The following is a 144179-nucleotide window of genomic DNA, read 5'->3' as shown; positions in this document are numbered from 1 at the left end:
CGCCGTGACTGCGCTGTAGTTGTCTGCCGTACGTCGGATGTTGCAGAGTGTAGAACCTCCGCCCGCCGTTCATCACACCAGATCTGGCGCCCTTTGTTGACACGTGACGTTTTCTTGACCTTGTTGTTTGGATGCCAACCGCTTGTCAACCACTCTCGTTGCCCGACTTCGTCTAATAGCTCTGGTTCTGGGTGCGTGAAAAAGGAAGTATCACTTTCAATTTTTAACTATTTGTTTAAGCATACTTGACCTTTGAACGTGAGCACTGATCTGATTCCCATGACCACGATCAGCGGTCCAATGCTGACTCAGTGCTGACTTGAAGTCCTTTTACACCATCCAACGGTTGAGCAAAACATTCTAGTTCCCATACTGACTCAAAGCATACTCAAATTGCTGCTGATTTTTCACATTCTTCTTTACTAAAACTTCGAAAATGAGCTGAACACAATAGTTCCCAGGCTCTTCAACATGTAGGTGCTGACATTTAAACCAAATTTTATTTGTAGACTCTCTCGCACAAATCCAAACTCAAATCATAATTAATCAATGGCTTACCAACTCAATTCAATCATTTTATAGACTCCATTCTGAATGTTGCATTTTATCGAATTCAAACGCTTCCGCATCTCGAACTAGATAATTTCTCAGGCTAAATATACTTCGTGTGAGGCGTATACGCGTACATGCTTGTCCTAGACTCCACTCGACCTTCTATATGACGGTGCCTAGGATGGGCCTCTGATCCCTATGATCAGGCATTCCCGACATGACACACTTTGTGACTTCAATTGCCACAAGATCTCCAAATTGACGTTCTCAATACGTCTCGACTGAACCCATCGACATTCAAAATAACAAACCAATTGTTACCACAATCCTCACACGAGCTACTTTGACACCAATGCCAATAGCTAGTAAAATACAAATAGCTGACCCTGTAGAAAAACAATAAGCCTCGTAAACTGCAAAGCGATAATAACCTCAAAATTCTAAATCCCAATCTTTCTAAATCTCAATTAAATCAAATGAATGCAACATTCTGAATTCTTAGGCCTCTGACATGGTCCCAAGGACCGCTTACTCTGTGTCTTACTCTGATGATTGCTGGTCGGGAAAAGAGGTCGAACCAAGGACCAACTTTGGCTCGACCCTGATAGGATCATCTTCGGCCCCGATGATACCCGATGTTTTTGGCGCGCATAATTGCCGTTAAAGCCAGAGCATGGCGATGCTTTTATTGGGTCCTTTTTGAAGCTTAGGGTGGTTCAACTCGTTCCAGAACAGGGTGTCCATGATGAAATTGCCACAAAATGAAATTGCTCTGACTTGTTAACCGTTGGGCAGAATTTAATGAAAATTGGAGTAGATTTAGTTCATAGTGCATTGTTTACATTCTGCATGTTTTAAAGTCCTGTGATCAAAACTCGCGGAAATAGAGTCGAAACAACAGCTTGCATCGTTCCATTGTTAAAAAGTTGGGAATCGCAAATTATACGGTGTCGCAAGTGATTCAGCAGTTTGAGGAACGATTGACCACCGATCAGAAGCCCAGAAGTGAAGGAAAAAGAATTCCGTACAACACCAAAAATCAAAACCGCTTAGTTGGGGCCTTCAACCAAAACCCGAACGCCTCCGTGGCTAAGAAGCTGCACCTAAGCCGATCTTTTGTTCAGAATGCCAAAACTAAGGCAGAGCTTCGAGCGTTCAAGGTCCAAAAGACCCCTAGTCATGACGAGAAGCAGAACAAGTCCACCAAAACCCGTGTCAGGAAGTTGTACCTCAACATGCTGACGAAAGTTCATGGACGACGAAACATATGTGAAGGCCGACTTCAAACAGATCCCCGGTAACCTGTTCTTCACGGTCAAGGATAAGTTCAGCGTTCCGGAGCATGACTGCACTCAGAAGATGTCCAAATTTGCGAAGATATTTCTGGTTTGGCAAGCCATCTGCACGTGCGGGAAGCGGAGTGCACCTTTCGTAATCCAGGACACGATTAACGAACAGGTGTACAAATGTACATGAAAGAGTGCCTCCAAAAGTGGCTGCTTCCTCTCCTGAAGGCCCACAACGTCCCAAAAATCTTCTGGCCGGATTGGCATCATGCTACTACTCCAAGGATGTGCTAAAGTGGTATGCCAACAATAAGGTCAATTTCGGGCCAAAAATGTTCAACACTCCGGAGCTCCACCCCATCGAGAAGTACTGGGCGATTATGAAACAGCACCTTCTTAAACGACCTTAAATAGTAAAGACAGTCGAGAAGCTGAAGAAAGTAGGAGTTTACATGCAAAAAACCGTTGGTTCACAGATTGTGCAGAATCTTATGGCCGGGGTTAAGTGCGATATGATCATTTAAATTGTGTGTTTTTTTAAACATTTCGTTCGATCGAAAATCTTTCTAACACAACTCAATTCAGGGGTAATTAACTCAGTAAACTTAGAAATTAATGATTAATAAACCAAAACTGGTCATAATAATGTTTAGATGGAGTACCTGTTATCAATAAACCTTCAAATGTTTGGCTTGGCAAATTTTAAGTCGACAAGAACAAAAAAACTTGGATAATCCAATTGAGTTAATCTCAATTGGATTATCTGAGGTTTTTGAGACTTTTGATTCTTGTTGACTAAAAATTTGTAAATCTTTAAGTTCCTTCGTGTCTTTAACATGTTTGCAGCTCATGGACAATGGATACAAACTTCTGATAAACACTTCAGACACATCAGGAAAAAATATTTCTAAGATTTTGAATAAGATTCAGAGCTAGGTAGACTTGGTACTCCTGGAAATGATTCTTTCCCTTTAAGATCCCTTCCAACTTGTTGTGCGTTCGTGTGTGTGTGCTTACTGTGGTAGATGGAGATAAAGAAATGAATAAAATGGATGAATTGAAATAATTGAACCTGTTTCATTCATTTTAATAAAATGAAAGTAAAAAAAATAATAATTAAAAGTTTCAGTATAAAATAAAACCAATAAATTGTACTGATAACACTGCACGCCATTTAGCAGCGGGGCGTAAAAGGCTGCTAAACGGATATACTTTGAATGAACATCAATCGTCAATGAAGTGTATTGGTGAATCAGATCAGAATCAATGCGTGTGCGTGTGAAAGTGTTGGATGGAATCGAACCGTTATGAACGACGAAAAGGTCATTCTGTTGGCTACTTTCAGTGAAGAAGCTTGCTTAAGTGCGGTTTAAGTGTAGCGAGTGAAAAAGTAATGTGTCGTGAAAATGAAAAGAAAAGGTTTGGTTCACCACAATGGCGTAGTGCTCCCGTGCTGTAAGTACATTCTTAAAACTTTTATGAATCAATCGATGAATTGTACTGGAAAATGGCTCGGTCCCCCCTTACTTTGGATGATGTTTGAATAAAGTATGGTTAGTGGCGTCTTCACAAATCAGCGGATGTAGTTCCACTAAGTTGTGGAAATAAGATGCTGTTGCTGGTATTTCATTAATTTTTGACGGTGTATATATGAATAAATAAAAAAAAAACTAAGTATTATTTATTGTGATTTATCTATACAATGATTACCTTCCTATTCTGCGAGTTCTAAAGTAGGTTGTGGAAATTATTGCTTCTGCAATAACCACTGAGCTGAGTTTTTTTTCTTCACTCAACAAAAAAAAATGGATTTTTACTCATAATGAAAATTTTAAATGGTAATTTTGGGTGATTTATATAAATAATTGAAAATATTAAAGTTATCGTTGTCATTTTTACAGATCTCCTTATTGTAGATGATAAACAACGATGAATGAACTAATTTATTTCGAAATCAAAATAGAATAACCATAGTATATAATGTTCTATTCAGGCATTCTCAGCTTTACAATGACCTAAACCTTATCAACTTAACCATGGTTTAAAGATCTTAATGACATTTATTTACCTTAAACAGCTGATTCAAGATTAAACTATGTTTAATACATTAATGAGTCTTAAAGAACAAAATTATCAAAAGACAAAAGCTTGCCACTTAGCTAAGTCTCTTTAGAGTACGAATATATTTAAAATATGATACTAAAAGATGATTTTCTAGAGTTTAGGAGATTGCATTCTAGAAACTTAGTTCCTACTAAATTAAAACTAAAATTATTCAAAGACGCAACTGACATAAAAGATGGCTTGTTAGAAGGCAAATCCCTAATGAAATCCGAAAAATATCCAACAAAATGATTCTGAAAATAATGGCTTGTTAAGGATAAGTCCCTATTAGTTCACAAAAGATGGCTTGCTAAGGACAAGTCCCCATTAGATTGTTAAAAGATGCTTGACGAAGGGCACCTCTTCACAAAAGTTGAATAAATACTATCATAAAGTCATAACTAAAAGACGGCTTGCTGAGGACAAGTCCCAATTCGTTTGTTAAAAGACGGCTTGCTAAGGACAAGTCCCCATTAGTTTGCAAAAGATGGCTTGCTAAGGACAAGTCCCCATTAGATTGTTAAAATATGACTTGCTAAAGGAGCCCCTACAAAAGTTCAATGAATACTATTAAAACAAATTTAACTAAAAGACGGCTTGCTAAGGACAAGTCCCCATTTGTTTGTTAAAAGACGGCTTGCTAAGGACAAGTCCACATTAGTTTGCAAAAGATGGCTTGCTAAGGACAAGTCCCCATTTGTTTATTAAACTACGGCTTGCTAAGGACAAGCCCTCACTAGATTGTTAAAAGATGGCTTGACAAAGGGCAATTCTCTACAAAAGTTGAATGGATACTATCAGAAAGTTGTAACTAAAAGACGGCTTGCTAAGCACAAGTCCCCATTAGTTTGCAAAAGATGGCTTGCTAAGGACAAGTCCCCACTAGATTGTTAAAAGATGACTTGCTAGAGGACGAGTCCCCACAAAAGAGAAATATGACTAGAAAAACAGGTTGGATTGCTTGCATATAACTTGCCTTGTTCAGCTCAGTCTTCGTATGTGTTTAGTAACATCGGTGAACTTCTTCTGACTTATATATTTAAAAAAAAAAAAAGACAATTCATATTTTATGTATTGTGATGATTTTTCGATTTTGATGGAATATGAATAGCTTCAGTTAACGAAAGTACATGTAAGATAAAAGAAATAGTAACTAAAGCAGACTTAATCTGAGTTCAAATATTCATTGTTCACAAAGCTTGACAATTTTACTTTGAATGTATATTTACTCATAATAGCTGAGGGCATCACCTTCGAAATTCGTTGTAGGTATGTGCGCAAGGTTGGACTAGGAAAGATTTGAAATGGGTGTGTCTGAATTCCTATTTCATAAGCAAAGATTTAACATAACATAAACATGACATGCTGCTAGGGACCTGTAACGTAATGGTCTTCTATATAAAAAAAAATAACCCAGCAGATGGGAATTCAATCTCCTCATTACAAGTCATTGTTCCAAAATCGTCTTAAACATGCACACGATGCAAGCATATGATGCTTAACAGGTCTCTATGTCACTATGTCCATTCATTAGTTTTATTGAGCATGGAACTTCCTAAGGTTGGCCTTTAATTGATTGCTAGAATAGATGAAATAAAAGAAAAAATAATGTGATTGATAAAGTCATCCATATAATTTTTAAATAGGTATTTGCTATTATAAATTTGGCTAAATTTTGAAATGGCTTGCCTGGGTACTAAATTATAAAAAAAAGAAGTAAAAGATTGCTTGCTGGAAGTCAAAAGTCATTGAATAAAAGCTAAACCGACTTGCTGAAGGACAAGTCCACGCCAAAGCATAAGAAATGTTGATCAAAGTACTCCACAAATTTTTATCAAAGGACTATTCGATAGAAAACAAGCCCCACTGAAGTATATGTAAACATACATAAATGGATTTCATGACTACGAGCAATTCGTAACTACGTTTCACATGTGTCTGCTTCATTACTTACTTTTATGTTGTATTGTTGCCTAAGGTCTGAAAATACGAAGAATTTTTTTTGGGATAGCTTAATCAATTAATTGAAATTGATAATAACCCGCATAATCAATTACAATATATAGAGAATATTCTATATTGTCTCTAAACGTTATCGTTTATTGTAAAGTGAACAGTATATGTACAATAACACAGACCATATTAACAATCTGTATTATGATTATCTGTTAAAGTACCATATGGGGAAAGGGCTGTTAAGCATGTTTACCATTCAAAAAGAGCGATTTTTTCGAACAAATATTTCATGCTACATTATTGGATACGGTTAAAATATCATCCACTTTTGGCGAGCAAAACAATCTACCTGAATGTTCTAGCTACGTTGGAATACAAAATCATAGATTTCATCAACTTCAATGGATATAGTTTGCTTATAGTAGTTTGTAGTAAAAATAACGCTCAATCATACGTTCCGCATATTGTAAAATATTTTTAAAAAGAGCTTCCCTGTACCATAACCAATATAGTTCCAATTCTTTCCCACAAAAAATAAAATAAAATTAAAAAATTTAAATGTTGAGATTTTTATTTTTTATTTCTGATATTATACATGGATTATACAATCTTACCTATTTGTGCAGATCTGCATTGTTCAGCCTTTCAGTAGATTTTTTTTCCGCTCTCCGCTCAGCAGAGATCTTTGTTTCTGTAATTTCATTAGTTTTATTTAATCTCACTAGTTTTTATCGATAATATAATATAGTTTTACTTACTTTTCGCGTTCTGTGTGTTTTTCTCAGCGTGATTCTTTTTTTTCGGAGCCATTTTGAACACAGTTTTCAGTTCCGAACCTGGCGTGGGGTTGCCGACACAAATTTTAACGAAGTGAAGTGAAAATTAGCAGATGCTGAACCCAAGAGCGAAAAAATGCATAAGCTCACAACTACATCTTAAAATAACAATATTAGTTATTATCCGCAAGAGGTGAAATGATAACGACTTGTCTAACTCATACAATGTTGTCAATGTTGTTTTTTTTTAATTTAATGTCTAATGCTAAGAAAATATAAGGAAACTTTGTCGTACACTGTTAGAGTCCTGGATAAGGTCCAGAGACAATATTCAAAGGTTGCAAATTTTTATTCTCTTATTATACTATACTTACTAAATCATATATCATATTGTCACTGTCACTGATACGATCCTGTCATAATTTATTGAGGTAATAAAATTTTGAACATGTATAATGAAATGATACTTGGAAGATATTTCATACTGGTACTGCTACCAATATATTAAGTTAATAGTTAGTACTATATCCCCAACTGTTTTTAATTATGCGGGAAGCTACACGGTGATGGTGTTGTAAATTTACCATGCTAAACTAAAACTTTTACTTCTGTTCTGAAAACTTTTCGACAAGCGAACCAAATCGCTGCAGTTTATTGTAGAATTATTAAGAAATCATTACTAATAAGACGTTATTTCTACACAACATACAATAGACTTATCAAGTTCACTCATTCGCCACCCTTCTCGTATAAGAAAACCTGAATCACATAAATAATTTCAGTAAACATACTTCTATGTTTACTGAAAAAAAATTAAAAAAAAAAAAAAAAAGAAAACACATACACAAACATTGGGAAATTGTTGTGATAGACGTGAGATGAGAAAAGTGTTCCAAAAAAAAAATTAAAAACAAACTAACCCATTAGTGTATCTTGAATAACAATAATAATAAAAAAATCACTAATGTTTCAAATCCTTCTGAATATAAGTTCCAAAATAAAATAAACCACCATGTAGTCCCATGTAGTACGACGTCGTTTCGTTTCGTTCATTATACGTATGCATGTGTGTCTAGTATTTTTTATGTACCCTTCTTTAAAGCTGATATTCCTATGAATAATCCGTTCTATCACCATTCGGTTACCAAAGTTTCAAAAGAATAATGGCTCGATTGGTACAATTGGTTTCCTAAATTTTAATACGCGAATTGTGAATTGGAAATCTATAAACTAGGCAATCGATGTTCACACGTAGAGGTTCGTGCCATCTATGAACTGGTCAATGGAAAGTGCAAACTTGGCTGATCTTACCTTTGAATAATCGATCGGATGGTGAAGGGTGATTTGGTTTAAATTGTCAGCTCCATAATAAAAGTAAGCCTTCTCAGAAATTTTTAAGATAGGCTTTCAGGTGTATATGATAGTCTGCCATTTCATGTTGTCCACTCTACGAATAGGAATCTTCTATTATAACAGTGGCACTATCTTAACTCACGGGTTAGTTCGAAGAAATTCTGATTTGCGTACCGCATTCGCGTCGAGATTCCAGGGTTCAGACGTTCAATTATCGATTATCGGATTTGTTTTTGTTTTGGGTGCGTGTGGTAGACGATATTTTAGTAAAGTGGTGCCAGATTAAATGTTTTTCAGTATTCTCAAATGTATTGAATGTTTGTTTGATTTTTTGTGGTATGGAAACTCTTTATAATGTATGGCATCCCTGCATCAATTTTAATCAACTGTGGTAGATAAATTGCACTCATAATATAAAACACTTAAAACTGAGTAATAAGCAAGTGAATATTTTCATGTTTCTTGACCTTTTTTTTGAAAATCAAAGAGTTTTGTGGCAGTCCTAGAGAAGTAATTTGTAGTCAAAAAAAACTTTTCAACAGACGTTCGATGCCTGAAAATAAGTTAATCAATTCGAACTTTAATAACTAAATGATGGTGAATATTCCACTATCGCAAAGATTCAGGTCAATACTAATCCGATCTGCTGTTTTTATTTAGTTTTACAGTGTTGTTTTCGAAAAAGAACAACTAGGAGGAACACATGATAAGACACTAAAATTAATAAAACGTTTTGTGGTGTATAATCGGATCAAATCAACTCAAACGAATAGATTATTAGGATATTTTTACCAACACGCAATCGAAGTATTGTTACCCCATTACCGTGTTAATTTATGTTAAAAGTGTTTCATAGAATCTTCTGTGTATCGCTGTGCTGAGTTGATTTCGTATGGCATCCCTGTGTCAATTTCAATGAACTGTGGTAAAGAAACTACACTCAAAATATAAAATAAAATTTAAGATAAATAAACAACTCAATGGGCAGCAAACAGACGAACATAATCATTTTGAGGCTAACTTTCAAAGACCAAAATGATGCCACCAATACGACTAGCGGCAAACAGGAATAATCTTTTAATTAAAGATTTTTCTAACGCGACAAAATATATTTTTACATGAGAACCTGCATACAAAACGACCACTTTTATCTAAAGTTTTGATAAACCACAATAGAAAAAAACCAAATAGTTGAACTTCAAAATTACCAAAAAAATTACAGATAAATAACTTTCCAGGAAAAAAAAGAATTATGAATATTTAAAAATTATTAAAAAAAATGATATCCTCTAATATATTTAAAAAAAAAATCGATCGTTGTTAATTCTCTTTTGTTAAATCAAAACAGTTAAAGGACTTCGTCTCAGTTTTTAAAAAAAAAACAACACAAAGGTAAATCAAAGAAATATCACAAAATTAGCATTTTTTTTGTAAACTCTTTATTTGAAACGCATTTATTAATAAGTATTTTTACTCACCTACAGTAAGAATAGTATATCAGGGTGGCCACAGAACCGGGAAAACCGGGAAAACCGGGAAAAAACCGGGAATTGAAAATCGAACCGGGAAAACCGGGAAAAAAACCGGGAGCTCAGACCCAAAACCGGGAAAATTAACAAAAGGAAACCGAAATTCAGTTTTGGTTTAAAATAAATTATCATTCACATAAAAGCAAGCAATTTAAAGTCAAATTTCGAATTCAGAACCCTTTGCTGCAAATTTGTTAGTTTAAAAAAAAACTTGTATTATAATTTTCCAGTGATAGTGTTTAATTTAAGAGTTAAACACAAGACCAAGGCCGGATTTAAGGGGGGGGGGGGCAAAAGGGGCAATTGCCCCGGGCCCCCCGGCTCAGGGGGGCCCCCCGAGGGAAACAAATTTTAACATTACTTTAATAATACTACCTCAATTTCTACAAATCTATGAAAAGAAATCAAAACAAGAAAATCGGAATAAAAACTTGAAATATAACAACTAAAGAGGCCCCCGTGAAATAATATCAAGAATAGTTTTCTTTTACATGAATTAAGGGGGTCCCCTAGAAGAAGCAGTGAAAAAGTTCTTCCGCATTTTCGGGCTGAAAAAATCAAAATCTTGGTATTGAATTTCAAAATTTTCAACCCAAAATCTGGACAAAAATAATATAAACCGAATTCGATAAAAATTTGTGAGAATATGAGGAAAAACACCTCAAGTTTTTTTTATCGATACATCTCAGTCAGGTAAAAAAAAGAAAAACATCTCCTCATTTTCATTTCATGCAAACGTCTTGCACAATTATGATGTTTATTATTACGTTAATTTTCCAGTAATGGTTACTGCTCTGAAATAGCAGCTAATATCGTAAAAACTGGCTCACAGTGCTAAGAGAGAACAGAGAAGCTTTATGTTAAACATTTCAAAATTTTACCAGGGATCAAAATTAATACCGGGTATTATTTTAACTTTTCACTTTTTAATCATTACTATTGAAATTTTCGTTGGTTGATAAATTCTGAACCCTTTTGGATTTTTGAAAATAAAATCTATAAAAAACTGTATTTGCTAAAATTGGACCAATAGACAGTATTGAGTTTCTTTTTTGAATTTTCATCTCAATTTTTGTCTTAGGTTTAAAATTCGTATTTAAACATTTTCAACTGATTTAACCAAAATTTTACCATATACTGGAGTAAATATCCTGAATTCAGCATATCATTTTCCAAATGATCATTCTCAAATTATCATTAATACGATCTAATAGTTGAGTTGCCAATATCAATGAGTGATTCTTTTAACATGAATATTTCTATATTTTTTTCATTTTTTTTCCAGATTCTGATCATTGAGATTTTCAAGTCGTTATTTCAGATACTGGAGTTCAGTTCTATGGTTTTTCTGAATTTTGAGAACTCATGATCTTCGTTTTAGGTTCTTAACTCATTTGGATTCCTCATGACTTTTTTCAATAACATTGATAACACTATTCTGTATTTCGAACATTCTGAATTGGTTTTTTTTCAAACGAACATTTTTTTCATTTATACCCCTTTGGCTTCGGGAGCATCGAATGAATCTTTTGGCACATTCAGAATAACAATTTTATAACATTTTTGTTATCTGATGAGAATCATATTCATAAACACCTCACGAAAACGTTTTGTTTGTGTTTCAAACTCTTATATCTGTATCTCTATGGAATTAGAATTGAATTGTTTTATTATTTTTTTTTTGAATTTTGTATTTTATGTTTCAAATCTTCATGATACTATCCAATTGTCATAAGGTGAAAATTTCTCGATGAAGCACAAACCAGACGATCAATGCTGAAACGAAAAACATTTAAAATATCTTTCCGGTCATTATTCTAAATCAGAGAATTTTAATTGGTGATAAGGGTATTAAACAAAATTGAAAATTAAATTTTGCATTTGGAAGCTCAAATCAGAGCTTTCATTTGTGAGAAATGTCTAAACTCTTCCGCAATGTTTGCACTTGATTGATCAATAATTTTTATTTGAAGCTACCAGAAAACATCTTCTACACAGACAACATGGCAATTTGAAGAGAGTATATTGAACTCATCTCCAGTTCTTTAACACGTTTAACTTGTTCAGGATAGCATTTGAAGAAAAAAATTAAATCATAGGGGCCCCCCGAGAAAAATTGCCCCGGGCCCCCCGATGGCTTAATCCGGCCCTGCACAAGACAATCTTCTTTATGCACGACACGGTGTTTTTTTGTAGCTTAAATAATAAATTTGACATCGCTGAAAATTTGCTTAGTTATAAAGGAAACCATTTCCTATCAAACGCACTGTTTGGAAAATTAACTTTTTTCGATCGCTGGTATTAATTTATCCAGAAAATTTCAAATTACACATTTTAAGCTTGAATATGTTGAGATTCCTTTGAAAATTTGCGAAAATTTCGAATGAACTGATTTCTAACCTGACCCGTGACAAAAATTGAAATAAATTAAAAAAAAACTCAGTAAAAAAAATTCCTTTTTTTCATGTTTATGTCGATAGAAGACACTATGTAAATTCTTCAAAAATCTTAAAATGATTCAACATTGCATGGTACTTCCCTTAAAATATAGATATTTGTGTTTTGAAGTAAGCATTTGCGAAAAAAATCCTTGAATTTGAATATAAAAAACGACCCATGTCAAAATAACAGAATTATTACAATAATATTGATTTCGATAGCACAAGTCAAATATGCAGTTTGGTTTTTTTTCTGCTAGCTCTAGTTTTCGAAATTCAAGAGTTAACTTAAGAAATTTTAAGCAACATTTCAGAACTTTTCTAAGATACTCAAATCGTAGGTTTCGAATAAATGATCAACTTTTTCGAAAACCGCGAATAATTGAAACTCTTGAGGAAACTAAGGCGTCCTTTAAGTTTATTTCTCATAGTCTGGTGAAATATGAGAATTTTAGGATATTTTGGAACATTTTTTTAATCAAATTGAATCAAAATTTTTTTTTAAAGCGTAAGTCATAAAAAATATGAAGTCTTCAACAAAGTTGTAAACAGAATTTAAATCTTTGATATCGAAAGCTCATAAATGTTCTTCAATGATGTCACAAATAGTTATATTTTTTCTCTTGCTTTTTTTAAACTTGAGGGTGTTTCTCAGGAATTGTTTCTTTGAATAGCAAGGTAATTTCTTAATCCTCTATCAAATGGAGGATAATAAATAGATTCGAAGACTGTTTTTTGTTTTTTGATATAGAGTTTTCGGTTTATTATTTATCAATGATGTATTTCACTCAAAACTGATTAATTTTTAAATTTAAAAACCCAGAAATAGATTTGACAGAATCTGACAAATGATTCGAGTTCAGAACGGCACAATCAATTTGTAAAATAAAGGTTTTACAGATTTGAAAACATGTACATATCATGTTTTTATTGTAATCTGTATTTTATAACTTAGCTCATAGTTTCTGAAAATTTTATATACACTGTTGAGTCTCTTTTATTTTCAAAATCTTATTTTTCCACATTTCAACGTGTTTGTTGCATAATTGCATAAATCCTTAGACTCCATTTTATAACTCTATTTTAAACGGAACAGTTATCTAATTTTCATAATTGTACCCCAAGAAATTGACTCAACTTAAAAATATATGTGGAACAATAAGTTGTTACTTTTTTCACTGAAATCAAATACACATTTTTCTGCATAACAAAGCTTATCCTCTACTGAATGAAAAATTAAAAAACGTTGAGAATTTTTTTTACTGGAAATATTTTTATTGCCTAATCATAGATCTGTTTTTCAATAGTTTTAATTGCTAAAATATTGTACGATATTAGTTTTTTTTCAATTATAAATATAGTTTGCAATGTTTGACAGTACTGAATCATGCTAAAAAAATTAAAAAAAAAGTTCGAAACCAAATATGGAATGTAGAAGATTTAGAAATGTTTTTTTTTTTACTTTTTATGGCTACTACGAAAATTACATTGTTCTTATTTAATTTTTTTTTCAAAATTTGCAATTTCAAAATTTTATTTTGAACTTAAAACCCATAAGTCCTGAAGTTTAGATTTTTAAATATTATAGGTAAATTAATTCAAGTATCAATCAATTTAAACTGCAAAAATTAATTTTACTACGCTTTGAAAATCAAAAATTAATGTTTCTTATTTTTACAGATTCACTATGCCTTTGATTTTATTATAATAAATTTGGAAATCATATTTTTAAATTCCTTTTGCAATTCCTTAGTTAAAAATATAAAACAAACAATGGGGGAATCTGAATTGAATAAATGTTTCAAATTTACTCAGTATCTGAAGCTTTGTTATGCTGTTGAATAATCCTCAAAACTGTTAAATAAAGACTCTGTAACTTGTTGCCCATTTTAGATGCAAAAACAATGTTTGGTGAATGGTTTCCAATAAGTTGCAACAGTTGCAAAAAGTTTATATTTTTTAGCACGATTTGTAAATTTATACAACGAGGCTTGCCAAGTTGGATAATTACGTCGAGAGATTAAAAAATCGAGTTTTGTAACGTGGAACGATTAAAAAATTGAATAACATTTTTTTGCAAAAATCTGTACGGAATTCTAAAGAATATGTTTTTAACCCTTAGCTTAAACAAAAGACAAGTTCTTCGGAAAATGGTAGGGTTAACTAAATAAAGCATGAACAAAGATCATTCTTTTTGTTCTTATATCTGTTCATATTAATATTTCCCAGGTTAATTTGGGTATTAATGAACCCTGTTAAGAACCTTGTGGATTAAAATTTATTAGTGTTGGTAATATTTCTAGAGAAACATTGTGTTTAGATATGATTTGTGGTCTTTCAAAATTTACCCTTAATTAGTTACGGGGTATTTTTGTATTCACAAAGGAACAAGGAAGCTTGTCCATAATATCTCATATTTACAGATTTTAGAAACAGATAAAGTCATGTATGTTTGTAAGTTTGCTTTCAAGATCTTGACGGTTATTGGTATTTTGAACTTGAAAAATAAGTTTAGATAATCAACATCAAGACAATCCCTAAAAACAAGTGTTCATAATTGCCCCGTGTTTTTTAAAACATGGACAATTATAAAAAATCCTCCGTGAATCAGTATGATAAATGTTCAGAAAAAATTATATCACACTTGAGGATGCATTTATAACTGACTGTAAAACGTATGAAAACAACAACAAATTTGCAACAGTTAATGTATGGAAAAAGTGAAAAATCTTATTTTTTTTCTTGATGTAGTCATTATTTCCATGATTGAACGACCTCAGAACAATTTTAAATTCTAGAGACGTGGATTTTGTGAACTGTAGTAACACGTTTGATATCTGTAACACATCAAAAAAATTGTAGACATGATTTAAAACCCCTTAACGATTTTGTGTTGGATGTTTTTCTATCATTTCTATAAATGTGATGAAAACCTTAAAATAGAATCGAATTCGTCTAAGTATTCAATTATTTGAGTGTTATGAAACAACCAAATCAATGAAATAAGTTGAAAATTTTGATATACGCCGACAAAAATGGACAATTATAGTCTGGAAAACCTCGAATTTTTGTTCGGGAAAACCGGGAAAATACCGGGAATTTCAAAATGAAAAAGTTGTGGCCACCCTGGTATATGTTTTCCAGATCGTCCCATATTAATAATTTCGTATTGAGCGTATTGTATAAGTCAGTAAAATTTAAAAGCGTATTTCTACTTCAAAATTCCACAGTACTCAAACCTCTATCAGCTTGTGAAACAAACAGCTGAGTTGATGTTTCTCAATAATGTTTTTTTTGTCAATAAGGACCTTAAATTTCGCGATTCATTGTATTCAAAGCTATATATGAAATTTCTCAATAAAAAGATAATTTAATTTTTTTAAAATGAGTATGTAGCATCCCTATGTCAAATTTCATCAACTGTGATAATGATAAAACATTAAAAACTGATTTACAATGATTTGCCTTTGAACTAAATTTAAAAAAAATTATAATACACGATAATAATATTTATAATAATGTAATAACAAAAAAAAAATAGAAAAACTTGGTTATTAAAATTGTTTACGGAATATTGGTTCCTATTAATGAAGAGTAGAGGAGAGAGCGAATGTGGTAGATGGAGATAAAGAAATGAATAAAATGGATGAATTGAAATAATTGAACCTGTTTCATTCATTTTAATAAAATGAAAGTAAAAAAAATAATAATTAAAAGTTTCAGTATAAAATAAAACCAATAAATTGTACTGATAACACTGCACGCCATTTAGCAGCGGGGCGTAAAAGGCTGCTAAACGGATATACTTTGAATGAACATCAATCGTCAATGAAGTGTATTGGTGAATCAGATCAGAATCAATGCGTGTGCGTGTGAAAGTGTTGGATGGAATCGAACCGTTATGAACGACGAAAAGGTCATTCTGTTGGCTACTTTCAGTGAAGAAGCTTGCTTAAGTGCGGTTTAAGTGTAGCGAGTGAAAAAGTAATGTGTCGTGAAAATGAAAAGAAAAGGTTTGGTTCACCACACTTACCTTTTTACCTCTGTAGATATAATAAGGTGTGTCGAATTGCAACATTTTTTTCAAATTTTAAAATGGCTGTAGCCTAAAAAGTTTCCTTTTTGGTCAAAACGAACTACACTTTGCTTTGTGAATAACTTTTGAACGCGTGGATGGAAAATGATGAAATTTTCCTTGAAGCTACCTAGAAAGGTAATGTATACGTGTACAAAGTTTGGTGACGATCTGTAAAGTGGGTTTTGAGATAGCAGCCAGTTTTTGTTCGTTGGCAAAATTTTCTGGGCAGGATTGAAAAAAAAATCGAGAAATGTCCCAGTGACCCAAAAACAGTAGGAAATCAACTATTCGACCAAAGTTTACATGGTAAATCGTTTAAAAAGTTCTAGAGAATCCAATTGTGGGCAAAAATTTGAATAAACGTGAAAATGATTGATTCCATGATGTGAGAGGAATGTGAATTCATATTTTTCAGACTTGTTCATGTAGCTGACTTATAAATAGGCTTGACTTCATTTCTTCAAGGTAGAATAGCTGCCCACTGGTAAAATAAATAAAATACGGTGGTCAAATCTTGAGCAAAATATTTGGACTGCCCGTAGGGAGATATTTTGAAAAATTTCGTATTGGACAGCCAAACTAACTCTATCGCGGTCACCTGGCAGGCTTCCTACCAAAAACTTTTTGTTGACAAGTCTTGTCTGTTTTACCCGGAGATAAACAAGAGAAAAAAAAATTGAAAAATTGATTGTCTATTACTTGAGGAGGCCAACGATCTCTGGAAACTGCAAATTACTCAGTCTTTCATAATGATTGACACAATGAATGGCTAAAAATACAAAGAAGAATGCATCCAAATGCGACCGTTTTCTCTACAAAGCATTTTAACAGGTCCCACAAAGTTTAAACTTTGTTTTAGTTGGATCTGGATTCGTGCCATTACGCAAAAACGATAGTAGAGTGACAAAAAGGCAAATATTTTGGTTTTGTGCCGAAAAAGGACTAATGGTAAGGCTTCAGGAAGAATTAAAGTCGAAAAATTTCTTCATTGAACGCTATCAAAAAAATTACTTGACAGAAAATCACAAAAATTTGCACATGTACCAGGTAGCTTTTCTGAAAATTTCATCGATTTCCATCCATGCATTCAAAAGTTATTCACAAAACAAAGTGTTGCATTTTTTTTCGAATACACTCCTTACTTAAATTCTATATCGTTTGCAAGAAAAAAATAAGGGTCACTAGAATTTGGAGTCACAGGATGCAATTGTTTTGCAGACATGAACTTTAATAAGGTTAAAATGCTTTTATTCTTTTTTTTTTTAATTAAAAACGAATATTAACTTGAAATAAAATGTGCAAATCACATTTTGAATCAAGTTTAGGCATTTTAGTTCTCGCAGGGGGGGGTGATGGGGGTGATCACCCCCCCCAAGCGGAAAAAAAATCATCAGTAAAATGGTCACAAATTTTTAAACTACATTAAGATGAAATATAACTATTTCACGTGTTAAAATATCTTAACATTAACATTACCAATTTTACGCGTGCATTAGAATCCAATAGCTGCTTAAAAATATGCTCGAATTGAGTATAAACTGTATGCGCGTTTATAATTGCGCGTTTATAAGCTTGCACCCCACTCTTTAAAGAATTTCCTCAAGCATGACAGCAGATTGGTTTTCTTTATTAACCGATATCCAGAGATGTCAGTACCAGAAACGTCGGTTGATAGTGACTTATTCTGAATGATTTGTTTAAAAGGCCTGAAAGAAGCCAACATTTATATTCAAGTTGATCATAAAGTGATTTCTTATTTATGCATGTTTTCCAAACTTGATGGTTTAAAAAAAAATAGAATAACATTTTCAATAATTGTTCTATGTACCTACGGTTAGAAATATTCGTGAAATAATTCTGACACTTTTAGTAACACTTTTTGACTGTGGGAAAATAACCTCAAAAGCGATCATGTCCCTGAACGGACATCAACGTTTTGTAAACTAAAATTTTGGAGATTGTTTTTGCCTTTCTTATCCATATATGTACGTAGGTGCGTAAGTGTGCGTAAGAACTGTTAAAAAAACTCTATAGATGTAGCACCCGAAAATCTGATCGATCAAACACCTCACTGCAACTGGTGGAGTTAATAAAACTGTTCAATTTTTAACACGTTCGTCGCCACGCTCATTTTGGTAGTTTTACATTTTGGGCCCAAAAAATTTTTCAGAGAGAGAAAGCAAAGAGGGAGAACTCCCATATTTGAAACGTGTGGCGAAGCTGAGCGGTAAACTCAAGTAAGAGAGCGTCACCTGCTTTTTGATGTGACGGGGCCCCCCAAGAAATACACCCGTCTGGCGAATATGGGTGACGTGGCGACGAACGTGTTAAATCTGGTTACTAAGCCATTGACTTGTTTTTCAAAACTCACAGAAAAAAACGCTGTAAGTATTCGATAAGATACAAAGAGATGAATCTATTCAGCAAACCTGTTTAATAAAATTAAATATAATGATTAGCAATCTATATTTTTTTTGTCTAGATACGTGCATATTTGTGCTTTAAAGGTATTTGTTTTAGATTGTTTTTTTATTCACGTTTTAAGTTGATATTTTAATGGAACTTCAAGTGAAAAATATGTAAAATTATTGAATAAATACATTGACGGGTTTCGATAAGTAATGAAGCAGCATACGGTTTAAAATTTGAGCTCAAAAGATAAAATATTTTGATTAAGTGTAATTGAAACTTGTGTAAATGACTTTTTAACCCAAATATTGTAATAGTTTCAAAATTCATAAGACGTAGTTTTAACCATAAATCCAGAGATGCTCATTTGAGTAAGTTAAAATCATACCAACAGATTTATTTTTGACTGAAAATAAATAAAGTACAATTTTCAAAATTAAATTGCTTATGGATTTCTAATCTGATAAAAATAAACAAATGGTCATTCTATATCCCCAACTAGATAAATAAACGTAAATTGAACTTCATACTAGTGAAAAAAAAAACATTTGCTTGCGTTTTGCATAAGACTAAGCCAGCCACAAACAGATGTACAGAATTCTTTGAACAAACTTTTTTTTTAATTGTCTTTAGCATTATTTACATGCTGCCGAATTCTCTTCATCTTTATCATAAACATTTTTTCTGTCACAGTTTTTATTTTTCCCAATTACTCCAAAAAAATTTGGCCATATTTTTTGAAAATTTACTTAATCACCCCCCCCCTAAGAGCAATCTCTAGATCCGCGCCTGCGCAGCATTTGATCAAAATAGATTTCAAGAAGGTTATGAAGGTAATGTTATGAAAATTTATAAAAAAATAAAAAAAAATCTTACTTTACACTTGATATTTGCCTTCAGTAAACGCAAACTCTTATTTTTTTTGTGGCACAGCTGAAACACGTTTACTGGAACTTTAGCTGACTAAATTTGTTATTTTTGGTGAATTTACAAAAGTTACTTGAATCATTTTTATTTACAACTAGCTGATTTTACCCGGCCCTGCTCGGGTTCATGTAAATAAAATTAATCAAAATGAGTCGTTTGGATTTTCTAAGTGAAAGAACCTTTATATTCATCATTCTGAGAAATTTGACCGATTTTTGTTCATGTAATTTTAGTCTTTTTAAAATTTTTAATGGGATTATAAACTGTGTTTATCGTTTTCATGTTATTGGAAAACGTATAGATATAAGGTTTTCAAAAATAGAAATTCAAAATGATTTCCCATAAATGAAATCCTATCTCGAAAGACATTATTTTTACCCACAATTTTTTAGAAAGGTTGAATAGATATTTTTATCTCTAAATGATGAAACTGTTTTTTTTTTATCTTTCTCATCCCCCATCCAATAAAAATCTCTTTTGGAGATTATCCCACTTTTCAAGATGTTCCCCGTACATTGCTAAGGTTTATGTTAAGGTTTTATTTTTTTAGACATTTCTAATAAGACTTCAGAACCTTGTTGAAGACTTACTTTGCATTGTAGTTGTGCTTTTTTCGCTGTTCAATTTCACGCTGTCTTATGAAGAGTTTTAATTAAATTGAATGTTCCACTAATAGTTATTTAAGTAATCAAGAACAAATCATCTCGAAAATGAAATCGCTCATTTTATAATAATATGATAAAGGTTTTTAAGCCCTATTTAAATTTTTCAATTCTTGGAAACAATTATCCCAATAATTATTGCTTAGAGTGACCACTGTAAAGATTTTTAGATTCTACTTGTTTGAAATTGCAGTAATGCACGGCTGTACAATAAGTTTTCTCAAAATTGGATGGTAGAATTGAAACCATTGATGACCAATAATAACTCAAAAGTTATAAATTGACCAATAAAATTTAATTGTATAAAACTAAAAACTAAAGATTGAACTATATAATCAATTTTCAAATCCCTCGTTTAAATTTCCCGGCGGCTATCAAAGCGTTGCAATCGTAGCCTTCAACTTTTAACTATGAATCTTATTAATTTTTCTTTCTCTAAGAGGAATTCTAAAAATATGAAAATGGTTGGTTCTAAAGCTGGATTTTATGAAATTCGGGCCATTAGTTTCCAGCACTCAGTCTGAATAGTTTTTCAGCTGAAGAAGTCCATTCTCTGTTAACTTTTCAGTTCACTGTATATTCTTGAAGTCTCTCAAAGCCCCCCAGCGGCGGTAGGGAGCACTTTGGAAACCACTACATTTCAAGTCAATATATTCCTAACAGGCTAGTTGTATTTTTCAAACCAAAATGTAGGCTCTTCATTGCTTCCAAATATCTCGTACCGATAACACGTGCTTTTAACTGTAGAAGAAAAAAAAGCCCGCCAAAACAATCCGCCATCAAATTTTCCATCAGTAGCAGGCTTGGATTTGCTGTCCATTAGGCACATGAACTCTGGCTGGATGATCGTTTCTAACGCCCAGCCAATGAGGGTGGTGAAAACAACCCCGCCAAAAGGAACGAAAATCGGTCGGCAAAATGGTGCCATGACTTTTGGTTCGTGGGAGAAAAAACGAAAGTTGTATGGGAGGGTCCCTTTTCTTAAATGGGAGGGGCTCAAAACTATTACTAAAACCTTACCATGGTCCAAATACATAACTGTACCAAATTTCAGGCTGATCGGTTAAGCGGTGTGGATTTGTATAAGGTGCATACAAACAAACAAACATATATAGTCCAACTCATCTTTATATATTAGATGCTTTTCTTGTGATATCTCGTGCCTTTACTTATTTTAACAACATGTAAAATGGACAAGACGTTTCTAAATACGAAAAGACATTATTGAAAGCCTCTAACAGTTCATCTGCTATCATATAATCAATTGAAACCACTTTTCTTAGATAAAGTTGGAGTTCCATGAGTTTTGAAAGTTTAACTTGAATTTATCAAAATTAATTTGCTCATTTTCCTCTCACTCGCTAATTTCAGCCACGCTTTCGTTTTAAGTAGAACAAAACCGGAGGACTTCCCTGACACCTCCACCGGACCAGACCCGTCTATTGCCCGGGGATATTTTTCAACCGTTGATCAAACATTGTTTGACTAATTGGCGTGTTTGACGTTGTTACGCTGTTGATTGGATCAGGTCGGTCGGTCGGTGTGAACGAAACTTCGTCCAGGAAAAACGGTAAACATGACTAGTTTGTGGTGTCAATTTTGATACTCATATCGGTAGGTACATCCTACATGCATCCAGGGGGTACAATTGGCCCCCGAAAGCATCATCCCCTAGCGCCAGTAACAATAACAGCAACAATACCACCATAGAAGAACGATCCCACTAATCGTTGGAGCGAGCGGGCGGTACGAAAACGCCTGGATGTATGCAGCGCCAAATAAAGGTAGGTCACTACCAGTTGGTGGGTCTGAATGCTGTTGTTGTTATTGCTGTTTTATGGATTAAATGCCATAATATTTGCTCAGTTCTGTCGGGCGCGATCGGGCATTGGGGTTATAGTTGTTTAGCATAATTGCTGCTCATAGCCATGTTGGCTTAGGTGATAGCTATGATGCATTTGAGCGTAATAAATAGGATTAATCTAATTCTGTTTGTCGCCTGGCTGGTGGAGAGATATTTCATGCTTGAAACGTTTGGTTTGAAATTATGATACTGGATTTTTGATTCTTGATTTAACGTTTCAGATTTGAAACATTGTTTCGGAAGAAGTTATTGATACCTACTATTGAAAACTTCAATTGTGAATAAACCTTCTTAAATCAATAAATTTAGAACTATCTTTCAATGGAACTTGTATCAATAAACTTGAATTGTTCATTTATCAAACTGGAATCAATAGGCCAAACAAAGCCTTTTCTATCGTAAATGTTCTCACAATAATGCGCCCGCTCGCTTTAAATCAAAACTAATTCCACCGAAAATAATTTCATTTGCTCGAGCTTCTTTATCAACTCATAAATTCTAGATGGCAGTAAAGTTTTTCCTCCCGATTCGATGCACCCAGAGCCATCAGTAGGTTTAGTGTTTGAAAACTCGACTGATTTCTTCACTTCATAGCGGAAAATCCAACAAGCTAACTTCAACAGTTGGCCGGGTGGTCGCTCGGGTTAGTTATAGTTTTTCCCGTTCGTATTTTTTTATTGCTCTCAAAATTTGCCGGCTTTTCCCCGGGATAAGAATCCTACGGATCCTTTTTTTTTTTGCTACTGTTCTGTAAGCCCAAACTAATTCTGAACGAACTGAACCGAAATAATTGGCAGCAACAGGCGGGCGGAACTGGTAAACTTCGACTCTCGTCAAAAAGTCCACGGCACAGTAGCAACAGCAGCAGCAGTAGCGGCACCATTGCCTTTCACCATTCGCGTGCGAAAAATCCACTTCCGTTAATTGGCTCAAGCCGCCCTCTGCTGGTTGTGCTGCTGCTCTGGCTTTGCAGCTTCTGTTGGAAAGTTGTGGACAAAGTTTATCCGTTCATATTTTTATGATTTTTTGAATGACGGTTGCATTAGCGACCCGGGCTAGATTTTTCTTAACAGTTTATAAGATTTTGATTGAAAAACTATGTATTTCATGATTCGATAAGATATTTTTTATTTTGAACCTATGTATATTAGGTTTTGTACTTCGGAAATTTAATCTGTTTAAGTGCTTTTAATTTCCAAGAACGGTTTTCTTTTACTCTTATCGTTTAGGACCATTCAATTATTACGTTTCGCAATTTTCTATCAGCTTAGCTTGATTGAGTACTCACATCCACCTTCAATAATTGAACCCGAAATGCTCCGATATATGGATGAAGAATTTAAAAGTTTTCTAGTATACTCTGGTATTGGTTTCGAAATTTGGTTTAAATACAAATAAATGCGTTTCTGAGATCGCAGGCGTGGCTCAGTAGAACCAGTTCCACATCGCCAATAGTTGCTACTCCGTGATTGATCGAGGCCATCAATTTTGTTTAGAGTTAAAATGAACGGAACCTACACATTTACAATGCACAAAACTGATGCTCTCTATTCAAACATCAATAATGGCGCCGGCCAAGCCCTAGTTGTCAATAGATAGGTAAGGAAAATGAGAAAGAGTTAAATGGACAATTTTGTGAATTTTGTGAACATATAGAATTTTGATGGTATACGGGTCTTTGAAGTTGTAGCAGAAACGCTTTATAAACCCTAACATGTCATTTGCCTTATGTATAATAGTGTTATAGTGGTCAATAAAAGTAAGTTTGCAATCCAGGATAATTCCTAAATCTCTTCCTTTTTTACATCTTTCTACATCCTGATTTCGGAGTGTAATTACAATGTTTGGAGATGAAAGTATTGAGTTACATTTTTTACGTTTAATTCGAGTAAACTTTTCTTACACCAGGTGTAGAAACTGTCTATTTCATTCTGAACAAATTCATAACTTCATGGTTTTTTATTTCCAAATAAAGCTTCATGTCATCGGCGTTTATGAGTATTTTAAGATTTTTAAGGATGAAGGTAATGTCGTTTACGTACAAGATAAAAATAAGTGAACCTAAATGTGAGCCTTGTGGAACACCTGAAGTGACTTGAATGGGATTTGACTTCTTTCCATCCGTTCCTTTTGATGTCTGTTTGTGAAATATGATTCAAGCCATTTCAGAAATCCCAAATCAACTCCAATTTTTTGCAGCTTATAAAGTAGCATCGGTATATCTAAACGATCAAATGCTTTGCTAAAGTCTGTATACAATGCCTCAACGTGATTCCCATTATCCATTGCATTTAATGAATAATCTACAAATTCAAGTAAATTTGTTGAAGTTGATCACATCGATGAATTCGATCACATCGAATTCAGAATCATAAAAACATGCATGGCCTTCGGACAATGCCGACGTGCGATCGGGAAAAACTGGGGACTCAAACCCAAACATATTCACTGGATTTACTCCACAATAGTAAGACCAATTTTGGCCTATGGGTGTCTAGTGTGGTGGCAGAAAGGAGAAGTTGCAACAGTTCGGACAAAACTAAATCACCTTGAAAGAATGTGTCTCTTAGGGATGTCCGGATCGTTCACTACATCTCCTACTGCAGCACTAGAAGCTCTGTTGTCTATCAAACCTCTACACTTATTCCTAAAACAGGAAGCCTTCTCATGTGCTTTTCGTCTACAGATCATCGAGTCATACAAATGTGTGGCCTGAATTAGTTAGATTAAACGAGTTTAATTTAGCGCCAAACGATTTAACACGCTGGAGTAGTTTTCCCTACATGAGGTTTATAGTCAAATTTCCTTCTCCTCAAGAATGGTTATCAGGTTTCGTAGAGGACCAAATGTCCTCTCATATTGTATTCTATACTGACGGTTCATTATCAAACGGCCGTGCAGGTGCAGGAATTTACTGCCACGAGTTGAACATAGAACATGCTCAACCTCTAGAAAAATATTATACAGTCTTTCAGGCTGAGCTATATGCTATTATGTATGGAGTGCAAATTGCACTTCAAAAGAAAATTATGTTCAGAACAATTTATTTCTGTTCAGATAGCCAAGCAGCTATCAAATCACTCAGTGCTTCCAGTTCTAGATCAAAACTGGTAATCGCATGCCGGAAAGCAATCGAAGAACTTGCTGAAGGCAATGGATTAAACCTTCTATGGGTACCCGGACATAAGGGAATTTTTGGAAACGAATGCGCCGACGAGCTCTCTAGAGCTGGATCGGAAAAGGAATTTTACGGACCAGAGCCGGCTGTCCCAATTTCGCCGTGTTGGTTCAGAAACCCAATTCAAACTTGGTCCTCTAACCAGCATGAACGATACTGGGAAGAGTTGGACACTTGTCATCAAACTAAATTATTTTTAGAAAAACCATCTCCAATCATATCGAGTTACTTGTTAACTTTAAGTAAATCTCATTGCAACATCCTGGCCAGAGCACTCTCCGGTCATTGAAAACTTAATTATCACATGCACAACATTCAGCGTGCTGAATCTCCAGTATGTGGTAGTTGTGAATCAGATAAGGAAGATCCCTTCCATCTTATATGTAACTGTCCCTCATTTGCCAGACTACGTTTTTGTACTCTGGGATCTTACGCTGTAAGCGAATCTGAGTTTAAGACATTAAACTTGTAGAAAAGAACTTTAATGCTAATAATCCCTAGTGGATAGGCTTTATGCCATCTTAAATAGATTGAATTTATTTCTTTCTTTTATAGTTTTTTCAGGTTTCTCAGGTAAATATTGAAATCTTGGTTAAAAAAGGGCTAGGCACAATTTTCCCGTATGTTTGGATAACGTGCCGCTATTAAGTCTACCCCCATTCTGATACCTGATACCTGAATGTCGTTTACATACAAGATAAAAATAAGTGGTCTTAAATGTGAGCCTTGTGGTACACCTGAAATGACTTGAATGGGATTTGACTTCTTTCCATTAAATTTTATTATTTGATGTCTGTTTGTGAAATATGATTCAAGCCATTTCAGAAGTCCCAAATCAACTCCAATTTTTTGCAACTTATAAAGTAGCATCGGTATATCTATACGATCAAATGCTTTGCTAAAGTCTGTATATAATGCCTCAACGTGATTTCCATTATCCGTTGCATTTAATGAATAATCTATCAAAGAACGAAAGAACATAAGCCGTAAATATCATGAATTTTTCGAAAAAGATACAACGGCTCACCGGCAGGACTTGAACCTGCAATCTCCGCTTCAGTACAACGGCGCGTTAGCCAATTTCACCACGGCGAACGTGATGAAACCGGCGAACACGAGCAATCGAGCTATGCCGATCAACTGCTGGACCTTCTATCGAAACGCATGTGATCTTTCCCGCTATTGATCTCTCTTGTTTCTCTAACCCCACCCATGGTGTTTCGATAGAAGGTCCAGCAGTTGATCGGCAGAGCTCGAATGCTCGTGTTCGCCGGTTTCATCACGTTCACCGTAGTGAAATTAAATAATCACGGTCGTGATTTTCTTCCGAATAAGTGGTGTAGATTTGTTGGAAAAAATTTGCAAAAAGATTGCAGATTTCTTCTGAGTTATCACCAACATGTTCATCAAGTTGCATTGATGGAAATTGTCTGATTTAAGTGTTGTTTTAACGTGATTAAAGAAGTTCTTTGGGCAGGACTTAATTTCAAGCTCGGTTTTTGCATTAAACTCTTCAAATGCGTTTGATAGCTGATAGCTGATTGATGATTGATAGCTGAGTTCGATTGATCGCACATTTCCAATTTTTTTTTGTTTCGATTATAGTCGTTTTACCATCTTTATGGCATTCGCGACTTTATCAACATTGCAGTTGGCGGATCGTTATTGAAAAACTATCCGGTACAACTGTGTTCGATATTTACTCTTGGGCTCGAACTCGCGGATATCGGCTCAGGAGACAACAGACTTGCCAACTGAGCTATATCACAAGCCCACATTTCCAAATGATTTGCTAGGTTTTCACTGCTTTTGTACTTTATGTACGTTTTATGTGCTTTCTGTTTGCAAAGTTTTAAGTTTTTTTATATGTTTTTTAAACCAAATTGGACATTAGTAATGGATGTTTCTAATTATAGCAGCAAAAAGTTGAACAATAGTTCTATAAATTATACTGTCTTCCTACAGCATACAGTATTAGACTGGCCCATTACAAAAAATCCCTATATTCCACGTGGCACCCCCTAGGTTGGTGCATTTAGGTGGAAAAATGACTTTCTGAAAGTTTCAGGTAATTTGGAAGAAGCACGAGCTGGCGCAAAGGAATTGAAATTTGTATGGAGATTTTCGGCAAAATGTATGAAAAATCAACATACTTTCACTCTTTGTATTTTAAAATATGTTTCCAGTATGCTAGAAAGCTTAGAATTTCAGGAATTGTAGTTCAAACAATGACAAACAAGTTTGTAGAAGATTGTGATGCGATACAAGTTGACTGTGATGAGTTATTCGTAATTGAATGTGTGATTTTTTTCTCATTTTATCGATATATCTTGAACGGTGTATAGGTGGATTATTAGTAGGGGAGAATGAGGATACTTGATCCCTGGGGATACTTGATTCCTTAGCTATATCTCCAAACTGGAATGTCGTAAAAAGATCAAATGTTCTATAAAAATGTGCCAAATGGAACAAAACAGCAATGGTTGAAGCTCATTATTGAACTTTCACAAAATGTGACTTGAAGATCTTTTTTCATCATTTTAAAATGTTCCTTACATAGAAATATTATTACAAAAATATTTATTCCAATACATCAATCTTTCGAGTGTAAAATGAACTTCAAAATACAATATTTTCAAAGCGATGGAAAACTCCCAAGTTTTTTCAGAAAAAGTTTTCCAAAATGTTGATTTTGGGTACAATTAATCCCTAATATATGGGTACAAATGATCCCGGTACTTCTTCAATGGATCGTGGTCATTGCTGATTACGAAATTACTAATATTTATCCAATAGCTAATATTCATCCATCAATTATCTGAAGATAAGGGCTAATTGATTTTCTCTTGTTTATAAAAAATTGCGCTCGTAAGTATGCAATGTCAAAAGGGTTGAGAATAAGCTATAGAATTTTTTTTCTGACAATTATAGATTGTGAAATGAGAACAAACATGACCAAAACAGTCAATTAACATTCTATCTTGGGGTTTTGTTTGATTTTTTCCATGGATTGGAGCTTACTGAATAAAGGATCAAGCCTCCCTTAACTTCAAAAATATCGCAATTTTTTTACTCCCACGAAAATGCTGTTCATCTATGGGTTCAAGTATCGTTCTAATTTTAGGAGCATAGAAACTATAAATTACACGCTGTCAGAAAATGTAAAAGAGTGCGAGTTGCTAAATTTTTCCAAACAGATATGGTGAAAATAAGAAAAGGGGATCAAGTATCCCCACCCTCCCCTACTAACTTGATCACATTGTCACACAATGAGAATTACAGATAGAAAGTTTGTGTCTTCGGCAAAGTTGTAGGTTATTTTATAACAAATATCTTTGCTAAAAACTGAAAGAAAGGTTTAAAAAACTATAAACTGCTGCATTGTGCGACGACGCGATCAAGTTAGTGCGATTATTAGCCCATACACCGTTCACGATATATTTATCAATGAAATGAGAAAAAAATCACACATTCAATTGCGGATAACTCATCACAGTCAACACGTATCGCGTCAAAATCTTCTACAAACTTGTTTGTCATGGTTTGAACTACAATTCCTGAAATTCTGAGCTTTCTAGCGTACTGGAAACATATTTTAGAACACAAAGAGTGGAAGTATGTCGATTTTTCATACATTTTGCCGAAAATCTCCATACAAATTTCAAGTCCTTTGCGCCAGCTCGTGCTTCTTCCAAATGACCTGTAATTTTAAGAAAGTCATTTTTTCACCTAAACGCACCAACCTAGGGGGTGCCACGTTGAAAAAAATGTTGTAAAAATCATCCCATACAGATTTGGGCCAGTCTAATACAGTATCGCTATGCATGCCAAAAAAATCTTTATAGTACACCATATCATGCACGATGATTCGGTCAATAATGAAGAGCTGACTATGTTGTCCAAATCACGTCGAATCCATCCTGTTAACCGTTCACGGCAAGTAAAGTTGCACTGATTATTTCGGGTGAGTGTAGGACAGGAAAAACCAACGGTTGAGAAACGATGGACAGGAAAAGAGATTTACCATAATAACCTTGATTGTTACCAATCATATGAAGATTTTTACTAACCATTTCATAAACTTTGCTGTTTTATATTTCGAACGGAACTAAGCATAGACCAAAAATTGTGCATAAAACCTTCTGAATGTTGGACCTAAAATTTAAAAAATCGGTGACCAAGATTAGTTTATCATATACTTTGAAATAAATAATTCTATCGTTAAAATATTTGTGCAAAACCAAAAATATGCTTTTATTTTATTATTTTTTACTATAGTTTGGATTTCAATGATAAATTTACTGGAAACAAATTTTTGGTTTAAAATTCTATAACTTGTTTCAATTTGTTTATTTGATTTGGTTGAACAAAAAATACCGTGAAAAATTCTATGGGAACATCCATAAATGACGTAGCATTTGAGGGGGAGGGGGGGAGTTTGACTTTGTGTGACGATGTGTGACGAGAGGGGGGGTAGGGGTTCAAGTAAAGCTACGTAGCTTTAATTAAATATCGAAAAAAAAAAATCAAAATTGAGCAAAATTATGCCTAAAGTCTGCTTCATTTAATATTGGAACAAATTCTTTTGCTCATAGTGGCGCTCCTAGTGGACGGATTTGGAAACTTTTTTCACCCACGTGTCGGGAAATTCATTACCTTTCACCATGTATTTATGTCCTAACACCAAACGATAGCATTTTGTAAACAACCGCCATGGAAGCCGAACGGAGAGATCAAATTGTGCACAGTTTTCTTGAAAATCCATTGTTGTCGGCATCGAAGCTAGCTAAACAGCTTAAAATGCCCAGAAATACCGTATGGCGTGTTATCAAGCAGTACAAGGAAATATTGACGACGGCTCGGAAGCCGCATTCGAAGTGTCGGAGTGGAACTGTCGACCGGAAACTGCGTGGGAAAGTCATCAAGGCCGTCAAGAGGAATCCCAATCTTTCAGACCGCGATTTGGCCAATAAGTTCCAGGCCGCTCACAGTACGGTGCGACGAATTCGTCTCCGGGAAGGAATAAGGTCAGTCCGAGCCAGCGAACAGCCAAATCGGATGCTGAAGCAGAACAATGTGGCCAGAATCCGTGCTCGAAAGCTGTACGACCAAGTGCTGACCAAGTTCGACGGATGTAAAGTCTGCTTCATTTAATATTGGAACACAAACAATTGCGTGTAGTTCAGTCATTTATTAACGAATTCATAATTTGTTTTTCATACAAATGTAGCATTTTCTTTACTCTTTCATAAAAAAAAAATAAAAAAATTATTCATTGCTGTTTCGAAGAAATTCTCGTACTCGTACTCGTAAGAAAACTGTGCACAATTTGATCTCTCCGTTCGGCTTCCATGGCGGTTGTTTACAAAATGCTATCGTTTGGTGTTAGGACATAAATACATGGTGAAAGGTAATGAATTTCCCGACACGTGGGTGAAAAAAGTTTCCAAATCCGTCCACTAGGAGCGTCACAATGAGCAAAAGAATTTGTTCCAATATTAAATGAAGCAGACTTTAATTCAATCTAGTCTGAACATGTAGCTTTTGGCTCCTACTGCCCGACTGTTTTCAAGCGTATAAAAGAACGTACATCAAGAAATGCAATTTATATTTTGTTTCAAATGTTCTCCAAAAGGAGCATAAAAAAATTCATAAGGCCCCAGCCTCGGATAGAAGGATTCGTACAAAGCGAATTGTAGGCAAAAGAGGACACGAAGTGCTGGTCATCACTCCGTAGGACGATAGAGAGTGAGTGGAGGCAGCTGACATCGCAGGTGCAATTATTCTAGCCGAACAGACGATGGAATAAAGCTGCCCAACGATTTCATTGAAATCCCGAATGGAGATAATTTGGACCGACGCAACTGATTGAATACTTACTAGCTATCCTGTTTGTTGAAAGGTAGCTTGATTTTTTTTGACCGATTGATATGCTTTTTTAAACTTCCATTTATAACTTCTTTCCCTTTTTGGTTTTTTTTTGTATTATTCTTGCAAAATGCTGATAATAAAGGTAAAAATTAAAAACGGTTTTTAAAAATGGGGGGGGGGGGGGGGGGGTTATTAAAGCTACACGGAAAAAACTTTTCACATGAACGCTACGTGAAAATGTACATGGATTTTTGCCACCATGAAAATCACTTGGAACCTACGTGAACTTCAGGTAGCAAACAGAGCTCACACAGCAAGCAGAATTCACGTAATTTTCATATGCGTTGTATGTGAAGATAACGTAGAAAGTGAAAAGGGATTCGTTCTGCTACATGCGATTCACATAGATTTCATTGGAATAAGAATGTAGGAATTATTTTTTCGTATCATTTAAATAAAAAATATTTTATTTTTAAGGATTTTTATTATGCCACATAATTTACTAAACACTGTGCCATTTTTTCACTTTCACAACTATACTATTTACACTTTCACTTTTCATTTAATTGACACTATAACATCGTCCAAAAAATTGCATTTCCCGAAATTGATGTGCCTCCATAGCGGTTATCTGATGGTGCAGCTGACCCGATTCCACATTCTGTTAAAATAGAAAAAATAGAAAAGGTTGTAAATAACAATCAAACAGCTAAATTCTTTATACTTACAAAAAACAGCTTCAAAATGTCTCTATTTGTCTGTAACAACTGTGCTAGAACTTGGAACCACGCCATATTGAGTACCGGTATTCTTTTACAGAGATTTAACGTGAATGACCCATTAAGAGCTACGTGAACATCACATAGAAAGCACCCATTCCGTCTATACTTCGCGGATCATTGGATTTTCACGTAAATCGAATGTGTTTTCATTTTGACAGAATATAATTATGTGAGTTTCACGTAAGTATCAAGTGTTTTTTTATTGACCTCTAAGTGATTCACGTAAGTCAAGCAAAAATTCACGTAACGAGCGCTTACGTGAAAATCCAGGTGAATTCAACGTTTCCTTTTCGGATGAGTGTACGTTATAATCTAGGGGGGGTCTATGACTTTGTGACGAAATGCTACGAGTGGGGAGGGGGGGTATAAAAACTCGTAAAAAAAAGCTACGTCATTTATGGATGTTCCCTATGAGCTGTTTGATTGAGTTAAAAAGACAATTGTTTCTGTTCGTTAAGTAGGGGAGAATGGGAATACTTGATAATTTTTTCTTATTTTAATCACATCTTTTAAGAAAAAAATTGCAGATTGCTGTCTTTTGCATTTTACGACAGCGTGTAGTTTCAAATTTATATGCTGCAAAAGTTGGATCGTTACATGAAACCGTAGATGAACTAGAAGCGTTTTCGTGGGACTAAAAAAATTGACTTATTTTGAAAGTTAAGACTTGATCCTTTATTAGAGGAGACTTAATCAGGGTACCACCCTAGCTTTGGCAAAAATCATGCAAAATCTAAAGATAAAAGTATGTTTGAATTATTGGGCCATATTAGTTTTCATTTCACAGTATATAAGTGTCAGACAAAAAGAATTATAGAAGGTTGTCTTCTACCCTATTTTCATTGCATACTTAAAGGCGAAATTTTCTAATTTTTAGAAAAAAGCACTTTTTTGAGTCCTAATACGGTTAGGACCAGAGGGGACAAAACCTAAGCCTTCGAGTCCCTGGTCGTTCCTCTGGTGGTGCTGATCAAGAACAAGGTTAAACACACTATCACTGAAAATTTAGTTTTTTAAGTTTTTTTTTTATTCAAATACCTTTGTGTTTTGTGTGTCGTGTATGATCGTTGGGCCGGCCTTTCGTTGCTGCTTCTCGGAACGCTCTGAGATGTAGAGATGATGTGGCTAGGCAACTGTTGAGAATTGGCAGGAACTTTGCCGATTCCTCGTCAGCTCCTCAGGCCGGAACGGATGTTGGATTCCGTTCAGCCTACCTATTGCGCACGGGATATAAATATTCCTGACTGAGCGCCTGCTAATCAAATTCCAATGGCAGTACCAGTTGAAGACCTCGACGATTCAACAAAGTCCCAGAATGCATAGACCATATGTTCTAAACTTTCGGGTCCTAGTGGATAATATGTCACTATGTTACTACGAGGGCTACCGAAATTGGTTAACGATTCACCTGATTCGGTTCTAGCACAACCAGTTAGTTTCTTCCGCTGTGCACTTTTTTGTTTTCGTTAGTTCAAGTTCGACTTATAACTTGGTATTTTAACCTGCTTTATGTTTAAGGTTATGTTTAAAAGATATGACTATATCTTTATCGCCCTGGACGGCTTGGCGGTTAAAGCGAAAATAAATCTTATTTTTCTTTTATCGCTAGTTCCTCTTAACCCATACAAATTATACCACTTCATTCTGGTTCTCATTCTCCCCTTTGGATGCGATAAAAATACGTTGTTATTGAAAAGTAAATGAACCTATTAGTACCTAATTATGTAAATAAGCGGCAATCAAAGACATGAAGTCCAACAACCCAGTGAACATTTTGGTCTGTATATTTCAGTTGTTTCTGAGATATACACACTTTTGTACAATCTGAAAAAAGTTGTATAGAATATTCTATATGAGCCTGTACGTACCAAAGTGGAGGCAATATACGGACCAAATTTGGCTCACCTTGAAAATATAAAACTTTGTATTGCGTTTTCAACAATTTCATAGCAACTTTACTTTGCATAAAATCTTAGGATTGGACAACTTTCAACTTTACATTGCCTTACAACTTTCTTTAGCAGGTAGCCTGAGGTTTGTACAACTTTCTTCGCCATTTAATACAATTTATTGTTACTGTATCCCAAAGCAATTATATTTTTCCCTTATTACGATTTTACTATGAATCGCCGTGAACATTAATACAATAGAATTTAATGTTTACTACGAAAAAAAATTGAACCATACACAACTTTATGTGTCTCTTTTCGCTCAGTCTCGAACTCACAACGTTCCGATCCCTCTCCTTCGATACTTCCTCGGCGCCATTTCATGTTGATGCAAACAAGCCAATTTGTTCATGTACAGTCGAGAGTGCCGTTTAAAAATCAGTTGATCGTATAAAGTACCACTGACTGCATCATTTCGGACTCCAAATCTATTTATATATGCCGTTTCTTGATATGCAACTTTAACCTATCTCATAGACGATTCTATTACAACAATAATTGTTTTCAGCGCTGTGCGATCTTAGCTATTTACTGTACTGTTAAACAATTCGACAAACTGCAGATTGTTTAAATTCCATGATACGATGTTCTTACAATTACTGTACGACATTTCACGACAACTTTACTGATCTTTCTATACGATTAACAAAATATTATCGTATATAATGAACTGTACAAACCATAAACGATAAAATATAATTTGGTTTAGCTACAACATGATGTTTATACAATTCCAATCTTAACTGGATGCTTTTTCAATCTACAATAAACACTATTTTACAATTTCTGGGTTTCTGGATTCGTTTATCACAGAACCGGATTTTTTTAAGCGTCGGCTGTGTTTTTGCAAACGCCGACTGTATGTGCCACTTTTTTCATTTTTATAATTTTTTTTTCTTAATTAAAACTGCCTTCATTTTTGCATCAAAATTCGTCAAGGATTTCCAATTTTTGCAATTGTTGACATAAGATGATTACGATATTGCTAAGCATAGGAATTGCATTATTAACAATTATTTACCGATTAATTAAATCTCAATAAGCGACTTTGAATGACATGTATGAATAGATTGTTTAAATTACATTATTCGATTTTCTCACAATTACTGTACGACCTTTCATGGAAATAATATGTCATCATAGATCGCAAGCATGAAAGATTTCTTAGTTGTACAGTGGGATTAAATATTGAGCTTTACACAATTCTACTGCGATTCAAAACAACTTTATTGATCTTCCTATACGATTAACAAAATGTTATCGTATATATTGAACTATACAAACCATAAACGATAAAATATAACTTGGTTTAGCTACAACATGATGTTTATACAATTCCAATTTAAACTGGATGCTTATACAATCTACAGTGAACACTGCTTTACGATTTCTGGTTATCTGGGAAAGCGCCTGGGTTCGATTGCATCCCCGATTGCATTCAGTTAGGCTTCCGCCTTTCCAAATCCGAATTGCCGGGCTTTACGCTTAACACCTGCCATCAGTTTTTGTACAGCCACCTTGTCCACCTTCTTCGCCGCAGAAAGCCAGTTTGCCTTGAACTGCTGCTCGTCCTTAGCAGTTTTTTTGGTCTTTTTTAGGTTCCGCTTGACAATAGCCCAGTATTTCTCAATTGGGCGGAGCTCTGGCGTGTTGGGAGGGTTCTTGTCCTTGGGAACCACCTACACGTTGTTGGCAGCGTACCACTCCATGGCCTTTTTACCGTAATGGCATGATGTCAAATCCGGCCAAAACAGTTTGTTTGTTTATCATCGCAATTTTTAGTCACTACCTTCTTGTAAGTCGATAGTTCGGCTCGTTTTTTGGCTCGATGCACGGTTGTAAACGATACACCCAGCTTATTTGCGGCATTTCGGAGAGAGAGGTTAGGGTTTCGCTTGAAACTACCTGCAACTCTCTTTGTCGTCTCAGCAGCTTCCGGTTTTCGATTTCCCCCCGATCCAGACTTCCTGGCTGTCGACAAACGTTCCCCAAACACTTTAATTCTATTTGTAACGGTTGATTTGGCAACTTTTAGTGATTTTGCCAGCTTTGCGTGCGAGTAGCTCGGATTTTTGCGATGCGCGAGCAAAATTATGATACGCTGCTCTTCTTCCTGGGACGGAATTTTGACAACTGAAGAGTGAAATCCAAAATCAAAATAAGAGCAACATTCTACACATACATACACACCTTCAAAATGAGGGGTGTTCAGGTTTTTTAAATGCAAAATTGAAAGAAATACGTCAAGTTGATATTGACCAAATTTTGACCGTATCACCCTTTACGCACTACGGGCAATATGGCGAGCTGATCAGCTTAAACCGATTAAGGTATTGCTCAAAGCACCCATAACCCGAAAGGAACTGCGTCATGCAAAAGTTGACCTTTCCATACATCCTATTTACCCAGTCTGAAAGCCGCGGGATTAGCCTATGCACTCCTCTTCTGACAGCTCTTGTTGCCACGTAACATTCTTTTCCTTCGCCAGAGTGATGTCGATGGGATTCATGCCCGCGATGACAAACGCTGTATCCGTTGATATGGTTCCGTATGCACTGCAAACTCGCATGGCTATCATCCGATGTGTACTCCGTAATTTGAGATCTGTTGCACTCCACCTCTAGGGCAGGGCTCCAGGCCGCCCCTCCCTATCGTAGTTTCAATAATGTAAGGCTCGCAAGGAGACGTCTCTTGCTACTCTTTGGACCCTGGCAGTTCGGCATAATCTAGGCCGTTGAGTCGATGACTTTCAACGCACTATCACAACAATATCTGACAGGTGCACCGAAACTTAAGCGGATGTAAAAAATAACTCCGAAGTATTACTTCAGAGGCATTCTTGTCCTAAAAAAATTAAAAATGTATGTATGTAAATACTTTTGTGCAAATATACACAGCTTCTAGCTATAATGGGATACAACCGAATAAAGTTACAAGCCGCCAAAATGCAAAAAGTGTCATATTGACACTCAAGAGCGAATGAGGATTGAAACTGTTTTCAATACTAATAATTTAATATTCAAAATGCTTGTAGGTGATTTTTATCGGCATAAACGCCGCCGCCGCCGACCGTGGCCTAGAGGATAGCGTTCAAGTCTTCTAAGCCAGAGGTCATGAGATCAAGTCTTGGTCACGGCAAACATAGTACTCTTTCTGTGGGTTGGTGGTGTTAGCATTAGTAAAATGCTAGCCATTATATCCATGAAAGATGTACGGCTTAGTCATAAGTAAAATTTAGATCTCTTCAAAGAAACATGAAGTTTCACTGAGATCCTATACGTCTGTGTTCGTTTTTATAAAAAAAAACGAAAATATAACACCGAATAATGATCATATGTAACTTAAATATAATTAGTTTAAGGTCCCAAAGAATTAATTACTAAGTTAAAGAAAAACTTTACACATTCTGTGAACTAAAATTTCAACTTTCTCGCTTCAGAACGTTTCATACATTCTAAATGAACGGTAAGCTTCCCCAATTGATGGAGAGAGTCCCACATACATTTGATGAGTATGTCGTCGAATCTCCTCTGGAGTAACTGGTCCCAAATGCTGTGAGTTCGGAACCCATCGCTTTTGTGGAACACCCTAATCGTGACACTATTTTCAAGTTCAACTTTCGGTGCTCTCTTCATTTTCCATTAAGTTGACAGTTTTACGATCTTTCTTTCGAGTTATCCCGAATGGATCGGACACTAACCCTTGAATGCTGCCGGATTTTTAAAAGTTACTTGGTAGAGTAAATGTTCCTAAAACATAACTTCCTCAAAGTGTATTTCCTAGCAGATTTGATCATTTGTCACGACATCAAGCAAAATCTCGTTTCCCAAAAAATAACTAGATCTCATAGTTCTTCCTTATCACAACTGGTTTAGGACCGGCAATGGTCGGCTTCTTAAGGGTTTAATTTGCTACGAGCTACTATCTTGAGGTGGCACCTTCAGGACCGGTTGGCGGATCCCATCCGCTAAAGTCCAGCCAGCTTCTGCCCAAGCTCGCAGAGTTATCAACGGCAAGTCCAGATCTAGAGCTCAGCGTCTCTGGTCACGCAAAGCCAGCTGGGAAGTTCGTTGTCCGCGCCGCGTGTTTGCGTTTCAGTGATTGATCGATTTTTGGTGACAGGTACCCGGTAGTAGTTCCATTGATTGATGAAAATTGAAGTTTGAGGCGTTCAACTGAATTATCTTTATTCGAGATAAGATTTGTCAATGGAAAGTTCTGAACCGTAACTGCCTTCAAGTGAAACTGCTGAAATTTGACCGAAGAAAGTTCCAGAATTGGGTCAACGTGCCAATTTCGAAACCAGTTGGGATCGAGAAGAGAAGCTGATAATAAAAATAAAAATCTGAATCATCAAGAGGAGCGGCTCGAATTGAAGATTTGGTGTTGTAATCAGATCAATTAATTCCGTAAGCTTTTTTTTTTTTGAGGAAACCTGTAAGCGGCTATAGTTTCAAAGGTGAGAGCGACTGAACCGGGCGAAAGATAAACAAACAAAACCAAAATAAACGAGGCCCGCATCTGGTAAGGGATTTTGATAGGCCAGTCATTTGTATGATTCAGACAGTCTTTGGATCGCCTCGCGAGATTCCACAAACAAAAAAAAAGATCACACATTTCCGTCAACTAATGGGTTTGATAATGGGAAAGAAGATCGGAACTAAATTTACCGGAAAAAGTGGGGCAGGTGGACATTCTGGGGTACAGTATGAGAAACAGATGCAAATTTGAGTGCTTTCGACAAAAAGTGTGAACATTCGAATGAAAAAGTGTTGAGATGATCATGGCATTTTAGAAGTCTTTGAGTGGATCTCTCATCATAGGGGACAGCATCAAACGACAGTCATAACGTGAATAAATAACTGCACGCGAGAGAAAGTAGACGAGTAAATGAGAAGCTTTCCATGGAAGCTGACCGTTGGCAAAGTGATGTTTAACTTTTTTGCTTTGTTCGGGTGAATGTGAAACCGATACTTTAGGTCGATATTTTGTTTGTCCTGTTCGATTCTGTCGTCTCAACAAAAAGTGGAGACAGAGGCAAAAAAAAGTGAAACGAAAACAAACCGCTGTGATCGGATAGTTACAACACTTTTTTTTAAAGAAAGATGATAAATAGAATGAAAGATGGAAACAGAATATTGGAAACACAGAAGTTGAAAAAAAAATTGTTGATATTTATCTGAATTTACAATTACTTCAGATTGACTTACCTATACGTAAAGAGGAAAATCCTGAATTTTTAGGAAGGATAATTTATGATTCAATTCTTTAGAATGAGCTTAATATTTGGGTGAGATTGAAATCTAAATTTTAAAATTGTTGAAGTTCAAATCAGCATTGTAAGTATTAGCACTAAGGCTATATGAACCGCTGCTGCAAAATGAATAAATTTTGGACAGTTGCATATATTTTGATGTTTTTGACTCGTTTTGATATTCAATGTGTCAATGCATAATCTGTATTGATTTTTTTGATACAAAATAAAAATTATTTCTAAAGTTACGAACTTATGTAGCTTATTGAATGAAAGTTTTCATCTTTGATGCTAATAAAAATCTTTAAGGGGAAGTAAGGACAGTAAGACTAAGAGGTGAGCTAACTCATAAAATTTTGACAAATCAAATTTTTAAGATACCTATTGTACTTTGGTTGAGAAAATTAAAATGTGACTTTCAGATTTTTCTCCCCATGGGTCCCGAAACGTCCTGGTGGTGTTCGGGATCCAAATCAGCAACATCACGACGGTCCTTCTGCGAGATAGTGGGGTTAGCTGCGGGCCTTGCGAGCCCGTGACTACAAAAAACATAAGCAACGAACAACAAATTTCGGATGGAAATCGGCAAAGACCCACGCGACGAAAAGGGCCTAGCGATTGGAAGCTTGGAACATGGAACTGCCGATCTCTAAATTTTGTGGGCAGTACCCACGTGCTCTCCAACGAATTGAAGAGCCGCAAATTCGACATCGCAGCGCTGCAGGAGGTATGCTGGAAGGGCTCCACTGTACGAACGTACCCAGATGGTCGTGCCATCTACCAGAGCTGCGGCAACACACACGAGCTTGGAACAGCTTTTATAGTGATGGGAAAGATGCAAAAGCGCGTGATCGGGTGGTGGCCGATCAACTCACGAATGTGCCGGTTGAGAATCAAGGGCCGGTTCTTCAACATCAGCATCATCAACGTGCACAGCCCCCACCTCGGAAGTACCGGTGACGACAATGACGAATTTTACGCGCAGCTGGAGCGTGAATACGACCGTTGCCCAAAACATGATATCAAGATCGTCATCGGGGATTTCAATGCTCAGGTCGGCCAGGAACAGGAATTCAAACCGACAATTGGAAGGTTTAGTGACCACTAGCTGATCAACGAAAACGGCCTCAGACTTATTGATTTCGCCGCCTCCAAACGAATGGCCGTACGTAGTACCTTTTTCCAGCACCGCCTTCCACACTAGTACATCTGGAGATAACCGTACCAAACGCAATCACAGATAGACGATGTTTTGATCGACAGCCGGCACTTCTCGGACATCATCAACGTCAGATCCTGTCGAGGCGCCAACATCGAGTCAGACCATTATCTGATGATGGTGAAATGCGCCCAAAACTCTCGGTAGTGAACATCACACGAAACCGGCGCCCGCCTCGGTTAAATATTGCACGACTGAAGCAACCTGAGGTCGCGGCAGACTACGCGCAATCGGTCGAAGCAGCGCTGCCGGCAGAGGGCGAGCTTGACGAAGCCCCTCTCGAGGACTGTTGGGATACCATAAAGACAGCCATCAACAGTGCTGCGGAGAACGTCATCAGTTATGTGGAGGGAACCCGACGGAACGACGAGGAGTGTAGGAGGGTGATGGACGAAGAGAATGCCGCGCGGGCGGCAGTAGTGCAAAGAGGCACCCGTCAAAATGTGTAAAATCACCGACAGCGAAAGAAGCAGCGAGCTCGAGATTTCCAGGAGAAAAAGCGCCGCCTGGAGGAGGAGGAGCTCGAGGAATTGGAGCAGCTGCATCGTTCCCAAGAAACACGAAAGTTCTATCAGAAACTCAACGCATCCCGCAACGGCTTTGTGTCGCAAGCTGAAATGTGCCGGGATAAGGACGGAGGCATCCTGACGGACAATCGTGAGGTGATCAAAAGGTGGAAGCAGCACTTCGATGAACACTTGCAGGAGATCAAGACGGTGGGGGAAGGTACATCGCCGGCGTAGCCAACGACGTAGAGGAGGCACTCAGAACGATGAGTAAAGTTAAGGAAGGCATTCGCCAACTGAATAGAAACAAGTCGGCTGGGAAGGATGGCATCGCAGCTGAACTCATCAAAATGGGCCCAGAAAAGTTGGCCGATTGCCTACACCGGTTGATAGTCCGGATCTGGGACATAGAACAGCTGCCGGAGGAGTGGAAGGAGGGGGTAATATGCCCCATCTAGAAGAAGGGCGACAAATTGGACTGTGAGAACTACCGAGCGATCACTGTCCTCAATGCCGCCTACAAAGTGTTGTCCCGAATCCTACTCCGCCACCTAACGCCACAAGCAAACAGATTCGTGGGAAGTCATCAGGCCGGCTTCATGGAGGGACGGTCAACGACGGACCAGATATTCACATTACGGCAAATCCTCCAAAAATGCCGGGAACACCAAGTCCCTACGCACCATCTATTCATCGACTTCAAAACCGCATACGCCACGATCGACCGTAACGAGCTATGGAAAATCATGGACGAGAACGGCTTTTCCGGGAAGCTGATAAGACTGATCAAGGCGACGATGGATGGAACGCAGTGCTGTGTACGGATTTCGGGTGAATTGTCGAGTTCATTCGAATCGCGCAGGGGGCTTCGACAAGGTGATGGTCTATCCTGCATGATGTTCAACGTGGCGCTAGAAGGTGTTATTCGACGAGCGGTGGGCGAAATGCGGGGCACGATTTTCAACAGATCCAGTCAACTTATCTGCTTTGCCGATGACATTGATATAGTCGGCAGATCATCTGCGGCGGTGGAGGAGATCTACCGCAAACTGAAACGCGAAGCAGGAAGGATTGGATTGATGATTAATACGTCCAAGACGAAGTACATGCTGGCCTGCCGATCCGAGACCGACCGACCCGCTTGTCCAGTAATAACAAGGTCACGATCGACGGCGACGAGCTGGAGATAGTCGAAGACTTTGTCTATCTTGGCTCACTGGTGACCACAGACAATGACACCAGCCGTGAGATCCGGAGGCGAATTATCAGCGGAAGTCGTGCCTACTATGGACTCCACAAGCAACTGCGGTCGAGAAGATGACTTAGCCCTCGCACGAAGTGTAACCTGTATATGACGCTTATTAGACCGGTTGTTCTCTACGGGCACGAGACATGGATATTGCTCGAGGAGGAGTATTCTAGCGACGAGTGTTAAGAACCATATTTGGCGGCGTGCAGGAGAACGGAGTGTGGAGGCGAAGGATGAACCACGAGCTCGCGCGACTTTAAGGCGGACCCAGTATTCAGAAGGTGGTGAAAGCTGGCCGGATACGCTGGGCGGGACATGTGGCGAGCATGCCGGACGACTGTCCTGCAAAACAGGTGTTCGCTACGAATCCGGTAGGAGCAAGACGAGCGGGGGCGCAACGAGCGAGGTGATTAGACCAAGTGGAGCGTGATATGGCGAACGTAGGGTGCCCGAGGAATTGGAGAACGGTTGCCATGGACCGAGTGAATTTTAGGAATTATGTTCGTCAAGTTATGTCGTGAGACGGTATACTATGTAAATAAAAAATAAGGTTAGAAATTGAGTTGCATTTCGAATCTGTGTTTAAGTTCACTATCGAATGCTATAAGAAAAAAAAATGAACTTAATCCAAAATATGGTGATGCAAATTTAAAACTGGTTTAAAAAATAAGTGTTGCATCTACATTAAGATCAGAAACTTATTTCATCACTTTTAATTTTGATTCGAGTTATCCTTATCCCATGAACTAAGGTTTATTTTGAATTATGTGACCCTTCATATGTTTATGCCTGTCCATTAGAATAGATCACTTATCGGCTTGTTTCACAGATCGAAGCCGAATTCATGCATTTTTAAGTAGTTCTGCCAAATTTGAGATCTTTTTAACTAATCTCTGAACTGAACTGAAATTTTTTTATGAGAGTTCTAGCAAGCCCCTGTTAATATAAAACAATGATTTTATGAAACATGGTGGTTGATATTTTTACCATTTTTATGGATCTATTTTAGATAATCTTTTAAATCAAACAAAAAAAAAATAAAAATTCATAAACTACCACCAACTTATACAGAAATTTTACATACTAAAGCATGAATCACTACAAATCTGGACGCATTAAAAAGGGTCTATCTCGGAGCTATGTAAACGAAATAAAAATGTTTTGTACTTGAATTGTAGGGTTTTTATTGCACTTTAAAGGAAAAATAATAAAAAAAATATTCCGATGTTGTTTTGATGAATTTTTAAACTTTTGGTTGAGTATCACTCAATATAGTTTGAACACCCTATTCGCTGTCCTCAGGGGCCATTTTGTTCCACAATCTCTTCATCTCTGTTGCTTCGCGAGTCGTCCTAGCATTCTTCTTCATCTTCTGCTTGACAATTGCCCAAAATTTATCGATAGGGCGGAATTGAGGGCAGTTGGGTGGGTTGATGTCCTTTTCGACAAAATCCACCCGTTGGCCCAATACCACTGTAGAACCTCCTAGCTGTAGTGGCAGCTCGCCAAATCTGGCGAAAACTTAACTAGTCCTTTGTGAGATCTAATGTACGAAAAAAAAAGTTTTTCAGGCATTCCTCCTTGTAAATTTCGGAGTCCATGGTCTTGTTTTTCACAAAAACCGGAATTTTTCGTCCGCAGCTGCAAATACCTTGCCAGATCAAACACTTTCTTGCACACTTATAAGCAAAAACGAATTTGAAGTTGCCGGAGACATCACCATGACCAGTGCAGTGCACCACTGCAGTGGCTTTACATAATTTTTGGCCAGAAAGCTGCCCAAAATCCATCTTCACGTACGTTTCGTCATCCATGAGGATGCATCCGTCGAACTTCGTTGGAATCTTCTTGTATAACTTGCGGGCACCTCCTTTGGCTACTAAATTCTGCTTTAATGTCCGGTTTGGTTGCTTACTGGTCCGATAGGATCGTATTCCTTCGCGTAGACGAATTCTGCTGACGGTGCACCGGTCGGCGTTGAATTTCTTAGCAATGTCATAGTCCGACTACCCTGTGTTTTCCTTGATCGTTCTCAACACCTTCAAATGCAGTTTCTGATTCTTAGGTTCACTATAACGCTTGGTATGAACCTGCCGATCTATAGTACGCATCTCACGGAAACGTTTGAGAACGCTACACACGGTTGATTTGACAATTTTTAACGATTTCGCGATTTTTGAACCCGACCACGTCGGGTTTTTGACGTGGGTGTTCAAAATTTATTTTCATCTCGCGGCTTCCATCACGTGTAACTTTTTTGAAACAAAACGAATCGTAACGAAATTTTCAGCACTGGTAGAAGAAACATTCCTCTACAAAGTGCTGCCAAAACATTCCAGATCCGATAACTAGGAGCACTATGGTAAAATAAATAGTTGATTTAATATGTTCATTGACACGTGCGGCGAGATGAAATGCTAGGAAGAAGAATTTAGAAAGGAATGAAGAACAGGCGGATAGGCAAGCATCAGATGAGCATCGTAGGATAAAGTTTTGGATAGGTGTTGAAACTGTAAGTCTAGGGCATTTTTGTATTGGAAAGCATGAAAGTGTGGTGATACGCCTTTGCCGTACAACAGCCTACTCTGCATAGGAAGCGTGATCGACTTTTGATCAACACATTCCTAAACACAGCAGGCCAGTTGGATTGTGTACTGTGAATACGCAATCAATAAATTTATCGGGGATTAAAACTTATCATCAATAAAATAAATAGTGCGTCCAGATTTGTAGTGATCCATGCTTTAGTTGAAAGTAAAAAAATTGCAGTAAACCAGAAAATAAATTACTCACAAAAGCTTTTCTTGTAAATTGGTATAAAATGGATTTATAGCGGTCAAGTTATTTACTGATGTTTGCAAAAAATTTGAATTGATAAAATATTTTTCATTCAAGTTACCTTCACATCAACTTGTGCACAACCAAAGATATTTTTTCAATCATGTAGGTACCCCATGGTTGGGCCAGGAGTTAAAAAAAAGCGCGCGCCTCGATCAAATTGTAAGCAAGTCCTCTTTACGCCACGTTTTTCACGTTGCATGAAGCTAAAACTTGAATATTTAGGAACACAATTATGATTTAAAAACTGATGCATAAATATTTGAATAACTTTGCTCTTATTTTAGCGATAATTATATTTTAAACATCATATGAATGTTAATAAAAAGGGCCATCTTAAAAAGAAAATATTTAGTGAAAAATATTTTTTCGATTTACTGCAGATTTTGAACTTTCAACTTGTATGTAAAATTTCTGTACAAGTTGGTAGTTGATTTTTTAATTTTTTTCAGTATGTTTTGAATGATTATCTAAAACAGATCCATAAAAATGCTGATAAAACCAACCACCATGCATCATAAAATTATCGTTTTATATTATCAGTGGCTTGCTAGAACTCTCATAAGAAAATTTTCAAGAAAAATTGACATTTTCACAAAAACTGATTGCGCAGAACAGAGATTAGTTCAATCGATCTCAAATTTGGCAGAAATACTTGAAATGGCATGAGGAACAAATCATATGAGTCCAGTTTTGATCTGCGAAAAAAACCCGAAAAGTGAACTAGTCTACTTTCCAAATTCTGTTTTAAACATCATTTTCCATGTTGCAGGACACTGGGGAATAGCATTTTTGGTACCAGTGTTTTAATAACTGTTTTTGGAAGATTTGGACCTCTTAAATTCCAATCATTTCCAAATTTTGTCTATCAGCTCTTGTTTAAGTGATAAGGTATGTGGAAATTTTTAAATTGATTGATTTTGAGTAAAAACTATAATTGATAGCCCATGAACTAACAAACGTACATGAAAAATACCTTTCTACCTTCTACAATTTTTAAAAATTTTAATAAATAACATAAAAATTATTTCTGACACCGCGGAAAAAAGACTTCGAGTATTTCGTATTGAATATTTTAATTTGTTTAAGAACTTTGTTGAAGACTGCAAATCGATTGGACTAATGGTTTAAGTAATATCTATGATTTAGTTTGATTTGAATTTCTTGAAAATTGCGTCAAAACTACCGTATACTACAGAATTGAAAAAAAAAATCAATAAGAAAATTTCTATAACTTTTTCTCAGAAGTGAACACTACCCGCGATCTTCGGGAAAGCTGATTATTGAATCGAAACCTGTAATATCTAAATCTTTGGGACCTTCTATAGTTTTGCCAAAAAATAGCATGAATTGATCAAATGAATTTTTAAACATTCTCCTAAGAAATTTAAAAAAAACAAGAGCTGCTAGGAAAAAAAACTAATTGTAATTTTGGAATGAGCACACCCAAATTATTTTAAATCAGTCCTTAAGATATTTGCACCTTGTAAAATGTAAATTGTTTTGCCTTGTGTTATTTGTTGAACTACCTATACGTTTAGCAATACGCGTGAAAAATGTTATAAAAGTTGGATTGTTGCTGGATTACGTGGAGTAAGCCCATCATTGAGCGAATCAATTCTGCGCAAATGATGCTCAAAAACGTTTTTTATCCATGTGCAAATTAAAATTTCAAACATGCACTTCAAGAAATATTTTTTGAAAAATTTCTTATATATTAAAAAAAATGTAGAGCCTTTTCTAAAATAAATTGAGGCCAGAGCTTCTTTAAATTAACTTGACACGAGTGGACATTTTATATTTCAGTTTTGCATTTTGCATACGATGTTCCTGATGACCTACAATATATACATTAGATAAATAAAAATTATAAAATTATGTGTGAGTGAAATACGAAAAAAACCTAGGAAAAGTCCATTAAACATTTTTGGATCCTCCTGTTCAATATCTTGATTTAGTTGGCTTAGCATCATAAAGTCGACATTCAATCTTTTATTTTAATAATTACTACAAATCTTTATGTTTTAGGCATTCTTACACAATTTGGATTCAAAATAAATTATTATGTCCTCAGGTTTAAGTACCTCTTAAAAATAAGTGATTCCAAGAAATCACTGATTCATGTGCTATTGAGCTTAAAATATTCTCAGATAATTTCCTTGAAAATTCGATTATGGTGACAATTTTTTTGTATAATTTTTTGAGTCCAAATCAAGCATCGATATCAACTCTAAGACGGAATTGTAATTTGCGGTAGTGGTTATACATAAAAAAAAATTAACTCAAGATTGATATTTAGAAACCGACAAATCTTTTAAATGAAAATGGTTGAAAATATATTTAATCATTTTTTTTAAGAATTTGAATGTTATTTCAAATTCTAAATTTGTCTTTGATTGATTCATCAGATTTGGAAATTGTGTTCTTCCGTCAAATCTTCCGTCTAATAAAATTGTTCAATTGAATTTTCAAATTGAACGCATGAATGGTGGAATCTAAATTTTAAACTGTAACTCCGATGCTTAATTCTGAAATCGCATACTGAATTCTATTTCTCAATTTTTTTCTAAAACAAGTGTTTTGTTAATTTAGAATTTGAAAAAGGACCCTTAAATACGAAAACATGATTTTTGATTTGGAATGCTTCATTGCGGTTATGTTTTTTAGATCAAACACATTTTTTTTATCTAATGTCATGACTCATTAATTTCTAATTACAACTTTTATTTTGAATTCTGAATTCTGAATCAAGGATATGAAGCTCAGTGCTTTTTTGAATTTAAATTTACTTAATAAACATAGCACGCGAATAAGAATTATAAATATGAAAGAATATCATCATACTGATCTAAAATAAATAGTAGCATTCATAGAAATTCTCTATAATTTCTTAGAAACGAAAGAAATTTGTACATGATTTATTAATAGGGGAGAGTGGGGATACTTGATCCCCTTTTCTTATTTTCACCATATCTTTTTGGAAAAATTTAGCAACTCGCCTTCTTTGACATTTTCTGACAGCTTGTAACTTCAAGTTTCTATGCTCCAAAAATTAGAACGATACTTGAACCCGTTTATGAACTAGAAGCATTTTCGTGGGAGTAAAAAAATTGCGATTTTTCCGAAGTTAGGGGAGACTTGATCCCCTATTGAAGGAGACTTGATCTTTTATTCAGGAAGCCCGAATCCTTGTATAAAAATCAAACAAAACCCCAAGATAGAATGTTAATTGACTATTTTGGTCATGTTTGTTCTCATTTCACAACTTATAGCAGACATAAGAAGAAAATTCTATAACGTTGTCTCAACGCTAATAACATTGCATACTTAAAGGCGCTATTTTTTATAATTAAGAGAAAATTAATTATTTTTGCTCTTTTCTTCAGACAATTGTTTGATAAATATTAGTATTTGGATAAATATTAGTAATTTAGTGATCAGCAATCATAACGATCAATTTTCAGAAGAAGAATATGCCGTTTGGGAGGGGGATCAATTGTACCCAACTCTAGGGGATCAATTATACCCATAATCAACATTTTAGAAAACTTTTTCTGAAAAAAGTTGAGGGTTTTCCATTGCTTTGAAAATATGGCATTATGAAGTTCATTTTACGCTCGAACTATTGATACATTGGAACAAATATTTTTTTCATAATTTTCTCATGTAACGAACATTTTAAAGTGATGAAAAAAGATCTTCAAGTTACATTTTGTGAAATTTTTCAAACAAAGTTCAATTGCTCAAACAATTATTTTGTTAAAATTTTTTAAACTACAAGCAATGTTATTTTACTCATTTTGGCACATTTTTCTAGAACATTTGATCTTTGTAAGACATTCCAGTTTCGAGATATAGCTAAGGAATCAAGTATCCCCAGGGATCAAGTATCCTCATTCTCCCCTACAGTTTGAATTTTAAATAAAATTAGTGTTTCAAGCAATCTTCCCTGCCCTCATTGATGATCATCTGTTTACCAAAATAGCCACGACCGGACTAGATAAGTTCCATATGCACATGAAGCCTCCACCAGCAAGTCAACAGTTCGTTGAAAACAAAGCCAAAGTTCGTCGTTTAAGGGACGTGCTGTTAATAACTTGAATGGTCAGTTCTACGAGTAGGGTGAGTGTAAACAAACGAATAAAAACCAGAATTCAATATGGTAGGTTCATTGAACTACACGCGTTCAACAGGTTGCAGGGCTTCATTCATCAAGATCTTCTTACAGGGCAAGTTTGTTTGGTTCACAGGTGAATGGTAGAAATAGGTTGTACGATTATCATAATTCATCCAATTTAAAGATCTAGGACCATTAACTTCTAAACGTTCTAACAGCCGAATTCACAAAACAAACCATTATGAAAGAGTTAATCGCCTGGAAGGTAATTCGGAAGTCCAAACATATTCATAACAGACGCAAATAGGGTGTAAACTCGAAACAAAACAAAAACTGAGCTCGGCTTCCGAAACTGACCGTTGATAATTTAATTGTCTGGTGTAAGCTGTTGGACGTGGTCATGAACGACGAACCCCGACCAGCTGATGAACGGGTAATTTTCAAATTAAGTGGGAAGTTCATAATTGCAGCAAAGGTGAAGCATTTTCTTGCAGTATGGATAAAGAGAACATGATTTGGCATATCATCTCTCTTAAAAATTAACGGAAAGGAAATAAACCGCTCATCGATACTACTCTAACAGTTATTTAAAAAAAAAACACAAAAACAAGTTGGAGCAGCAATGAAGAAGATTTTATAAACAGATACAGTTGAGCCTGGATTAGCGTGATCTGGTTAAGTGAGAAACCTCTAAAAGTGAAGGAATTTGCCAAGTTCCATGCTTTTGGTGGCACAAAATCTTACGAAGTGAGAGTGTAAAACCATCTTGAGCGGGAATTTTTTTCTGACTTTTTATACTTCAGAAATTCAAGAAATTAATCTTTCCGAATTCAAATTTTGGTATAAAAATGACAAGAGGCACGAAGAAAAACCTAAAAAAATCTACAAACGTTAATTTTTAATATTTTTTTTACAGTTTTCTACACCCATATAAGAGGTTTCAAAAATCCAATGCATAAATATTTAGCAAATCTCTGCGCTGCGCTGCTCTGAAAAGTTTATTATACCAAAGATGATATGATTGGAAAAGCACTAATGGCATAAAGACATTATACAACTACAATCAAGCGAAACAGGAAAAACATTTTATGGGATTTTCATCCTGTTGGACAATTCATTCCAGAAACAAGAAAATAAAAACACCGTCGAAGAGTGAGAATCGAACTCACAACACCATTTTAATATCATCTTGCTGGATGGAGGATAAGGCATAGTTATCATAATATACTCCCTTTATACCTCCTACTACCTAAACTTCACCTGGAGCTGCAGATGTTGTTCCCACCTCAAACTGTTTGACACACCCTGCTTCAATAGTGGGAGGTCTATTAGCGCTAGTGCGCTTCAAGGCAACACTTATAGACGAGACCGCTTCCAACAAAACTTCTCATCCTTACTACTCGACGTCTGAACTCTCCTCTAACTACTTGAGAGCCGACATCTCCTCGCAATATTTCGAGATTTCCACATAAACTTCTCCTCTTCGCGATTCAAGACCTGATCTTTCCTCTTACGACTCAAGATCCGAACCCTTCTCGCATCGGCTCGAGGTTGACGTACACATACCTCTCGACTCAAGGCCCGAACTCTCCTCTAGCGAATCGAGATCTGAACTCTCCTCGTAATGACTAGAGGTAACCACGTATACCCCTTCACTTGTTGATTAAAGGCCTGATCTCTCTTCTTGCGACTCAAGACCCGACCACTTATCATAAATACTCGGGGTTGACCACACAAACCTCTCCTCCTGAAGACTTGAAGTATGACCTCTTCTCTAACGACTCGAAGCCCGACCTTTTATCTACAGGATTCGAGGTTTGCCACAGCTTATTCTAGACACGCGTCTGTCACAACACACGCGCAAACTTAACGCAACTACTTGGATGATTCCTGACGAAGACTATTCTACTCCGACTCGGATGGCTTACCCGGTGAGATCCACTTTACCCGTGGGTATTCTCCGATTGTGGAATAACCCCTTCCCAACGATCTCCACTGCGAAGAAGGTAAAGTCTTTTCCTCGAAACTTCGGTATTTAGGAACCTTACGAACGCGGGCGAACCCAGTATCCAGAAGGTGGTGAAAGCTGGCCGGATACGCTGGGCGGGACATGTTGCGAGAATGCCGGACGACTGTCCTGCAAAACAGGTGTTCGCTACGAATCCGGTAGGAACAAGACATCGGGGGCGCAACGAGCGAGGTGGCTAGACCAAGTGGAGCGTGATCTGGCGAACGTGGGGTGCCCGAGAAATTGGAGAACGGTTGCTATGAACCGAGTGAATTTTAGGAATTATGTTCGTCAAGTTATGTCGTAAGACGGAATACTATGTAAATAAATAAACGACCGCGGTGTACCTACGGCATCCGCTACGCAGAAGATGTTCCCTTATCTTTGTAGCTTCAAACCGTGGGTTCGGACGCACACTACTCGACAGCATCCCGGGGATGGGGTCAGTCTACACAGACCGTTGTCCGGTCTTCTTTTATCCCTTAGGCTAGCAATCCCTAGGATTTTCGGGCCGCTCCTTTTTCTGTCCGTCGTGTGCCAGATCAAGAGCAGCTTGTTCTGTTTGGGACTTTGTTCTGTTTGGGACTTTGTTCTGTTTGGGACTTTGTTCTGTTTGAGACTTTGAACGCTACTTCTCGCATGTTTTCCGACAGTAACGACACCCTACACAGACTCGAATTGCTTGCCCGTATTACCGGTATCGGATATCCCTCGATAGTGGTTTACCCCCTTCCTACGAGGTCGCTACGAGGAAGGTATCGTCTAATCCCCGCAGTTTCCCCCTTAGGAAGCTGCACTATTCGGATACTCCCCGGTGGTGGGTGGGAGTTCGTACACATCCTCTGCACCACGTTGTCTGCTGTCGTGTCGGGCCCACAGGCAGCTTGCATATTGGTACGTAACGCCGCAAACCTCGGACAGGCATACACCACGTGTTCGAGTGTCTCTTGGTCATCACAATTTTATTTTTATCAGTTGATAACCCAGTTGGTAAATCCATTTTACGGATTGCATTCCCAGGCACGGTGAGCCACAGCGTCCCCCCCAGTTTGCTACTCTGGGTCCATGGGTGAAATTGGACGACTCATGATACAATGCTACAAGTGACATTGTACCCCCTACGTCATGAAGTCCACCTGGGGTCACTTGACCTTTGTTCCCACCTCGAACTGTTTATATTTAACACTTTATCTTTAGCGATGGGAGGTCGTTTCGCGCTAAAGTGCTCCAAGGCAATACTCGTTTCCGAATCGACTATCAGCAATGACCTCATTTCAACACTACTCGATGCACAACCTCTCCTCAGCCAAGTTTAAACCCGATATCCCATCGTGTTAAAAGAGGTCCACATTTAGCACAACCACTTACTCTGCGAATTTAGTCCAGGAAGTCCAGAAACACAAAACGTGTTGTCGACGACACTTTCTCTGGTCGCACACCCGAGTCAGAAGGGAAGGCCCCCTGAACAACGTGTAAAACTCAGACTCTTCTAAACCCTCTAGTGTTGACTTAAGTCACCACTCAGTGCAACTACTTAATTTGTAAGTTGAGGGCGTCACTACCCGAAGCACAAATCGAGTTGTGTCTGACACCTGACACATCTTTAAGTGTTGACATGCGACATAAGGTCACCACTTTGCGCATCTACTCATTTAGCGAGTCGAGTGTAGGAGATTCCAAATCGCAAAACGAGTTGGCGATCGCATTCCTTCCGGTCACATCCGCAGTTCGGGGACATAACCCTCGGAACGCGTGTTGGACCCTCACCCTCACACCCGGAACTGGTACCTAAATACCCGGGTATATCACTTCTTCCGTACGGATTTGGCAGATCCGTCGACGGTCTCCAGTGGGTTTTGTGATAGATCTCTGAGCCGCACATCTGCAATCGCCGGATTTGCAGATACGTTTCCGCCCTGGACCACAAGGAGGCGGAGCTACTAGCCCAGAGCGTCGTCACCACAATCTGAGCAATATGGCGAAGCCACATGTTCAAACCGGTAGTGGTACTTATGAAGCATCCATGACTAGTCAGGAATTGCGTCATATGGAAGTCCACTTCTTCGTGTCTTCTCCCAACCCTGCCCCGATGTGCGGGATCGGATGATGGGTCCACTTCACTCTCCCTGAGCTGTCCCACAGCTGCTGCCAGTACTTTGGGCGTGTCTTTATTGTCGTAACAAAAGACATCCTTCTCTAGCAAAACCGAGATGTACATGGCGCCTGCCACTACGCAAGCGGCTTCAGGCAAGATGGTCTCTTATCCACTGATACCCAACAGGTTAATCAGCCGTTGAACGCTGCTGAGTAAATATCTACAGGTTACTCTGTCTTCCCAGGGTCTGCCTCCACGCCGCTGCTCCGTACCGCAAAATTGACATGGTCACTCTTGAAAGTATCCTTCTCTACCTACTGTGGATTGCCGAGGAGTATGGCATCATCCAGGTGAGTGCGGCGGTGTTTATTGCCGCTCTTTTAGACACATAGTCGACATTACTCGAGAAGCTGAGTCTGTCGTCGATCATTACCCCTAGGTACTGATTTGCAATTGTAATTGTTTCTTTATTCAGTGACGATAACCTTTTTGTAAAATTACATTGTATCAGATCAAGGAGATTTCAGTGGGAAAGTTCTTAATCTCGCGCGTTTGGACACGATATAACACGGTCCTACTGTAACGGTACCTGTTTGGGGTTAGAACAGGTTGGTGATCAGCACTATCTCTGTTTTGTGGTGGGCTAGACGCAGGCACTTAGAGTGCATCCAGCTTTCCACTATCTAGATAGCTACTGTGGCAAGTAGCTGTACCACCGCTGTCGAGAAGCCTTTCACCAAGAGGACACATCATCCGCAATCCTACGAATACATCTCCCGATGGAAGGCTCGTTCGTAGCAACTCATCGCACGTGATGTTTGTATTGACCCCTGTGGCACACCCGCTGAAACGTCTTGTGTCAGTATACCCTCACCGATCATATACTGTAGTTGGCGATTACAAAAACAACTTTCCTCAAGACTCAAGCCTATAGGGGAGAGTGGGGATACTTGATCCCCTTTTCTTATTTTCACCATATCTTTATGGAAAAATTTAGCAACTCGCCGTCTTTGGCATTTCCTGACAGTTTGTAACTTCAAGTTTCTATGCTCCAAAATTTAGAACGATACTTGAACCCGTTGATGAACTAGAAGCATTTTCGTAGGAGTAAAAAAATTGCGATTTTTCTGAAGTTAGGGGAGACTTGATCCCCTATTGAAGGAGACTTGATCTTTTATTCAAGAAGCCCTAATCCTTGTATAAAAATCAAACAAAACCCCAAGATAGAATGTTAATTGACTATTTTGGTCATGTTTGTTCTCATTTCACAACTTATAGTAGACATAAGAAGAAAATTCTATAACTTTGTCTCAACGCTAATAACATTGCATACTTAAAGGCGCTATTTTTTATAATTAAGAGAAAATTATTTATTTTTACTCTTTTCTTCAGACAATTGTTTGATAAATATTAGTTTTTGGATAAATATTAGTAATTTCGTAATCAGCAATCATAACGATCAATTCAGAAGAAGAATATGCCGTTTGGAAGGGGGATCAATTGTACCCAACTCTAGGGGATCAATTGTACCCATAATCAACATTTTAGAAAACTTTTTCTGAAAAAAGTTGAGAGTTTTCTATTGCTTTGAAAATATAGCATTATGAAGTTCAATTTACGCTCGAACGATTGATACATTGGAACAAATATTTTTTTCATAATTTTCCCATGTAAGGAACATTTTAAAGTAATGAAAAAAGATCTTCAAGTTACATTTTGTGAAATTTTTCAAACAAAGTTCAATTACTCAAACAATTATTTTGTTGAATTTTTTTAAACTACAAGCATTGTTATTTTGCTCATTTTGGCACATTTTTCTAGAACATTTGATCTTTGTAAGACATTCCAGTTTCGAGATATAGCTAAGGAATCAAGTATCCCCAGGGATCAAGTATCCTCATTCTCCCCTACAGATATGCAGGGATCCTCATTTGGATGAGTGACGACGCAATCGCTGTCCAACTGACGCTATTGAAGGCGATCTTGACGTCCAGAGTGACCATCGCGCAGAAGAGGAGCCCTCTCTTCTTCGTTAGCCTGCCTCTCCGCTATCTCAATAACAGAGCGGAACAACACTTTCAGTGTAGCACGGGAGTCGGTTCTAAATCACCGGAACCTTATCCGCTGTGTCCAATAAACAGATTGGCCGGTACGCCTAGAGGCTCGGTCCCGTTGGTTGGAGAGACTTGGCCATAACGCGAAGTTCATCCTCCTCCTTCTCTAAGATTTCTGCTGTCAACAGAGCCGTTGCAAGAATAAAACATTCTTACAATACTCTTCCCAAGTAAAATATTTCTCCTACAAAGCTTCATCGAAGTTTTATCACATCTAAATCACAACATTCTTAGGCGGTTCTCTCAAGAGAAAACAAAAACGCTCTTTTTTAATGATTGAAACCTGTCTCCCGGTTTTGCATCACTGCATGAAGAGCTTAGATTAAACAAACAACAAGCTTTGAAACAAACATAAAAGAATGAGTTTAATTTTAGCCTTAACAAAGCTCTAATAACTTTGTTAGAACAGTGATATTTAACAGTTTCTATAACATATAAAAAAAAGGGGTATGGAGCAAGTCACGTTGGATAAGTGCAAGACTCGTTCTGTTAGAAGTTTTCTTTCAAAAACAATGCCAACCGAATATCAAAGAATGATCTTAATTGAATTTAGGAGTAAAAATATTATCAAATTTCTCTAAATTATAAGCGATTAAAACACTCAAAATTTTATCTTCATTCTGTTCCATAGGCACTCCTTCAATTCTTTTCTTTCTTTCTCTTTAAACTTCCCACTTTCCTCGACATTTTTTCTATGCCCCTTTACTTTTGGAAAATATCCCGTTTTAAATATCAAAACATTATGACAAAAAATATATTAAAAATATTCCTTTACAAAGCTAAAATCTCTATTAAAAGAAACCCTTTTCTTCCGAATACTTAAATTTTATCAGAAGAGGTGTTGGTTTGATACGAAGAAATGGGTACCTTAAGATTTTGAAATTGTAATTGTTATAACAACACCTAAAATTACTAAATTGAATCCAAATTTCACCTATTCGAAACCCTGATAATAGAATTTTAAACGTAGAAAACAATTTTGAAATATTTAACCTGTAAATATAGTTTTTGATAGTTTTTTTTTGGGAAAAACTCATGTTGTTCGCAGTAACCTCGGAGATCAAAGTAACTTCAGTTTACGATTATTAAGCACCTAGTAAACTGATTCTGTTTTCTGTCCTTCTGTTTTTTGTTTTACTATTAAAAATATTGCATGACAGTAATTTTTATGATTGAGAATTCTACCGGTTAACGTACCTCATCCATAGATTGATAAATCTATTGTGGGTATAATTCGAACATTTTTTCATCTTCCATAACCAAAAACACGCACATTCATTTGCTTCCATTCCGCTGAGCGGGTGATAATTACAATCAGGCGCTAATTATCCTTCTTCGAGAACAAAAAACGAACCGTTACTTCCAGTTTGGGTGGTAGCAAGTAAGCGAGATAAAAAAAACAAAGCTTCATAGTGCTTCTTCCCAAATATCTGTTACGTTTGTTCTTCCAGATTTAATAAATCTAGCAAACTTCAACAGATCAATCCTGTTTGATCCATGAAGCCGTGCAGATCAGGACACTAAAGCTTTTCGAAGGAATAAGTTTTTAGAACAGTTTGTTAAATTTTGAAAATTGCTTGTATTTCGTGTGTTTGCAAATAATAGTGTTTGCATAATAATAGTGTTACTATTGAAAAAAGTGTAATTTAAGGTAAACCAGTGGTTTGAAGAAGGTTATTGAGGATTTTCTTATGACGATTATAACATCATCAATTATACAACTTAAAAGTTGGCTGTTTTATTTATCTGTTTCTTTCTTTCTCGAAAATTGCAGGACGAAAAAATAACAACACAGAAATGAGTTCCAGTGCAACTAGTAAACGAACGATACAGAAGAAACGATCCTCGGTAAAACCATCAAAGAAAATCCCAGTATCCTGGAGGTTTACCTTGATTTTGACAACTCTGGCTATTCTATGGATAGCTCCCTGGGATAATGTTGATGCAGTACCGGCGGATGTCGCGATTCGGAAGAATATCGTGGTAAGTGAGTATTTGACGAGGAAGTTTATTGGCGTTGCTTGAGGTGTTATGGTCTTTTTTAAATATTTTACGTTATGAAAGCGGGTTTTAGAAAAAAGTGACTTCAAGTGCGTAAAATGAAATTTTTAATTTAAAGCTAATTGATAGTCTGACCTTTGGATAGGGCTTTGAATGTGAAATCAATACTCAAGTGGAGACAAAATACGAATACAGAATAACCGGGAAACGAGTTCCGTTATTCATCCAACCATCTATTAAAAGAATTTTCACGGTTTGTTAGACAAAAGTAAACGACTTTTCATTAAAAGTATTCAGAGCCGAGTTACTCTGGCTGATCATTCAGTAAAAGGTATTTGTAAATTCACAATCGAATATTTAAATTATTAAAATCATTTGAACACAAAATACCGAACTGATTAATGTCCTCCGCATGTTAAAAATTCGGTTTAAGACTACCGGTTTCGTAATTCCCGTTCACTGTGTAGGATTTTTTTTATTGAACTGCTATCAACGAATTGCTCATCAACAAGCAGTCCAAACTTAGATTAGAAATCTTGAGTAAGCTCAGCTTATCATTTTGCTTCAATGCGATCTAAAATTTATCCAAATTGTGATTCTGTTTGAAATATCGTACTAAGTTTTATATCGTACGCAGGTTTTCCCTTGAATATATGTATAGTTGGGAGGCCCTTATTTCCCAACTTCGTTAAAACCTAGCTCTCACTCTACAATCTTTATGCAATTGATGATAAAATAATAGTGACAAAATTTCAGCTCATTCGGATAATTCTAGTTAGACCTTCAAAGACCTTAGAATTTGTGTGGAACTTTCGATGGAAAAAGTGAAAAATTTAAAAAAAATCGATTTTTTTTCTGGCAACACTATAAAATCAAACAAACTTTAGTGAGTCAACCCGAGTAGACTTTTATGGCAAAATTATAGCAAATTTTGCTATCACGCCCTGAGAGCCGAATGTGCTCTCATTTTGCTTGACATAAGGTGGTACACAGCAAAAATGAGAGCACAAATTTGCATACATGGTTAGCAAAATGATGCCTAAATTTGCTAAAACTGAGAGCCTAACTACACCTCGTTTTCCGAGAGCTTGGAGAGCAAAATGATGCCAATTAAAAGCATCAGAAGGAATCGTCTGACAGCAAAATATGGCATCAGTTTGCTGTTAAATCTTCCAAAACATTATGTATCGATAGGGTTTCAAAATAAGCAAAATTTAGCATCACAAACCTACTCGTGATAAGAAATTTTCTACTCATTTTTGCTGTGAACGACGTTAGGTCAACCAAAATGATAACAAATTTGTCTCTCAATGCGTGATAGCAAAATATGACATTTTGATGTAAAAGTCTACTCGCATTGTTTAAAGCAAGTTTTTTTTTTATTTTCAAGTAAAATCAATTTGCCTGTGATCTCGATGATTTCTATCTGTTTTCTACTCATTGTTGTTAAAAACGCCTAAATGTCAACAATTGTATTGTATGCTTGAGAAACTCGATTGAAGGCAGGTCAAGGTTGCCGAAATCACAGAAAAATCTGTAATTTCACAGAATTTTGAGCAAATTTTCATCACAGAATCTGTGTCACAGAACACAAAATTTTGAAAAATTAACAGATTTCACAGATTTTTTTAATTTTGAGTGGATTTCCAAAATCATGATTTATTTGAAAATATAAAATTTAGATTTTTTCCCATTAAATTAAAATAGTATAATAAGATATGTAATTTTAATTGATTTTGCCAAACTTAAATATAAAAAAGACCCAATTTGTCATGAATTTTCTATGAAATTAAAGTAAAATGCATCACAGAAAACCATCACAGAATTTTTGGGTAAAATCACAGAAATTCCGATTTTTTTTTCTCAAAAACACAGAATTTTTTTTTCGGCAACCATGAACAGGATGAACAATCGTTTTCATGGATAAAAAGTTTGTTGTTCCTTATTATTGCTACCTGTTGTAATTTAAGTTAAATGTACATATCGCGTTCGTATACATATATTTTAATCGCGTTTTCTTCAAGAAGAGTTGGAAAAATCAGTAAAAATTTATTCGATCCTTAATACCTACGTGCTGGAAAAATATGCAGCTTTAACTGAAGGCGATATACATAACAGCTTACGGTGTTAATAAAATCGTCTTTACGTATGCAAAAATATGTCAAGAATATTCATGTTCCATACATTGGCATACACTGGACATTAAAACGCCTCGATGTATGCAATGTATAAAACTTCATGTACCTAAATTCTATTTATGCATATTTCTTACGTTTTTAAATCCTAATCCCTACAATATATTTTAATTGGATATCTAAAACAATTGTTCAATTAAAATAATCAAAAATAATTCTCGAATGTCTTTTAAAAATTAATTGATTATTTTGGAGCTTTAATTAAAATCTTCGAACATTTGCCGGTTTGATATTTACAATAAATGTATATCAAATTTTATTCCCGTCGAAATTTATAATCTTCATGCTACCGTAACCATTGAAAGAACATTAATTCAATTGTGTATTTGTGTTTTTTAAATCAACTTATAATAAACTATGAAAAAAAACATGCCGTGGGAATAAGCATTCAGCAGTACACGGATATAAACACAAAATATTACATAAAATCTTAAAATTTCAATTGGATCCATGTTTCATATTCAGATATTTCATTCCAACTATCTTTTTGTAATTCTGCTTTGCATTAAATCTTGCTAGTTCATCAATTCAATTTAAATGAAGAAGATATCTTCAAAAGCTTTAAATCGCTGTTAGTATTTTTTTCATGTGAATTCATTCGCAGAAATAAATTCGTTCATATTCATGCAAGGCAGGTTTCTAAAATCAGATACAACATGTTAAAAAAATAAGTAAGTAATTGAAATTTAACCTCAATAAGACTAGGCATTTTGAGTTTTACAACTCTATATGTTATAAATATCGCTTCACTTATGCCAACCAACACATTACGCCTTCATGTATACAATTAACATGATTTCTGAATCATTCTGTTGGAGTAATTCATTCGAAACTAGCATATTGTTTTTAATATAATTTTTCAATCATTATTGAGGAATATAAATTTCCCGAACAAAGTTTTTTACATCGGTTTAACGCATCGATTTGAAATATATTTTGAATGGATTTAGTCAACTGATTTGAAACAGTAGATGACATGTTAAAATGTCAAACTATTCTTTCCCATTAAATAAAGCATGTATAAATAATGAAAAAAGGTTGGATTGAATATTGATTGAACAGAAAGGCACATTTTAAATTTTAGAACTATCCAACGACAATCCGAATATTAATTTTAAATTTTCTTAAGATGTTTGAAGTAAATATATATGCCTAGTAATAGTAAAACTTCCTACGTATAGTTAAAGATCAGTACTTACTTTAAGATACGATAGTATTAAGCATGGAATTCCCTTTTCGTGGCGCTCCATCCATCGGTGTTCCAATAGTCGGGCATCTTGATTGAATGGCTAAGGACTCTGTAACGGAGTGTTCCGCAGAATTTCGGAATCCTATGTTGGTCAAACGGAGATCACATCGATTCTGAATCTCTGACGGTATTCACTTTGGCAGGCAGAACTATGGGTCTCCGAGGCCAACAAACTGGTTCTGAACTTCCACAGTGGTTATTTTGTCACGCGGGAACAGCCAAAATCTATTAAAACATCCGGAAGATGAAGGTTAATTCAGCAATGACTCGCCGCACAGAATCGGATGTTCGAAGAAACTTAAAAATTTTGCTTTTCTAGCTGCAGGGCAATTTACTTTTTAGCAAATACTAGCCTAGATCGGTCACCACACCAGCGTCGAGGACAAATCGCTCGTCGAATTGGCTGAAAATAATAACAAAGAGTCACTTCAACAGAAAAAAACTCACCGTAGGTACTCTCCTCGTAAATTTTTCCTGTGAAAATGGCTTTTTTATCACATCCAACATTGATGATAATGGAAATTCAACTCCCGATCACACGCATTGCCAAAGAATTGAGACATTCTGCAGAATGTTTATTTTTATTTGTTTTGCACTACACGCTCCCATTTTTACACTCAAACTTAAGTTTTAACAGAGTTAAAAAAAAGAGAACTTGAAATTGAGTTTTCTTGGCGAGGGATCAAAACAGTTCGAACTTTAAACTTGAATTAACAATTACATTAAATTAACAGCAACACTTGGTTGATGTTCTCGTCCGTAAAAAGAAAACATCTTATTAAGAATTAATTTCCGTAGAGACAACTTTAGCCGTCGAACTAAATTTCGAGAATGTCCATGCAGTCAAACTCAAACTTGAGGGCCACCACTGAACTTTGAGCGTTTTGAGCATCTATGCCTTTAAAATTTCGTATCAGAAATACGGAGCGTGTTTTTTTTAAGTACGCACTTAAATGAATTTATTGTGATTGAACGTGATGTTTCTAGTGTTTAAACGGCCTAATTGAGAATTAATAATTTCTTAGCAACACCGATTTAAATTCGGAATTTAGTGGAATATTAATACAACAAGAGTATCAGTTTGGAATGTATTGAGTTTTTTTACCAAAAAATAATCAATACTAAATCTAGCACAAGCTTTCCCGAATTTCACTGAAGTAGCCCGAATATATCAGATTATTTGAATTAGGAAAACTTATATGATTTTTTTTTATAAATTTTAAAAGGTCATTAATAAAAATTAAAAAATGTTATTATAAATTTAAATTTTTGCTACCAAAACTAATTTTTTTTTCAGGTAATCTTATCAAAATCATCATGAATGATTTTTTAAAAGCCTAAAATACGATTTTAAATCTGTTGATGTAAATAATTCGATAAATAAATATGTCTCGAGTTTTTTTTTCTTGAGTTTTTGAATGATTCCAGAGATTGGACTGAATTTGCCCGGATTTTGGGTTGAACATTTTGAAATCAAATGCCGGATGTTTCAAGGTTTCCTAGATTTGTTCGGTAAGAGGAAAAAACATTGGCAACCTCATTCTTAATAGATGAAATATGGAATGAAATTCTCACTTGGATTTTTTTTATAAAAAGCTATTGTCGTACAGACATATTGTACGCTTTTGAAATGTTCAAATAAATAATTTGTTTATACTTTTAAGACGTTTTTCGAAATAATAATTTATGCTGTAATTTGATTCCAGATTCGTTTTTTTTGCCGTATAAAGTATACTTCAATGATGCCTATTTTTGTCATAGAGTTCATTGTACAGCAAATGATGTTATAACTTTGGTCTCAGGTTTATATTTAATTTAAAACTGTATACCCTAATGATAGCTAATTTTGCTATCAGTATAAATTCTATATCAAATTTTGCTTAAACTTTTCTGCTGAAGCCTGAATTTGGTCTCAGCTTGCTGTCAAAAAGATATTTTTGAGGCCTTATTTATGGCTGAATTTGCTTTCATGAAAAAATTGATACCCAAAAATGCTATCAGTTTGCCGTTGACACCTTATTAAGGTCTTAGTTTACTATCAATTTGGGCATCAAAGTCTGCTCGGGAAGGTTTTAAGTTGCAGAACAACTTTGATGGGCATTTGAAAGTCATTAAATGAACAAAGATGGTAAAATGTTGTAAAGAAACCAAAAAAAAAACAGAAACTTTTTCACGCACTTGAAAAAAGCTACAGAGATTTAAATTTTGCTTTAACTTTTTCATATATTTTCATTAAAAATGAATGGAGAAGTAACGGCAAAATCAGATTCCCGGGAACTATTTAATCACTTTTCTCAATTGTTTGGAATTTTGGATAAGACTCCGATCTGCCAATAATTTGCAAGACAACTTAGTTATGACCAATACAAATTTGTTTGTTTTTTTAACATTCGGACTATTTGGTGAAAGTTATCCAAAAACGATCAAATTTAAGCTAAAGTTCTATTGAAGTTAGTCTTCAAAAATATTTCGACTAAATATCCATAATGCAAGTTCAACTCATTCGCTTCAAAATTCGCTTATTGTTGTTTGATAACAGAGATATGCTTGAAATAAAAATTCTTTTTTTAGAAGACTGATCCCAAACTTTTGGCTGTTACACCATACTGCGAGGTGATTCCACACTTTTTGATATTTTAAGTACATTGCAAATTTTGCACTGAATTGAACAAATGTGCTTAGATAAGTATAGAAAAAGGATTCGTATGCAACTCAAAATTTGAAATTTTTCCTGCACCACCATAAGATGATCGGGTTTTAATTTTAATTGCAGTTTTTGGAAAGTGTCCCAACTTTAAGCTTTATTTAAGTCATATAAACTCAACATTAACATTTTGTCAAAGACATCCAAAGAAAGTTTTGCTCACGATCTCTTGAATGAGATCAAATGAATGGCAATATGGCATAAGATGGCTGAGATATGGTCGATCAAAATTTTCATGTTTTTGAAAGGTGATCCCAAACTTTTGACTGGCAGTGTAAATGCCACCGAGCTCCGCGGTTGTTGAAATTTCATTCCAAGCGTCTCTCAACTGGAGAACCGATTTTTATTATTCGTTTTTTAAAAATAATTTGAACAACATTTGAAAGGTTGTTTCTAGACCTCCATTTTCCATCAAAAGATATTCAGTTACCTTTTTCTAGAATTGCGTATGTTGTCGTTGAAATTTAAAAATTTTAGTGCGAAAATAAACTTATTTGAACAATTATTCTTTGTTTGAAACATAACTTTGTCAAAAATTGAGCTATATATAAAAAAAATTATTGCAAAATGAATGAAAAAAAGCCATGTTTTAAGCATGATATTAGATTAAGAATAATCACAGCAGGTTAACGCTCTAGAATCAGTGTTTTAGGTATCTATTTTAAAGCGTTGTAACGTCACGAAATTTGAACTGTTTTTCAGTTCAAGATTTCTTTAAACGTCTCATATTGTCGAAAATTGGTAATCTCTTCAAACTTTTTGGGAGGAATTCAATGCAATTTTCAGAATTAAATTCGGTTTAAAAGGTTTTGTGTTGCACCCGGGTGAAGAATGCGCTATGACGTCACGAAAATTGATTTACTTTTTTTGGAAGCGTTCATGACTTCTAACTTCAAAACTATTATAGTATTTTTTTTAACAAGTTTTACACAACAATGCGCTTTAATGAATGGATTAAATTATCAAGTTTTTTTTACGAAATTAAGAATCATTATTAAAAAAAAAAGGTTATTTTAAAAGTTCTCTAATAAAAAAAATATAAAATTGCACTTGCCGAACGTTTGGATCGAGAATAGTCACACAATTACAAACATGAAATCCTCATCGATTTTTTAAAACAATATTTGTGAATCATACAGCAGGTATTTATCTGTGATTTGAATTATATTCTTGCAGGTAGTTATCTGCGGTTTGAATAAAAATTTTCCAAAAAGATCAAGTTCTTTTATATTAGAATGAGATAATACTCTAATAGCTTCTATAACTTGCTGGCATTATGTTCAAACAAAATAACAAAGGTTTAATAACATGGAATAAACCCAGTGAGATTCAGAAATTTTTTTAAACATGGTGAATTTGATAGATATTTTTTTTTCTTTCAAACAAATTCATAAGATTTTAATGGAAAATATATTTCTCATTAAATTATTTAAAAAAAACTTTCCTTTATTGCAACTTTTACCTCAAAAAAGATACTAGAACATCCAAATCGAACCATATATTCACATTCAATCCCACGAAGAGATTTTTAACTGTATTAAAAAATAAAAATATGAAGGTACTAACACTGGGTCCCATGCAAAATAAGGGCCAGAATGTACTACGAAAAGAGGTCGCGCTACAACCTGAAGTTTGTATGGAAATATATGGATTTTGTTCGGGATGATCAAAAATAAAAACAGTTGTTCACCGATAATGTCGATTTTTATCAACCGATTTTTCATTGAATTTGAACTTTTAACAGCTATAATTATGACAATATTTCATCTAAAGAACTATACTGACTATAATGAAAACAAATCAGCCGAAAGGGACTTTAGAAATTGGTGCAAAACTGGGGACTTTGTGCTATGCCTAGGATCTATTTTAGCTTGCAACTTATAAGATTTTCATAAGTCGGCAAATTTAAGGCACTCTCGTGTCCATTAACTAACTTTTAAAAGATCGAAGGCTTTTGAAATTATCTTTTGTTTTTCCTTTCCTTTGCAATCAAATATTAAAAAGATTAAGAAACACATTTCAACGCATTTTCGAATGAATATTTCCTAGTAATAGTTTTTTCTATATAATATTCACATGATCGCACAAAAAAATTTCGAATAAAATTGATGTGCAATACCGTGCTTTAATAAAAATGGCTCGTTGTGACGTCACGAAACTGAATCACTCTAAAATAAATTTAAATCAACATTTGAAAAAAATCAAAAGCAGCGATTTGTTGGTTGTAATGAATCGATACTTTTCTGAAATTTTCTTAAAATTTGATCGAAAAGAAGAGCAGAAAAATAAGGGTTAGTAAAAAAAAATCTGAAAGCTGGAAAAAGTGGCGCGTTGTGGCGTCACGATTTCATTTTGTTCTAAAAAATTTCCTTTCGTTTGAAATTCAATCTAATTATTTTTTTAACTTAGAGGTATATTTTTTCTCAACGCGCAATATGAACCGTAAAATTACCATACAATATACCAAAAACTTGTTTTACAAAAGCTGTGACGCCACGCTGGAATGGATATGACCCATTTTGCATTGGGTGATATTGCAAACATTTGGAAATAATTATGATTTGATTGAATCATTGATTTTTTAAAACTAACTGTTTAAAACTTACACATCATACAGCGTTTTAGCCTTTTTAGGATACATTATAACATACTAGGGGATTGTAAATCTTGGTTTGTATCAACTTTTTTTCGAAGACCACAAATCGGGTTGTCTTACCTACAACGTTCCAGTCAAAAAAAAAAAAACGATTTTCAAGGCTAGTTCTTAAGGGTTTTCTTAAAGCCCAAAATATGAAAAATATTTTATCCGAAGATTGCAACTCGAAAAAAGTTAGCCCATTTTTTGAAGCCTGATTTTTTATCTTAATTCGAATCAAATTGCAGTCTTGGGATGAAATATTTGACATAATTTGAGCTTAAAGAAAATCCGTTTTCAAAAGAAATCGGCTGAAGGAATCCAAAGTTATTGATGAAAAAGTGGTTTTTCATGTTTCTCCCGAACAAAATGTCTCAAAATACCATACAAACTTCTGGCTCGTTGAGTGACCCCTTTCCGTGATCCGATCTGGCCCAAATTTGGCAAGAGATCCTGCACTAGGGCTAGAATCTATTTTAGACTGCAGCGCATAACATTTCACAGGTTTTGAAATTTCCCATACCAATTTGGGGCAGTCTCCTGTACATAAGGCTATGCTCATTTAGTATCCGGACAGTTACAAACGCTTGTATTTTAAAAGCTATTCATTTGATAGAAAAACTTTCTATGGAGGAAATGAAGGTGTTTATATGACATTTAATATAAAAATATAAAAAAAAATTATTAATCAATGATTTCAAGACAGGAAAGACATCGAAACCCGGATCAGAAAGGCCCGATTTGCGTTTGCGAGTCTCCGAAACATCTGGCGGTCAAGCCAGATCTCTCTACGAACAAAAATCCGAATCTTCAACTCAAACGTCAAATCCGTATTGCTGTACGGGTGCGAAACTTGGTGCACATATGCGGTAACGACGCGAAAACTGCAAGTATTTGTAAACCGCTGCCTGCGGAACATCATCCGCGCTTGGTGGCCTGGCAATTGGATCTCGAATGAGGAATTACATCGCCGGTGTCATCAAAGGGCGCTAGAAATCGAGATCCGGGAACGTAAGTGGAGATGGATTGGGCACACGCTGCGAAAAGATGAAAACGAGATTTGCAGAGAGGCGCTTGACTGGAATCCAGAAGGTCATCGAAGAAGAGGCAGACCCAGAAACTCGTGGCGGCGAAGCCTAGCCGCTGAAATCCGAACTGTCGACGATAATCTTGACTGGGACCAGGTGAAGTCGCTGGCTCCGGATCGTCAGCAGTGGAGGTCTTTTACCACGGCCCTATGCACCGGAGGATCGGCGCGGGATCATTAAGTAAGTAAGTAATGATTTCAAGAAATAATTTTACTTTTTCATAAAATCTCTTTTTTATCTTTGCACACTTGTGTCAGTCATGTAGATATTGATCAATTATTTTTACCACAGAAGTAAAAACTTTGCAAATTCATGATATTTTACTCAAACTCACCTGGAAAAAGCAATTGGAATCTGGTTGGAACCTTTTCATGAGTAGGCATCTCGAGAAATTTGATCTCTTAAATCCTGTTTTAACATAAATTTCTTCGTCCATCAGGACACATCTGTTGCATTGCTTAAAAAATCGGTTGCACATATTGCAATCTAAGGAACTGTTCACTATTAGTTATTTACTTTACTGCATTATTTAAGGGGTCTGCATTCAGTTATCTCCAATAACCATAGACTTTTTACCATATTTAAGATCAAAGGTTCCATTTCGATGATTGATTTTAACTTCGGGTGGATTCTAGAGTGGCTCCTTATACTTCTGAACCATTCGGTCCAAAAAAGAATCAGAAAAAAATCAACAGTTTTTGAGTTTTCAAGTCGACAATAAAGAATTATCGAGACGCAAAATGCGCAAATTTGTGCAAAATTATTTTTACCATGTCTTTTTGCATCGTAAATATCTCAAACACACATAAATTAAAAAATCTGGCAAAAATATGCAAGATAGTCCTTTTCATAACCAACACAACGCTGCTAAAGTTTTGCTTATCCGAGCTCTAATAACGTAGTTATCACCGAAATAAAGTGCCCGGATACTAAATGATCATCGCCTTACTTTCCTTCTTCCTGTTTCTCCTCTGAAAGAATGAGAAGTCTTGAACCTTAAAAAACATCTCTTGTAATATGGTTTCTATTGCTTGAAAAGTTTAAAAAACTATACGATAAAACCTTCCCCGTTCCCGACTTTGTACTTTATGGAATCTGCCTTTGAAAAATAGAAACATCTTTCGAACTCGAATACCTTTTCTTTCAAATTTGGTTCCATTTGAGGGATGAGTTCTCAAGTTATACAAAAAATTGTGCGGAACTCCTTTTCCCCTTTCTTGTCCCCTACTGGATGACGAAAAGGTTTTTTGTTAATCACCGTAGAATCATTTCCCTTACCCTTATAATCTCCCATGTAAAATTTATTTAATGACCTCTTGAATTTATCAAAACAAACGTATGGCACCTCTCTTCTCTTTCCTATTTCGGGAGGGGAACCAAATCATTTTAAAAATATTTCTTGTATTTAAAAACTCTTCCCTGTTTGTAATCAAATACCCTGTGCTATTAAATTTGAATCTTAAGATCTTGAGTGATCCAAACATATTGTATGAAAATCCCCTCCTCCTTCCCGGCTTTCCGTTGGAGAGAAAGAGAAGTCACGAAACACAAAAAAAAAATACATTTCTCGTAATCGGTTTATATTATTTTACTTCCTTGATGAATTTGTTTTTTTATTCGATTAGTTCTCGAGTAATGCATACAAAAACTCCATGGGAGACTCCTTCCCCATTCTTAGTCCTCCAGTGCAAGAACAGATCGGTAGAAATATGACTTGTAGCCTTATACTTTCCTATGTATTTTGGATTAATTTACATGATTAGTTATCGAATAATGCATTAGGGTATATAGTCATTGCCACTGGCCGTACCCCCCTTGGACTGCGGCACATACAGCAGGCGGTCCAGCAGTAGAAAGAAGAAGAAAAATAATGCATTAAATTGCATGAAAAACCCCTCCCCTTTTTGTATCTTAAAAAAGTCTTAAAAAATCAGTAGGAACATTTCTCATACCCAAATAACCACCCATGTCAAATTTGGTTCCATTTGTGTGATTAGTTCTGGAGTTTTGCAAAAAATTGCATGGGAGGTCCCTCCCCCTTCTCTATCTCTACACTGGAAGAAGAGAGGAGTCTCAAACTATCTTAAAAATATTCTTACTACTCATATACCCCCGCATTCCAAACTTGGCTCCGTTTGCTTGATTAGTTCCCGATTGTGCGAAAATGTCTATGGGAGCCCCCTCTCAGCTTCTTATTTCTTCATTAGATGAAGGGAGGGGTACCAAACCATATAAGGAACATTTTTCGTAACCAAATATACTCCCATGCCGAGTTGAGTTCCATTTCGGTTCTCAAGTTTTTCAAACATGTTTTTGTTTGTTTTAGAGGCCCCCTCCCCTCTTCCAGAGAGTAGGAGGGGTCTCAAACTTTTATAGGACCCCGGCCCTCAAGACTCCTCTTGCCAAGTTTCACGCAAATCGGTTCAGTAGTTTCCGATTCAATACGGAACAGACAAACAGATAAACAGACATTAATTCATGTTTACCTATATTTTTTACATTTATATGCCATTACTTTCAAAGCTATGTTTTTCGATAATCTAACTTCCAATGGAGTTATTATTGTTCTACAAATATACCTCCCTCCTACTTTAGTACTCATAATAAGCGATGAAAAGTTTATTGTGTCATATCTTGCAAAAGTATTATACATACGATTTCTTTCAAGCATTACAAAATGTATCTTCCGGGAATCCGCACTCAAGGTGGCATCGGTATGAAACGGGCTCAAGATACCCACCTAGCTAGCAGCAATGCTCCAAAATACCTGAACAGCAGTGGATTTTTCATTCCACATTCCAAGATTCACCGAGAGTGTGGCTGTGTTGTTCCGGAATTTTGCTCGGATCATTCCTGCCACCCAGCAAGCGTGTTTCTGTTTCACAAAAGGGCCATGACAGGCAAATTGAGTTTTGATGTCAACACAACACGGGCTCTTCCGAATGTGCAACTGCATCAACTACAACACTACAGGACAGATACTGGGACAATAACGAGACAAGAAAAAAAACACTAGGAATCACTGAAAAGAATTTTGTAACCCCGGTCTTTTGCAACAGCTTGTTTGCCGTAAGGGTGTACAACTGTTCTGAGAAGATGAAATTCTTTCCTCTTTTACCAGGTAAGGGTGGACGTTCCAATTGTTGAACTGTGTTTAAATATTTTTGAAGAAACTACACCATCAAGTTTTCAAAAAGTCCCTTCCACCCTAAAATTCACTTTGAAGGGAAGTGAATTTACTCGGGGTTGAATTGTTTTGTGTGATCAAAACGTATGCAGTTCCGAAGCGTGTTCTTTTGCAAAACATATTTTATTCCTCAAAACCCACGATTACACACCTGGGTTGAAATTGCATAATGTTCACCGGTGCTGAGCTTTTCTAAGACATTTATTACATTTGGTATTCTTAGTTTTTGTTGCTCTTCTCGAATAGACTCAATATGCACAAAATACGTGCAATTTGTGATTGTTGAACGTTACCCTTAATCTCATCTTTGAAGTATTTATTCGAAAAAGGGATCAAGAGTTTATAACAGTTTATTTAATTTGTTACACAGAAACTGAACAGAAACTGTGTCTGTATTCTGCAAAATAAAATTACGAGAAACCGTTTGACGTAGACCCGGAAAAACACTCTAAGTTTTGAGAAATAACACATCGATATCGAAACACTGGAAAATAAGCTTTTTTTTTTTAATACCAGTCTGGATGTCAACCCGGTATCAGCAAGAGGATGGGTTTAGCCATGTGTTAAATATATGCAAATTTTTGTATCACGTTTTTTGTTCATCGTCTAGTTATGGCTATCGGTGAACTTCATTGGACTCATTCAGTTTGGTGCCGAGCACACATTTACATAAATCTGTAAAGGCAGTAGAACTTATGTAATCATGTCACCCATTCAAACATACCGTAAACTGGGGTTACTTTGGTCACCAGGATAACTTTGATCAAAATTACGTTCTTGAAATTTTATGAATTTACAAAAAAGACAAAAAAGACAAAAAAGACAAAAAAGACAAAAAAGACAAAAAGGACAAAAAAGACAAAAAAGACAAAAAAGACAAAAAAGACAAAAAAGACAAAAAAGACAAAAAAGACAAAAAAGACAAAAAAGACAAAAAAGACAAAAAAGACAAAAAAGACAAAAAAGACAAAAAAGACAAAAAAGACAAAAAAGACAAAAAAGACAAAAAAGACAAAAAAGACAAAAAAGACAAAAAAGACAAAAAAGACAAAAAAGACAAAAAAGACAAAAAAGACAAAAAAGACAAAAAAGACAAAAAAGACAAAAAAGACAAAAAAGACAAAAAAGACAAAAAAGACAAAAAAGACAAAAAAGACAAAAAAGACAAAAAAGACAAAAAAGACAAAAAAGACAAAAAAGACAAAAAAGACAAAAAAGACAAAAAAGACAAAAAAGACAAAAAAGACAAAAAAGACAAAAAAGACAAAAAAGACAAAAAAGACAAAAAAGACAAAAAAGACAAAAAAGACAAAAAAGACAAAAAAGACAAAAAAGACAAAAAAGACAAAAAAGACAAAAAAGACAAAAAAGACAAAAAAGACAAAAAAGACAAAAAAGACAAAAAAGACAAAAAAGACAAAAAAGACAAAAAAGACAAAAAAGACAAAAAAGACAAAAAAGACAAAAAAGACAAAAAAGACAAAAAAGACAAAAAAGACAAAAAAGACAAAAAAGACAAAAAAGACAAAAAAGACAAAAAAGACAAAAAAGACAAAAAAGACAAAAAAGACAAAAAAGACAAAAAAGACAAAAAAGACAAAAAAGACAAAAAAGACAAAAAAGACAAAAAAGACAAAAAAGACAAAAAAGACAAAAAAGACAAAAAAGACAAAAAAGACAAAAAAGACAAAAAAGACAAAAAAGACAAAAAAGACAAAAAAGACAAAAAAGACAAAAAAGACAAAAAAGACAAAAAAGACAAAAAAGACAAAAAAGACAAAAAAGACAAAAAAGACAAAAAAGACAAAAAAGACAAAAAAGACAAAAAAGACAAAAAAGACAAAAAAGACAAAAAAGACAAAAAAGACAAAAAAGACAAAAAAGACAAAAAAGACAAAAAAGACAAAAAAGACAAAAAAGACAAAAAAGACAAAAAAGACAAAAAAGACAAAAAAGACAAAAAAGACAAAAAAGACAAAAAAGACAAAAAAGACAAAAAAGACAAAAAAGACAAAAAAGACAAAAAAGACAAAAAAGACAAAAAAGACAAAAAAGACAAAAAAAGACAAAAAAGTCAAAAAAAAAGACAAAAAAGTCAAAAAAGTCAAAAAAGACAAAAAAGACAAAAAAGACAAAAAAGACAAAAAAGACAAAAAAGACAAAAAAAGACAAAAAAGTCAAAAAAAAAAGACAAAAAAGTCAAAAAAAAAAGACAAAAAAGTCAAAAAAAAAAGACAAAAAAGTCAAAAAAAAAAGACAAAAAAGTCAAAAAAAAAAGACAAAAAAGTCAAAAAAAAAAGACAAAAAAGTCAAAAAAAAAAGACAAAAAAGTCAAAAAAAAAAGACAAAAAAGTCAAAAAAAAAAGACAAAAAAGACAAAAAAGACAAAAAAGACAAAAAAGACAAAAAAGACAAAAAAGACAAAAAAGACAAAAAAGACAAAAAAGACAAAAAAGACAAAAAAGACAAAAAAGACAAAAAAGACAAAAAAGACAAAAAAGACAAAAAAGACAAAAAAGACAAAAAAGACAAAAAAGACAAAAAAGACAAAAAAGACAAAAAAGACAAAAAAGACAAAAAAGACAAAAAAGACAAAAAAGACAAAAAAGACAAAAAAGACAAAAAAGACAAAAAAGACAAAAAAGACAAAAAAGACAAAAAAGACAAAAAAGACAAAAAAGACAAAAAAGACAAAAAAGACAAAAAAGACAAAAAAGACAAAAAAGACAAAAAAGACAAAAAAGACAAAAAAGACAAAAAAGACAAAAAAGACAAAAAAGACAAAAAAGACAAAAAAGACAAAAAAGACAAAAAAGACAAAAAAGACAAAAAAGACAAAAAAGACAAAAAAGACAAAAAAGACAAAAAAGACAAAAAAGACAAAAAAGACAAAAAAGACAAAAAAGACAAAAAAGACAAAAAAGACAAAAAAAGACAAAAAAGTCAAAAAAAAAAGACAAAAAAGTCAAAAAAGTCAAAAAAAAAAGACAAAAAAGTCAAAAAAAAAGACAAAAAAGTCAAAAAAAAAAGACAAAAAAGTCAAAAAAAAAAGACAAAAAAGTCAAAAAAAAAAGACAAAAAAGACAAAAAAGACAAAAAAGACAAAAAAGACAAAAAAGACAAAAAAGACAAAAAAGACAAAAAAGACAAAAAAGACAAAAAAGACAAAAAAGACAAAAAAGACAAAAAAGACAAAAAAGACAAAAAAGACAAAAAAGACAAAAAAGACAAAAAAGACAAAAAAGACAAAAAAGACAAAAAAGACAAAAAAGACAAAAAAGACAAAAAAGACAAAAAAGACAAAAAAGACAAAAAAGACAAAAAAGACAAAAAAGACAAAAAAGACAAAAAAGACAAAAAAGACAAAAAAGACAAAAAAGACAAAAAAGACAAAAAAGACAAAAAAGACAAAAAAGACAAAAAAGACAAAAAAGACAAAAAAGACAAAAAAGACAAAAAAGACAAAAAAGACAAAAAAGACAAAAAAGACAAAAAAGACAAAAAAGACAAAAAAGACAAAAAAGACAAAAAAGACAAAAAAGACAAAAAAGACAAAAAAGACAAAAAAGACAAAAAAGACAAAAAAGACAAAAAAGACAAAAAAGACAAAAAAGACAAAAAAGACAAAAAAGACAAAAAAGACAAAAAAGACAAAAAAGACAAAAAAGACAAAAAAGACAAAAAAGACAAAAAAGACAAAAAAGACAAAAAAGACAAAAAAGACAAAAAAGACAAAAAAGACAAAAAAGACAAAAAAGACAAAAAAGACAAAAAAGACAAAAAAGACAAAAAAGACAAAAAAGACAAAAAAGACAAAAAAGACAAAAAAGACAAAAAAGACAAAAAAGACAAAAAAGACAAAAAAGACAAAAAAGACAAAAAAGACAAAAAAGACAAAAAAGACAAAAAAGACAAAAAAGACAAAAAAGACAAAAAAGACAAAAAAGACAAAAAAGACAAAAAAGACAAAAAAGACAAAAAAGACAAAAAAGACAAAAAAGACAAAAAAGACAAAAAAGACAAAAAAGACAAAAAAGACAAAAAAGACAAAAAAGACAAAAAAGACAAAAAAGACAAAAAAGACAAAAAAAAAACAAAAAGTAGGTACGAGAAATATTTCTGTTATGATTTGAGACCCCTTTAGCCATACCAAGGGGAGATGGAAAGAAAAAAAGGCTTATACAGAATTTCTTTTACACTCATACAAGGCATTTATTCTTTTTCTCAGGGGTGAAACGAGAGAGACGAGGGAGGCTTTTGTTTATATTTTTTGGCATAGCTTTAAAACTTATGGATAGTTACGAAAAATGTTTCTATGTCAATTAGAAACCTACTCCACATTGATGGGGAAGAGAAGGGAAATTCCATAGCTTCAAGTAAAACACTTTTGCATAATTTAAGTACTTTTGATAAAACAAAGGTAGCGTTCTTATTTGAGGTTTGTCGATTCGAGATTGATTGGAAAACAAATTTTAAAAATGGTTTTGAAAACAGAAAGAAAATCATTCAAAAAAATAAGAATTCAGCTTCTTAGTATTGCAGTTTCCATTTTAAAGAACAATTTTCAAATTTGAATTTGATTTAATGTAAATTCAAAGAATTTCTAAAGATGTTGCAAAGCACACCGGGTGAGCTAGTGTCAGCCATCATAAATTTAATTTCAACGTACCTACTTAAAAACTTTATTTTTCTCTTAATTTTAGTCCTGTTCAAAGCTTAGCAGTACATCCGAGTCTTAACATAGATCGCCCGCAAATTTCTAGAAAATACATTTTTGAAAATTTTATGTTAATATTGCTATCCGAAATTAATGCTTTTCAGTAGAAGCCAAAATATACTAACAAAAACAGATCAATATAGAGCGTGAACGATGGCTCTTACAACTTGGTAAAAAATCTATCGTTATTGAAGTACAGAGGAAAATCATGCTTGAAACTCCGTGAAATTATAAATATTTTATTCTTCAACCTTGATTTAATTAAAAGTTTTTGTATTTTGAGTATTGAGATGTCATTTTATTGATTTCAAAAGTAGTCGATGAATTCCTTCAAATTGAACCAGAATTCAAAGGAATTCATCAACTAACTTTGAAATCATAGTTTTATTCAGCCAAGAGGTTCTTCAAACCTTCTTTTTGGATATAAGTCATTTATGTGTTGAGTATTGAATTTACTCGTTACCTTTTTAATTCTATGTATGCTGTTTCGTAGCTTGTGAATTTTAAAATTTTGAATTAAACCCCTCCCAAATTTAAAAAAAAGCGATAACCGCCCTCCTGGAAAGTCTCAATGCTCCCAGGGAACGGTAGGGGCCACTTTTTAAAACCATGAATCTAAAGCACTGATGTTTCAGTCACAGATACAAATTTGGCATCTTCAGATTCTCAAAAATCGCAAAACAGAGTTTTAAGAAATAATTTCAAAAGCAGCAAAAGCAATTTTTCGTCAGTTTGAAATATCTCAGATTTTCTAACAACTAAGTACAAATTTTCACCGGATTTTGAGTAAAATTTTTCAAATTAATTTATATCTACTAGATGGTCGACAATCAGAATGGCAATTTGAAATTTGAGATTTGAGCAATATTTTTGCAAATTTCATGCCGATTACAACAAAAAAAGTAATAGACATTAAGTTAAAAAACAGCTACCTTTGAAAATTTGTCATAAAATCTGTGTTTCATATTTTGAGAATCTAAAGATGCAAAAATGGGTTTGAATTCCGTCAGCATCCAATCCACTTTTCAAAATTTTCTTACAATGATTTAAACAATTCTGGCGGTTCATGGAGTGAAAAAAATGATTTTAAAACCATTTTTTTACATGTATTGTGATCATCAGACTGAGACAATTGGGGATCATTTTGAATTTCTCAGATCTTGAGGCCTGGGAAGCTTCGTTTTGGTTTAAAACTCCATTTTTTGCAGATTTAATTTAAAGGTTAATATGGGAAAATTTAATATTTTGTACTGAAAAATCTACATAATTTGTGTTGCTTCTGTAGAACCGAGCTTGCTTATTGTTTTTGTAAATTCTCCGCAAAATATCTTTGTTAAAGACTGTAACTTTGTATCTAATTAGGAAAAAAAAGGTTATTGGCTCTTTAATATGGAATGCCTTTTGGCATTGAATAATAATAAATTCAATTGACACCACTCCTGGTTCCTCGGGAAGTATTGCATGAAAAGAAGTCATGCAGTGCATCGCTAGATACACAGAGGTGATGTCAAATGAATTTATTGTTTTTCAATGTAAAAAGTCATGCCCTCATACAACACTTAATAACTTTTTTGTCTAATAAGTTTCGACGTTGCGGTGTTCCACAAAGTTGTTCAATGGAACATTGCTTTTAATCTCTATTCATATAAAATTGAATGTTTATTTGTCTGTCTGTCTTTTCCCTATAGACTTAAAAAAACTGAATTGATCAATGTGAAATTTGGTAGAAGAATTTTTGGGATCAGAGATAGTTTCTAAAATACTTTTAAACCACTTCGACTTAAAAGAGGGGGCACCTATACAAAATTAACTACAATTTGACACAATTCAATCAATTTTCGAAAACTACTAAACTGATCAACGTAAAATCTTGTATGGAGCCGTATTCAACCATTCACGAATGGCTTCTATAATATTTTCGAACCCTTTCGAATCCAAAAAAAGGGATCTCGTATACAAAATTACAAAAAATTGACACAATTCAAACAATTTCCAAAAATTATTGAACCAATTAATGTTAAATTTGGTGTGTAGCCGTCAAGGCCGTGCCAACGGGGGAGGGGGTTTAGGGGTTTAACCCCCCCTCCCATGGAGATTTTTTCCAAGTAAAATTTTCAACGTAGTAAAGTAAAATAACTTGATCTTTAAAGGTGTTCAATAAGTGTTAGCAAAAAAGTCAGAAATTAGTCTTAAATCACTCTAGGCTTGAGATATTCTATTTCATGACACTTCATACATATATGCCGTTCACAAACTGAAACTAATTTTTTCATTTCAATCAATCTTTTGCTTTGAAACTCAAATCTTGACTTACAAAAACTCTTCCTCGTCTTTAGAATGAGTTTTTATCAAGAAGTGTAACCTAACAGAATAAGAATTTGAGACCCACCATTTTAACTTCAAAATTAATTCATCGAATACAAATTTTTACATCAACATGTTGGAAGCCATGTATCATATGACTTACGATGGTCATCAGAATTAGCCAAACAAAATCTTAAACCTAGTATTCTCTACTTTATTAGTAAAAATTTTGATTTACAAAAAAAGTGCTAAAATGAAATATTCTTCATGAAATCAATTCCAGTCTCAATATCATTATGTGTTTCTTGTTCTTCTAAATGCTCAACATCACACTCAAAAACGTTTTGATAAATTGCACATGGCAAAAAAATTCACATACTTCGAGGTGCAAGAAATTTAAAAGCTGATTTTGATTAATTCAGGTTCCCTTGATCTAAGTATGTAACTTTTCTATCAGGTTTTGTTTTTTAATTAACATTAGAAAATATTTTACAATCATTAAAGAAATTTCTGCATTTTTTGACAAAACTTCAAAACAAAACAAATATTTTAAAATAAAAGTATTAAATCAAGACTTCAAGATATTTTGAAAATTGAATCGTATTGTAAGTTCGAACAATTTTGTTAAATTAACTAATTTTTTTAAAACTTTATTCAGTTGTATCGGAAATACTTTTGATAATATCCTTTTTAAATAATAAAAAAAACTGTGTAATTTAACTTTTTTAGATCATGCATTATCATCTTTGAATTATTATTTCTTAAATGAATTAAATAGATATAATAAACAAAGTTAAAATCAATTTTTTTTAAATTCAAGAGAAAACATTTTTTAATCAATTCTTCAATTGAAAACTAAGAAAAGAAATGTAAAATTAGATGATTAATAATAACAATCATTATTATTTATCTAACAATTTTAATCATGGTAAATTTTTAACCGGATCTGACATTTATTTGTGAGTTCATTTTTTTTCAATTTGATAATGTATTTGATAAATTCTTAATAATTCATAGAAATTCATTTATGTCCGATGCTTTGATTTTAAATCTGAATACTAGATTCAGCAATCAGTTTTATTATTTATTGTGTGTTTTTGGAATTGTTATCATTTTTGGCTAAATTTGATTTTCGAAACCCCCCCCCCCTCTGGACGGGTCCTTTGCACGGGCCTGATAGTCGTATTCAAGACCGGGAATTGTTTCTATAATACTTTTAAATCCCTCTGAATTCAAAAAAAGAAGGCTCCCATACCAAATTAAAAAAATAATAATAAATGGCAAAATTCTAACAATCCTCGAAGGATTTTTGTTAAAAATTTATAAACGTCAGCGTTTTGATATAATGGGATGATTAATCGAATTTGCAAATAAGTTTAAACAAAATAAGATGATATATTGTACTCATTGACGCATCCCATTTTATTTAATGAATACTTTCATATTAAAAAAATGTGATATACCAATTATAATTATAATTATTATCAAAACAAATGTCTTAGTATTTACAAAAAAAAACTTTTTAATGATGTTCAAATTTTCCTGTATTTAAATACTCTTCCCGTTTCAAAATGAGTGTATTTTTTTTAGTATAAAGGGTTTATTTATTGTATTGAAGATCCCACTTTTTTTAAAGGTTGGGTTCTTCAACCTCCAAACTTTCAAGTTACGTTGAGACTCTAGACAATCTAGAAGCGCTGATGTCATTAAAAATAGTTCGTTTTTGAATAATGTTGAAATTTAATTTAAAAACAAGATAATTTTGATTGTAGTAACTTAACCGAACTAACTTTTTTTCCTAGAAAGGGTTGCAAAGCACACCGGGTCAGCTAGTAAATTTATAAATTTTCACATAATCCATGAAGAGGCTTGGTTCCACAGAAGATTCAAAAATAATGTTGATTTTTCAACAAAAAATATTCAATTTTCCCATACAAACTTCCAAGTCAAGTCATGTTAACGTTACTTCTGCAAAAAATCATGTATGAGTTTTGAACCAAAACGAAGTTTTATAGACCCCATAGATTGATAAATTAAAAAAAAAACTTAGTCTAGTGATCATGATCATAAAAATAATTTAAAAAAATATCCTTGTGGGCATTATATACATATCCAGCAATTATTTAAGAATGTTTATCGCAGGATTAACATAAATATTCAAACAAATATAAATAAAGGATGAAGAAATTGTATTAAACTTACCAAAATAGCATATAGCTACAAAAGTGGAGGCGATATATCTACAATGATAGGATTCCAATGATTTGATTTACCCACAAAACGCAAAATAAACGATTTTAAGTAATTTAAGTAGAACGAAAAAAAAATTCCTCGACCAAGATTTGAACTCCTGTCTTCCAAATTTGGCTGTCCGATATCCTACCACCGTGCCAACTCATCACTTGATTTGATCCAGGCTATTGCTCTATATGTGAGATTTTCTAATCACGAACCAGTCAAAGGAAGAAAGGGAGAGACCGGATAATGTCATTTGAAGCACCGCCCAGTTATCGTAACTAAGTTCACTTTTAGATAGCTCAAATCGTTAATGCCGAATAAGCATATTTTTAACTTTTTGGAGGCATAATTACGAATCGACTAAACTGCTATTCGATTCAACTTGTTTTGGCAAAGCTTGTCGTGTTTACGAAGGTTATTGAAAATGTCTTTAAAGTCGATTTGGATCATCATTTCTATTACAATTTCATGTTAGCTGAGCATGAACTTTCTTATGCACTTTTCTTTAATTTTTTTTTTCTTAGACTCAACATAACTTTAAAACGAATTGTTGATGGTTGAGGTATAATGGAGGAAAAAGAGAAATATGGCGGTTTTAGTCGGGAGTTTCAAATTTCCCCCTTCAAGAACTCGGACGGGTAAAAAAAATATGGGACGAATTAGGTTAAATGAAATACCCAAATCATGCTTAGTTTTTTAAGAAAGATTCTCCATCTTCCATTGGAAAAAATTGGAATGCTTTTTCTCCAAGCATAACCATGCCATAATATTTACAAGAATACGTCAACTTTGAGGAATTGAGGTAAATTTGTGCCTCTATGGTGAAAAACTTGTTAAGTTTCATTACTCAAACTGTCTGAGATGAGTAATTATTTTGATTAATTATTAACAATAAAGAAAATATATAGGAATATGTCGGGTACGACAGACAGGATGGGTAAATGGAGACGGCCACTTGTAATATAAAAAAAAAATTAAAAAAGAGTCCACTTTTTTGACTTATACATTTTCAAGATAATTTTATGATTTAAAGAAACCAAAAGTTATAACAAAACAATCAAAAAGTTGTTCCTTTAAAGATTTCTTTGAATAGCGGAATCTAAAGTCCTTTTTTATTCAAGTCTGGTACAATTCTCAACACATTGAAAAAATGCTATACGAAACAAACCGTTGACTATCAATAATAAGGATTTAGTTGACGTCTCCTTCTCACCCTTGTTAGAAAAGTAGAAACGGCTTCATCCAACAGGTGAATGTCTTTTCTTTTCTATGCACGGACACGAGTTCCATTCCAGCAACGAGGGACTTGGCGAAGAATGGCGAGAAACGATCCATTGTTAGTGCAATATATCATTTAACGGTAGCTCAACACAAGCAATTCCTTAATAGCCGTGTCGTACCTACAATGGAATTATTAGCTGGACCGACTAAGTCGGGGAGGAGGACGACATTCCGAAACCGGTTTCTTTCTCTAAGTCTTCACTGCTGCCTAACGGTGGCAATCTCATAAATCCCTGAACATTCCTTGACCATCACGGTCTTTATTCCGCTTCACATCTCCCGGCCCGGAGAATGAAGTTTGTAGCAAGCGAAAAAATATCACACTAACCCCTATTATAGGAAGATGAAAGTTTTGCGATAGTTTCCTCGGCTTGGCTCTCGGTTTTCGCCAGTCGCTGACATAATCCGATCTTTATTAAAAATTCAGATTAATAATTTTAGCTCGTTCCGAGTAAATGTTGCCATTTGCTTCTTTTTCACTATTGCTTCTTTTCTTTTTCTCCTCGGCTTCTTACAGAAATATGTCACTGGAAATGGTGTCAACTATAAAATTCACTACGACGAGCAGTCCGGGAAAGTGACAGCCAGCAAGGTTGGAAAGGACGATCAAGTCACTGGAAGGCAGGATGGCATATTGGACTATTTCCGTAAGTTTTCCTTAGTAACTACAAAGTTCGGATTGATTAAGGCAGTGGTTTTCAAAGTGGTCCCTACCGCCCCCCTGGGGGCGTTGAGCGCTTCCAGGGGGGCGGTGAGCTCAATGTTGAAATTTGGGGGGCGTTGGAAGAGCTCAGGGGGGCAGTGAGGTCGAAATTCACATTTTCACAAATAACGAAACAACGTAGTTTAGGAATAAAAATGAGTAAGTTCGATGCAAAAAATGATATTACGTTACAAAATTAAATATCAGGTTGAAGACTAAAATATCTATGATTTCACAGAGCTACACGTAAATTCTTGTTCCAGAATCTCAATATTTATTTTTAAATGTAACTTATAGGTTTTTTTTTATATTTTCACTGATTTTGTATACGCTCTACATGTTGATCTTGTTTGGTAATATAATTTTGGATTATACTTAAATAAGAATAATTTTAGATGGCAATGCTTGATAATCTTTAAAATGTATTGTCTAAAAAAATCTCCATAACAGAAAATACCTTCGAAAAACTCTGTATAAAAAAGGCGTTTTCTGTGATTTAGTGATAGATTTTTTTGAAAGAAAATATGTAAGAATTATTTTAGATTAGAGAACATTTATTTTTAGTTCCAATTTGTTCATCTCTATTTCAATTGATTCAATAAAATCAATTGTGCCATTTGCCATGTATAAACTTTAAATCTTTTCGGTTATCACTAACATTGCCTGGATTAAGTTATTAGAATCTAATTTAAACTTTAAGATCCGTAAATGCTGCATAACTTTGAACAACACTCAGATTCAGATAGCAAGATGTAATTCTTTTCTTACGTTATTTTACCAGCTTGACCAGATTTAATTTGTATTCAATAAGGCAATTTAGTCTTCAAAACTTATGCAAATTAATGGTGAATAGAAAAATTTGTTTACCAAAATTTAAGATAAATGATTTTAAATCAAACTAATTAATCCGTTTGAGTAAGTGTCCAGGAAATTTTACATAGAATTAAGTATTTACTGTAGGTTTGAAGCTCCTTGGAGCCAAAAGGGTATAAGTTAAGGTTACCAGATTACCCGGTTTTATCCGGGTTGGCTCGGACATTTCATGAAAAAATCGACAAAAGTTCGGTCCGGCCAGGTTGCCCGGATTTCGCTTGGAATTATTCACTTTATTTGCCAAAACAACCAGATAAAAACAAATTGTGTTGTTCATATTTTCATTTATGGAATTTTATGGAAATAATCATGGAAAGTTTTTTGAATGCCTAAAATACGATTAAAAACTGTAGATAAATTATGACAGAAAATTTTTCCTCAACTTTTTTTTTTGATTTTTTGTTATGAAATTCCTGGGTTTTGATAGAATTTTCCTGGATATTACTTGGGTTTTTGGTTGACAGTTTTAATCAAATGTCTGGAATTTGCCAGGTTTTTAGATAGAATATCACGAATATGTCCGGCTCGGGTACGTTCTGACCATTTTAATAATACCCCCTATCCCTTTGACTCTGAAGGCTTTATATAAATTTGAGTGAGTTTTGAATTAAGCCTTACTTCAACAACAAGCTAAAAGCTAATGGTTTTTCAACTATCCAGATTTTTATTTTTTAAATAGATTCTCTGAAAATTTGCTCAGGGGGCGTTGTACTTGAAAATTTTGCAAAAGGGGGCGGTGAGTGAAAAAAGTTTGAAAACCACTGGATTAAGGGCTGATTTATATATGGCCCTAAATAAATAATTTGTACTTTTATTCAGAGTTTTTCAGTTTCTTTTAAAATGTATTGTTGTTTCTGTGGAAAACATGTTTTTCTCAAATAGGTACACACCATTTGTTTCACTTGGCAATCCGAATAAATAAAACCATTTTGAGAGAGCAGAATGAAAAACCAAACCGAGATTCGGACCCATATATATTTAAATTTCATTGCATTTCATAGGAAGAAATTTTTCAAGAAATACAAAACAAGTAACAAGAATGTACATCACACCTCACATAAATTTGCCCTTTTTTAATATAATGAAATATACGTGCCGAGGTTGGAAACTTTTTAAGCCCTTTAAAAATTCCAGAAAAATTAAAATTTAACTCAACAGCATTTTTTTATTTTCTGACAATTTGCAACGGCGATCTTCAGAACTTCCCCAAAATTGAAAAATTGATTAATATTCACGACTTAAAAACACATGTATTTTTCCTGATTTTCAATTTTTATATAAAAGGTCATGACTTAATTTTTTTAAAATAATTTCTTTGAAAAGTTAAAAAAAAATTAATGCGTTTCGATGCGCTATTTTATGATTTTGGTTGGAAAATAACAGAGTAATGTAGCCTTGAAATATGTTTTTTTACCAAACAAAATCTAACCAAATGCAACTTGAAAAATAGAAATTTTAGAAATCTGAAAAATACCTGTTTTTAAGGTCATAAAAATGAATCGAAATTTCAATTCTGGGGAAAATCGGAAGACCCCCGGTGTAAACTCGTCAGATAATAAAAAAATTCCACTCACATGATCTACAGCCCCAAGAAATAATATTCGAAACTGCAATCACAAACAAATAAAAGGAAGTATTAAACATTTTCGTGATTGCTAAACCCGTAAACTTAATTCTACTTTGAAAAAGACTTTTTTCCAATTTGCAAACCAGTCAAATTAAAACTCAGTTTTTTTTTCTCTTCAGTACTCAAAATCATTTGTTTGTACCGAAACATAGAATCGAACCCGTGTGCCTCTGTTTTCGCTTTGAACAAACCACATCCTTTTGTTATTTTAGAATGGTTAGCATTTCAATTCAGTTCTGGACAGCTGGCTGTCGCTCGCAAATCCACTAACTGGAAACCGCAGTTTTCATTTTACTTCCCAGTCAGTCAAAAGTTAAACGGGAGTGAATGGACGCTCGCCCAGTTGTAGTCGTCGTCGTCATCGTCGTTAGCATCGGATGGGAGCTTTTGCACAGAATAAAAATATTCAACTAACTAAAGTTGATAAACTAGTTGAACTGCCAATGCTTTTGTAAAACGCCCGGGAGCGCCATTAGAAGATGGATGGCTTTAGCGAGAAGAATTGTGAAAACGGTGCCGGAAAAAATGAAACTAGTTCTTGTTAAATTCTTCCGCTCGACCGCGCTTCATGCCGAATACGAAACTTCTGCTCTGTCAAAGATCTTACTGCTGTCTTACCTCCTTCTGTGTCGTTCCCTTAGAAGATATTCACTGGCAATAATTCAAACATGTTTAACATTTTTTTTAATATTTAAGAACACATTTCATATAGGGCCAGAAATATACATGTGTAGGGGAGATGAGGGCATAATGGCCACCTTAAGCAAAACGCTTATTTAACCAAAGAGAACAGCTGTAATATGTGAATTACATCATTGTTTCGTGTTCAGACACTCAAATAGTCTATGGCCTAATTGGATGAAACTTTAAAAAGTAGATAAAAACGTTTAAAAATGCATTTTAAAATTTTTTGCCGAAAGCTGAAAACCAGTCACTGTAGAGGCATAACGAGAAACCCACCGAGGCAGTATGAGCACCATTAATGAAGGCATAATGAGCGTTTTCTGCCGGGGAATCTAGCAGCGAATTCGACTCGATGAAGTCAACTGAGTAATAGAGCTACAGCTTAACTTGTATCGTCTGACGATTTGGCCTATTGGTTAGATGTCGGAGAGGTAATCAGTAGGCTCGAGTTCGATTCCTGGTCGAGGTGATTTTTTTTTCATTTATCATTATCATATATATATTTATATATATATATATATATATATATATATATATATATATATATATATATATATATATATATATATATATATATATATATATATATATATATATATATATATATATATATATATATATATATATATATATATATATATATATATATATATATATATATATATATATATATATATATATATCTATTATATAAAATTCTCTTGTAACGGTGTTTGTAGTACTACTCCTCCGAAATGACCCAACCGATTCAAATGAAATTATTTTTAGAATATTCTGTGGGCATGCGAATCGGTTTATATCGAATAAAAACAACAAAAAGTCGCATTAATTGTCCGTAATCATTAAATTTGTAATAAATTGAATGAAATTAAAGTCATGGCCTTCAATTTTTTCGAGATTTTCTTTACTTTGGGCGCCGGGCGGGTGGTTTGTTTTTCGTCTCTATGGTCAAGGCGTCGCAAGCAAACGTCGAAGGAGGTTAGTAACTATGGCATAGCATACTGTTTAGAGGGAATATTTGGGCGCGCATTTCTCAACCAAGCATAATTCCGATGCACGTGGTGACCACATGAAGCCTAGATGTGTTTTTTCTTCTTGATTCCTAGATCATTTGTACAGCACATATGTAGTAATGAATGACGCCCAGATGTGACCCAGATTAATTTTTTGCCGATCAAATCAAAACCATTCAAACGATTTGAAAAAATTAAAACTTCAATTCGTGTTATTTCAAGAAGGAATTGTTGTCTAAATAATATGAATTTAGTACTGATTCGTATGAAATAATGGTATGACTCTTTGCGGACATTTGAAAAAAGAAAAGTGGAAAGACTTGGTTTATAATCCAAAACGCTAGAAATATTTTTCAAACATGTACAAATGTGCTCAACAGAAGTTGTATCATGCGCCATTAAATTTATAGAACAACCACAAAATCTGTTGCAAATGAACAGACACATGAACTGAACAAGAGCCTGTCCTTTAAAATGGATTATATAAGATTGATGTTCATTTGAAGGCCGAATGCAAAGAAATACAAACGTTCAACATTTACAAAAAATGTATACATGATTTCTAAATTTATAAATGGTGGGCCCAAATTAACAATCTGACTAAAGAAACTTAACTTATTTTAAAATCATTCACCAAAAAACTGTTTACAGGTTCCCTGTTTGTTTACACAAAATTCAAGTTCGTACTTAATATAAATGTGTGTTTTTGTTTAACATATTCTGGTTACGTAGATGAGACTTTAGATCCGATTTTTTGTTAACATTTTTTTTGTGATTAATATTTCAGAAGCATAATTTTTTTGAAAGCAGAAGCTGATTTTTTTTTTATTTTGATAAGTTTTTGGTATGACCTTAAAGTGTTGAAAATAATATTAACTCCTGTCATTTCACACGGTGAAACAAGTGGCAATGCGCCTTGAAGTCATGAAACATATTCCAATTTTTCTCTTAAATAGTCAGATAGGGTTTCCCGAGTGTTAAATCTGAACGGATATTTAAAATTTTTAAATGTCGAGGTAAATTTACATGAAAATTTCCAGAAAAAAGAATAAACTCATGAAATCATCGTAGCCTTGAAACATTAGTTCTTTTTTATGTATTTAATTTTTTAAAACCTGCGTTCCAATTAAATCTTATTGAATCTTGAAAATATCACATAATCTTAAACAGAATCGCAAATCACCTTCAACACTGTTTAGGAAAATTTCAAATAAGACAACAATGGTTTGAATTGGCAGGTATGTATTTAAGGATAAAAAAGAAGTTAAAAATGCTTTAATTCGGTTGAATAACAAAAAATTTAATCATATCTTTTCTCCTTTCAAAACCAAATTAAATTCCTTTGAATATTAACCCAATAAATCAAGACTTCTTGATTTAATAAGAATATTTTGCTAAAAAAAGGGCGAACCTTTTTTGGGACATGATTTTGATGAAAATATGGATATAAACAACCCCTGCTTCCAAATGTGAGGAAAGTGAAGCTGCTTGAAAATGGTTTGAAAAAAATCATCTCTAATGTTTTTATTTCTTCAGTTCTAAAAAATATACCATCAAAAGCTACTCGGGAGCTAAAAGTGCTGCGCTAGGCAGAATATTGAGCAAACACTCCAAAAATTGTCCCAATATTCAAAATTCTTCTTCCATAAAGTTTCATATGCAATAAATTCCAATAAATGAGAAATTTTTGATAACGATTTAAACTTTAAAGTGAACTCGAGCAAAGCGAAGTCAATCAACTAAATTGTATACAATAAATGAAACATAGATATAATCAACATATGTTATTTATGGAACAAGTTATAAAGAGTGGATTTTTTTTAGCATGAGGTTTGCCAAGTTTGATGGTAACGTTGAGTGCTGAAAAAATCGAATTTGCAACGGGAAGCTGATTCCTGATATCATTCGGCAATATTCAAAGCATCCGAATAAAAGAAATGTAAATGAAAAAGATTCATGTAAGAAGTATGTAAAATTTATTGGAGATATTTATTGAATAATCAGTTAAAAAACCCGTAGAATTGAGTTAAAATTCCTAGATTTGATTCCGATATGATTGAGCGGGCCAATTCGAGCAAACGGAAAAGATGGATATGTTTAAAAACTAGGGCATGTTCAAGAAAGCGAGACGATTAACAACTCAAGATGCTTTGATGCTTTTTTTAAGTCAAACAGCGAAAAAAAAATTGAAATAGACGCCAAGTTATATATATATATATATATATATATATATATATATATATATATATATATATATATATATATATATATATATAATATAATATATATATATATATATATATATATATATATATATTATATATATATATATATATATATATATATATATATATATATATATATATATATATATATATATATATATATATATATATATATATATATATATATATATATATATATATATATATATATATATATATATATATATATATATATATATATATATATATATATATATATATATATATATATATATATATATATATATATATATATATATATATATATTTATAAATCATTTATAAACCATCATCATTTGGTGGTGCTCAAAAATTATAATATTTTCGTCACTTGAGAAGCTAGCTGGTTATTATTTAATATTTCTGTAAATATAAAAAGGATATTTCTTTTTTGGTGAAAAATTAATACTATAGGTAGTACTAAAGGTAGTCCTTATGAAAATTTGTTTAAGAAAATACGTACTTATGTAGAAAAAGGAGTGCTCATTATGCCCTGGGTGCTCGGTATGCTCGTTAAGTTTATTACCAGTATTAAACGTTATCTTAGGGAATAATCTCTTAACCCTCTACTTCGATATTTTTCCACATTTTTACTATCGTTCAGTACTGTAAAAGATTTCATAGAAATAACTGCATCGAAAATCCCATCAGCAAACATAAAACCTAAAAAAATGAAAAAATAAAATCTATTGAAAGATTGATTGATTTGTTTTTTACAGAAATTATTTTTCTCAACAGATTCAAAGTCCAGGTATTAGAGGGTTAAAGCCGTGTATTGTTTTTCTCACTTGTGACGTTTTAATTTATAAAAAACGTTTTAACTTGGTTTATAACCCTTCCTTTGCGGTTGAGGTGTACATCGGGGTGCAATGAATTTATGGGACAATATTATGATTTTTTTAAAAAGAGATCATGAAAATTTTGTAGATTGGCCAAAAAAAACTAGAATGCCTCAAAGCGCTCAAAGTTTTGGTTTATTGACCCTCAAGTCACCTAATGATCAGAACCAGAATAAACCGAAATTTTGAATTGGATGCCAAGTGTCTTGAAAAAGCATAAAATTTTGAGATCTGGTGTGGTCTCGAATAAAAAAAATACAAAAAATCGACTTTCTGCGTCCTATTTTTTGGAAGACCCAGAAACCCCTAAAAGTTGATTTTTGGCAAGTTTTTTTCTTCGAGATTTCACCAGATTTCGATAAATTAGTCGTGTGGCATCAAAATTAAAATTTCGATTTTACGAATTTCCTTTTATTTTTTCGTACATGGTTTTCGAAATGTTGAAATCGATTTTTGATGCCACTAAATATCGACGTTAAATGCGTTTTTAAGTTATTTGGCATCAAAATTAAAATTTGGATTTTTCCAAATCATAAACTTTTTTCAGTTGAAATAAACGTTGAAAACGTTGTAACGTTGAAAGAAGTTTCAGATGTACAGAAGCTGCACATCCCCAAATACTATTCATATACGCAAAGTACGGGTGTAAATAAGCGTTATATATTTTCCATGCTGCATTTTCAGAAATAAGATGTCGTATTTTCTTCAGGGCGAATATGAATGTGGTGACTTTGGAGCTTACTTGAAATATGTGATTGTTCCAGCGTAGATTTTCATCAATCAGTAATCCGAGATATTTGACTTTAGAAACTTGTTCATTAGCTATATCATTAACAGAAATTGGAATTTTATCAGATTTTTTATGTAGGTTATATAAGATGAAGTTTGTTTGTTTTTCAAATTTAATGCTATATGGTTTTGATTAAAGAAATATACATATTAAGATATGCATGTCATGCGAAATATATTCTTTCAGCAAGTCGAGGTTTTCAACTACATAAAGCAGAGATGCGTCATCTGCAAAAAGCTGTAATTTACATTTCAAAGAAAGGGAAAAGATATCATTTATGTACATGATGAAAAACAAAGGTCCCAGAATGGAACCTTGAGGCATTCCATATTTAATAGACATGATTTTGCTTTTCTGGAAATTAATTTTCACAAGCTGTTGTCTGTTGGACAGGTATGAATCCATAAGTTTTCTAGCATTTCCTGAGAATCCAAACAGTTCGAATTTCAGCGGCTAGGCTTCGCCGCCACGAGTTTCCGGGTCTGCCTCTTCTTCGATGTTCTTCTGGATTCCAATCTAGCGCCTCTCTGCAAATCTCGTTTTCATCTTTTCGTAGCGTGTGTCCAATCCATCTCCACTTATTTATTTATTTTTTTATTTATATAGTATTCCGTCTCACGACACAACTTGACGAACATAATTCCTAAAATTCACTCGGTCCATGGCAACCGTTCTCCAATTTCTCGGACACTACACGTTCGCCAGATTACGCTCCACTTGGTCTAACCATCTCGCTCGTTGCGCCCCCGCTCGTCTTGTTCCTACCGGATTCGTAGCGAACACCTGTTTTGCAGGACAGTCGTCCGGCATTCTTGCAAAATGTCCCGCCCAGCGTATCCGGCCAGCCTTCACCACCTTCTGAATACTGGGTTCGCCGTAGAGTCGCGCGAGCTCGTGGTTCATCCTTCGCCTCCACACTCCGTCCTCCTGTACGCCACCAAAGATGGTTCTCAACACTCGTCGCTCGAATACTCCGAGTGTACGCAGGTCCTCCTCGAGCAATATCCATGTCTCGTGCCCGTAGAGAACAACCGGTCTAATGAGCGTCATATACAGGTTACACTTCGTGCGAGGGCTAAGTCTTTTCGACCGCAGTTGCTTGTGGAGTCCATAATAGGCACGACTTCCGCTGATAGTTCGCCTCCGGATCTCACGGCTGATGTCATTGTCTGCGGTCACCAGTGAGCCGAGATAGACAAAGTCTTCGACTATCTCCAGCTCGTCGCCGTCGATCGTGACCTTGTTATTGCTGGACAAGCGGGTTCGGTCGGTCTGGGATCCGCAGGCCAGCATGTACTTCGTATTGGACGTATTGATCATCAACCCAATTCTTCCTGCTTCGCGTTTCATTTTGCGGTAGATTGCGGTAGAATAACACCATCTAGCGCCACGTTGAACATCATGCAGGATAGACCATCACCTTGTCGAAGCCCCCTGCGCGATTCGAATGAACTCGACAATTCACCCGAAATCCGCACACAGCATTGCGTTCAATCAATCGTCGCCTTGATCCGTCTGATCAGCTTCCCGGAAAAGCCGTTCTCGTCCATGATTTTCCATAGCTCGTTACGGTCGATCGTGTCGTATGCGGCTTTGAAGTCGATGAATAGATGGTGAGTTGATTTTGGTAGATGCGATTATGTTTCGGTTGCTGCTGCGTTAGTTTCGACAGATTGAGAATCTCTGCAGGCTGCCGAAAGCGTGGAATCCGCCCTTATTTTTATTTTACGTAAAACTATATTCCATTTTAAAACTAAATGTACCTTTAAAATGTACAAATCGTTCCAAAAAAAAAAACAAAGAACGCTTGGTGGAACTCCGATTTAAGGCGACTAAGGAACCAGCTTCGTAAAGTTCACAAAAACTTCAGCAAGAACCGCACAGAAGCTCTTAGATGTCACTTGAGGTACTTGGAAAAAGAATTCAAACATCTAAACGACCTTCTCTACCGACAACATATCTCTCGACTCGCAGAAACCCTCAAACGAGATCCATCATCATTTTGGGAGCATTTCAAGGGTAGAAAATATAACGTCCCCGTACCCGTAGATGTAAACTTCAATGGTGTCACTGCCTCCAATCAAGCCGAATCGGTCAATTTGTTCGCGGACTTTTTCCAAAATGTGAACTGTTCTGTTGATATTGATGCAGACTGCAACTACCTTGCATCGTTGCAATCTTACGTTGTAAATTTGCCTTCACCGAACAGGATATTTATGAAAAGTTGTTCACAGTCGATCTTTCTAAAGGTTCTGGTCCAGATAAAATACCTCCCGCTCTTCTGAAACATTGTGCTGCATCTTTATCCGCCCGGATTTGCAGTATTCTTAGTCGATCGGTAACCGAAAGATCGTTTCCTAATGCATGGAAAGTTGCGGCTATTTCTCCGATACACAAATCCGGAAATGCTCACAGCATGGAAAACTACCGGCCAATATCGATTTTAAATTCAATGTCAAAGATCTTCGAAACACTGATGCACGAGCGAATGTATACCGCTGTTAAACATTTGATCTGGGAATATCAACATGGTTTCGTCAAGAAATGGTCAACAGTTACAAATTTGATTTGCTACGTAAGTTCACTAAATTAAAGCATGGAGAAAGGTTGCCAGGTGGATTCAGTCTATAATGACTTTGCCAAAGCATTCGACCGTGTGCCGCACGTTGAATCGAATAGAATTCCCGGCTTGGGCACTCGAGTGGATTGCGTCATACGTCATTGCGTCGGTTACCATCAGGCTTCCACCATAATACAAAACATGCGCTCACGAATGTTCGCCACACCGTCTGGAGTTCCTCAGGGGAGCCACCTCGGACCTCTGCTGTTTATAGTCTTCGTGAATGACCTGTTCTCAACACTTCAGTCCGATTCACTCTTCTACGCCGATGGTCTGAAGATTTTCCGGAAGATTCATAACACTTTTTTTGTAGAGAAATGAATCCAACTTAGATGAAATTTCAGGGACTAGATAAGAGAAAATCGATGTTGAAACACATGCGAAAAAAATTCGCCTTGTCTCCCGGTGAGACTTGAACCCACATCTTGCGCCTCTCCGGGGCCCATGTATTAACATTCTACTACAGGAGACCAACCTGGCGTATGAATATTATACTGGTTGAGTGTCGATGTCTATCGGAATGATTCATTTCTCTACAAAAAAAAAGTTTTGCTGACTGAATGTTTGAGTCAAGACCCATCTCTGGGTCGCAATTTAAAAAAAAATAGAAATAAGGCGGTGCCAAACACCGAAATTGGCTGGATATCCAAATACGGCAAACGCATCATTTCTCATCATAACTGACAACCCGTGCAGGATATGAGAAGGCAATGCAAATCTTGCCGTGCCTAAAAATGTCCAAACTTGATTCCAACTACCGTAAGATGAAATGATGGGAATAGAAATAGACCAAGAAAAATGATTATGATCACATGGGAGAACTATTCCCTTCATTCCGATAGACATCGACACTCAACAAGTATAATATTCATACGCCAGGTTGGTCTCCTGTAGTAGAATGTTAATACATGGGCTCCGGAGAGGCGCAAGATGTGGGTTCAAGTCTCACCGGGAGACAAGGCGAATTTTTTTCGCATGTGTTTCAACATCGATTTTCTCTTATCTAGTCCCTGAAATTTCATCTAAGTTGGATTCATTTCTCTACAAAAAAAAAAAAGTTTCGCTGACTGAATGTTTGAGTCAAGACCCATCTCTGGGTCGCAATTAAAAAAAAAAATCATAACACTGTCGACTGTTTGGCCCTTCAAGCTGACATCGCTAGACTAGATGAGTGGTGCCGCTTAAAAGGAATGCTAGCAAATGCGAAGAAGTGCAAGGTTATAAACTATTCTCGTGCAAGAAGATCGATCCTTTTTGACTATCAACTAGATGGAGTAAGGCTGGAGAGCATGAAGTCTATTCTCGACCTCGGAGTGAAGATCGACAACAGGCTCACATTTGCTGAACATGTCGCGCTTACTTCTGCAAAAGGATTCGCTGCTCTCGGATTCCTGCGTCGCAACACCAAGGATTTTGATGACGTTTACGCATTGAAAGCCATATACTGTGCATCAGTACGTAGCGTCATGGAGTACACCGTCCGCTTAAGATACGCTCTACGGCGTCTTCCCTGGAAAGACTCGATCCAACTACCGCCGTGTGAGGGAAACTGTGCACTGATATGCCTAACCTCACTCGAAACGCGTCGCATCGAGCTGCAGCAAGGTTTTATATTCGACACATAGACCAACCGTATTGACTGTGCTTAAATTCTACAACGTGTTAACATTTATGTACCAACGAGATCACTCCGACAACGTCAGTTTTTTAAAATTCCTCACCACCGTACTGCCTATGGCCAAAACCACCCTATTGACAAGTGTTGTGAACTTTTTAATATAGTGTATGATTTGTTTAATTTTAATATGTGCAAACGTCGTTTTAAATTAGGTTTAAGCAGAAATTCGTAGTTTTTAATGTTATCAGTCTGTACGGTAATTTAAACCAAAGAAATAAATAAAAGATTTTACACGGAAAAATGTTCAAAAATGAGGGGTTACTAATAAAGTATTTTCATCTTTGGTCGAAGAGAATCAGGAAAAGCTCTTTTTTTTTGCTCGTGGTAAAATAAGCTTTACTGTTTTTTTTTTTTCGTTTGTCCTTCTAAAAATACGGAAGCGTGCAAGCGATTTCCAACTGATTGGGTTTTGGCAGCATTTGTGGTTCAAATATCTAAGTCTCCTAAAATTTGATTTCTTACCGTGCATACTGGATAAAAAAAATCCGGTAACGGGTACATGACTAAAACTGGGCCTGGCTGTCTTTAATATTGTTCACTGATTGATAATCCGCTCAATCCATCAATCATGATTTTTTTCTGCTTGATGTTTGAGGTGGTCGTTCGTTGTTAAAACTTGCAAAACTTTTTATGGAAGCGTCAAGATTCATTAGTCAAATTTTCAACATGAAATTCTAACAAGGAATGCGGAAAGGATTCATATATACCTTTGCTTTAGACATTTTTATATGTTTGAAAAATTCTAAAACAATAAGCTACAAACAATGATCAAGATGCCGATTAATGTTAATCAAATCTTTTCATGAAACAAAATGTCACTACTTTATGAAATTATTTTATTGAAAGATTATAGACGGATAGAAGAATTCCGTTCTTTTTCAACATCTTTCACCTTATTCTAATCTTCTATCCGTCTATATTATTTCAATTCTTAAAATATTCTTTCCCGAAGAATATAAAATTTCACCGATATAGCCGATAGAATAATTTCATAAAATCAATTTACGGTGATGAACTCTTCATTTCAAAATCTCACTACGATAGATGTATTGACTATTAATCTTAACGTAGGTTCTATTTTAAATATTCAATATTTTCAAAACATCCTTATCAAGGAAAATATGATATCAAACAATCTCTATTTTAACAAGTTCCACTTCAATCATGCATATATTCTCACTACGAACGAACAAAAAATAATCCGAAAACAAAACAGCGGTGAACTGGGAGTTCATTTTCAACTCAATTAGAACTCGTGATTGTGATAAAAGCAACAGCAAGCAATAGTAACAACACCCGGGTCTTTAGGGGCTTCGGAGTTCTTTCACACCTTCTCCTTTGGCCAACAAACACCTCTCGGTACACGTGGAAGCAAACTTTCCCCGCCGGAAAATCTACATGTCTGGCAAGATAATGGAAACGAATTGTGTCGTGCGCCCGGATCTCTGCCATCGTTCCTTTGCTTTTCTCTTCAGCTGAGCTGAGGGGCATGATGGTTCCCCGGTTCAAACACAGGCCACGTGTGCAGTTCTGGTTCTCCTCTGGATGTGCAATTTAACCCAAGAATTACACGTTGGGAAGCCTCCAGCTGCCGTGAAGGTTCACTTTCTCTTGCGAACTCGCACGGCGGGATAGTTTTGGGCTCAGTCTTTCGAAAATCAGGAAAAAATCCTCTCTTTATCGCCGTTTCATAAACAAATATTCAAACTGATCAGATATAATTAATGCTACTAAAACTTTTAACCCGATTTGATTGTTCCAAAAATTTCGCTGAATTAACTTGCTTTACTTTGCAATGATTTTCTTCTTAGCGATGCGTACCATTGACCCACAGTGCCAGCCCAGCTCACGCTCCAGAATCAAGTGGAAAAGTTTAGTTAAATTGCAGTTTGCTTCGCGTAGATTATGAATAATGAGAAGAAATTTGTATTATGGTGCTGCCGCTCGGAGGAGCCGGAGAAGGAAATGGACCAGTAAGGGTTGTAAGCCAGGGTGGAGGTGAAATTGGATTATTTATTTGATTCAAAAGATTACGCTTCGAGGTGTGCGGTTCAAATCTAGCCACCACCTACTGGAAGCTGCTGCTGCTGCAAGCTAGCTGGATATGTTTGTTTCAAATAATAGTCGTGCAATTTGGGTGCACCTGGGTAAGGAACAGAAGCTTTAAGACGTTGGACAAATGGTGGATGGCTGTTTATTGCTATGAAGTTAGTGCAGTATCGCCTTGAAGTTTGAACTTAGAATATTTCTACGAATATTGACTTGGTTGGAAGTAATTAGCGTTACACTAGAGCCAGCTATCAACTTTTTAAACGTCTACAACAAGAAATGAAGCGACTACGCAGATCATAAACTGAATGGGATAACAGTTGTAGAGAAGCAGGCTTTATGCGCCTTAGACCGCTGCAAGCTTTGAAAATTTTAAAAAAAATTCCATTGTTGCATCTCCTTCAACTTATTTTGGTTGTTGTTATTGTCACAAATAGCAGAAAAAAATTTGTTTACGAGTTTTAATTTTGTATGGAAATTTGTATGGCATAACAAAATTTTTCATTCAAATATGCCCAGAGATGTACTGAAAGTTAAAAAAAAAATTAAAATGATTTTTACGGCCTTACCGGTGAATGTAACGTTCTCATAGTGAGAACATTTCAAGATGTGAAAATTATAGATGAATTGAGGAAGATTAGAAAAAAAATTACAGGTGTTGAAAATGAGCGGATAGACAATTTTTTTTAAGAAGCATTTTCACCACATATTTAACTTTTGTTCAAGCACGGATTCACTATTTTGACATGTTACAATCGGACAGGGTTGAGTCTAACACAACACAATAGTTGATCTTGCGTGGTATACACCGCAAAACTTGCAGTGTATAGAAAGAAGGTAGAAGTCTTAATTACAGTCGACTGTTGATGACAATAGCTAAACTCCCACCTTGTCGATCAAGTCGATCATTTCGTAAAATTTTAAAGAAAGCATTGCTTTTCAAGTTATTGTATGGCTTTAAAAAAGTTTCATTGGTGGCAACAATATGTATGTTTTGAGTTTTCAAAAATAAAAAGAATTCATCTTGGTTAGCCAGTAAAGATCTAGCATTCTAATTCATAATATTGAAAAATCTATTTGGACCCATGAGGGAATCGTAAAGTCACAATAATTTTGTAAGCATAATTTTAAAAATAATTGGTAAGCTTCAAATATTAAATTTGCTTTCAATATCAGTTGCATCATTTCCTCTAAATTTTGATGCAAAAATTTTAATTTTTCTTCAGTAATCTCACCCAAATCAACAAAATTGTAAGAATCAGAAATTGACGGAGAAGAACAGGTATTTGAATTTCTGGGAGTTTTCCAAACCTTCGCATGTATGTTGAGACTTGTTTTTTTCCCATTAGTTATACCTGAAGAGGGCAACAAATTTTCAATCAGCTATGAGAACGTCAAACAACGAGTCTGTGGCGCTGAATCAGCACAGGTAACATTAAAATCACTTCGAGCATTACCAAGACGTGATTCCAAAGTAGGCCGAGGCTGACCGCGAACAGGTGGATCTGGTTTGTCGGCCTGGCATGTGAAGATGAGAAAGAGGAAGGAGAAAAAGAAAATTTTCTGAAAATTTTGGGATCTTTCCTAGAAGCAAAAATGTTTACCCTAACGGGGCAGTCTATGGAATTGGAGGAATGATTACCTGCGAAATTTGCACATTTAAAATTTCAGATTGTGGTTTATCCCTGCCAAAATCTTTTTATATTTTTCATGATCGAATGAGCCGCAAAGCATGCATCTGGCATTCATTCTACAATTTTCAGTACCGTGACAAAAAGCTTGACAACGACGACATTGTGCTTTATTTTGAAGAAAATTGGTAGATTTTTGAAACGGTTGAAATTTGACTCGACATTGAAACATAAGACGAGCCTTTTCAAGAATTTTAAAATTACTAACCTGGTCCTTTTTTAAATGGATCAAATAAAGCTCAGGAGCAAAACCAACACTACTGGTATTATTCGTGTTTCCTCATTTGAATTACTTGATTCGGAGAAAAACCTAACAAAGAATTTAATTCGGTTGTGCTCTCATCCGGTTTCTGATCGCCCACACAGGGGTAAAATATGAAAAAGGCGATCAAAACTATTTTCTGCTGAAACTTTACGTTTTAGACCTATAGTGTCTCGAGGCAAATGACCAAAATTACCAGGGCCAAAAAAATAGTTTTTTGAAAAATTGATTAATCTACCTAGTAGTGAGATAGAAAAACTAACTTGTGACGATTTCTTTCCGAAAGGCATTGAAGTCAGGAATCAGGACCGTAATTTTCGGAAACTTTAAAAATGTAGTGCTACTTTTTTCGTTGCGTCACATCAGAAGCAAAACTCTGTTGTAGGAAAATCCTGTGATGTGCGAAAACGAAAAAAGATCGCTCGTAAAATAACATAACTCACTTGGATTGAAAACAAAAACCTACAAGTTTTTGTCAATTCCTGCAAAACGTTTTCACAAGATTTCTTTTAATTCCATCATTAAATAGCGCAGAAATCTTTGATACTGTAATGAATTTCTTAAACGCTGAGAAGTATCCTGACATGACGAAACGGATGAAAAAGGCGTATCTTGTAAACAACTACATATTAAAAAATATTGGTTGCAAATCAAAGCATCGATCATACTGATTGGACACTCGATTTCGTTTTCTGGATAATTTTTCCAACAGTACGCAATATCGATTCCAGAGTGCGCATCGATCGATTTGAAGAAATGCTATCCCAGTTAGGAAACACCACCCAACTTTAAAAAACAGGCAATTTCTACGATAAAATTGGGCTAAACAGGTACATTTTTCCTACAGGATCTTTTGTCAAATTTTTCAGGTTCACCACCTACCGTCGGTATTGCGAACCTACAAATTCTGACAAAAAATAGAAAGAAAATGGTTAAATTTTTGTTATAAGTGTCATGTCACAGTGATCAGTGATTAAAGTTTAAATCGAGCAAAGCTCGGCGACAAACAAGGTGACAATAAAATTCCTATCCTTTTAAAAAAATGCTATACTCTCACAGCTGATGTCTTTTCATTAAAGTTTCACAGAAGCCAAATAAACCTATAAACTTTTCATTCATTGAGTTTTGAACATTTTGCGGGCACTTAGAAGAGAGATATAGCTAATTAAGTAAAAGTTGGGAAAAATTAGATCGCCTCACAAAATTAGCCGTTACTTTGTAAAAAAAAAAACGTTTTCATCTAAAAACTCGATGAAAGGCGAAACCTGTGCGACGATACGATTATGAATGCTCTAGGACAAACCTTGGCTCAAAATGTACATTGAGATAAATTTAGATGTGCTTTGTAACAGGGTAATTTTAATGAATTTTGATGAATTTTAATGAAAAGAATGACTAAAGATTTTATATTCGACACTAAAATATAATTTTAAGCACGTGGGCCGGAAAACCCCAACATTTTTTTTAAAAAAAAAAAACCTGGCAAAACCATGGTATTTGGTTTAAAAATTGACGACCATAAAACCGGGCAGTATCCGGACAAATTTTGTCCAAACCCAGAATATATTCAACAAAAATCATGACAAAAAATTGTAAAAAATGTTCATAAAATTTCGTCAACAGATTTTAAAACGTATTTTTGGCTTCCTAAAAACCTTTCATGATTATTTTTATGAAACTTGAACAAAAAATTTCGTTTGGAGGCATTAATGAATAAATTTAACATCACCATTTGTTTTTTGTTTGATTTGCCAAATAAAGTGAAGAATCCGGGTAAAATCTGAGCATTTTTCATTGAAAACCAGGCAACCAGGCCAGGCCGAACTGCTCCTAATTTTTGTATTAAATATCCCGGATAAATCCGGGCAATTTGGTAACCTTAGCTAAGACCTGTTTCCGGTCCAAGAATATGAAAATGCATGAGTTAGTATCCCAATCGTCGGTATTTATAATCGTGAGGTGCCCATTACCCAGCAAACATTTATGAAGGTATAACGCAGGAACAACAGAATTATTCAAACAAATATAGCAGATGAAAAGATTGTATTAAACTTACCTAAATAGCATATAGCTACAAAAGTGGAGGCGATATATCTACAATGACAAGATTCCAACGATTCGATTTTCCAACAAAAAGCAAAATAAACGAAAAAAAAAAATCCGACCGAGATTTGAACCCCAGTCCTCCGAGTTAGTAGAACGGTATCTTACCACGATGCTAACTCATCAGTTGATATGGTCCACGCTAAAGCTCTATAGGTGAGATTTTCTTTTTACGAACTGGTCAAGAGAAGAGACCGGAGAGAGTGTCAATTGAAGGACCGCCCATTTTTTTTTTACAAGATGGAAATTTGACTTCAAACCATAACAGCCGGGTGTTTGCTGCCGTGAGTGGGTTCGTCCCACTAAAACCACCTTGGGCTTCGTGTGCCAGTTGTGCCCCTTGGTTTCACCCTATGATACTACATCAAGGGGTAGGCTGTGCTCATGCACTTATACATCTCACCCTTTTCCTCTTTCTCAATTTTACCTCAATTTCTCCTTGATCATCGTTCTGCTTTATCCTTTTTCTCCTTTTTCCTCCTTCTGCTTTCCCTCTATCGCCAACTTCAGACTGGTACGGAAGACCCCGAAACGTGTGCCGGTTAGGTAACGCTTTCATAATAACTCACGCCCGTCACAGCATCCACTATCCCGGGGACCTCGAAACGTGTGCCGGTTAGGTAACGCTTTCAAAGTAACTCGCGCCCGTCACAGCAACCACTTTCGCAGGATTTCTAACCACCAAGGCATGGCCGATTGAGAAACTACCAAGCTAGAATCCCGACACAACCACCCCGAATGGTATCTCCACTTCCTTTTGCTGCAGGAAAGATCGTAGCTGAGTACGTGAGACCTTTTAAGTCCCACCACACGTATGAGTCCAGATAAGGGTTATACCTCGCCCTAAGATCGCGTTGCTTTTGAACTGAAGTGTCATACGAGGCCCAAGACCTTCCATTAGCTTGTCAAATTTGGTTGACTGTCTCGCTCTCTCCGTTCATCATCTTTCCTGATTCTTATCAGATCGCGCATGATTTGCGAGATTTCGTCGACTATAGCACGCCACGACTGTTCGTCGCGACACATTTCACTCACTATGTTTTCAGCGTTCAAATTTTGAAGTTGTTGACGCCTTGAATTGAACCTGGGGCAGACAAAGATAGCATGCTCTGCCGATTCCTCCATCTCTACGCATTCCGGGCAATAGGGTGAGCTGATAAGCTTAAACCGATGAAGGTATTGCTTAAAGCACCCATGACCCGAAAGGAACTGCGTCAGGTAGAAGTTGACCTCTCCATACTTCCGATTTACCCAGTCTGAAAGTCTCGGGATTAGCCTATGCGTCCATCTTGCGTTGTTCGATGCGTCCCAATGCTCCTGCCACTTGAGCATTGACGCTGCTCGTTGAATTTTACGCACTCCTCTAACAGCTCTTGCTTTGTAACATTCCATATCCTCCGCCAGAGTTATGTCGATGGGAACCATGCCCGCGATGACAAAAGCTGCATCTGCTGATATGGTCCTGTACGCACAGGAAACTCGCATGGCTATCAACCGATGTGTGCTCCGTAATTTGGATCTGTTGCGCTCTACCTCTATCGCGGAGCTCCAGGCCGCTCCTCCGTATCGTAGTTTCGACAGTGCTACGCTCGCAAGGAGACGTCTCTTGCTACTCATTGGACCATGGCAGTTCGGCATAATCCAGGCCAATGAATCGATGACTTTCGATGCACTTTCACAACAGTATTTGACATGTGCACCAAAACTTAAGCGATTGTCGACCATTACTCCAAGGTATTTCAGCTGCTGTTTTGAAGATGTCGTGTGCCCCCCAACAGTAATCTCCATGTGCGGCACAACTCTTTTATTGGTCACGAGCAGAACTTCGGTTTTTTGGTGAGCTATTTGAAGCTTAACTCCTTCCATCCAGATGCCAACCCTTTCTACGGACACCGTTGCAAGGTCTTCTACCTCCTCAATTGTTTCGCCAGTGATCATGAGCACGATATCGTCAGCAAATCCGACTATCTGCACGCCTGCTGGTAGTTTCAGCGTTAACACCTCATTATACATGGCATTCCAGAGCACAGGTCCGAGTATGGAACCCTGTGGAACACCCGCTGTTAGGGGAGTAGATCGTAACCCAGTTTCGGTTTCGTACGACAGGACTCGATTTTCGAAGAAGCTTCCTATTATCCTGCAGAGGGTATTGGGAACACGCATCCTGTGAAGCGCTTTGGCAATCGCTTCCCAGCTGGCATTGTTGAAGGCATTCTTAACGTCGATTGTCACGATGGCGCAGTGACGAACACCTGTCCGCTTCTTTTTATATGCGCGCTTCGCGTACTCTGTCACCATTCGGATGGCGTCCACCGTAGATCTCCCTTTTCGAAAACCGAACTGTCTGTCCGACAGTCCACTTTCGCCTTCTGTGTTGATAATAAGTCTGTTGAATATTATCCTCTCCAGTAGCTTACCAAGGGTGTCCAGCAGACAAATGTGTCTGTATGATGACGGGTGCCCTGGAGGTTTCCCAGGTTTCGGTAGTAGCACCAGCTTCGCCGTTTTCCACAAATTGGGGAACGCTCCCTCGTCGAGACACTTTTGTAGCACCACTCTGAAAGTATCCGGAATGGTCTGTACCGCCACCTTCAGCACTGCATTTGGGATTCCGTCCGGACCAGGGGCCTTATTCACCGCAAGTTTCTTAGCAATAGCCACAAGTTCCTCATTCGTTACTGGCTCGATGTCGTGGGAACCCGCGTCGTACGGGGTAAGTGGCCACTGCGTCGGGCCATGCTGCGGGAAAAGATGTGCAACGATCTCTTTCAGTTTTTCCGGACACTTTTCAGTCGGCGACCTTGGGCCACCGAATCTCGCCAGTGCAACTTTATAGGCTTGGCCCCATGGGTTATAATCTACGCTCTGGCATAACGCTCTGTAGCAGTTCTCTTTGCTTGCTTTAATCGCTCGCTTAAGTGCCACCCTGGCTGCTCGGTAAACGGCACCTCTCGTTTCTCTGTCGGCTTCATTTCTCGCCCGTTGAGCTCGTCGTCTAGCTTTTAGACAGCTAGTACGAAGCTCAGCTATTTCTGAAGTCCACCAGTAAGCCGGTCGTCGCCACCACTTCGGTGTATTTCTTCTGGGCATGGTCATGTCGCACACCGCTACCATCATTTTCGTCAGGTGCTCAGCATTATGGACCTGGGATGAGTCCTGCATGTAAACAGCTTCGGTGCACACTTCCTTGTCGAAAACTATCGCCCATTTATCGTAATTCAGTTCACTCAAATCGTAAATGTCGAATGAACATATTCTCAACTTTTTGGAGACATATTTACGAATTGACTAAACTGCTATCCGATTCAAGTTTTTTTGGACAAAGCTTGCCGTAAATGAATGATAGAAAATCACTCAATACCAACGTGTTTACGATAGTTATTGAAAATGTCTCAATATTCGATTTGGATTATCATTTCTATTCCGATTTCATGTTAGCTGGGTAAACATTGAGAATTTTTAAATGTTTTCATTGATGATAATGAAAGCTAAAGAAATTGAAACTTTTATATGAAAATTTGAATGTTGGTTATCCTCCATGGGTGCACGGATTCACCGCAGATTCTGCCTGAGTATGTGCTCAAATGCATTCTTAGATTATAAAGTTCGACAAATCTTCAATGATGAATCTTCGTATGAACTGTTAAGAAGTGAATGTAATTGTATTTATGTAGCTTTTATTTTGGAAGAACGAGTCAATCAAGTGGGCTAGTTTACTTATAGGTATTTTTGCATCTGTGTATACACCTGGCTATCTAACAACTGATTGAACATTCTTATTTTATAGACAGTTATAAGAGGAAACACATTTTACCTGTCGGCCACTCATGGGAATCGAACCCAGTACGCCTGGCATACTAAAACCAGACTCGCGCCAGCCTATCCGCTAGACGATTTTATATAGTTTTATATAGTTATAACTTTTTGCGGTTTCGGCAAAACCACTTGTTGTCTTATAAAAAATCTTTCGCTGACTTGAAAATTTTTTTTTGAATGAGCTTGACATTTTTACAACACTGCCAGAACTGACTTTACACTTTTGGTGGAAATTTGTTTCATTCTAAAAAATTAGCTTCAAAGCTTTTCACTTCTTTGATTCATTTAATTTGAGTGAAATTATGTAGAGTTAATTGATTTGATAAATGGATAATTTTAGGTGGGGAGGGGGGTAGCAGCAAAATTTTTGATTTCTTGAAAGCCTCCAATAGTTGAGAGCCACCCTTATTCACTTTTCAAATAATATACATATGTGAATAAGGGCAATAAATAAATTTCATATAACTAAGTTAATTTTTTTTGTGTTGAAACATAGATAATATTATAAAGATTTAAATATCTCCCGAAAAAAGCATCTTCCTTCTTTTTTATTACACTTCTTCAACCATAGATTGAATGGGCGGCAAAAATCCGCTGCAAATGGCCAAGTGGAACTCAAACAATCCCGCGCATTCAATAACCAACCAACTTCGATGAGCATCATCGGCATTCGAAATCATTCATCGTTCATTTGATGCGTTATTTGTGCATCGATGCACTTTACTGAATGCTGCTGAAAGGGAGCTTTTTGCATCCATTGAATAGTTAGTTCATTAGAGTTCCGCTTTGAAAAGATAGATTCGTGGAAAGGGAGGAGGCGGGCTGGTGTAAGTTGATTTTTTTTCTGAATCGGAATGTGCAGGCGAAGTTTTTGAACAAAAGTACAAAAAAAGCGGAAACGGATTACATAAAAAAACCTCATTCAAGAAACCAATTATTTGGGCAAACAGTTGATTCAAACAACTGTTTCACTTGTTCGAAGCATATTTTCCGGATCACAAATCATTTTTGTGTTTAGGTCTTCCGCTCACGTAGCTTTTCGTACCATTCCTTGAAGGTGCTGTGGTGTGAGATGGAAAGAGTGTTGTGTATCATTTCCTGCTCCGGGAAGACCGTTTATTTTGTGTTTCTTCCGTTTGTTGCTGCAGGTTGCTTCCCTTTTGGTTGGCAGGCAGGCCCACAATGGAAGGAAAAATAAACCCATAACGTCGAGGATCTAAGAAGGATAGATGCCTCGGTTATCCTTCATCTGCCATTTGCAAAAGATGTGGAGAAGATGTCTTCCAATGCACGTTTGCCGCCGCCCGAGCATGTGGTGTTCGCTTTTCTCGCCTGGCTGGCTGGCTGCTTGGTGCGTGCTCTAATTTATTTTTATTACCATTCCTAGCTCATTTGAATTTAATAAATCACAAACATTGCCTTTGCATGCACGTGAGGCGATATGATGAAGTGGAATGGATTTTTTTTCGGTTCTTTTGGTTTCATATGTGCAGTAGATGCTAGTTATTGATGCCGATGCAGTTTTTCTGTTACTGAGAGGCAACCTGAATATGGAATAACCAAAAAATACGTTATCATATAATTTTCATACCTATTATCCTTAAAATTAAATTATTAAATAATCTTTATGTTATTCTTAAATAAATTAAGGCAATTTTTGGGCAATCTGCAGAATTCTTGCTCCATATTATTTAAGAGTTTGTCTAACATTAACTACAAACTTGTTGCTATAATATTCATTGTTATTTGAACAGTTAAAGCAAATTCACTCAGGGTAGAAGAAGTGATTCTAACACTTGTAGCACATTTTGATTATTTTACCATGCGGTTTGTTTTAAGCCATGACTTGACAAAAAAATGAAAATATGAAAACGTTGCTTGATATGTCAATTGTGTAGCGTCCTGGCAAAAACAATCGTATTAAAAAAAATTCGTTTAAAGAATCGATTAGTTGAAAAGAGATACAGCGAAGCAAAACCAAAATTGAATATTTTCTACCGGAGGCTCCGGGATAACGGTAAAAATTTCCATAAAAGCCTCAGATAATGATGCATATGTGGATAATTTTATTCTTAGCAATTCCAACATTTCCCATAATATAGTGGGCGCCTGGAAAAAATAATGTCAAAATCATATTCAAGGTAGGTGAGTCCTCTTTTGACATGATCGCTTTCTTGGCATGCAAACATGCTTTTTCATGTTTTTCAGGTTCAAATTGAGCTAAACTTTATTTAAATACTGTGCATACCGATTTATTTATTTTTGTAAAATTGCATTTTATTAAAGTAGTTAATTTTTATTAGATCTGCATACGAGGCAATCATGTTGGAAATCACCAAATGATAATCAGATTAGTTCACCTTTTTATTGCAACAGTCGAAGCGATTAAAAATTTGCAATAGATACTCATACTTGAGATCAGGCCCATGCGAAGGACCCGTCCCCGGGGAGTAGGGGGGTGGGGTTTCAAAATAAAAAATGAGCTAGAAATAAAAACAACACCAAAACTGCAAAATTGATGAGAACATTGGTTTCTTAAACCATTTTCCTACTTTTGACCATGGATTTGAATCTTCGGACATGAAAAATTTGAAAAAAAATCATTTATTCAAGATTTGAAATTTAAATTCTCGATCAGGAAAAAAATATCCATTTTGAATTCTAGAGAACTAATTCAAAACACATACCTTGCAGCTAGTTTAATTAATTTTGATGATTATATTAATTTCCAATGATCCAAGGTTGCCAGCGCTAAAATCTCTGACTTTGATCATTTTTTTTAAATTTGATTTTCTTTTAGTTATCAAATTAAAAAGTAATGTTTCTGCAGTTCACAATATTGACATCATATATTTTTATATTTTTATATATTTAAATTCATCATAGTAAACTTATATGTACTGACGAAGTCTAGGTTGGGAATTGATTTCTGGAACAATCATTAAGAAACTGATAAAAACAAAAATGTGGAATTTTAAGCACTTGTTTCAAATACTAAAAACAAAAAACAAAAACAACAAAGTCAAACTTATCTAAATAAAATCCTAAAATTTAATATTGAGACTGTTTAACTGGGGAAATTTGATTGAAAATTAATGAACATAATGTAGATGGAAAAGATTAGTTTTTAGAAGAAACTTTTTCCAAATAAAAACCATCACCATTACCATTCTAATATCTCAATTATTAAATTTAAAAACATTTTATGTGCCTAGGTTATAATGAATATGATATAAACGATTTTAGCTTCCTAAACTCGAAGCTTATTTCAGATTTTGATTTTCAAATCTAGTTTTGGTGATATGTATTTATAAGATAAGATCTGGATGAAATCGATCATTGATAACTGATGAATCAACAAAAAACATGAAAGAAAATAACTGATTTTCAATTTGTTCATTTTTCTCCTCTCAATCAAACAATAATTTTTGCTTAACTTCACAGAATAAAAGTTTAATTCTTTAATTTTTATAAATTCGAAAAGATATAGTTACAAGTATTTCTGACATAACTGAATTCCATTTAGCAAATTTGTTGAAGACTGAAAATCCATTTGACTTCTGTTTTGATAGTATCCAAAATTCTATTTGGATTAAATTACATTTTTAAAGAGCAGGTAAAAGAAAACAAAAAGAAAACTGCTTTTCTTTTTCCACAGCAGTCAAAATTTGTAGGGCCTTCTAAAAAGTTTATCATGGTTTAAAATCTTTATTTTAAAATTTGTTGTAAAGTTATATAGTTTTGTCAGAAAAATGCTGAAATTTTTCAAATGATATCTACCTATTTTCAAAAGTTATCGAGAAAACAAAAGCTGATGAAAAAAACTAATAATTGTCATTTGGATACAAGGCAACCAAATTGATAAAAAATAGGGTCCGGCAATTGAACTGCTACAATACTTTAGAAGTGATTATTTCGAAGTATACAGAACAGAGTTAGATGAAACCTTGTCACCTTGTTAACATTATGTCTAAGATGTCAGAGGATATTTTTGTTAATTTTGTAATCAAGTGTTTTTTTTGTAAAAAAATGTGCTTTGAATGCCTAGTTTCAGGCTGTTAAACGGTAGTAAGACATATTTCGTGAGTTGTCCAATGAGTGTATCTATTTTTTTTTTATTATTTTGGCTCGCACTTGGAAGATACCTGGAGATCAGAAGTACCCAAGTATAGTATGCTGGCGATCGTCAAGCAACAGTCAATCATCAAGATGCGCGCTGAGAGAATTTCTTGGCGTACTAACACTAAATTAGCGATAGATTTTAATTTAATACACCGGATCAAATCGCCGTCGGATCTTGGAAGATAATCTTTAGGCCCAGCCTTACAAGATCCTAAGATTTCAAGACCTCTCGTTTGAACAGAAGCAATAGCGGGAAGAAAGGGCGAAAGCGCAGCTTACGCGATCCGCGCATGAAAAATTTGGAGAATATCGTGTTTTCTGCTGATGAATACAGAACTACAGATTTTGGAAGAAAGATCACGAACCTGGGCAAATGCATTAAAGGCCACAAGACGACAGAAATCTGTTTTATTATTCCTGGTGAAGATCAACCGAACACCCTGAAGAGGTGTAGATCAATCAATTTACGTATCGAAAATAGTTCTACGGCATGTTCTCGAATTGTGGACACGTCCCAATTTTGGTTTTGGTTGGTGGTTTTTCAGCAGAACTTCACATTTGCTTACCAAGTAATGAGGTCCCAATTTGTGGGTGCGAGTTTTTTTACACTTGTAGCACGTTTTGAAAGTTTTGCCATTCGATAATGTTTTCAAGAACTTAGACCGTCAAATTAGTTTTAAAACACTCTTTCTATTTAAACCGTATGTGATAGAAATCCAACTTCAACAATAGGTCGATTAGTAATTTTCATAGGCAACAAAATGCTGTCAAAATTTTGAATGTCTGATTACGATTAAAAGAGCTATTAACAAATAAAAGTGTCCCATTTCTAAAAGAACTAAGCATTAATCAAGCAAATGGAACCAAATTTGACATGAGTGCTTATTTGGGTACGAGAAATTTCTATGATTATTTAGGATTCTACCCTTTCCGATTGGGGAGAAACAAAGGGGGGAGGGGGTCTTCCATACAATGTATTGCATTATTCGATTACTAATCATGCAAATGCATCCAAATTTCACATAGGAAGGTAAAAGACTACGAGTCAAGTTTCATCGATGATTGAGACCAATCTGTCCTTCCACGGGGTAGATAAGAGCGGAGAGGGGATCTCCTATACAGTTTTATGCATTACTCGAGAAACTAATCGAATAAAGAAAAAACAAATTTATCATGCAAGTATATTCGAATACGAGAAATGTTTTTATTTTGTTCTGAGACCCCTCCCTTTCTCCAACGGGAAGAGAAAAAGGGGGAGGGGGGTTATCATACAACATTTTTGGATCACTCGAGAACTTATTGTTCAAATTTAATAGCAGAGGTTATTTGAGTAGATTATTTCTAAGATGATTTGGCTCCCCTCACGGGATAGAAAAGAAAACGAGATGTCATATGTATGTTTAAATAAATTCAAGAGCTCATCAAATAAATTTAACTAAATTTAACATGGAAGAGTAAAAGGGTGTGGTTATAGTGGTTATAAAAAGCACTTTACACCATCCATTTGTGGATAGGAGAGGGTAAAAGGAGTTCCACATAATTTTTCGTATAACTTGAGAACTTATCCAACAAATGAAACCAAGTTAAAAAAAAGTTAAAAAAAGTATTCGAGTACGATTTTTTTCTTTTTATTGGAAGGAGAGGAGCCATACAGTTAAAAGCCGGGAATGGAGGAGGTTTTATCGCATAGTTTTAAAACTTTTCAAGCAATAGAAACCATATTTCACATTAGAGGATTTTAAAGATTCAAGACCACTCCTTCTTTCAGAGGAGAAACGGGAAAAAAGAAAGCATGTATAGCCCGAAACCTTATCAAGCAGATGGAGCCATATGTGAAATGAGATGTTATTTGGTTACGAAAAATGTTTTGATGGTAGCTCGTTGACCCTCCCCACATTGCAGGAGAGAAAGGTAAATAAAACGAGTTCTTTGTATCTAATTTAAAACCATTATTGAAAACCAATTTCAGATCCAGTTTAAAAAAAAAAAATATTTCAGAGAATCTAATCTTCTTTGAATTCCAATAATAATTTGATGTGGAAGCTCTCATTTACAAAATCTAAAATTTATTTACAATAAAATTATTTTCACGCAAATTATGGATTTTTAGAAGGTAAAGAAAAATACACCGGGTCAGCTTTTCTATATCTACATGTAAAAATTAATGTCTGTCTGTCTGTTTCCTGGAGACTCGAAAACTACTGAAGCGATTTGCGTGAAACTTGGCATATGAAAGTATTGGAGGCCGGGGAAGGTTCCTATAATAGTTTGGGACCCCTCCTTCTTCCTGGAAGGGAGGAGGGGGACTCTCATATAAAAGTAATAAGTCTTCATTACTCGTGAACTGATCAAGCAAATCAAACCAAACTAGGCATGGGTGGGTATTTAGATACGAGGAATGTTTTTTATAACATCTAGTACCCCTCTCTCCTTCTAGTGCTGAGGAGCGAAGGGAGAGAGGGCCTACTTTACAATTTTTTACATAACTGGAGAACTGATCAAGCTAATGGAACCAAATTTGGCATGGTAGTGGAATACGATACATTGTTCTATGATCATTTGAGACCTCTGGGGCTTGTGATATAGCTCAGTTGGCAAGTCTGTTGTCTCCTGAGCCGATGTCCGCGAGTTCAAGCCCAAGAGTAAACATCGAACACAGTTGTACCGGATAGTTTTTCAATAACGATCCGCCAACTGCAACGTTGATAAAGTCGCGAATGCCATAAAGATGGTAAAACGACTATAATCGAAACAAAAAAAAAAAAAAATTTGAGACCTCTCCCTCTTTCCAGTGGAGACACAGGAAAGAAGGAGGGGGGCTTTCATACCTTTTCTAATGCAAAACTTGAAAACTATTCGATCAAATGAAAGTAGATGCTATGAAAAAGTTTCCATAAAACAAATAAAGAAACTCAAAAAGCCAGCTGGCTCAACCTGTGTTTTTCGGGTTAGGACCCCTTCAAAGTGGGTTGTTTTACAAATTTTTTTTTTTTTTTTAATTTTTTGTTCTCAAATTGAGCTTCCATTTCATGTTTTTTTTTAAGGTTGATCGTCGATAATAATTTATTTGTTGTTCCTACCTTTCAGAGGCTACACACGTGTCCTTCAAAACCGGAAATTAAAAATAAAAATACAGGAACTATCGGCAGTTTTGAAATTGTTTCAGTCTATTTGAAAAATATGTTCTTAAATCCTTATTTTTAAGGTCCGTTTTTTCTGTCTTTCCTTGTAAGGCAACTCAAAACTAGCCATATCAAATATCATAAATCTCACTTATTTTTTGCCTTTCTTTCAGAAAGGTATAGTTATCGGTAGATTTGGGAGATCATTAATTATGGGTCTTAGATATACCTTTATAGGTACCTATCGAATCAGCTCGATGAGTTCTGATGATGTCTGTGTATTTGTGTGTATTTGTGTGAATTTTTGTAAACTTTGTTCTCGACGTTTTTGTGAAACTGAGCAGTACAATAAAAATGATTTTTATCTTGAAAAATTTGATTTTTTTTCTTCTTCAACCTATAAAAGAAAGAAAAAAATACAAAATAGTTTGAACATTAAATTTTCATAGTAAATATCAAAAATCATCGCTCCAAAAAACGTGTCAATTTGGATTGCTAGCCACAACCAGCAATCACTAAAATCAAGATTATCGTATATATGACGTCAAATTATACGCGACGTCATAGATACGCGCTTGCTATCTAAAAATATGGATCTGTCGATGTGTGGAAGGGAGAACAGACAGGCTTCACTACCACTCAGGTTCAATGTCATCGTGACAGATCCATGAGAGAGGAAGACGACAACTATAATTTTCCCGGCCAATCTTTAAATTTTTCCTATTAATGGTTCAGTTCGCAACCGAACCATTCCAAAAATTTCGGAACCAAAGCTCCGATTTATTAAACTTAAAAATGGTTGTCACCAAGGGGTACAACCCCGAAAATAAAGGAGTCGTTGATGAGTACGTCATGCCCACACTGCATGGTACAAAAGCGATAGTAACTTCGCCCAACATTATATTCAGGCACAGATTGCTCTGAGAAAGGGAAAACAACACGGGTACGCGGACGATGTATGCACATCCTCTCATCTTCTCACGTGCCGTTCGTGCTTATGAAGCTTTTTCTTAAGCAGCAACGACAGGAGAGTATTTCGCCCGTGGGAGCAAATTAAATCCAATAGGACAAATGCTACTGAATCCTCTCGAGCTTTAAGCTCTCGGGCTTGTTTTTTTGTTCCCTTTTCTCTTCCTCTCTTCAGATCTAACGTTGCGTTGTTGTTGTTGGGGTTGGTGTCTAGAGAAAAACGATGACGGCTTGGTGGTCAATCTGAACTTTCACTTGCTGAAGCCAATTGAAGATGACAACCAAACAGTAGCGCCACCAAGCCCTCCATAGTATAGTTTGAAGCATTTGGGTTTATTTTTTGGAAAGCTAATAATCACTATTGACAAAGTTGAAGAAACAGGAAAGAACTCCGAATTAACCATTTTCGCCAGGTTGACCAGATACAAAAATGACAAAATCGACAAAATTGACAAATTTGAAAAAAATTGACTAGATAGACCACTTTTACTAAATTGACGAAATTGACAAACTTGACATAATTCATTGATTTGACAAAATTCACTTATTGTAAAAAATCATAAAATTGATAAAATTTATAAAATTGACAAAATCGAGAAAATTGGCAGAATTGACCAAATTGACGATGACAAAATGGACAAAATTCACTGAATTGACAAAATTGACAAGATTGATAAAAATGACAAAATTAACAAAATTGGAAAAATGATAAAATTGACAAAATTGACAAAAATAACAAAATTGACAAAAGAGATGACAAAATCGACAAAATTCATTCAATTGACAAAATTGACAAGATTGATAAAACTGACAAAATCGACAAAATTGAAAAAAAAATACTAAATTAACGATGACAAAATCGACAAAATTCACTAAATTGACAAAATTGACAAGATTGATAAAACTGACAAAAATCGACAAAATAGATAAAATTGAAAAAAATTGACAAATTGTCCAAATTGACGAAATTGGCAAACTTGGCTTAATTCATTGATTTGACAAAATTCACTTAGCTGAAAAAATCATAAAAATTGATAATATTTATAAAATTGACAAAATCGAGAAAATTGGCAGAATTGACAAAATTGACTATCACAAAATCGACAAAATTCACTGAATTGACAAAATTAACAAGATTGATAAAACTGACAAAATTGAAAAAAATTGCTAAATTAACGATGACAAAATCGACAAAACTCACTATATTGACAAAATTGACAAGATTGATAAAACTGACAAAAATCGACAAAATTGACCAAATTGTCAAAATTCACAAAATTAACAAAGACAAAATCGACAAAATTCACTATATTTACAAAATTGACAAAACTGACAAGTTTGACAAATTTGCAAAATTTACAAAAATGATAAAATTGACAAAATGAACGCAATTGTCCAAACAAACAAAACCGACAAAATTGATAAAATTGACAAAAACTATCAAAATCGACAAAATTGACAAAATTGACAGAATTTGAAAAATTGACAAGGAAGACAAAACCCACAAAATTGATTCTATTGACAAAACTGAACGAATTGATGAAATGGACAAAATTTCTTAAAATTGGCAGAGTTGAAAAGATTGACAAAATTGGAAAAAACTGACAAATTGACAAACTTTTCAAAATTGACGAAATTAACAAGATTAACAAAACTGACCAAATTGACAAAAATGAAATTATTGACAAAATTCATAAAATTGACAACATTGACAATAATGACAAAGTTGACAAAAATAACAAAGTTGACAAAATTAACAAAATTCACAAAATTGACAAAACTGTCAAAATTGAAAAAAATGATGAAATTGACAAAAATGAAAAAAATAGCCAAAATTGACAAGATTCACGAAATTGACAAAATTGAGAAAACGATGAGAAAATTGACGAAAATGATAAAAAGATAAAAAAAAATTTACAACAAAGACAAAACTGACAAAATTGACAAGAATGATAATAATGAAAAAAATTAACTTTATGAATGACAAAATTGACGATGTTGAAAAAATTGACTCATTCGACTAAATTGACAGCAACTGACAAAACTGACAAGATTAAAATTGAGAGAACAGACAAAAGTTTAAAAATAGACAAAATTGGAAAAATTTACAAACATGACAAAAGCTTTAGCACCGACATTATTCGTTTAATACACATCATTTATAAAACAAGACCATGACTAAAGTGCAAATATGGGCCATTCGTAGAAGAGTGAGCTTTAACCGATCATTCATTTGTTATCCAGTTCAGCCGTTGGCCGAACTGTAAATTAAAACCGAATTTCTCGGAATCATGATCATGTTATCGGAATTATAGAATCAAGCATAGGGCCTAGACCCTCACGTCGCATATTTCTATAGTGATATTAAGTCCATCCTTCGCCCAACGATAGATTCTCAAGCACAGATTGCTCTGAGAAGGGGAAAACGACATGGGGATGCGGACGATGTATGCACACCATCTCATCTTCTCACGTGCCGATCGTGCTCAGTCAGGAAGCTAAGCACGAACGACAGGAGAGAATTTCGCCCGTGGAAGTAAATTGAATCTTATTAGACAAATGCTACTGAATCCTCTCGAGCTTTAAGCTTTCGGGTTAGTTTTTTCGTTCCCTTTTCTCTTCCTATCTTCAGATCTAACGTTGCGCGATGAAAGCTTTTCGTTCGCATAGAAAAACCTGTGCAATTGTTGCGTATTGTTGTTGGAGTTGGTGTCTGACGATAACGGCTTGGGAGTCAATCCAAACACTAGCGCCACCAAGTTCTCAATAGTAGAGTTTGAAGCATTTGGGATTTTTCTGGAACATGCACATAAATACGAATTAACTATTTTGGCAAGGTTGACCAGAAAAAATTTTAACTAAATTGACAAAATTCACAAAACTGACAAAATTGACATAATTGACAAGATTGACAAGATTGACAAAACTGACAAAATTGAGAAGATTGACAAAATTGAGAAGATTGACAAAATTGATAAAATAGCCTAACTGAGAAAATTGACCAAATTGACTAAACTGACAAAATTGACCAAATTGTCAAAATTTACAAGAATTACAAAATTCACAAAATTGACAAAATTGACGATTTTGACAAGATTGACAAAATTGACAAGATTAACAATTTCGACAAAATCGACAATATTGACACAATTAACAAAATTGCCGAAATTGACAGAATAGACAAAAATGACAAGATTAACAAAATTGCCAAAATTGACAAGATTGGCATAATTGACAAAATTGACCAAATTGACAAAATTGACAAATCTGAACTAAATTGACGAAATTGTTTAAATTGACAAAATTTATTAAATCGACAAAATGGTCAAAATTCACAACATTCCCAAAATTCATAAAATTGACAGTATTGATTTAATCTACAAAATTGAAAAATTTGACCAAATTGACAAAATTGACGAAATTGTCAAAATTGACAAAATTGCCAAGATTGACAAAGTTGATGGTATTGTCAAAATTAACTAAATTGACAAGATTGACAAAATTGACAAAATTGACAAAACTGAATAAAATTGACAAAAGTGACAAAATTTATAAAATCGACAAAATTAACAAAATTCATAAAATTGACAACATTGATTGAATCGGCAAAATTGACAAATGTAACATATTTGACATATTTGACATATTTGACAAATTTGGCAAATTTGACAGATTTGACAAAATCGAAAAAATTTACAAAATTGACAAAATTTACAATAGTCACAAAATTTACAAAATTTGAAAATTAAAAAAAAAGACCAAATTGACATAATTGACCAAATGGACAAGATTGAAAAAAATTGCGGAATCAACAAAAGTAACAAAATTTGGCAAAATGACATAATTGAAAATATTGACATTTCAAAATTATCAATATCGTTATCTTTTAATTTAATTCTACCGATTATGATACCCTACGTTGCAGCATTGTAGTAAAATCTAGCAATTGTAATTTTATCCAATAATTATATCAATGTATTTGTTTCCTTTACTTGAGAGGTTGAATTATTTTAAATACATGGTCAGGTTTTTTTTAGATTGTATTCTTAATTTTTACCCCTTCCATTTTAAAGTTACCTATAACTCCAAAAGGAGTAAATTGAGTGAGATTATAATGTTATAGAAACGGGATCACACAAGATATTCCAGAATCCAGATTCCAGTCATTCTAAAATCTTTAATAAGTTGCAAATAACTTTATTTATATGAAAGTAATGATTAAATCAAAATACTTTGATCCTATAAAAAATTTTGAATCTTCATTTCTTAAATTCATTTTGGATTGACTTTGCGTTTGAAATCCTTCAATCATAAATCAGAATTTATAAATCTATTATTTGTTTATTATTTTGTATCATATGTATCCAAATATAATTGACAGGCTGTAAGAAAGGCTACAATCCACTGTCAAGTGTATTAAATCGGGTTTTTTCCAAGTTTTTGTTTGCGAAAATCTTTACATCTATTCGTAGTAACATGTAGTCGCTTGTTTAAATAAATGTTAAAAATGTAGATAACCAAATGGTATTAATACGTGAATTGTTAAAAAATACAGAGTTAAATTTACATGAACGCCGCTTCAAATGGAACTAAAAAATGAAAGCTCAATCAGTATAATATCGATTCCCAGCTCAGCAGTCTCTATTCAAGCAATGAAAACATCAATTTCTATTTGTTTTGCTCACCACCCTTTTTGTATGCGGCTTACGTGATGCCAACAAACCGCATTCAATAAATGGATTTTTTTATTCATTCTCGTTTTTCTATTGATTAGTTGGTTCATTCACGTTGTATGGAGTATAAAAACCTCTTGAAATCCAGCCAATCATTGATAGCTCGGTAGGTACTCCTCTCGAAAGCTCGTCGCTCTTTTGAGCCCACAATTCGTCCGATTGCCAAAGTATCCTTCAACAGAACCCATATTCAGCAATATCTATTTGACCACTTTTCAACTATAAATCATGAGTTTAATTTACACTCTATTTACATACCCTCTCTATTGTACCGTCAATTGGCGAATCCAGAACGCCATCCCGGCATTTGCTCCTAGCGAATCGAGAATAGACCTTCATTGATACCTCCTACCTATCTATATCTATTGGAGGATATAGAAATGGTTGGTTTTACTACAACAACACATATTGGTGGATGCTATCGGTTTTCATTCAGCCAATGGATGCGTTCCTCAGCCGCTGCACCCTTCCAGCCAATTTGTTGAACCTGGCCCCCGTCCTGCCCTGGTGATGGACAACCATCCGGGTCAATTGGTAAACCCGGTGCCACACTTTTCCAAACACACACTCGGTTGGTAGGAAGTGGAAGCAAGTGTACAGCTGGGTAGCGTGCAGTGCGCTTACACACATACACCACCACCATCACCAGAAGGTTACACCTGCAGAACAATATCGAACAAAGTCAGACTCTCGATGCCATTTCGATTTTCAACCTCCGTACATTGCCGTTGCTGATGCTGGCTGGACCTTGGTATCCCTACCTTACTAGTGCCTTTATGGTTGCATTTGGTCGACCTCATCCCGGCCGAGTCTCTGTTGAAAGGGTTGGTTGTGGAGCTTTCTTGCAGGGGTGTACCTATAGAAAATTTGAAAATTTACCACTTGAGTAGCAGCCCAAGTTCAATGGATTTTAGATAGTTATTTATTGAAGATTCATCACACAATTGCCTTTTTTAACAGGAGGTTAATTGTTTTTGCGAGTACATTTTTAAGGCACGGTGTTAATGCCAGTGTACTAATTTTGGTCCGTAGGTAAAATTAGTCGACTCATGGTTTACCAATGTTAGGCGGCATGCAATTATCACTATATGCAAAAAACGCACTTTTTTTACTTCCTCCCTGCCATATATCACAAATCGCAACAGAGTGATACCCCCTATGGAAATAACGCAATGTTGATAAACCTGGCTTGAAACGGTGCTCTTTCCATGGCGGCTTTCTGTTCACAGATACTATGCACTCCTATTTCTCAGCTCCTACCAACATCTTCCTGGACTCTTTGAACACCGCGACTCTTCGCCATCTTCTAGAAACGTACGCTGATATTTGCTGACTCTCATCTGACATATTTTTCGTGCTTCACTGGAGTACGCATTCTTTCCCTCGCTTTGGAAAGAAGCTAACATGTTCCCTGTTCACAAAAATGAAAAAAATGTTATCAACTACCGCGGAATATCAGCTCTGTGTTCGATAGCCAAACTGTTCGAATTGGTTCTGGTTCCAATTTTCCCGTCCTCTAAGCAATATTTTTCCAACGATCAGTACGTATTTTTGCCGAAACGATCCACGATAACAAATTTGCTGACTTTTACATCGTTCGTGCAAGATAGCATTGCCATGAAAGCCCAAAATGACGCCATCTTTACTGAGCTTCGGCTGCTTTCGATAAAGTAAATCACGACACTGCTATCGCTAAATTCGAACGCTAAGGATTCTGTGGATCCCTACTGGACTAATTTCGAAGCTATTTAACGGGACGAAAGCTGTCAGTACAAACTGGAAAATACTTTTCATGACAAATCTCCGCTTTTTCAGGTGTGTCCTAGGAAAGTCACTGGGGACCGAAATTTTTGTCTTGGCGGCCCAAAACTAGCGTATGCCAATGACCTCAACCCGAACTTCGGTGTATATGGCATCAGTTTGGAATTTGCAGCAAAGCTTTCATGTAAAAAGAAGTGAATGTCAACAAGTTGCTTGTAGTAGAGCGTTTAGGCATGAATCCGTGCTGGTCATTAGAAATGTAATTCTTACAAAACTAGGAGATGGGATCCAGGACCACCAATCCGAATAGTTTGGCTATCGAACATAAGGCTGAGATTCCACGGTAGTTGTTGACATCTCGTCTATCACCTTTTTGTGGACCGGGAAAATATAAACTTCTTTCCACGATAGGGGAAAGGTAACTCTGTCAAATAAGATGAATAGGAGTCAATAAAACAGGCATGAAACTTTTAAGAAGCGGTGCTGGTATCCCGTCCGGACCCGTAGAAAAGGGATTCTTGAGCTTCGTCCCTGCCTTTGACATGATTGCATCCTCGATTTCAATAACGTTTAATGGAAAGCCCAGTGGCGAAATGTTCCTGACAGAACTAGCCAAATGTTCTTAGGATGTGGAAGCTGTAGTGAAGATATTTGAAAATTTTCGGGCAAAAAGATCGCAAATTCCACGACCAGAGTTCGCCGTAATGTCATCCAGAAACATATGGGTAGGAATACCAGGTTCTTTCGGCTTACTATTCACGTGTTTCCAAAATGAATTTGGGCAGGACTTGAGGTTACGTTGTACTCGGCGAAGGTAGTTCTGGTAACAACGTTGCTGGCTTTTTTATAAGCGGAGTTAAGCATCCGATATATAAATTTGGTGTAAGGTGGTTTTTGTTCGTTACAAATTCCGAAGCGCACATCTTTTTTTCCGTTTTCAGTAGTCGCAATTCAGTCGTAACCCAGGGAGTTCGTAGATTTTCTCTGGTAGTACGTTTAGGCACGTGACGATCAATGACAAAGTTCAGGATATGCGAGAAGGTTTCAGCAGCAGCATTAGGATCCGATAAATCGAGCCCCGATACCCAGTTGATGGTGGCCAAAATGCGAGAAATGTCATCGAAGTTGGCGTTCTTAGAGTCGAGGTAAAAAGCTGGTAGATTTACAACACGAGCGTTCAACTTAGTTACTTCAAGTGAAGCCGATAGAACAGGATGGTGTGGAGCTGCTTTAACGAGAGGTGCAGGAGCTAATTCAATGGTCGGTATACGAGACCCATCGTTGACAAAGCAAAGGTCCAGCATACGACCGTTCTCGTTCACCACACTGTTGATCTGATGCAAGGTCGCTGTACTCAGGGAGTCTAATATGATGTTTGAAGGTGTCGAAAAGATAGAACGAACAGGATCCGGGTACAAAAAGCTACCATGGTTGGAGCACCACTTCAAACCGGGCTTACTGAAATCGCCTATGACGAGTATGTCATCTTCCGGGGCGCAAAAAGAGCTTACTTTAGAGATGCAGCGTGAAAACGACTCTGCTAGGACAACATCTCTAGAGTGGTCGGGCGGCAAATACAGTATTTACGCAAACGTACAGTTTCCGATCCCCAAGATCAATGCGATTCCACACAAGTTCCAGATCGCACCAGGAATGATCGTCAATGAGCTGCGCTGAGAGATTCGATTTGACGGCAATTAGCACTTCGCCTCCACTAGACTTTTTGCTGTTACGGGCACTACGGTCGCAGCGAAACACTGAATAATCAGGGCCGAATATCTGGCCAGATAGTGTGCAGTCGTTCAGCCATGTTTCCGTAAAATCGATGGCGTCATAGCAGGAACATGAGGTAGCGAGAAGGTAATCGGACAGGCTGGAATTTATACCACCGACATTCTGGTAGCAAAGGGATATGGAATAGAAAGAATTCGATGCGGATCTCTGTTTGCGATGTACGCTGGAAAAGGGAACATCATCAGGCACAAGAGATGCATGACTGGGTGAAATGTTAAAATCCGACGGATACTTGCCATAGTTAGACAATTGGAAGTCTCCCCCTGACCCACCTGACCGATAGACTTGGAGCAGGAACGAACGGTCGTTGGTGGCCAGGGATAAAAAGAACTTCCAGATTGCTTTGAGAGCTGCGTCCCGAGGTCCTCTATAGATTCGCAGGAACAGAGTCGATATCAAGGCCATCGATAATAGCAGGCTGTAGAATCAAGCTGGCTTTTTTTTTTTTTTTTTTTTTTTTTTTTTTTTTTTTTTTTTTTTTTCAAGGGAGTTTAACTGCCAGGGTCATTCTTCCCTATAAATAATCAAGCTGGCATCCGGGTAGTTTTGAGATATAATGCGTGCAGCCTAAAACTGATTCGACGTATACGATTGGGTGCTAGAATGCAGAGGTGCGTGACTCGGAGGAAAACAAAACACAGGAGAATACTTGCCATTGATGGCAATTGGAAGCCTTCCCCTGGACCACCTGACCGATACACGAGACGACTGGAAGCAGAAACGGGCGGTCGTTGGTGGTCAGGAAAAAGAACTTCCAAATTGCCTTGATTGGTACATCCCGACGTCCAGAAGAGATTCGCCGGATTGGTTTCAGTGTTCAAAGCATCGTACGCAGCAGGCAGTGGCAAGAGTTGACATCCGTGGTGAAATGTGCAACATAACGGGTAAAATAAGGCTGAGTTGAGGTGCATAATGCGGGGCTGGAAGGCAGAGGTGCGTGACTCGGGGAAAAACAAAAAACAGCATATTATTTGCCATGGCATGGCAGTTGAAAGTCTCCCCCTGAACCACCTGATCGATAAACGGGACGGCTTGCGGCAGGAACGTTGGCGGTCAGAGAAGAGAACTTCCGAACTCGCATGGTTAGTGCGTCCCGATGTCCAATAATAAGGTGGTTGTAATTGGTCACTATTGAGGGCCAATTGTTTTAGTGTTAATACAAGTTGAAGTTAAAAGCTTTACGATGGAACATCAAAAACATTTTTTTTTTCAAATTTTTTGCGAACAAAACTTGAAAAAAGCAGTCTAAAAAACGTAGTTTTCATTTCCCCTCTTGAAAAAACTGTTTAAGGGGGGAGTAGGTTCTAACACTTTCAAAAAATCGATTTTTTTTTATTTTTTATTTTCGTATTGTAAAACATTTCAAGAATGTTTTGTCAAATTTTCAAGTCAATCGAAGCAAAACTGTAGAAATTATAGATCTTTATCTCCTCTTATCTAATACTGCAAGAATTCTAGAGCAGAAACTTCAAACGCGTTTTTCTCGAAAGCACATTTTTAAAGTCAGTGGACATCGTCATTTGAAAACTACTTCACCGATCTTTTCAAATTTGGAACATATTTTCTACATATAAAATACCAAACCCCAACGATTTTCTTTTTTTTTTACTTTGGGCAGATTTTACAGATAAAAAATGGCGGATTTTTTCGTGAAAAATCGTAGTTTTTACTTCAAACAGCCACAAAAATTTAATAAAAAATTTTTTAAGTTCAATAAAACCGTTGGGGTCGAGAAAAACATCTATTAAAAATATTTTGCTCTGATTTTTTGACTTCAGATGATTCTGTGCTGAGACCGCACCACAAATCCTGTTTTCTAAAAGGCATCCTCGAAAGTGCTCCGTCACCGGCTCATTTTTCAATATTTTTCTACAAAAAAATTACTAAATGTTTTTTTAACAATGCCTTGTATAATGCAAAAAATTTGAATACATTTGTTTGAACGATAGCTCTAAAAAAAATTCGTGAAAATTGTGTTTTTTTTATACCCGTTAGACCCTACTCCCCCCTCAAGCGATGGAGAAATTGTTTTGAAAATAGGGATACAAAATTCACGTTATTATCAACATTTTGCAATTATTAGATTTTGGATACATAGAAAATTGAATCTACTACAATTTTCTAAAATTTGGCTATTTCGCGTAAATTTTTATTAATTTTATCCATTCCCTTGTAATCTTTCCTGAGTTTTCAGTGAATTTTCACTGTTTCGACCAATTATAGATTATGTTCAATGGAAAGCATATTTAATTGACATTATTATGAAATAAATAAAATTCAGCTGTGATATGTCACCAAACATGCAAATTATAAACATAAAATCAAACCAGATTTTTTAGTATCGTCAGCAGAACGCTTGTGTTTGTAGGTTTGTTTGCTCGCTGGGAACGATGAGTGGTTTTGTGGGGTGGAAGCCGGGTTGCCAAGTTAAAATAACGAAATAACGGAAATTTGGCTGAAAGTGATGACCTTTATTTTGGTCATCACATCCATATTTTCACTCTAATATGTGTTGTGAATAAATCTACCGAATCAAAGCAATCGAAAGATTCCCTTTAATTCCCTTTTTTAATTATAATTTAAGGGAATCTTTCGATTGCTTCGATACAGCCACATTTTCACTTTTGTAACTTCAGCAATGATCATCACATTTGCAAAAATCTGGCAAAATCAGGCATATTTTCAAAAATAAGGAAAATTCAATGGCTCACAGGTTTTCAGACTAAGCCTCGAAAAATCAGCCAAATCCTGAAAAATCAGACAAATTGCCATCTCTGGGTGGGGGAGCAAAACGTGACCTGGGACAGGAAGACTGAATAAAAAAAATCTTTCAAACGTCACATTTCTTTCATCAATCTAACGACCAGTGTGAAGGTTCAAAATTTACTTTTTTATACAGTGATTTTCCAAAACAAATCTTTATTAATGCTGAAAAGTACTCGTTTAACACTAAACAATTATTTCATAAGGTTTTGTTTTGTTGTGCTGCAAATTCTTGCAGGCTCAGGCGTATCAATTCGCTCAAATTTCTTTGAAGTTTTTGAAGCTGATAAATAATAATTGATTGATTAATGATTGTTCTAAGAATAGTTTAAATAACAGAATAAGATTGTTGGTAGTTCCAATGGACCGAACAACATATTTAAATAGATCAAAATTTATATTTACGACAGAGTTGACAGACTGACATTGAATCATCTAGCTAGTGTATTCGATTTCGATGTTTATTTTCGAATCCGCTACAACAACTCAGAAGACTTAAATTCAGCATCTGAACAACTGAGTTACATGACTCGCTACACGAAACTAATCATCTAAATTTAAAATTTGATCTATTACAAATCTTTTCGAAAATTGTGGCTTTTTGTCAAACAGTAAAAAAATGATACAGAAAACGATACAGTGAATTTCAGTCTTCCTCCTCTAAAACGGAACAAACGAAATTCATAGTTAAACGTGTCGCCGCTATAAACACACTTACTCTCTCAACAAACAATATTCATGTTCGAAGCGATGACACGCTTTACTGTGAATTTCGTTCGTTCCGTTTTGCTCGCCCACCCAACAAAACCACTTATCGTTCTCCGAGAGCAAACAAATGAACAAACACACGCATTCTGTTGACGGTACTAAAAATTCTGGAATGGTTTTAAGATTATAATTAGCCTATTTCGGTGTCAAATCACAGCAGAATTTTATTTATTTCATAAGACTGTAGATAAAACAATCTACCTTACTGGTTTTAAAACACCCACAATATCAGTTATATGAGAGAGTCATTGCAAAATTCACGAAAAAATTTAAAAGAAAATTACTGAAGGCATGTTGAACGAAAATTGTGTATCTGCCTACTTTTCCGGAGTGGTTCTAGTTTGTGAACATTTTTGTAACCTTTTGCCTTATGAAAATATGGATACTGATACCTACTGACAAAGTTTTTCTTTTTTTTTTTTTTTTTTGATCGAGTGGTTATTTTCGATAATATGTATGGTTTAAACATATTTCAAAATTTGGTTTTATTAAGGATGGTATGTACACAAAAAGACTTAAGAAATTTGTTTTTTTTCTCCAACTCATGTTTTTGAACAAAAAAACCACTGGAAGGAAATTCTTCCAATAACCGCTACTGATACCGATTTTCAACCAGCTTTAAGAACCACACCTCTGTTCCCGCTTTGGATCCATATGCCATCATTCGACATTATCTGAATCGAAAGCCGGGGTAAAAAGCGAAAGCCCCCGTCCGGTTGATTCACAGTGGAACAATATTTGAATGAAGGGTGGTTATTAATCCTCTTTAGCTTGTCCAGTGAACCAGCGACGCTTTTGGCACTGAGGCAAAAACTTACCTTCGCCTTCGCCAAACACGTGCTCCCGGGAAGTCCCGAAGTCCGCGACTGCATTGGGGGCCTCCAGAGTTCTGGTTGTGCGCTGTGTAGATTACGATGAACAAGCTTCAGTCGGGCGGAAGCTCAATGAACTGAAGTCTACCGGCCTTGTACATCACCAGGGATTAATCTAGGTTTTTTTTTCTTTTCTGTTTCTCCCATTCGACGTTATTTCTGCGTCATTTCTTCCCGTTCCCGCGTTGACAGCTGTAGCTTCACAGGCTCTGGATCAAGATGAACTGCTGGCAAATCGACTGGGAATGGTTGTCGGAGCATTCAGCAACACTTTGTCGCAGCTATTTTTCGGCATCAATGAAGTTCGCTCGGAGGTTACGTTTTGGTGCTCAAATGCGTAAGTTATGACTCGAATTAAATGGATTTGTTTTTCTAAGTCGGATTTTTTTTTCTATTTTTTTTAGCGATCATGCGGATTACATGCAGGTATTTGTCAACGATCCAAATCTTCATCGGAAATTAGATGTTACAAAACCTATAATGATGGTAACCCACGGTTGGACTGATAACGTTAATCGAACATGGGTTAAAGAAATTGTCGGCGATTACATTCAACATATTGGAGGAAACATTTGTTCCGTAGATTGGAGCCGCCTGGCTCTGGTGGAGTACAATCTGGCAGCAAGGAACACACCAAAAGTTGGCCGCTATTTGGCCAAGTTTGTAAAGTTCCTGTTGAAGCAAGGATTTTCGATGGACCAGGTGACATTGGTTGGTCACAGCATGGGAGCTCATATATCCGGAATCGCGGGTGCAGCCCTAGATGGAGTGGTGCCGATGATTGTGGGTCTAGACCCGGCCGGACCTTCATTCACTAAGCCGTTCATGGTTTCGACAGAAAAACGGCTGGACAAAAGTGATGCGTTGTTTGTGCAGGCCATTCATACGGATAAAAACATCATCGGGACCTCGACGAATGTCGGGCATCAGGATTTCTACACCAACAATGGTGCGAGTCCACAGCCGGGATGTGAATTTCCGCTAGTCAATAACGACACGACGAAGGCTTATCGTAAGTATGGTTTAAGTTTTTTTCCTATAACCTTTTTGCTTGCAAAATTTATACATAAAAATAGTAAAAAAAAAGTGATACTAAGAGTATCTTATTACCTGGGTTCAAATTCTTTTATAACATCAAATAGTTATTCATTTAAAATCATTACTTTCGAAAATAAGACCTTAAAGTGTTCAGTTTTGTAGGCTTAAAAAATAAATGAGGGATCCTGAAAGGCTTTATTTGAAAGACATACTTGTTTGGGGTTCAAACATATTTATTTTCAACTCTTGTCAACTCGATACATTCAAATTTTAGTTTAAATCTGTGTTGTCAAAGTTTCTACAATATTAAAAATGTTAAACAACAAGCCATTAAAATAAATTTCCAGCTGAATTTCGGAACCTGAAAATTAAGTACAAGTTATTTTATCAACAATAAATTATCATTACTATTTAAAGGGTGATACGGTCAAAATTTGGTCAATATCAACTTGACGTATTTCTTTCAATTTTGCATTTAAAAACCCTGAACACCCCTCATTTTGAAGGTGTGTGTGTGTAGAATGTTGCTCCTATTTTGATTTTGGAATTCACTCTTCAGTTGTCAAAATACCGTCCAAGGAAGAAGAGCAGCGTATCAAAATTTTGCTCGCGCATCGCGAAAATCAGAGCTACTCGCACGCAAAGCTGGCAAAATCGCTAAAAGTTTCCAAATCAACCGTTACAAATGTAATTAAAGTGTTTGGGGAACGTTTGTCGACAGCCAGGAAGTCTAGATCGAGGGGAAATTGAAAATCGGAAGCCACTGAGACGACAAAGAGAGTTGCCGGTAGTTTCAAGCGAAACTCTAACCTCTCTCTCCGAGATGCCGCAAATAAGCTGAGTGTATCGAGCCAAAAAACGAGCCGGACTATCGACTTACAAGAAGGTAGTGACTAAAAATCGCGATGGTAAACAAAATATGACGGCCAAAACGCGATCCCGGAGGCTGTACACGACGATGCTGACGAAGTTTGACTGCGTGGTAATGGACGACGAAACCTACGTCAAAGCCGACTACAAGGAGCTTCCGGGACAGGAGTTTTATACGGCAAAAGGAAGGGGAAAGGTAGCAGATATTCAAAAATGGGGCATGGTTTTAGCAATAATGTGGTTTATTGATATTCCACTAGAAATTTTTCTCGAAGCAGTCATCTTGATAAGTTATTATTTTGATAAGTTTTGTTCTGCCCAATATCAAACTATGCTATCTAAACGAGATATAATCTTGAAAGGAGCATATCTAACATTGATATAATTAAGCTATGATCGTTTAGATTTTTTTATATAATTTGAGATATTTTAACATCCTACGAGTACTGAATAATAACTCATTTAGATAGGAAAAAAAAAAGTATCAAAATATCTCATCTTGATATATTTTAGTTTTTCCCTCCTGATCGGGGTGGCTTGAAAAGCAGCATTTTCATAGCTTCTGGGACTGTCAACCAAGAAATTTACGTGAAAGAGTGTTTGAATAAACGTCTGCTGCCTTTCCTGAAGAAACACGGTTGTTTCGTACTGTTTTGGCAGGATTTGGCATCTTGCCATTACGGTAAAAAGGCTATGGAGTGGTACGCCGCCAACAACATGCAAGTGGTTCCCAAGGACAAGAACCCTCCCAACACGCCAGAGCTCCGCCCAATTAAGAAATACTGGGCTATTGTCAAGCGGAACCTAAAGAAGACCAAAAAAACTGCTAAGGACGAGTAACAGTTCAAGGCAAACTGGATTTCTGCGGCGAAGAAGGTGGACAAAGTGGCTGTACAAAATCTGATGGCATGGGTTAAGCTTAAGGCCCGGCAATTCGGATTTGGAAAAGCGGAAGCCTAACTGAATATTTTTCCTGAATTTTATGCTAATTAAACTTGAAAAAGAAATTTAATTTGATATTTTAAATAAACGATTTCAGCGGTTTACACGCGTTTTCCCTTGACCAAATTTTGGCCGTATCACCCTTTAGGTCGTTATTCAAGTCCTGTGAAAAAAAAAAAAAATAAACCAAAAATAAAATTTAGATTTTTTAAAGAACGCAATTTTGAAAATGAGTTCAACTATTTTTTGTGGGTTTCATCTGTTAAGTGATTTATTTTGGGCAATTTTGAATTTCAATTCCGAATTTAAATTTTGCATTTCAAAATGCAAAAAATATTGGAATTCCTTATTTGAAATCGATTCCCGAATCTTAATTCCAAACGAAAATTCCCGATAATTATGAATAGAACAGGCAAAATCCTTAAACAATAATCTCATTTTTGAGTTTTAATCGTCGATTTTCTTATGAATGTATTTCTCAATGATTACATGTAATTCAATTATTGAGTCTGAATGAATATAATGAAATATGAAACTCTGGTCTTTATATTCTGGATTCTGAAATTTTTTAGAGTTTGATTCAACAATCCGGACATTGGAAATATTTCAAACTCAAGCACCCCCGATGTTTTCCGTGTTTATCCGTACAGAGACAACCCAATTAAAATCAAGAAGAAAAAACTCGATTATTGTTTTTTTCCATCGAAACACATCAGTCAGTTTATTTGGAAAAAACATTGTTAAAAAAATGGTTTTAAACGCAAAATGCATAATTGTTATCACGCAATTGACATTTTTTTGTTTTTGCAAATAAAATAAAAAATCGGACCACGTCCTGGCAATCAGCAACCTTAGTGAGTTTAATCTTATTGGAAATTCGATATTCGAAACTAGGGATCGTACCTTAAATTCACGCACAAACTTCTTTTATGAATAACATTTGATAGCATATTTCGAATACAGTCTTTAAATATCGTTCAATAAGCGAGAAAATTTTGAAACTCTGTAGAAGAATTGTTGACCTGGGATAAGATTTTGAGGTTTTGGCTTTAGTTCTGAATCTGTTAATTCAAAATTTGATTGAATTGTTGTTAATCAAAATTTGATTAAAAATATTTAAAAATTTGAGTTGAGAGAAGAACATTTTGCTTGACATTTTTTGGACCCTCATGGACCCATCATTACATGCCCCACACCCACCCTGTTCATATGGTCATGTAAAGTGGCATAGCCTTTCGGTCTAATCGAAGTACTATAAAATTTAATATCCTACGCATACACAATTTTATGAACCGAACGTATACCTACATTTTGTTGGTTGGCCCAAAAAATTGACTCGTGCAGAATGTGAGCTCAATCAAAATGAAACGTCGAGTTCTGGTGTTATTTCTTTAAAAAAATCTACCTGAAAATCGACTTATCATCTGGGATATTTTTTAAAATAAGTTTCAAGGTACCTCTTGTACTTAAATTAATTTCGCGTTTTATTAAAAAAAGATCATCTACCGAAATTTTCCGAGGAAGATTTGAATTCGTATTTGTGCAGAACGAGGGTTTTCCGTGCAAATTTTTCAATGCTACAGGATTGTTGTTATCAGTGGATTTGTCTCTGAGATAGCTAGATAAAATTGCGTCTCCACTGGTATAAGTCTGCCCACGAACAATGCCTGAAACATTCTGGTGGCGAGTTGTTTTCGTACAGCAATAAATTTTACCTAGCCCTGCTATATAAAAAATTGTGTAGAAAAATTAGTTACATAGAAAAGTAGATTTTTATTAAATGTAAATTAGATTACTATATCAACTAATCACTTACGTGCCTCTGAGAAAGACGTTGAACCAAGCTTGAAAACACTGGGAGTTGATGAATTATATTTTGTTTTTAGAGGTCTTGCTTTTTCCAATTTAGCTTGACCTGGTAAGAAAGTAATGCGCGCAGCTTCGCATACTTCGCAATTACATGTTTTTGCCGCTTGTCACTGGTCGCAGATTCTTCACATACTGGCGTATATTTTTTGCTGTTCTGTTTTTGTATAGAGAAAAAGAACACTCACTACAAATTCTTGGGGGCTGATACCATATTTTTTCTTCCAGGTCCGTGATATGAATGGATTTCAATATTTCGAACAATTTTGGAGAAATGGAAGAAAGACCTCGTTTTTTTAGGCACAATATACACACTCTATTTTTGTTTTCCTCGTGGGATCTCATTTTTGCTTCAACACGTGTTCAACTAATAACTTCCGGTTGAAAACAAACTTTAAACTGAGTGGAGATGTTTCTCAGGTAGTATTCGTGTGATATAGTATTTGTATTACTGGGAGCTACAGTAGTGACATCTATTAGGTGTATTAGGCAGTGAAGAAGCCACTTTAATATTGGCAAAATCATATAATTTCATTCAAATTTATAAAATTTTCTTTTTTCTAACAAAATATCTAGAAACAGTCGAATTCAAAATGTTTCAAATAACAAATAACAATTTAAAAAGTCAATTTAATGGCTTTCTTTCACTGTTTCGTTTTGTTCATTAGCTTTACTGCCCCTACTCGCATAACAGTCCCATATGAATTTTCGTCATTTTTCATCTAACCTGACAGTTCGTCATTTTGAACATAGGACTTCAATATAAAACAATAAAAAAGAGATTTTGTTCTAGAAATTTCGAAAAAAATATCATCTCGTGGCTGTCCCATATGAAATATACCCGCATAACAGTCCCATATGTGAAATACCACGGATTTGGTTACTTTTCAAAGCTTCTTTCGGCGAAATAGTCTTTGATTCATTGCTTTGAATCATTTAAAAAAGATTTAAACTCACTTGATGTCGAATTATGCATACAAGTTCTCGAAGGCATGTCAGTAAGAAGGCAGGAATGTCTTCCTGAGCAAAAAACTAACAGATGCAATCAAAATCGTAAAAAGATTCAACTTACTATGTAGAATTCACGATATTTTTCCAAAAGTGTGTTTCTTTTTCTGATGACTGCATTTAGAAGTTCAAAATTTAAGTCTTAGAAAGTAGCCTGGTTAGCAAAACATATTCTGTATGGGACTGTTATGCGAGTAGATTTGAAAAAGGTCTCAAATATGCCCGCATAACAGTCCCATAACGAATAAAATGGTGATCCCGACGTTACGGATGGCTCAATTTCTAGAATTTCAGGTCTTACGATTTATTATGACAACCTAGAACACATTCCATCAAACGATTTTCGTTTATGCTGAAAGTTGTGGTCATAATTAAAAAATATATTCCAAAACAGAAAAAGCTGATTTTCTCGCTTGCTTGTTTTTGCATATGGGACTGTTATGAAAGTAGGGGCAAATTAGTTGAATGAAATTTGATTACATAACATCTAAAAATATTGAAAAAAAAACTGCAATTTTTAAGACGAACCTAATGTATGAAAACTCACGGACCAAATATTTTCATTTTGGGTGGAATTTGTTCAGAAAAAGCTAAATTATACGTTCGTACAAAAATTAGCGTTACTGTTTTTTTTTCTTTAACACTTCTCAAAAAAGCACCGTGAAGTATGGGTTTACACATGCAAAAATACGGTTGATTCGCAGGTTGTACAAAAACTTATGGTCGGGGTTAAGGCCAAGGTGCGGGCATTTGCGTATGGACTGTAAATAAAATACGAGTAAAATGGTAAAATGAAGTTTAATAGTTATTTTTTGATTCCTGGAAATTTTATGGCAGTCGGATGAAAACTCGAATTTTGCGAATCAATTTTGTGTGTGGCAATTCCATCGTGGACACCCCCCAAGCAACCAAAAGTCACATATTTACTTGAATGAAGGCATTGAAAGTTACATATTGGCTGACAAAGAGAATCAACTGACCAATTCCCTTTAGTGAACTTTATGTACTCATTAATGAACTTTAAAGTTGCAAAAGTGATCTATACGTACGTTATACGGGACTTAAGTCACATAAAGGGCACAAAAGTGCTCAATACGGGATTTAGTAAGTCACATAAAGGGCACAAAAGTGCTCAAACGGGATTTGATAAGTCACAAAAAGTGCATTGATGTGCTTTCAAAATCAAATCACCTCTACTAGTTTTAGTTTCAGTTAGAACAACATCTAGGCGTGGTCTCGTGGTAGCGTGTTCGATTCTCACCACGAAGGTCGGGGTTCGATCCCCATGCCTGGCAAGTTTTTTTCAATAAGTAAATTTGTACTTGAGTGACCATTCTGATGCGATATATGTAGGAAATGTAGGAAAGAAGCAATTGAGCAATTAGTCGAATTTGAAATCCGGCGCGTGGCATCATGGCGGCACCGGTACAGAACACAGTAAATAATCAAGAGAAGCTGATATGAACCGAAGCCAACGGTTCAGTTGAGATAGAGAGAATTTTTTTTGCTCATTTTGCGATTTTTTGGAAGCTGAATTAAGAGGCCGCTGGAAGCTGAATAGAAGATCATTAAGACTTTTTTGGAACTTGAAAGTATCAATAAGAACTTAAATTTTGAGCTGCATAGAACGTACTTCATATCAATGATGGGGCTGAGTAAGCGTTTTTGTACCTGTTTTATGGAACTTTTGGTTGCTTGGGCCTTTAGCAACCCCCATATTATGGATATAAGGTGAAAGGGCTTAACCCTTTCCTTCCCACGAGGTTTTTCTCGTTTTAAAAATAACAAAAAGAGCATTATTTTAGTCTATTTTCATGATCCTGTTGATAAATTTGGATTTTGAGGTGTATCATATCAGCTTTATTGGGAAGATAACAACACAGCGAGGGTGCAAATGAAAAATAAGAAATAACGCCAAAAATACATGGAATTTCATCACTTCATTGATCACAAACTAAAACGATCCTATTTTGTGAAATATTTCTTGGGTATATCCAGCTCTCGAAAGTCAAACTATTGAAATGTTCAGTTTTGCCTAGAATAATGGTGGCCATGACACTTTTCGCCAGAGAAACAAAATATGCCGTTTTTCGAAAAAAAATCACGAGCTTTTGCAAATATTCTGAGACATGTGGTCATTTCAGTAAATGAAATACCTATCCTGAAGGGAAAAAACGTTTGAAGGAATATGAAAATCATTCCGTTCCTATTGATAAAAAACTTAGCAAGATGAAAAATACCTATTGTTCCCAGTGTATCACCTGTGATCCACTTTACTTATTCGAAAATTTATATGTTTTAGTAGGAATCGAAGCAAACCACCATTTGATTTTGCTTACACAAGCAATTTTCTGCACGTCAGATTTTTAATTGAGGATAATTATGCAAACTAATGAAATTATTGAACATCAAATGACGATTTGATTTAAATTTAAAAAAAATCCAACTTTTGCGCAGCTTTTGATCTGCCGAGCAAAAACTAGAGAATCGATTTTCTTCAAATTTTGTGCAATGATTCATACTTGCAAATTCGATGAGAAAATGGTATTGATCCAAAGCGCCCAGTTTAAATGCGAGCTATGCGAAGTTGTGGATCACCTCTGCTACCATGGGAAGGAAAGGGTTAACTAGAAAAAGTCAATGTTCGCCAGCTGACGCTATCTTGAAATCCAATATGGCGGCTTCCGCTTTACTTCAAAATGACGTAAATGACTGAAAATCGTATGAAACTTAAACAATGTAGGTATTGGGTGAAAGAACTTAACAAGAAGAAGTCGAATTTTGCTTTCTTGAGCCATCCTGAAATCCAAGATGCCGGCTTCCGCTCAACTTGAAAATGCAGTAAATCACTGAATATTGCGTGAAATTTCAACGAAATCTGCGACCATTTACAGCATTTTAAAGATCAGCAGCAGTCACCATCTTGAGTGACGTCAGAAAGCGAGATTTGACTTCTTCTAGTTTAGCCCTTTCACCCAATACTTATATTGTGAGGCTTTTATGCGATTTTCAGTGATTAACAATATTTTAAAGTTCAACGAAAGTGGCCATCTTTGATTTCAAGATTTCAGGAAGCGAAATTAGATTTTTTCTTGTTTAGCATTTTCACCCAATACCCATTGTCGTGCCCACCACTAAATTTCTCGGTCACTTCCTAAAGTTTCCTCCAGATTTTGCACACAAACCCAAATGAAATCTTACTCCCTCAAATTTTTTCAAAAGATTGACGCGCATTACGTGATCTCATTCTCTCTTTCGAATTTTTTTTCTTTAATTTTTAGGTCAAAACTGACTGCATGAACCTTCTGCACGTTCAACTTATTTAACACATTTCATTAGTGAAATATACTCATAATTCGATTGAGTGTATGATTTTACTCACTTTTACTGTATCAGTTTAAACTACTTAAAACCTTCCATTTTATTGTAAATATTCAATTCTTCCTTTAATTACTACACTCATGTGGGAAGCCGCCATCTTGGATTTCAAGATGACGTCAGTTAGCGAAATTCGACTTCTTCTAGTTAAGCCATTTTACCTTTTACACATATTTTACACATGGGATTTACAATCCGAGATATTAACCAAACAGTAGCGCTACAAAGTGCTCCATACAAGAGTTGAGAGAATTTGGGAAGCTTTTAGGACAGGCATATAATTAAAAGGGAATCAGCTCCTAATGTATTTTTTTAAAATTATTAGGCAAAATTTTGTCATTAAAAAGTACTAGCAAGACACGCCGACAGAAATACATTCGATTTTTTACAAAAATTTTCGAAAAATGTGCAAACAGCTCTCACATAAGAGTGCATTTTTCATAAATGAAATACCACTCATAAATAAATCTATAAAAAATCTAAATCATTTTAAATCTTCTTCCAGTACAAAAAACAACTCAAAAACTCCATTGATTCCAGAAAAAACCATAAAATATGTTACTTTGGTTAGAAGAAAACAGGGAAAAATTCCAGTTTTTTCAACTAGGTTTTTTCCTTGTTAGAATGGTTTCCAAAACAGAACTTTCGTAAATTTAGCTTACAAATATCTCCAATAATTTTTTGTGAAAATATCACTTTTTCATTCAAATTTTTTTAAATACTTAGGTGTGTTTTCAATTGCAAAAAAAACACCAGTTTTTGAAACTCAATTTATCGCTTAGTAGCTATCATTATTTTTTCAAAAAATATTTAAACACTAGAAGAAGACCTAAAAGTTGATTCTACTTACTTTTTAAGAGATCTCTGAAGTAAAAAGTCATAGTAAAATGAGTTTTCAATTCATCGAAAATTTACACCTTTTTGTTTACCTTTTTTCCTAACTACAAAACGTCAAACATTTACCTGGCATCGCAGATGATTTATGTACATCAGCGGAAAAATGTATGAGGGATCCTCTTCCCATTATATCGTTCCACTGAATGGAGAGAGGGGTGCTAAATCACCGAAAAAGCATTTCTTGTACTCGAATACCCTTCCGTGCCAAATTTGGTTTCATTTGCTTTATTAGTTGTCGAGTTGTGCCATAAAATTGGTATCGGAGCCCCTCTTGCTGCCTATCATCCCCTACCTGGAAAGAGGGGATCAAGATCAAACATTCTGTATATTCAAATACATTCCCATGCCCAATTCTGATCTATTTGCTCGATTGTATGAATGTTCCCATGTCATATTTGATTCCTTTTGTTAGATAAGTGCTTGGTTTATGCAACATAATCGTATATGAGCTCCCGTCTTCTCTAACTGTATCTCCAATTGAAGGAGAAAGAAGTCTCAAATAAGCGAATAACCTTTTTTCGTATCCAAATGCTTTCCCATGCCAAAGTTGTTTCCAGTTGCTCAAGTTATGCGAAAAATTGTAAAGGAGCCCTCTCTCTCCTCCCAATCACGCAACTGGAAGGAGGCAGAAGTACCAAATATTCACAGAAACATTCCATGTGCTCAAATACCCCTAAAAGCCAAATTTCGTTTCATTTGCTGGGTAAGTTCCCGAGTGATGTAAAAATTGTATGGAACCACCCTCCTCCCTTAAGATTTTACAACTTGAAGAACAGAGGGTTCCCAAAATATCATATTAACATTTTAGCTATTAATCATATTAACTATTATCATATTAACAATTAGCTTGATTAGTTCTCCAGTTATGTAAAAAATTGTAAGGTAGGCCCCCTCCCTCCTTCCTATCTCCTCACTGGAAGGAGGGAAGGGTACCAAATATTCTTAAAAACATTCCTCATACCCAAATACCCTCCCATGTCAAGTTTGGTTTGATTTGCTTGATCAGTTCTCGAGTTATGTAGACTTATTACTTTTATATGAGAGACCCCCTCCCCCTCCTGTTAGAGGGAGGGGTCTTAAACCATAATAGGAACCTTCCCCGGCCTCCAATACCTCCACCTGCCAAGTTTCATGTAAATCGATTTAGAAGTTTTCGAGTCTATAGGGAACAGACAGACAGACAGACAGAAATTTATTTTTATATATATAGATATAGATATACCTATAGCACAGCCTATAGTGTTTTCATCCTATTTTAATTTTCATTCTTAGGGCTTGTGGTACAGCTCAGTTGGCAAGTCAGTTGCCTCCTGAGCGGATGTCCACGAGTTCGAGCCTAAGAGCAAACATCGAACACAGTTGTACTGGGTAAGTTATTCAATAATTGTCCTCCAACTGCAGCGTTGATAAAAAGTCGCGAATGCCAAAAAGATGGTAAAACGACTAGAATCGAAACAAAAAAATAGTTCTCAATGTGTTCAGAGTTTTTTTTTCAAATGTGATTTCCAGAAGGATTTTTTTATTTTCAGAAATCTAATTAAGAACTCATGTTGAAATTGTGTTGAACTTTTCGAACTCCGTTCTTTCGTTTCTTTGTACCCCATAGTGCAATTTATCTGCAGCCACTTCAAGGCGGTCGAATACTTCCGGGCCTCGCTGAACCGGGAGAACATTTTCGAGGGAACGTACTGCAACTCCTACTACTACTATCGTCGGGGTGAATGCGCCAACAATACACGATCCGATTTCGGGATGTACAACAAGTAAGTACTTGAGACCGCAGTCAATGCCCTTTTGAGCTGGTCCTAGTTATCATAACTTAACACCAGTATAACCATTTCTGATAACTATCGTCCATTGCCACATTTCAGCAAACAAGCCCTGGGAGCTCTCTTCATTGCCATAGACAAAACCGTGTATCCTTACGCCAAGTCGATATCTCGAAGTACATGAAGGTATTTTGTTAAAACAATCTCGGACCCGTCGATTGGGTTTTGCGTTTTTTCTTTCTCTTCTTTTCATGGAAATATTGAGAAAAGTCCATCGCGATTTGAAAAGTCCGCCATCACCACTAGTGGGTACTCGGCAAGCTGCCAGAGCAAACCAAAAACCGAATGAACGTGGCGAGCTATAGCAAGAGGCTCTATAAAGGGCGTTAGAAGAATGAGCCCGGCGATGATTTATTAATGGAGAAAATTACTTCCTGCTTTCCGTTGTTTCGGCTTCGGGTTCGGGAGTGTGCTGCCGTTTTCCGAGAGACGACCGATGGTCGTTTCGCCAGGACTGCCAATTTTTGCACCCAGAATCATTTACTGTTTTGTGTGGAATTCCTTCAGATTTAAGATTTATTAGGTTTTCGAACTCAAAATATGCTGACAACTTTTTTTTCTTTTGAAATATTCAAGTCGTTACGTCTAGTATGTAACGACTTGAATTCCGAAAAACCTTTGAGATAAGAAGCTAAAGTGAGGTTTTCCTTTAAGTTAATAGAGTAAAATTTGCTAGAAATTGAGAGAAACAAAATGTGTGCATTTAATTAATTTTTCAAAAAGCGTTTACAACGAGAAAATGTGTGATATTACTCTGTGCCAATTGAGGTAAGTGTAATGTAGTGAATTTCAATTCAAACTCTACTTATATTCAAGCGACAAATTGAAATGAGACATGCGCTTCATAATGGAATTGTTGAATATACGGAAAAAAGGGATCTTAACTGGTGCAACTCATGTAACGTTGCCGACACAATTCTTTGAGTTATTTCTCCTAGCAAGAACAGGCAGGCGATTTTTTAAAGGATCTGATTTTTTTTTGAGTTTGACCATACGGTTTTTAAAATAAAATACTGTGATGAGAGTACGCTTATGCGCTTATAAAAATTACATTTCAATTTGACAGCTGCATATATTTGCTGATATCGGATGATCTAATTTTGTAAAATATGTGAAAAAATTTATCATTGTGGGGCTATTGATGCATGTTCATTAATTTTTAAGCCAAAACCGTATATTTTGCAGTTTTTCTTGATCAATAGGAGTCAAATTTCCATACAGATTTTTGCGATATTTATAGGTCATTTTTTCATATACATTTTGAAGGTTGATCCAATTTAAGGGTGCATCAAAGAACTCAAAGTTAAGTTACATAATCACCAAAGGAAGGGGGTAATTGAATTAAATCAGGGGAATCTTAATTTTAAGTTAAATTCCAACACAGAGAAAAATACTACAGTTGTTTCATTTATTTCTTTATTGGTGCTAGTTGCACCAATTATTACAGTGCAGTTGATTTTCTCGCATTCAAGTATAAATATAATAGACTTAACTACAAACTGCTGATTGACCTTGCGCAATCAACTAAGAATGTAATAGATTCAACTGTAGTGGTAGATTGATTCAACTGTAAATATGATAGGTTCAATTTCAATTGTATGATTGATTTTTGGGATTCAACTTTAAATATGATGGATTAAACTCTACATTTCTGGTTGGGTTGACATCTTACATTTCAATAAAAATATGATAGATTCAACTGGTATAGTTATTTTATTTATGTTTACATAGTTTTCGATATCACGACGAAATGGTATAGTATAATTGATTTAGCTGTAAATATGGAAGATTCAACTACAAATAAATGATTGATTTTAGGTATTAAAGCAGGCCTTGGTTTAGTTAGCTGCGAAAAAATTTTCACCCGCCAAAATTCCTGATTTTGCTTTAATGTTTTGTGATAAAATTTGAAAAATTAAATGATCAGGTTCGTGTTTACGTTGGTGTCGGTCGAAGTGGAATTTAAAGCGAATCAAGTTTGAAGAGCTTAATCTGGCCTCTTGTTGGCATTACCGGTGAAATTTGGTGGTGAAAACCAAAAGTGCAGGACCTGGGAATACGAAACGAGCCGAGCGAAAGAAGAAAGTTTCGAAGGAAGATGGTTGTGATTTGCCCTCAAATCAGGAGCGACGAGACAAAAGTATCGGAGAGCTATGGAGTGGTCAAGCCATGCATTGTCAACCAATTCCTGTTGTATCCTTTGAAAATTTGCTCATTTTTGACCATGTATTTCTTCACGAACAATGTTACCTGCACGCAGGAAATTTTTGTTTAGTTTCTTTAAGTCAAAACTGAAGTGGTAAGTAGGGTAACGGACTTATTTTGGACCGGGTACATATTTTGGACCACCTTGTAGCTGTTTTCCAATATTTCTCCCATAAATCATGTTATTCATAAAAATTTTGACTAAATCTATTTAAATCTACTTCTTATGATTTTAATCACATCGAAAATTTTATTTAAGTAAGCTGTTAACGGAGAGCAAATTGAAAATAAAGTTTTGATTTTTCACAGTTGGACCGAATCAGGGCTATTTCAGGAGGACGCGTCATTTTTGGAGTCAACTTTCAAGAGGTGTGAATTCATAGCTGTGATGAATTTTACAAATACAAACATGTTCACAGCTATAGAAAAACACGAGAAAACTATTTTGCAAGCTCGAAAAAGCAAAACAACTGTTTTTAATAGCAATTTGACCCATGTCGAAAATAGGTCCTACTTTATTCCTTAGGGACTTATTTTGGACCAGTCAACATAACCTGGGTATTAAATTTGCTGTTAAATGTTCATGAACGTAATACGACGTTGTACGACGATATGAAAGAATTATGCACACTATTTCAATCACTCATTATGAATAAAATTTGGAATTTAAGCATGATTTTATTTAATCAACTTGCCAAAGCCCAAACTCGCCATTAGACGAGGTTCACTTTAATCGGCATGATACCAAGCCAATCATCATTTTAACTTACTTTTTGTGCACTATGCTTTGAATCATGTTAATCTAACAATCTACATCAATGGCAACTGTTTGATAAGCAGTTGTTAAAAGCTACAGCTTAAAGAAGCCTCAAAACATGAAAACTTGGACTTGCACCAATTTTTAATTAAGTCATTGTTTTTTATGCTTCATGAAAAATTATTGAAAGTTTGGTCTAAAAGTTTCAACCATTTAGGATTGCCAGTAAAATGAGTGCATTCAGGAATGATTTTCGAGTAAAAAAAACTTGGGTAGGTAGAAGAAACGAATTATAAAACCCGTCTAAAGGAGAGGTTTGGAAAAAAAACGACAATAAATCTTCAAATATGCAACGAGTTTAATTTTTTTAGCAGTTGAAATATATCAGTTAATATTAGAACAATTTTATCAAATAATATATTCAATTATAGCTATTTATGTTTCAAAACTTGGGGAAAGGTGGTTGAAATGTGTAAATTTTACAAGCGATAAAGTACTAAAATCTTATTTTTCAGCTTCTGTGGTTATGCAATTTAAAAAAAGCTGTTGGAAAATTACTCCACCGATAAATTTTATCCTAGAACAAAGTTAGTATGAAACTTAAAACTGAGTTTTTGTGAAAAGAAATCTGGCTTTTAGATGGCTAAAAAGATAGCATAAATCTCACACATTTTTATCTTTTTGAATTTATCTACAGAACGTAAGCCAAAATAAATCCAATAAGGTTTAAAAAGTCAAAATGCATAAATTGATGTCGCGAAGTTCATGATGTCAGACTTTCTCAACTTATCATTGGGTCGCCTGAAGGAGATTTGCGTTTTGAAAATTGAGCCTAAAGATAAGCCAACTGGCCAACTGCAGAACAAATTTTTTCTTGCTGTCAGAATTTTCATAACATTTGGAACACACTATATAACAGAAATTTTACTGTTTTTATTCTATTCTTATCGAACAAACAAAACTTGGCTAGTCTATAACAATAAGAAAAGACAAAATTATCTGAATAATTCACATAATTGCGCATCAATCGCTGTCGAAATATAGCAAAATTTAGAATAAAAACTTATTAAGTTTAAGGGTGGTCCAAAATATGTCCAAAGGGTGGTCCAAAACAGAAACCTGGTGGTCCAAAACTCTGACCAGTGACCAGAGTAATGATTGAAGAAACGTGTTTTTAGGCTTAAATCTAATAACATTGCAACAAACGACGATATTTTTTGATAGAAAAAACCTTGATCTTCGTAATGAACGGATAAAGCATTCGAAAATTGTAACATATGCTTTTTTTTATTCCAGAAAGTAGCATAAATAGCCACTTCCCAAAGCGGTCCAAAATAGGTTCGTTACCCTATACGTTGTCCAAATCTCTTTTAGAGATTGTTTTGGCTAGAAAAAGATCAGGAAAAATGATTGATGATAAATATTGGCTTCTTTTATTATTTATCGTTTCACAAGTGTTTGAAATGTAAGGGACTTGAATTTGATAATTTGATTTTTAAATTGAATCTTATTAAAATTGGTTACCTGAAAACTGGTGTAAAATCTATCAATTTTCTTTTTTATTATTATTTTTTTGCATTTAAAAATAACTCGGAAGTGATGTCAGAAAAAGTTTGAGGAGTTCCGAAGTTGTAATTATCTTTAACATCGTCTCAGCAAAAAATAGGAGTTCAAACCAAGGCAACAAAAAGTCACTTTTGTATTGATGTAGCACCTAACTAGTTGGGGCACACATAATAAAATAAGCCATTATATTCACGGGATTGGTCATTATTATTTTCTTTATATTTGTAGCGAGATTTAAGTCATTGAAAGCAATCGATCTGTTAGTCAATCTTTTTAGAACATTTGAATGAGTAAAAATAATAAGAAGATTATTTAAAATTGTTTCTCGATTTTGAATATAGTAAATACATAAAGCATATAGTAGCGGAGTGCTACCATTGAATGTATTAAATTCTTTAGTATAGGGGAGGCTTCTGTTCGAGAAATTAACTTACACAAATTTTTTTGGACAAAAAACAGTATGCAAACAGGACGTTTGACTTAATTGTCTCATCAAAATAATAAAGAAGTTTAATGTTTTGATACAAAATTAAATATTCGTAGAGATTTAATCCAAGCAAAACATACAATTAATTGTTTCCATGTTTTCGTCCTCATATAAGAACAAATGAGGGCGTAGCGTAGATAGGTAGACTCAGAGTAACTATACGAAATGTTATAATGTTGGTAAGTACCGTTATTTCCTTATTCCTTAACTGCATTTAATGTATCAATATTTCATATTCTTTCCCAAATGACATAAATTCATATTTAGGTCTTTACACATTCAAAATATTATATGAAGCGTTTGCTAGGGATATCCACGCTTCATTCCGCCCCTGTATCCTGTATCTTTCGCGGTTTTCATCACATGGTTGGCCTGGCCGTAGTAGTATCTGCAATGCATGTTCTATGTATCAGATACTATATTGAAAAGAAAAATGAGGAACGCAAGTTTTTCATTTTCCAGGATGCCTACATGTTTAGGCCATGTTGATGTAAGAAGAAGAAAGAAGAAGAAGTTATTTATTTGAAATCCTTATTTTCGAAAATAATTCCTAAAGCTTCCCATTTCTTCATGACGTTTAAAAAATAAACGTGAGATTTGAAGACTTTACTTGTTGAAAATTTTTCTGTATTTAAAAAAAATAGCAAATAATAAAGTTATCATTTTTTATTTACACGTATAATCATTTTCAGCTTTCGTGCAAATGTATCAAATATAGTTTTAGAACTAAAAATAAGAGATTAAGGTTGTAGTTCAAATCATATTTATTATCTACTCAAGTAAACTCAATTCAAATTTAAGAATTTGGTAAGAAGTTTTAGTTTGAAGAAGACTGCAACATAAATAAAGCTAAACAACAAACAAATAAAATAAATTTCTAGCTGAATTTTCCCTCGAAAATTAAGTACAAGTTAGTTCATATAGAATCCTGTGAATAACTGTGAAGGGAAAATTTATATTTTCATGGCACGAAATCCTAAAAAAAATCCATTATTTATTTAATATTAGCTATTTCATCTTGTTTGTTTTGTAAATTTACTCTGATTAACTGTGAATCAAGAATCGAAATTATGAAACTTCATATTTATTCCTTAATGATGTTCTCACATTGATATTAGAATAAGGTTGCCAGAATTTTTTCAGCACGTATCCGGGCCGGACAAACCGGGCAATTTTTGTATAAAAACCTGGCAAAAACCGGGCATTCCATTTCAAATTGACGAGCATAAATCCGGGCAATATCCGGACAAATTTTGTAAAAACTCAGAAGTTCCTCAAAAAAATCAAAAATAAAAATGAAAAAAATAATGTTTTCATCAAAACTTATCGATAGATTTTGAACCGTATTTTAGGTAGTTTTTTTGTTCAATTTGCCAAATAAAGTGATTAAATCCGGGCAAAATCCGGGCATTTTTCCATGAAATCTGGGTAACCGGGCAACCGGGCCGAGCCGGATTGTTCTTAAATTTAGTGTTAAATATCCGGGCAAACCCGGATAAAACCGGGCAGTCTGGCAACCTTATATTAAAACCTTTAATAAAACTTAACTTCAAGCTCAAACTGAATTTTTAATAAAAATTCCGAACCTGACTTTTTTATTTTATTTAACCTGAATTTGAAAATTGAATTCAGAATTAGAGGACGACTTTAAAATCTGAATTCCAGATAATAATAAATATGAGTTATAAACCAAAATGCTAAATCTGTATCAGAGCCCTTATAATGATTTAAATGTATAAGTTTCAAATCCAAATTTAATAAATGGTTTGTTATTTGGAATATTTTCTTTTCATACTCCGAAATCATGAGTCCGATTATGGAAATTGCATCTAATTTATGTTCGAAATACAAAACCAAGATAAGATTCAGGAGTTTTTCCCAACCGGGCAAAACCCGAGACTTTACATTCCAAAATTTTCCCAAAAATACGGCCCATATTCAGGAAAATTTGTTAATTTTCAATTGAAATTATACAGAAAAACACTGGAAAAATTGTTTCAAAATTTATAATTATAAAGACTCAATTGAAATTTTTGTTTAAATATGCAAATATAGTGAAAAAAATACCAAACTTTTATCAACAAGTTGGAATATTTTTGAAAAACTGTACTAGTAGAAATGTGTACCTGGGAAAAGATTTTGGAGGTTTTGCTTTAGTTTCGAGTCGAGATTGTCACTCTTAAATCATTTCAACGTTCCTATTTTTTTTTACCTTGTTCCTACAGCCATGGTTAAGAGGAAGGCGGGCCAATGACTTCTATACATTGGAGCATTATTTATGTTAAAATCTCTCATAATTTTTTAGAAAACGATTTCATAACAGGTAAAATGTCCGGCTTTCGAAACCTAAATGCGCATATTTTATTTTGGGGGAATATTTTAGTTTCCCTTGCGAAATTTTCACATAATTTATTTGAAAATGGTAAAAACTGATATTTACGTCAAAGCTGAAATTTAGGCGAAATTTTCAGTATCACAGGGGTTAAATCCCCCCCTCCCTCATTAAGATTTCTTCCAAGTATTTTTTTTTATTTATCGTGGTAATGGAAAATAATTGAATCCCAAGGGGTATAAAAACGCACCTTTAAGCCATGTAACATCAAACATTAAATAAAATTATCTCAAAAATGGTTCAGCATTATATTAGAGTGGTCAGAAGGGATATCAGAAGTGTTGTATCTGAAGTGGATATTCAAAATTCCGTAATG

The 144179-nt window shown here is 35.2% G+C and overlaps 1 protein-coding gene across 1 annotated transcript; it reads left to right on the top strand.

Moving 5' to 3' along the window:
* The first annotated feature begins 37744 nt into the window (after positions 1 to 37744).
* LOC129739924 (phospholipase A1 3-like) lies at positions 37745 to 136597 on the top strand. Its single transcript, XM_055731476.1, has 7 exons — positions 37745 to 38172; positions 56888 to 57096; positions 81230 to 81359; positions 124821 to 124965; positions 125033 to 125640; positions 136234 to 136390; positions 136499 to 136597. The coding sequence occupies exons 2-7, from the start codon at positions 56911 to 56913 to the stop codon at positions 136578 to 136580; spliced, it is 1308 nt and encodes a 435-aa protein (XP_055587451.1). The 5' UTR covers positions 37745 to 38172; positions 56888 to 56910; the 3' UTR covers positions 136581 to 136597.
* Positions 136598 to 144179: the final 7582 nt, after the last annotated feature.

This window comes from Uranotaenia lowii, chromosome 1 (assembly GCF_029784155.1).
Source record: "Uranotaenia lowii strain MFRU-FL chromosome 1, ASM2978415v1, whole genome shotgun sequence".
Taxonomy (NCBI): Eukaryota; Metazoa; Arthropoda; class Insecta; order Diptera; family Culicidae; genus Uranotaenia; species Uranotaenia lowii.
This window is presented reverse-complemented; position numbering and strand designations above follow the sequence as displayed.

What these genes read in the sequence shown, in the direction of transcription:
- LOC129739924 (XM_055731476.1), top strand. Translation starts at nt 56,911, where the DNA reads ATGAGTTCCAGTGCAACTAGTAAACGAACGATACAGAAGAAACGATCC. An exon ending in TGGCATATTGGACTATTTCC is followed by an intron (nt 81,360 to 124,820) that starts GTAAGTTTTCCT and finishes CCGCGTTGACAG; the next exon opens with CTGTAGCTTCACAGGCTCTG. An exon ending in ACGTTTTGGTGCTCAAATGC is followed by an intron (nt 124,966 to 125,032) that starts GTAAGTTATGAC and finishes TATTTTTTTTAG; the next exon opens with CGATCATGCGGATTACATGC.